The 141,454-nt window shown below is 37.0% G+C and overlaps 6 protein-coding genes and 1 long non-coding RNA gene across 13 annotated transcripts in view; 4 read left to right on the top strand and 3 right to left on the bottom strand.

The window, feature by feature from the left end:
* The window catches only part of LOC127839936 (lactosylceramide 1,3-N-acetyl-beta-D-glucosaminyltransferase-like), a 17,225-nt gene extending 13,546 nt beyond the window's left edge, over positions 1-3,679 (bottom strand). The window contains exon 1 of the mRNA XM_052368352.1: positions 3,333-3,679. The gene's annotated coding sequence lies outside the window, so the exon portion shown is untranslated. The remainder of the gene's footprint in view (positions 1-3,332) is intronic.
* A 9,977-nt stretch (positions 3,680-13,656) lies between these two features.
* Positions 13,657-32,553, bottom strand: LOC127839988 (bifunctional coenzyme A synthase-like). 2 transcript variants are annotated; one of them, XR_008030367.1, is made up of 12 exons: positions 32,416-32,553; positions 31,674-32,190; positions 29,200-29,356; positions 28,360-28,601; positions 26,674-26,805; positions 25,267-25,393; positions 24,284-24,411; positions 23,771-23,852; positions 22,041-22,141; positions 17,952-18,102; positions 14,616-14,760; positions 13,657-14,409 (listed from the first exon to the last, which is right to left on the bottom strand). XR_008030367.1 is itself a non-coding variant. In XM_052368380.1 (11 exons), the coding sequence occupies exons 2-11, from the start codon at positions 32,157-32,159 to the stop codon at positions 14,687-14,689; spliced, it is 1,680 nt and encodes a 559-aa protein (XP_052224340.1). In that variant the 5' UTR covers positions 32,160-32,190; positions 32,416-32,553; the 3' UTR covers positions 13,657-14,686. The 2 variants fall into 2 exon arrangements, 1 of the variants encoding a protein (XP_052224340.1); XM_052368380.1 differs by having other exon boundaries at positions 13,657-14,760.
* A 22,427-nt stretch (positions 32,554-54,980) lies between these two features.
* Positions 54,981-59,373, top strand: LOC127835958 (uncharacterized). The gene is made up of 7 exons (XM_052362408.1): positions 54,981-56,054; positions 56,438-56,541; positions 56,683-56,823; positions 57,240-57,416; positions 57,645-57,751; positions 58,642-58,786; positions 59,357-59,373. Exons 1-7 carry the CDS (start codon positions 55,948-55,950, stop codon positions 59,371-59,373), a joined length of 798 nt encoding a protein of 265 aa, XP_052218368.1. The 5' UTR covers positions 54,981-55,947.
* A 383-nt stretch (positions 59,374-59,756) lies between these two features.
* LOC127840001 (sushi, von Willebrand factor type A, EGF and pentraxin domain-containing protein 1-like) lies at positions 59,757-69,420 on the top strand. Its single transcript, XM_052368392.1, has 10 exons — positions 59,757-59,927; positions 60,558-60,719; positions 61,149-61,316; positions 63,712-63,873; positions 64,262-64,432; positions 65,520-65,696; positions 66,349-66,531; positions 66,834-66,968; positions 67,442-67,583; positions 67,894-69,420. The coding sequence occupies exons 4-10, from the start codon at positions 63,831-63,833 to the stop codon at positions 68,378-68,380; spliced, it is 1,338 nt and encodes a 445-aa protein (XP_052224352.1). The 5' UTR covers positions 59,757-59,927; positions 60,558-60,719; positions 61,149-61,316; positions 63,712-63,830; the 3' UTR covers positions 68,381-69,420.
* A 4,790-nt stretch (positions 69,421-74,210) lies between these two features.
* Positions 74,211-90,354, bottom strand: LOC127836055 (uncharacterized). The gene is made up of 11 exons (XM_052362512.1): positions 90,116-90,354; positions 89,723-89,858; positions 87,973-88,032; positions 86,878-86,919; positions 86,547-86,658; positions 82,881-83,073; positions 82,368-82,499; positions 81,736-81,965; positions 77,943-78,240; positions 76,273-77,531; positions 74,211-76,184 (listed from the first exon to the last, which is right to left on the bottom strand). Exons 1-10 carry the CDS (start codon positions 90,177-90,179, stop codon positions 76,447-76,449), a joined length of 2,352 nt encoding a protein of 783 aa, XP_052218472.1. The 5' UTR covers positions 90,180-90,354; the 3' UTR covers positions 74,211-76,184; positions 76,273-76,446.
* A 250-nt stretch (positions 90,355-90,604) lies between these two features.
* Positions 90,605-114,481, top strand: LOC127840011 (transmembrane protein 248-like). 6 transcript variants are annotated; one of them, XR_008030369.1, is made up of 9 exons: positions 90,605-90,770; positions 91,738-91,927; positions 92,095-92,279; positions 94,364-94,479; positions 98,335-98,485; positions 107,473-107,650; positions 111,245-111,379; positions 111,819-113,308; positions 113,356-114,481. XR_008030369.1 is itself a non-coding variant. In XM_052368403.1 (8 exons), exons 2-8 carry the CDS (start codon positions 91,772-91,774, stop codon positions 111,834-111,836), a joined length of 939 nt encoding a protein of 312 aa, XP_052224363.1. In that variant the 5' UTR covers positions 90,605-90,770; positions 91,738-91,771; the 3' UTR covers positions 111,837-114,481. The 6 variants fall into 6 exon arrangements, 3 of the variants coding, with proteins under 3 accessions (XP_052224363.1, XP_052224373.1, XP_052224381.1); XR_008030368.1 differs by having other exon boundaries at positions 111,819-113,214; positions 113,262-114,481; XR_008030370.1 differs by having other exon boundaries at positions 111,819-113,214.
* Positions 114,482-128,090: 13,609 nt separating this feature from the next.
* On the top strand, positions 128,091-133,936 carry LOC127840043 (uncharacterized). Its single transcript, XR_008030373.1, has 4 exons — positions 128,091-128,180; positions 130,361-130,441; positions 132,125-132,276; positions 132,660-133,936. It is a non-coding gene; the product is annotated as an uncharacterized LOC127840043 (long non-coding RNA).
* Positions 133,937-141,454: the final 7,518 nt, after the last annotated feature.

Raw genomic sequence — 141,454 nt, forward strand, 5'->3', positions numbered from 1 at the left:
GACATCGAAGTAAATGTACTTTTAAATTCAGTGGAAAAAGATTGTGTCCAACATTTCAATTGAGCTATGAAATTGGACGAATTGCGCTCAACAATTTGATGTCTCACATGTCACAGCATGGCGTCGTGCCTAGAAACCATGGCAATTTAGGCTGACGCCCAAAGCACGCACTAGGGTTTGACGACGTTCAGCGTGTAGTTGAATACTAGTACCATGAAAACTACGCTGAGCGCGAGGGCATCCCGATGCCGGCTTCCGCACGGGGAAGTGATAACATACCGCCGACATACTTGCCTGCGAGCACTATTAAGCTCGACTTGTTCAAAAAGTACACAATGCAGTGTACATCGGAACATAGAGTGATCAAAGTCACTGCTTTCATGTGGTCCAAATGCATTCCACACATTCGGATAGCCTCTTCCCGTGATGTCTGCGCTACGTATGAAAACAAGAGAAAACGTGTGGTAGGTGCTCTAGAAGAATAGGAAAAGCTTGAGGAGACGGATAAGTACGGTGAGCATATAGGGCATGCTAAGATGGTAATCACCTATTAAATAAAATATTGTAACTCAATTTATGTATTTTTATCTTTTCATATAGATTTGTTCACGGTATTACGACTCAGAAAACACATTAGTTTCCTTCTGTTCAAATTTAATAATATGACCATAAGAATTACTACATTTTGAAGATAAAATATGTATTATTGCTGTCATTATTTTTATTATCCAGGAAAGGGAGCTCTATAATGAGTGTATATGGAGAAGTCGGGAAAGTCGGGGTACCATCCTTACACCTTTGACTTTAGCCAAAGTGTGCGCCTTCCTTATTTACTCCAACCAGATGGGACCGCTATACTTCCTGTCCTTGAGTCCAGCAAGACAGGCCTATTTATATAAGTCTGTCCGACCGTACATTCGATCCGTGTACCAGGACTCCATCAGACGTAGATGTGTGAACTCGCCAAGCACGCCGTTTCCGAGGGCACAAAGACTGTCACCAAGTACACCAACAACACGTTAACGAGTTGTCTGGTGCATTCAAACAAACGGCCCTTTTAGGGCCACCCACTTTTCTTACGAAAGACTTGTCTAATTGTCACATTAAAATACATAAAATTGCCTGATATTAGTCCATAGTAATAATAATTGAACTTTATTTCCTATACTTATTTCGTTCCTTCGTTGCTACGCAAACATATTTTATTATTTATTATGATAACATAATGAATAAAACGAAATTGTTAACCTATGCAATGTTCCGTATATATATATATATATATATATATATATATATATATATATATATATATATATATATATATATATATATATATATATATATATATATATATATATATATATATATAAATAATGTGTTTGCAAAAACGGCATATATTAAAAAGTATACGAGATATTGACAAACGGTTTTCTACGGAATCCTGATAGTGCCATCTATAATCTCACCCTTCAAAAGATATATTTAACAAGATATATCGCCCTTGTGTAGACAGCCCAAAAGGCGATATATCGTGTTAAATATATTGTGCGTCGCCGCGACTGTCGCGCAAACTATCGTGCGTCGCCGCGACTGCCACGAAAAAATGTCGTGCGTCGCCGCGACTGTCGCGAAAAATATATGTATGGAAAATATTTAATATTTTCCAGTGAGGTATGAAAATTTCTTGTATTACACATATGCTTGTGAAAAATGTCTCCTGTTCAATGTAAAAAATTGTTGGGATATTGTAGTACCAAATATAATAATAGATAGTTGTCTTAACTCGCACTGCGACATGTTCACGTCCTGTAGCAATAAGTAATGAAGTCGTAACGGTTACGCGACAGCTTCGGGCGACCAACTGTCACTGTAACCACGAGAAACGTTCATCACATTCAAGCTTTCGTCAAGTATCCGACATAAAAATTATTCAGGCAAAAGGACACAAAGAAACATATTAGCCGTGCTCTGTGGAAAGGGGTGTTAAATGCATGTGCGTTAACTGCCGTCCCATTTTAGCCTGTTCGGACTGCACACGCTAATCTGGGACAACACTTTATGCACATACATTTTTTTTCACAGAGCACAGCGCATATTTATCAATTTACGACTAAATGTTTTGTCTAGACATACACACTTTTCAGCGCCTCTCAATTCATATTATTAAAGCGGGTATATACGATTTTTATATGTGCTGAATTGTAAAATATTGATACAAATATGTTATAATAACACACAATATGCAAGAAAAATGATACATTTAAGACGAATTTCATAAAATACAGCAAATACAAATTAGCGCCCCGAGCCGATTGTGACGAAGATAATTCGTTATTATTTTCCTACAATAACCGATGCATTCGTCTTTTTAGTAAGTGTTCGTGTGTCGTATGAATCGATATCGCTGCAGGAATTTCAAATGAACCGTTAAACTAAATTTAGATTCACATCGTACATGCATGATATACATGCTGGCAAATTCGGCTGTACAGCCTTTTTCGATTTCAGAATTAAATATCTGGCTTATTAAGCATTTTTCGACACATGTTCTTCTTAACTTTTATTTTAGTTTATATTGAAATATATGTATAATAAGTTTTTACACATTTTATATTAATAAATAAATATTTGACAAGATCGTATATACCCGCTTTAATGATTTATTGCCATCCGTTGGTCCGCATGCACATGGTCTTAAATGCAGATCACATGGTCTTAAATACAGATATTGACCGAAATAATCTCCTCTCCTCCTCTCTAAGGCCTTAACTTGAATATTTGAAGCTCGTGAGCTAAGAAACGGAACCCATATAAAAATGAAATAAAAACAAAACAAAAACAACTTCTTTTTTTTATCAGGCACACTAACCGACAAAAGTGACCGATAGCTATAACAAAGGCTTTGTCGAATATTGCAATTTAAATGCAACTTTTATTGTTTGTTTAACCCATTTATGCCTAGCGTCTAGAAAAATAAGCCTTGACAAAAAGCGTAGACCGCATGATGCGGCGTCTCATCAGGGTCTGCGCTGTTTGCTTCAAAGAATTTCTGTAAGAAATATTCTACATATATATAAATAAATTTACTAAACATCCCTAATTTTGGAAATAAATTGATCCAATTTAGAAGGATGGGAGAGTCCACTAGGCATAAATGGGTTTAATAACATTTTCCCACATCCGTTGTGTGAAATTAAAACAACACACATCAATTATAAAATGATTTTTATATGAATTGATTACGAAAAAAGAAAGAAACGTCGTACTGAAAAATCAATTGTATTTCTTAATTTAAAAGATAAACGAATACACATAATAATAGTGATCTTTACCTGGACTTTATGATTATCGTAGCAAAATCAGTAACACGAAGTCTTTTCTGATAACAGACCGATTTTCACGACCATTACACTCTACATATTTTTTATTAATAATCCTCGTCATACTGAATATTCATGTATTTGTATAATAAATCGACAATAATTTTAAAACAATTGTGACACACTTTCTTTTTATACACGGTGTTATTCCAGTAAAATCCGGTGATAAAGACATAAATAACGTCAACAACAATAGTGTACCTATGAGCGTTGGCGAAGCTTATTAAAACAATATATGCGTCACGCCGCCTCTCGCCTTTGACACGAATCGTAATCAGTCATAGACGTAAACGTGTAGACACGTTAGCTCCCTCGGGCAATTAAATGAACAATGCACGTATGAGGAATGCCTGTTCTGACTGTATTGTCAAGATATATAGTTAAATCAACCTAAGTAGACTTGTTCATAGTTTGGTAAAATGACGATTAAAATAATCGTCATAAGTTTAAAAAATGAAGTTTCATCAGGCAAGCGAACACTATTGACAGCGAAAAAAATGGTAATAGTTTACATCGATATAGTTTAAACCTATTTATTTCAGCTCGATTGCATAGAAAGCCTAAGGCTTATTTGAAACGCTCTCGAGTCCGTTTCCTGGGACTAGAACCATTTGCTTGGTGTCTAAAGGGGAAATCTAAAGAACGCTACCACAGTGGGGATCGAACCCGTGACATCCGATCGCTAGGCGGACGCCAAATCCACTACACAACTGCGATCTTTCATCGATATATTCATAAGCTTGGCATTTACAGTGGTTCAAAAATTCAAGATTTGTTAATAAGCATTTTAATTATTTTTAAAATAGGAAATAAGGTAAACAAGTCCTTTTAACGATTGGATTCGATACCATATCTATGATTCAATGTAGATAGTAAACCTTGGGAGGCGTAAATTGAAAAGTAATGACCAAGTTTATTTTATAACTTATTCGAGTTATTGATTAAATCACACGCCTTCAATATTAAGGATAAAAGTCATCGAAAGATTCAGAAAAGGCGATTCGTGGACACTTCACAGTGCATTTGCCTCTTTTATGTGTCTGTGGCTATGTAAATGTTTTATTGATATAAACGGAAAGTAACATACTGCGTCACAATAAGCAATTAAACAGTTCAAATTATTTTGGTTATCGTTATGGACTTAAAGCGGCCGTCCAACAGATTTTGGCATGTATTGAAGCATGTCATTAAATGCTTTAAATGCTCCATATTGATAAATTTAAACATGTGAACTAAAAATCTCCTGTTTAAAACAAGAATACAATTTAAAAAAAGGAATAAATATAAACCTCAACAGGGCTCGAACCACTGACCCCTGGATTCCTGGAGTAACAAGCCTCCTGCCTAGACCACTCGACAATACACGCTCATGTTTACAATTGGTGAATTTTATAGCTATATAAGCAATCCTCTTAATTTCCCAAAATATCGTTTCGCGTCGATACGACGCTTTATCTATTGGACGGCCCCTTTAATGAATATGTGAAAAGTGTCATCTCAGATCTTTATCTATTGGACGGCCCCTTTAATGAATATGTGAAAAGTGTCATCTCAGATTAGTCTCTGCAGTCCGCACAAACTTATCAAGGACTTTCTTGTTTATTTTTTTTCCCGTTTCTATGAAGTCTCTTATAAACGCAAATCCAAGCATGGCGTAAAGTGTCGTCCCTGATTCGAAGTGTAATATATATCTTTTATTATATTTCAATTATATTTTTCCGAGAATATTAAACCGTGTTTAAAAAGTTTTTAAAATCGAAACAGTCCCTAGACATAAAGAGCGCGTATATGTATAATTAATTTACATTACTTTTTATATACCGGTAGATATTTATAATATACACAGTATGAATCAAACTTAGACAAACTTAAGCACACAAAGATATAAAAACAACAACAACATAAATCCCACTTCACCCTCTCAGCTATTCCATCCGCCAGAAATCTGGCAGTAGTATAAAAAGGTACATCTCCTTTAGGGAAACTGGTATAAGATGGATCACTCAGACAGTATAACCAAGGATATCCGACGATCTTAAGCCTTGGCTGGCAAGTCTCCAACGACAAGAAACAGTCGGACGATTAAACAAAGACGGATGCTTTGGGCCAACGTACGCATAACGACCATGCAATAATAGTGATCGACAAGAAAAAGAAATGGCTGATATTTCCACACCCCTAATACCGAGCATTGTATTCACATATTGAACTCCTTTGTAAAAATATTGCCGTAAAAGTTTCATTACAAACAATTCAAGATTGCCAAACGGATATTCGTAAATTATAATTAACAATTGTACATGCTTTTAACCGATTACCTAAAAAAAAATAGTTATTACTATTAAGTATGCACAAGTACATGAATTCCATTATATAAGAAAGATAAGTTTAATTGTACTGACAGATAAATTGTTTACCGCATACCTGGATAAAATCCAATGGCTTGCACAGATATTGAAAATGCAACATTCAACCCATTGCTGTTTGCACCATTAAATCACGTTTTATCGATTGAAAAGCAATAATATGCGGTAACTTAAAATAACCTTATTTCCGATATAAATAGTATGTTTTTATTTTACAGATATTTTTTTTAACGGATTAAAACACAGAATTGCATTAGTTCGTTTGAATATAAAATAATTGTGTCGTTTGAATTTCACATACGCGAGTATTTTCATGTTTTGTTGAGTGGTACCAGATATTTTTCGTATCGCTTCCTTATAAAAATAATTGAGTTTTTCATTGTCCCAACATGTTATCAAATCTTCCAAAATAATACAAGGGCCATACATTAATTATTCATTACCTGTCTGGACGACAATGCCATATCTGTTCACAAGCTCAACGTTTAATCAAATATTGCTTTTAATTGTAATAAATAATCAATATCTGTATCGACAATGCAATTATTATTGCGATGAATCGCTTCTTGAATGAGATATAAGGTCGGTCTCCAATAGCGACGCAACGCAGAATACAGCAGAAATGTGAAACCAGAGCGCATTTAGAAAATCCCATGAGTGTGAATATGCGGCAGAGTTCAAACATTATTTAAGAATAATATGTCATGGTTTATACTTTTAATTATATTTGAAGTTCAACTTAAAACCAATTATATGCCTACTATATCAAACTATCTATATATGCTCTCAAAAATTGAATTTGACATGTATAGTGTCATACTACTGCTATTCTTTTCAATACGCAATACGTGTAACACAAAATCGCATTCAAGAAATACTAATTTATTACTAATATTCAAGAGAATAATGGTTCTAGTTTGGACTCAGCCTCTGATGTGTATGGTGGTGCTGCTGTAGGTCTATGAACATGCAGGGTCCATCTTTTTTACGTTATGACGAGAAATATATTAAATTTCACAAGTCATTGAAATTATTCCAGATATTTTTGAAAATATTGTTTCCTGTGCTCTCATGATCATGCAGCACAAGGTTCATTTTGTGTACCGGTATATCCTATACGTGTGTACCGGTATATCCTATACCTGTGTACCGGTATATCCTATACGTGTTAAGTTATTAGGAAAGACGATGCTGTATTGGGGGAAATTACAAGTTTAGGCTAATTTGTAATTATATAGACGAGCTAAATGAAATCAATTTCATTGCATGTGAAAAATCATGAAAAACGGTAGCCATTCTCGATTAAAACGCAACGAAGTTCATCACCGGACGTAAAGTAGTAAGTGTTCCGGCGACTTGGCAGTTTTTAATTTCATAACCGATTTTCGAAGAATATTATCCTATTCAAGCAAATTTTTTCTCATTCAAACAGAGGTCTTAAACAAGATGACTTGAAAGGCCTAAAGTCACTCACCTGAAATAAAAAAGAATTGACCCGTTTTGTGCAGCTCAAGATATCATTAGAACAAATGTTCTGAACAAGTTTTATGAACAGTGAACTATAAACGAAACCTTAAAAGTGCTAACAAGGTTTTACTATAGCCACATAAGGATAAATTCCTAACCCCATGGCGGCTATATTTTTCCTCAGACGGGCAGTATTTTCAAACTGGCCCAAGATATTATTAAAACCAATTACAGGAAGGCCTATTTTAGGCAGATATGGACACTGTCGAGTCCGTTTCCTGGGAAGAACCAGTACTTGGTGTCTATGGAGGAGATCATGAGAACGCTCCCCGAGATGGGAGCGAACCCACGAACTCCAGATCGCTAGGCGGACACATTATCCACTACACCACTGCGACTTGAAAAATTTACAATAGCAATATAAAGCCATATAAGGAAATATGCCCCGCTCCCTGGCGGTCATGTTTTTAAACCAACCGGAACCTTTTTCGAACTCGTCTACGATATCGTTTGGACAAATCTTCTGACTAACATTCATGATGATCGGAGAATAAATGTGGCCTCTAGTGTTAACAAAGTTGAACTATAGCCATATTTGTCCCCGCCCCTTGGTGGCCATGTTTTTCAAATAAATGGAACCATTTTTGAACTCATGCCTGATATCATTGCAAACAATCTTTTGACCAAGTTTCATGAAGATTGGACAAGTTATGATGCCTCTAGAGTGTTAACAAGGTTGTACTATAGCCATATATAGCCATATAAGGAAACATGCCCCGCCCCTTGGTGGCCATGTTTTTCAACTAACCGGAACCATTTTAAAACTTGTACAAGATATCATTGAAAAACAATCTTCTGATCAAGTTTAATGAAGAACGGACAATAAATGTGGCCTCAAGAGTGTTAACAATGTTTTATATAAGGAGAAACACCCCGCCCCCTGGCGGCCATGTTTTAAAACCAACCGGAACCATTTTCAAGCTCGTCCAAGATATCATTTGGACAAATCTTCTGACTAACTTTCATGATTGTCGGACAATAAATGTGGACTCTAGAATGTTAACAATGTTTTACTATCGCCATACCCTTGGCGGTAATGCTTTTAAACCGAACGGAACCATTGCAAACTCGACCAAGAAAGAATTGCAATAAATCTTCCGGCCAAATTTCATGAAATTTACACAATAAATGTGGCCTCTAGAGTGCTAACAAGGTTTAACTATAGCCATATATATCCTTATAAGGAAAAATGCCCCGCTCCCTGGTGGCCATGTTTTACAAACAACCGGAACGTTATAGAACTCGTCCAAGTTGGGAAAACATTTCTGACCAAGTTTCATGAAGATTCGACAATTAATGTGGCCTCTAGAGTGGCGGCCGTGCTTTTCAAGCTACCAGAACCATTTTCGAACTAGTCCAAGATATAATTGTGACAAATCTTCTGACCAAGTTCCATGATGATCAAACACTAAATGTGGCCTCGAGAGTGTTAACAAGGTTTTACTTTAGCAATATAAAGAAAAATGCCCCGCCCCATGGTGGCCATGTTTTTTAAGCAACCGGAACCATTTTTGAACTTATCCAAGATATCATCGGGGCAAATCTTGTGACAAAGTTTCATAATGATCGGAAGATAAATGTTGACTTACAAAGTATTAAATGCCATATATAACCATATAAGGAAAAATGTCCCGCCCCCTGGCGGCCATGTTTTTCAACCAACCTGAGCCATTTTCGAACTCGTCCAAGATATCAGTAGTACAATCTTGGTTCAGTCTTCTGACCACATTTTATGAAGATCGGACAATAATTGTGTCCTCTTGATTGTTACCAAGGCAAATGTTGACACCGCACGGCGGACATATGTTGTGATACTTGGAGGGATTGCTTATATAAAGTATAAAATACATCAATGAATGTGTGAGGACGGATGGCCGAGCGGTCTAAGCGACAGACGTTTACTCCTCTTACGCCAGGGGTCAGTGGTTCGAGCCCAGTTGTGAAACTTTTTTTCTATAATTTTATTCATGTTTTTGACTGGAGCTTTTTAGATACAATGTTTACATTTATCAATATAAAGAATTTAATGACAAACTTCAAAACATGCCAAAATCTGTGAAAACTGAAAAGGCCCCTTTAAAACACGGGATGCTTATTGCAAATTGTCGCCGTTGAATTCGCTATTTATAAAAGTGACTCAAATTGAATGCATATTTCGTCGGTAAAATATTCGCCAACCATGCACATAATGTTGTATAATATATTATTATAATTATATATTTAAAGCGTGAGAGGTTACACGCGAGTTTTGTTCATTATTCGTCAATGTTTATAACGTTAATCTTGTCATTATCTGTGAAATATTCTGTTCGGGAAAAACGACAAATAGCGCCCATGTTTAATTCAATTTATGTACTTATTGTCCACACAAATAAAGATTAAGTAAATGTTTTGACACGACCTCTGTTCTTTGTTTACAACAGAAAGGTCTCGTGTTGACTTATTGGAAAAAAAAGTTAAGGTACAGGGTGGGGATATCGCCGTAAAGGCTAATTTAATTTAAAACAAGAGCCGTCTCCATAGGATGACATATGCCCCCGATAAAAGCTTTGATAGAAATTATGAGCATTTTACGAAACCTAAACGCATTTTTCGAAATCTAAACGCGGACCCTATTGACCAAGGTCAAGGTCAAAATTTGTGTGCGTATGGAAAGGCCTTGTCCATATTCACATGCATACCAAATATGAATGTTACATCTGAAGCGACATAGAAGTTGTGAGCATTTTTCGAAACATAAACGCAAAGTGTGACGGACAGACAGACAGACGGACGGACAGTGCGATCACTGTATGCCTCCTTCGGGGGCATTATAAGAGGAATTAAATATATATTTTAGTGCACACGAAAAAGCCAGAACAACTGTATCGATTGATACACAAGTCAAGCATGTGAAAACAAAATGAACAAAGAAATGGTTGAACACATGTCTTTATTGAGGTAAGAACGCACGATACCATTACTTCATATGGCCGAACGCTCATACTAGGGATTCAGGAGTGAGCAGTATTAAGTGATTGAGCCATGGGTCAGGAGCTAAGAGTTGCTTAACAATTCTAATGCAAGGGAGTCGGAGGTAAGTGTTCCTGAAAGCAATAAGACTACGGGATTAGGGGTAGGAGTTGGTGCACGACGCTTAGACTAGGGGGGGGGGGGGGGGGGGGGGGGGGGGGAGGGCTAACAGTTGCTAAAAAATAAGACTACGGAGTTGGGGTAAGATTTGCTGGAGAACGCTTAGACTAGGACGTCGGAGTTAAAGGTTGCTTCGAGTTGCTAAAGAAAACTAAGACTAGGTAATCGGTAGAAAGAGTTGCCGAAGAAAGCTAAGACTAGGGAGTCAGGGGTGTGAGGGGCTGAAGAACGCTAAAACTAGGGAGTTAGGGATAAGAGTTGTTCAAGAAAGCTACGACTCGGTAGTCTGGGATAAGAGCTGATGAACAAAGCTAAGACTAGGGAGTCAGGGGTAATTGTTGCTGAAGAAAGCTTAAACTTTGTAATCTGGTGAAAGAGTTGACGAAGAAGGCTAAGACTGGGGGGGGGGGGGGGGGGTCAGAGGTCCTGAAGAAAGCTAAGACTAGGGAGTCAGGAGTAAGAGCTGCTGAAGAAAGCTCAGACTATGGAGTCAGGGGTACGAGTTGCTGAAGAAAACTAAAACATGCACTAAGCAGTCAGGAGTAAGAGTTGCGGAAGAAAGCTAGGACTAGGGAGTCAGGAGTAAGAGTTACTGAAGAAATCTAAGACTCGGTAGTAAGTGGTACAAATTGATACAGAAAGCTAAGACAAGGTAGTCGGGAGTAAAGGGTTACGAAAAAAGCTAAGACTAGGTAGTCAGGGGTAAGAGTTGACGAAGAAAGCTAAGGCTACGGAGTCAGGGGTAAGAGTTCCTGACAAAAGCTAAGACTAGGCTGTCGGGGGTATGAGTTCATGAAGAAAGTTAAGACTAGGTTTTCGGGAGAAAAGGTTGACAAAAAAGCCAAGTCTATGTAGTCAGGGGTAAGACGACGAAAAAAACTAAGACTAGGGAGTCAGTGGTAAGAGTTTCTGAGGATAGCTAATACTAGGCTGTCAGGATAAGAGTTCATGAAGAAAGTTAAGACTAGGTAATCGGGAGTAAAGGGTTGACGTAAAAAACTAAGACTAGGTAGTCAAGGGTACGATTTGACGAAGAAAGCTAAGACTAGGGAGCCAGGGGTATGAGTTGCTGAAGAAAGCTAAGACTAGGTAGTCGGGATTAAAGGGTTGACAAAAAAGCTAAGACTATGGAGTCAGGGGTAAGAGTTGAAGAAGCAACCTAAGAATAGGTAGTCATCGGTAATAGTTGTTGAAGAAAGCTAAGACTAGGTAGTCGGGAGTAATGGTTGACGAAGAAAGTAAAGAATAGGCGGTAAGGGCAAGATTTGCTAAAGAAAGCTAAGACTAGGGTTGACGTAAAAAACTAAGACTAGGTAGTCAAGGGTACGATTTGACGAAGAAAGCTAAGACTAGGGAGCCAGGGGTATGAGTTGCTGAAGAAAGCTAAGACTAGGTAGTCGGGATTAAAGGGTTGACAAAAAAGCTAAGACTATGGAGTCAGGGGTAAGAGTTGAAGAAGCAACCTAAGAATAGGTAGTCATCGGTAATAGTTGTTGAAGAAAGCTAAGACTAGGTAGTCGGGAGTAATGGTTGACGAAGAAAGTAAAGAATAGGCGGTAAGGGCAAGATTTGCTAAAGAAAGCTAAGACTAGGGGGTCAGGGTTTAGAGTTAATTAAGAAAGGGGAGACTAGGAAGTCATGAGAAAGAGTTGCTGAAGAACTCTTATACAAGGGAGTAATGGATACAAGGGAGTAATGGATAAACGTTGCTGAAGAAAGATAAGACTAGGGAGTCAGTGGTAAGAGTTGCTGAAGAAATCTAAGACTAGGGAGTCAGTTGTAAGAGTTGCTGAAGAAAGCTTAGTGTAGGGAGTAAGTTGTAAGAGTTGCGTACGAACGCTAAGACTAGGGAGTCAGAAGTAAGAGTTCCTGGAGAAAGCTGAGACTAAGGAGTCAAGTGTTAAGAGTTCCTGAAGAACTGAAGATAGCTAAGACTAGGGAGTCAGGGGTAAGATTTGACGAAGAAAGCTAAGACAAGGGGGTCAGGAGCAAGAGTTACCGTAGAACGCCAAGACTAGGAAGTTATTGGTAAGAGTTTCTGAAGAAAGTTAAGACAAGAGAGTCAGGGGTAAGAGTTGCTGAAGAAAGCTAAGACTAGGGAGTCAGTGGTAAGAGTTTCTGATGATAGCTAAGACTAAGCTTTCAGGGTAAAAGTTCAATTAGAAAGTTAAGACTAGGTAGTCGGGAGTAAAGGGTTGACGTAAAAAACTAAGACTATGTAGTCAAGGGTGCGATTTGACGAAGAAAGCTAAGACTACGAAGTCAGGGGTAAGAGTTGCTGAAAAAAATACGACTAAGGAGTCATGGGCAAGAGTTCAGCTTAGACTATGGAGTCAGGGATAAGAGTTGGTGAAGAAAGCTAAAACTAGGGAGTCAAGGGTGAGAGTTCCCGAAGAACGCTAAGATAAGGGAGTCAGTGGTAAGAGTTGCTGAAGAAAGCTAAAACTAGGAAGTCAGTGGTAAGCGTTTCTGAAAAAAGCTAAGACAAGGGAGCCAGAGGTAAGAGTTGCTGAAAAAAGCTAAGACTTTGGAGTAACGGGTAAGAGTTACTGAAGAAATCTAAAACTAGAAAGTCAGGCTTAAGAGTTCCTTAGACAAGCTTAGACAAGGGAGTCACTAGTAAGAATTGCTGAAGAAAGCCAAGACTAGGGAATCATGGGTAAGAGTTGTAAAAAAAAAAGCTAACACAAGGGAGTCAGTTGTAAGAGTTGCTCAAGAAAGCTAAGATTATGGAGTCAGTGGTAAGAGTTCCTGAAGAAAGCTAAGACTAGGGAGTTAGGGGTAAGAGTTTCCGAAGTAGGCTAAGACTATGGAATCAGTTGTACGACTAGGGAGTCAGTTGTAAGAGTTGCTGAAAAAAGCTAAGACTAGGGAGTCAGTTGTAAGAGTGGCTGAAGAAAGTTAAGACTAAGGAGTCAGTTGTAATAGTTCCTGAAGAAAGCTTAGAATAGGGAGTTGCTAAAGAGAGAGCTAAGATTAGGGGGTCAGATATAAGAGGTGCTGAAGAAAGCTTAGACTAGGGAGTTGATGAAGACAGCTAAGACTAGGTAGTCAGTTGTAAGAGTATCTGAAAAAAGCTAAGACTATGGAGTCGGTTGTTAGACTAGGGAGTCAGCAGAAAAAGTTGCTGAAGAAAGCTAAGACTAAGGAGTCAGTTGAAAGAGTTGCTTTATAAACTAAGGCTAAAGAGTCCGGGACGAGAGTTGCAGAAAAATTGTTAGACAAGGGGGTAAAAAAACAAATAACGAATATTTACAAATGTTACCTTTTCTATGTTATCAATTTACAAACAGACATGCAAGTTAAATTTTATTCTTCAAACAATGAGCACAAACGAGTACGAAGCAGTATATAACTAAACAAAGTGAACAAAGTAACGACGCGGATTTAATAATTCACTTTACTGCTACAACACCCCAGACACCGTAAATTGATTTCACTTTTAACCGTGTACAGCCCAAATGAATAAAAACAGATGTTTGCGTATGTTAACGATAGAAAATGTTTAATCAAGTTCCTACCTTTTTGTCACTATAAAGTTTGTTAATTATTTTAAACTTTATTTGCTCTTACATTTGACCGATCAATATCACATTTAAAAATATATATTTTACCATTATCTGTCACAAAGATTTGAAGGGATTTACGGACATAAAACGCATCGCCGCATAAATATAGCTATATTAAGAAATGTTATTCGATATTTATTGCATCATAATAAATATATTAACATAGATTTGTGACGTTAACAAACATATAGTAAAACAGAGAAAAAAGTTATTAACTGTTAAACAAGCTGAAGATTTGATTTCTAAATGTAAATCAACGAGTTTAATTCAGTTTAATGAAGTACATGTATAATCAAATCAAATACAACTAGAATGCGTCAAAATTCGGAGGCTTATTATAACTGCAAGATTTTGGCTTTAAATACAAAATCGTCCTAACACATCTCGGGTAGGTTTCGAAGTAACGGACTCCCGATCGCATGGCAGATGTCATACCTGTAATACAAGTACATCAGTGACCTCAGAGCAAGCATTGTAAATTTTAACTGAAATCATAAAGCGTGAGTTAAGCGGTAACAAAGCCACTTAAAAACCCTGCTCTGAAATCACAATTCGCGCTATGTGCGCCATGAATGTTTTGTTGTTTACACTCTAGACAAGTAAAATGGTGCTTTCACTTTGCGGTGACGTTTTACGCCTACCCCGAGTGTGCATGCTGAACTTGGTGCAGGGCGCGCTCCCTTCTTGATGACGTCTTCCGCCACCACCGCCTCTACATGTTTGACTTAGCACTAGAGGATTTGCCCTGGATAGGCAACCGCTGTTTCAACAACGCCCAGGCCCGTTCTACCTACAACACAATTACGCGCAGTATAAGCGCAGGTTATAAGGCATCGTACTCTGGAGAGGTAATCTCGTGATGATGTAAAGGTAGTCAAGATGGCAACATCCATACCGAGGCACTTATTTTTCGCCGTTTATACCCTTAATAACTATTATTATTTGTTTAATATCGCTCACTTTCCAGCCATATCAGCAAAAAAGTGATAAACGTTTTTTTTTGTTTTAATATTCGCACTGTATCACGTATTTACCCGCTAGGGAATTTCTTTGCGGGGTAAAAAAATACAGCTCCTGCGAAGAAATTTTGTAGCGAGTAAAGTCGAAACATAAAGCGAATATTAATACAAAACAAACGCTTAACACTTTCTTACTGATATGATTGGAAAGTGAGCGTCATTTAAAAATTAAACACAAGTATAAAAGGGTATACAAGATGAAAATACCATTGCATTTCGGGTATTTAAACGTCATTAACAATACGTCATATGATTCATCGCTCTTGTCGAAAAATAGATGGTTTGATTCTGCGTCGGTGTAGCTAAATTATTTATTTTCTTTGCTTTTAAACTTAAAGCAATTTAACTGACTATGACGTTATTTACCTTTTATTAGAAAAAATCCAAAAGTAGTTCAAAAGCTTGGCCACAAGGCATGAACTTATAATTTCATTCGAGCTATAGTAAAACGATCACGTTATTGTTCACTGGTATCCTCTAAACATTTACCGACAATATGATATTGGTATTGAAGGGAGTGGCAAGGTTGACTTTGACAATGAAGGTAGCAATACTGATACGATAATGATATTTAATGAAGTGGTGCGTGCTAATGATGACGTCACGCCTTTCTTATATTTGTACATGTACTTTACAAGAGTTCCGCGGTCGGAGATGACCGCATTGAAGCCGGATTTTTGATTTAAATGACAGGAAAGTACCTTTCGTGTTTTTGTCAATGCAATACTTAAATTACTGAAATATTGTTCAAAGGTCAAAATGAAATGTAAGTACTTTTCAAGGCATGAGCAAACCTTGTGTTATGTTTTGAATGCATGCATATACATGAACAACAATAAAATTTAAGGTCACAAATATGAACTTGAATTGACAATTAGGAAAGTTTGATCTCAATTTTTTATTTTTTAACATTTTTACATTCAAGGTCACGGTGACCTTGACCTTAAAATGACCAGTGGTCATCTACTAGTTCTGGCCAACCTTCATATCAAGTTTGAAGACTCTAGGTCTAAGCATACCAAAATATTAACAACTTTAACATATTTACATCCAAGGTCACAGTGACCTCGACCTTCAAATGAATGACCTTGAAATGACCAGTGGTCATCTAAGTGTGCTTGCAAACCTTTACGTCAAGTTTGAGATTCTAGGTCCAAGCATACCAAAGTTATAACAATTTTAACATTTTAACATTGAAGGTCACAGTGACCTTGACCTTCAAATGAATGACATTGAAATGAGCAGTGGTGATCTTCTAGTACTGGCCAACCTTTATGTCAAGTTTGAAGACTCTAGGTACAAGCATACCAAAGTTATAACATGGAATAAGAACTTTAACATTTTTACCTACCAAAGTTATAAGAACTTTAACATTTTTACATTCAAGGTCACAGTGACCTTGACCTTAGAATGAATGACCTTGAAATGACCAGTGGTCATCTAAGTGTGCTTGCAAACCTTCATGTCAAGTTTGAAGACTCTATGTCCAAGCATACCAAAGTTATAACAATTTTAACATTTTAACATTTAAGGTCACAGTGACCTTGACCTTCAAATGAATGACATTGAAATGACCAGTGGTCATCTTCTAGTACTGGCCAATCTTTATTTCAAGTTTGAAGACTCTAGGTACAAGCATACCAAAGTTATAACATGAAATAAGAACTTTAACATTTTTACATTCAAGGTCACAGTGACCTTGACCTTCAAATGAATGACCTTGAAATGTCCAGTGGTTACTTACTAGTTCTGGCCAACCTTCATGTAAAGTTTCAAGACTCTAGGTCCAAGCATACCAAAGTTATAACAACTTTAACATTTTTACATTCAAGGTCACAGTGACCTTGACCTTCAAATGAATGACCTTGAAATGTCCAGTGGTTACTTACTAGTTCTGGCCAACCTTCATGTCAAGTTTCAAGACTCTAGGTCCAAGCATACCAAAGTTATAACAACTTTAACATTTTTATATTGAAGGTCACAGTGACCTTCACCTTCAAATGAATGACCTTGAAATGACCAGTGGTCATCTGTTAATCCTGGCCAACCTTCATGTCAAGTTTGAAGACTCTAGGTCCAAGCATACAAAAGTTATACCATGAAATAAGAACTTTAACATTTTTACATTCAAGGTCACAGTGACCTTGACCTTCAAATGAATGACCTTGAAATGACCAGTGGTTACTAACTAGTTATGGCCAACCTTCATGTCAAGTTTCAAGACTCTAGGTCCAAGCATACCAAAGTTATAACAACTTTAACATTTTTTATATTGAAGGTCACAGTGACCTTGACCTTCAAATGAATGACCTTGAAATGACCAGTGGTCATCTGTTAATCCTGGCCAACCTTCATGTCAAGTTTGAAGACTCTAGGTCCAAGCATACCAAAGTTATACCATGAAATAAGAACTTTAACATTTTCGAGCACGCCGCCCGCCCGCCCGCCCGCCCCCCCGCCCGCCCGCCCCGCCCGACAACATCAATCTATAAGCCGAGATTTTTTCGAAAAAAATCCGGCTAAAAAGCGTAAAAAATGACAACTTACCTACCCTAGAGTTGGGTATATTTGTATTCTGATAGCGTACATAAGATGACGTCACATCAACCTGATGTTGCGTAGATTGGTACATCCACGACATGACAAATACGACGTAACACATACCTGCTGGCGCTATATTCGTACTCCCATGATGTGCTAAAGATCACGTCTCACCTCGCATACACAAGATGACGTCACATCTAATTGTGTTGGGTATATTTTTGCTCCCAAGGCGCATACAAGAGGACGTAACAACTACTTTTCTTTGATATACATATGTATTCTCACTCTTATAACTTACACAAGATGAAGTCACGCCTTCCTGATAATGCGCATGTTTGTTCTTCAATAGTGACGTCACAAAAAACTGCTGCTCTTATATTAATACTCCCATGCCTTTACAAGTTCACGTCACACCTACCTGTTGCTGTGTATATTCGTATTCCCATAGCGTACACAACACAACGTTTGCTCTCGACACCCGCTCTGTGTTGGAGATCTGCGCGTTCAGTCGCTGCGTGGCCGCCTCCGTTGTGAGCTTGTTCCGGTCAACCAGACGCTGTATGACCTACAGAAATGCGATCATAACAGTTATTGACATGCTTGCAGTAGAACGCTTCATGGAGCGAAACGCAACGCATATATGGAAGATCTTAGTATTTTCCAGAGAATCACAGACAATCGAAAACATAACCGTAATAAGAGTGCCCAATTGTAAAAAATACATCCGTTTGCAGGATTGTGTTACAACATTAAAATGGGAAATTTTGGGAGAAAAATCCCACGCAGAAACCTTTCCAATCTTTATCAGATCTCCATCCCAATCAGACCCCCTCCTAATCAGACCCCTATCCTAATCAGACCATCATCCCATTCAAATCCCAATCCTACTCAGATCCCATTCCTCTCAGACACTTATCCAATCAGGCCACCATCCCAATCAGTCTCCATTTTAATCAGATCACCATCCCAATCAGACCCGCATCCCAATCAGACCCCAATCCAAAACAGAGTCCCATCCCAATCAGACCCCGTTCCAATCAGACCCCGATCCAAAACAGAGTCCCATCCCACTCAGACACTACTCCCAATCAGACCCCCATCTAAAACAGAGCCCCATCCCAATCAAATCCCCATCCCACTCAGACCCCATCCAAATCAGAGCCCCATCCAAACAGATCAAAATCCCAATCAGTCCCCCATCCTAATCAGACCCCCATCCCAATCAGATCCCAATTCCAACCAAACCTCTCAACCAATCAGACCGAAATCCCAATCAGATCCCCAACTAAATCAGATCCCCATCCCAATCAGACCCCAGACCCCTATCCCAATTATATTTCCGTCCCAATTAGACCCCCATCCCACTCAGATTCCTGTCGCACTCAGACCCCCATCTTAATCAGATCCCAGTGCAAATCAGATACCCGTCCCAATCAGACTCCCATCTCAATGAGATCCCCATCCCAATCAGACCCCAGACACATATCCCAATTAGATCTCCATCCCAATCAGACCCCCATCCACATCAAACCCTATCCCAATCAGACTTCCATCCAAATATGACCGAAATCCCACTCAGACCCTCTATCCAAATCTAATCCCCATCCTAATCAGACCCCTAATCCCAATCAGATCCCCATCCCACTCAGACTCCCATCCCACTCAGAACCCCAATCCCAATCAGACTCTATCCCCATCTGACCCCCATCCCAGTCTGACCCACATCCCAATCCAAGTCCCAATCCCCGTCTTACCCCCATCCCAATCTGACCCCTATCCCTATCCCAGCTCCCATCCCCATATGACTCCCATCCCAATCTGACCCCCATTCCAATCTGATCCATATCAGACCCCCATTCCACTCACAGGCTGTCAAGTGACCTTTTTTCAAAAAGTAGGAAAAAATAGGAACTACTTTTGCAAGAAAAGTAGGAAAAAAGTAGGAAAAAGTAGGAACTTTTCCCTCAAAAGTAGGAATACATAATACTTATTTTTTAGACACAGGTCCAGGAAACATAGCTTGAAACAGAGCAGGAGTGCCATCATATGTTCTGTATGGATACCCACTTGAAGCTACCTTAAGGGCCCAGAAGATTTCAGCCTTTTGTACCTGTTCCTTGTGTGATGGATGTACTTGCATACAGATAGATTTATCCCCACAACCCTGAGAGCTGCTTGGCTTTTGGGCACTTCCAAACAAACGCTTTTGTGAATTATCATGCATGTATTTCATGTTTTCCTTGTGTTTTTATCCATCTGCATGACTTATAAGTTGATTAGCACCAGAATTACTACAAGATGGACTTCATTCAGACAGTACAATATCTTGCAAACTCATTGCCGGTATCTCTCTTGCACCATGATCCCAGTGTTTTTCCACTGTTGTCCAACTTCTCCATCCATGAAGGGTTTAACTTTGTTTTCCCACTAGGAATTTTAGCACTTATAGTGTATCTATGATAATTAAGTTTCAAGCAAAGCTACCCTGATAAAGAAGTATACATGTAATTAGATGCTGTTCATTTTGGTGTATCATCAAATAAGTGGTTAGAGGTCTTCTGTGTATCGATATAAAAATGGTAATTATATTGTGCATGTTATATCCTTAAGCAGAAGACCAAATTTATTTAGTGATACACCAACTTGTTGTACAAGATTAATACTAGTATATAAAGCAGTGTAAACGCTCTGCTACAGCTACATTGTGAAACCTTTAAATTGACAATAGGGTGCAGTTATAATGACTTAAGTTACATTCAAAATGACTGGTCATTGCAGAGCAGATTATGCAACTGGAGATAGGACCTTATAACCTGACATATTTTATGACAGCATTGATTGGGCAATGAAACAGTTGCACTACATTGTTTATTCCAGTTTCAAATAATGGCTTTTACATTATTGATGACTTTGCGGGAGTGTAATAATGCCGTTTAATAATTTTAATACTTCGCTTTAACACCTTGAAGTTACCTCACTAGCTATGGCATCATTAGACAAGAATTGTGTTTGTCCGAAACACAATGCCCACTATTGCGCAGCTTTAAAATAAAATTTCAATATATCATTTGGCAGGTTTAGAAATTATCTCCCTTTTAAAGCTTATTACTTCCCTTGGATTGTATTTTTTAACTTTTGACCTTGAAGGATGACCTTCACCTTTCACCACTCAAAATGTGCAGCTTCATGAGATACACATGCATGCCAAATATCAAGTTGCTATCTTCAATATTGCAAAAGTTATGGCCCATATTAAAGTTTTCGGACGGACACACACACACAGACAGACAGACAAACGGACTGACAGTACAACTGCAATATGCCACCCTACCGGGAGCATAAAAATGTATCAGGGCATTTAGGCTCTGTGCATTTATCTTTAATTACTAAACATGATGTACTTATGATATCAATAGAACATCATATCCGTTGTCATGTAATATAGAATTTATTACATTATATTTGTAAATGATGAAAACTCGGCAAAGCATCAGTTTTATCTTTTTTCCAATAACTTGTGTAATAAATTCCATATTACATAACCACTCATACAATACATGTATCTCTATATCTCTACATTCCAAACAGCAATATCATGTAAACATGCATAAGGTTTGGTCAAATTGTTGTCAATGGAAACAAAATAAAACTGGAATAAACAATGGGTTCCCTCAGCTCTTGCATCACTGGGAACTGTGTAAGGTAGTGAAGTCTGCAGTGTACAAATGCTAAGGAAGTAAACAAGGCACTCTTGTTACTTCAAAAAAAACTTGAAGAGGTGCTAGCAGACAGTCAGCATGGGTTGTCAGGTCTCATCTAGATGAATGCATATTAACAGGGATACAGTCATGCCATAGATTCATTCATCCTGCAAGTTTACTAAATAAACTCTTAAAAAAAAAATAATTCTCCATTGAAAATGAAAAAGTAGGAATAGTAGGAAGATTTGGTAAAAAAAATAGGAAAAAGTAGGATCCTGATGAAAAAGTAGGAAATAGTAGGAAAAAGTATGACCGCTTGACAGCCTGCACTCAGACCCCCAATTGCAACCAGTCCCCTATACCAATCAGAACCAAAGCCCAATCAGATCCCTATCCCAATCAGACCCAATCCCACTCAGACCCCTATGCCAATCAGAACCCTATCCCAACCAGACCCCATTCCACTCAGACTCCTATACCAATAAGATTCCTATCCTGATCAGACCCAATCCTACTCAGACCACTATACCAATCAGAACCCTATCCCAATCAGACCCCATTCCACTCAGACTCCTATACCAATCAGATCCCTATCCTGATCAGACCCAATCCTACTCAGACCACTATACCAATCAGACCCCTATCCCAATCAGATCCCATCCCAATCCGATCCCATCCCAATCAGATCCCATCCCACTCAGACCCCTATACCAATCAGAGCCCGATCCCAATCAGACCATCATAACACTCAGATCCTATACCCAATCAGACACCCATCTTACTAAGACCCTGTTTGCATTACCTCATCCCTGGGAACAATGGTGGTCCACACTTCGTGACACATGTGGTCCCAGCTTGCTTCTAGTAGAATAGCAGCATCCAGGACCACTACCTCTGTCCCCTCTGCAAATCAAAACACACTGACTGCATAGATTGGGATGATAGCAGTTGGTCTAGCAAGCTAAAGGGATGCTTGTCAACAGGTACCTGCCCTGTAACTGCAAATGTAACAAAAAATAAGTCTTGTGACGATAAACACATTTCAACATTTTGGGCAGCAAATTATTACAATTGTTTGTTGTCGCAATTTGATGAAAATTTACAACAAGCGTTGCCATTGATACAATAATTTGTGATTTGTATACTGGCTGATAAATAAATGATTTGCCTTTATTTTGTTACAGTTTAGCATACATAAAAACAAGAATATCAGTAAAACTGATGGATGCTCGCCGATGATGCGCTTTGTCAATCTATGTGTTAATAACCACCTAAAAAAATACTTTATTAGCCTCGGTGACCTTGACCCCAGTGACCTCAAACCTCATCAAAAGTTAGAGGCCCATGCAAGGTACCTACATGCCAAATATGAAAGTGATCGGTAAAGTATTGAAGGTGCTATGAGAAACTGTTACAAAAGCGTGACGGAAAATATATTAATAGCCTCTGTTACCTTGAGCCCAGTGACCTCAAACCTCATCAAAAGGTAGAGGTCCATGGAAGGTACCTACATGGCAAATATGTAAGAGATCGGTTAAGTAACAAAAGATTGACAGAAAATCTATTATTAGCCTCGGTGACCTTTACCTTGACCCCAGTGACCTCATCAAAAAGTAGAAGTCCATGCAAGGTACCTACATGCCAAATATGAAAGAGATCGGTAAAGTATTGAAGGTGCTATGAGAAACTGTAACAAAAGCATGACAAAAAAATCTATTATTAGCCTCAGTGACCTTGCCCTTGACCCCTGTGACCTCAAATCTCATCAAAAGGTAGAGAGATCCATGCAATGTACATACATGCAAAATATGAAAGAGATCGGTAAAGTATTAAAGGTGTTACGAGAAACTGTAACAAAACTGTGACAGAAAAATCTATTATTAGCCTTGGTGACCTTGACCCCAGTGACCTCAAACCTCATCAAAAGGTAGAGGTCCATGCAAGGTAGCTACATGCCAAGTATGAAAGAGATCGGTAAAGTATTGAAGGTGCTATGAGAAACTGCAACAAAAGTGTGACGAAAAATATATTATTAGCCTCAGTGACCTTGACCTCAGTGACCTCAAACCTCACCAAAAGGTAGAGGTCCATTCAAGGTACCTAAATACCAAATATGAAAGAGATCGGTAAAGTATTGAAGGTGGTATGAGAAACTGTAACAAAAGTGTGACGGAAAAAATCTATTATTAGCCTCGGTGACCTTGACCCTAGTGACCTCAAACCTCATCAAAAGGTAGAGGTCCATGCAAGGTACCTACATGCCAAATATCAAAGAGATCAGTAAAGTATTGAAGGTGCTATGAGAAACTGTAACAAAAGTGTGACGGAAGTAAGGAAGTAAGGACAAACTGGCAACTATATGCTCCCCGAAAATTTTCGGGGAGCATAAAAAGGTGACACTAGGAAAAATATGATGCACATCTCCATTTGTAAGCTTGTACGTTGTGTATACAATAGACAAAATACAACTCATCATTAAGAAGTACACAATTTAACTGTATTGAGACAATATCAGTGTGGCAGACCACTCACCCTGTTTGTATTGCTGGATCTGTTCACCAACCAGTCTGGCTATCTCTGGCCACACAATGGCATTCAACCTTTCCAGCTCCGCCTACATAATACCACATTGAACACAAGTTTGTTTGCTAAGAAAGTGTATACCCTACGAAGAAAATCTTGGAAGTCCTCATAACTCAATGTTATAAATTTCAAAATACAGGTGCAATCTTATGTTACAATTATTTCTGGTAGTTTAACCATTCAGAGAACATATGTCTTGATTCTTAAATACTTACTTAATCAATATATATATTAACTTACAAAGTAATGTAATTGAATGGTAAGTAAAAATATTTATACTTACCGTAATAGAAATTATGTGCAAATAAAAAAAACATGGAAGATGTCAATTTGGTTAAAAGTAAAATAAATTTGAAATTACGTAGAGGACACACTCATTATTCCACTAAGATCTAAATATTATGACTTCAATCAGACAAGCTTCCAAACAAAATCTTTATTTTGCATTATGAAGCCACAGACCTTGTCTCCGAAGACAATTTTCCCAAGGGTGGGTCTATGGATCTCCCCATCCTCGCCAACAACTGACGGACCAAATGCCTCAACCACCCGCTCAAACCCTGGTGTCCCTTTTACATAGGCTTTATGACCTGGGGAGAGAGAATGAAGTGGCAATTAATCGAGGTAAAGAGAAACATGCAAACAAGTACTGAAAGCCAACAAAGTATTATTTTGACCCAAAGTTGCGATCCTGGGATTCAAAATATGGGAAAACAAGCAAGTTTATGCTTTTATTGAATTAGACAAAACAAACTCCGAGAATTAGGCTCCATAAAAGAAACTGAGAACCAGTCTTAGAGAGCAAAGGGGTCTTATATCCTTAGATATGGGCAAAAGAGTTGTAGTTCTTTTACTTTGCAAAGTAGCTTGATGGACACACATGAAGACAGAAGGACAAACAGATCATATGATCAGGAGCATAAAAAATGAATGAATACTGGCAAAACAATCCATAACAAAAGTATTTTAAATAAATTTCTTATGACAAATCTACAAGAAATAATGGTATATCATCTGAAGCTCATAGCTTTCACAATTTTCCGCAATGGACACTTTCATTATAAAATTCACGACTTACAGGAAATCAATCTATAGTGAATACACACAACAAGAGCGAAACATTCTGTATGTAACAGACAAAATCGAGAGGGATAGGAGATTAAATGTTGAAGCATCACTGTTAACTCATTCTGTGGAAAACGTTCATAACACTGGTTTAGTCAAAGAAGCACGTCACACCATCAGTTTGTGGTGTATCAACAACTCTTTTCAAATCAAGAACTTCACTATAATAGTTCAGGACAACTTCAAAAAAAGTTATTTTCCTTAACATAATGTAAACAACTTGTGCATGTCAATTTGAAGAAAATAAGCACCTGAAAAGCTCACATATGTGCCTTGATGTAGCTAAAAAATTAAAACCAGGGTTATACAGTACACTGTACCTAGTTTATCACAGTCTACAATTTTAGCCCCAAGGCCCTGAAGTCGTTGGCAGACAGAAGATTTCCCGCAAGCGATTCCACCTGTTAGACCAATGACATAAGGGTGTACAGCAAGGTGGGACTTGACCTGAATGAAAAATAATAAGTAATATTTTTTTGCTTTTCTGGTTACAAATGCTATTTTATTTTTGGGTAAAACAATTCCAAAGGTAGGGTTACTACATGGAAGTTTTTGCACAATAATAACAGATATCTATCAACATTTTAGTTTTACACAGGTACTGTAATTACTCTAAGTTTTAGAAAATTTAGATAAAAAATATTCAAAAATTACAGGTATCCAAAAATGTATAGACAAAAATTAAGGAGTTCGAAAATTATAATTATATTGAAATAAAAGCAATAAATCCATGTATAATAATTTTATTGCGGTTTACTCTTCTTTTTCTGCTTTAAAAAAATAAATACAAATTCAGAGCTTCGGTAAGTCTTGCCTGAAATTATATAAAACAAAAAAAAGTAAAAACATATAACATTCTGCTTGCTTAATAGGAAGAAACTGTTTAAAATGCTGTTGGGTGAAAACATAGTTTTTTACCGGTATAAATGTACATGGTAATTTACCCAATTACGCGAATGTATTAATGGTCAATTGTCTTCAGGCATGCATATACCAGGTTTTATGACCTAAATCTGATTGTAAAAATCCATGATAGAAGTCACAAGATAAGCAAAAAACAGGGTCCAATTCTGTAGAATAGCGCTGTAAAATATACTGTACAAAAATTAAGAGACATTAATTAGGGATGAAAACCTGTACATCCGAAAATTAAGAGTCACACAAAATTATTATTTTTGCTTAAAAAAGGCTTAATGAATACTAAGAGTGTCCGAAAGCTAAGAGAAATTATGGTATTGAGGTTTTAAAAGCCTCCAAATATGAGTACGTAAAACACAACAGGACAAAGATGAATTTTGGATGTCAATTTTTACCTACTTTGACTCTTCCTAAGCATACACACCTGTACAGTATGTAGTAGAGTTCATAGAAACTGTTTCCATAACAACGAGGCGCTGACCTTCTCTTCCTTGTACTCACCTGTACAGACTGTAATAGACCCACTAGTAACTGTTCCCACAGCAATGAGGAACTGACTCTCCCTCATACTAATTTGTACAGGTTGTAATAGACTTTTTAGACACCCTAGCAACCATTTCCATAGTGATAAGCTGACTCTCTCTACCTACTACTGACCTGTACAGGGCGTAGTTGAGTCCCTATCAACCTTTTCCATATCAATGACGAGCTGATTTCTCTTCATTGTACTTAACTGTACAGGATGTAGTTAAGTCCCTAGCAACAGTTTCATAGCAATGAGGAGCTAACATTCTCTTCTTAGTACTGACCTGTACAGGGTGTAGTAGAGTCCCTAGCAACCGTTTCCGTAGTGATGAGGAGCTGACCTTCTCTTCCTCATACTTGGAGTGACACGTGTCCTCTAGCAGCTCAATGGTGTGAACATCTAGTCGTGGTAGGCCCTCAACACACATATAACCAATTATGTATGCCATTATAAATCATATAAGGTGAGCTATCAGGTGAGATAAAAAAAACATCGAACCTCGAATAACAATTAACACATAAATGATACACACAACTACACTGTATTATTATGAAAACATTAATAGTCAAAGGGGAGTAACTACTGTAAACTTAAATGCAATATTTAGAAGAGTTGCCTCGCATGTTACATGACCTTAATTCATGATTGTTTACAAGTTTTTTACTATATAAATATAAGGAAAACTGCCCCGTCCCCCTGGCAACCATGGTTTTCAACGGACCGGAACCATTTCCGATCTCAACTCTCATATCAAGGAAACAAATGTTCTGATCAAATTTCATGAAAATTGGGCCAAAAATGTGGCTTCTAGAGTGTTCACATGTTTTCAATATATACATATAGAGAAAAATGCCCCGCCCACTGGCGGCCATGATTTTTCACCGATCTGGATCACTTTTGAACTCGTCCGAGATATCAAAACCAATGTTTTGACCAACTTTCATGATGATTGGGCAAAAATTGTGACATCTAGAGTGTTTACAAGGTTTCTCTATAGCCAAATAAGGAAAACTGCCCCGCCCACTAGCGGCCATGTTTTTCAACCGACCGGAACCACTTTTGAACTCAACCAACATATCATTAAGACAAACATTTTGACAAAGTTACATGAAGAATTGGCATGAAATGTGACTTCTACAGTGTTTACAAGTTTTTTCTTTTTTTTGACCTAGTGACCTAGTTTTTGACCAGGCACAACCCAGTTTCGAACTCGTTCGAGATTTCATTGGGACAAAGCTTCTGACCAAGTTTTATGAAGATAGTACAATAAATTGTGGCCTCTAGAGTGTTTACGAACAAATGTTGACAAACGGACAGATGACGAACAAAGACCCGTCACAAAAGCTCACCTGAGCAATCAGAGCTAAAAACTCTAAATCAATTGTGTTCTTTGAAGATTTTTACATATTAGTAAGGACAACTTTCACTTAAAGCAATACACTACTCGAAACAGTACATTAACATTACAATGCAAACAGTCACTGAAGCCTAATTTTATCCCAAGCAATAGGCTTATACACATTCTCAAGTCTGATTTCTGAGTAGAACCACTACTTGATGCCATTTGAAAGATCTGTGACAGGCATGAACACCAGACCTACATGTCAAAAAGCAGGCTGCCTCTGCACAGCATATGTTCATTCTTAGCACACAACTGCTTCAAAAAACAAGTTCAGGAAAAAATAGAGCCTTTCTCTGGGCAAACAGAGTTAAACGCATGTGAATAAAGAGTCGTCCCATGTGAGCAAATGTAAAGCTGCACAGACTAATCAGGAACATTTTTTTAAATAAATGGATTTTTGCCCCGAAGAGACTTTAAACCCAAAAAAAACAGTAAACATAAAGTGTTATTCCTGATTGGGCTGTGCAAACTGCAAAGCCTAATCTAGGTCAACACTTTACACACATGCATTAAGCCCGGTTTTCCCATAGCAAGGGTGATGTATAATGAGGTTCAATTTTTGGCTACCTCCTTCTCTCTCTCAGCATTGATCATTTCTCCTCCTTTAATCGTCTCCTGACTGAGAACAATCAAACCCATGCCAGCATCTTCCTTTGGGTCATAATCCGGGCTGCGGGCCACAGTTGGGCCAAACCCGTCTGTTATCGAGAACAGCCTGTAGTCTAGTCCAGGCTTAACATCTGTTAGGAACTCTCGAACAATCGATATTCGTTCATTTACAGGCTGCATAATCTCATGTAGAACCTTCTCTGTGTAATAAAAAAAAAACAGTCTTGATAATTGTTCATACTATTTTTATTTTATGGAAAGTCAATTCTTAATCACGTACTCAGAACAAAACAAAAGTTAAGCTAAAAGAAAAATAGGTTAGTAAAGATTAAGTAAAACCATGTATTCTGACAAAAAAATGGATATCATTTTTATGCATGTGCAAGTCTGAAATCAATATACATAACTAAGTAAATCAACAATTTTTTACATATCAAAACCTATTTTATAATGTGATTATCACAGTTGACACTTAAATAAAGTTGGAATGAATCCAATAACATTTACTTTAAAACTTTCCAAATAATATGTGCCCCTGGGAAAATGGGGTTTAAGACATATTTGTATAGTGTCCTACCACATAAGCCATTGCTAAGAAACAACTTTTATTTTACAGAAAATATAAACAAAGACTAAGTGTCCTCCCCAAGTAGCCTGTGCACAAGCTAATCTGGAACGATACTTACAAAACATGCATTAAAACCTGTTTACACAGAACAGATCATATGAATTTCATTCATTCATAAAACACAGAGTTTAACTTCATTCAATCATGTTTGCCAGTTCCATTAGACTCACTCATCACCATGGGTCCAGTGGTCACTCCTACGGTCAGTTTGCCAGTGGACAGCATGCAGGCCTCTGTAAGCAGTAGCTTATGACCCACGTGCAGTCTGTCATAGGTCCCTCCCACAACAGTGTGGCTGTACTGCTTCACTAGTTTGTTGGCAAATTCCTGTCAATAAATATTCATAAAAACAAACATTTCAGGGCCTGAACATGAATCAATAATAATATTTTTTTTTAATTCTGATATTTAAGTGCACTTGATGCATAGAACTGAAAACATATACTTTAAATTGACTGGTTGAAAGATGTTTTAATCATCAAGAGCTTGAGATGGAACTTGGCTATAGTGAGGCTAAAACAAGAGCTGTCAGAAGACAGCGCGCTCAACTATTTGAGTGCTTGACAGTATAACGTAAGCCATCATGGGGATATTGTTCATATTCAATAAGGTAAAGGTAATATAGTCATATTATTCTAACTGGAAGTGGTACATTATAGATGATTCTGAGTTCAGGTATATTTTCCACAATCTTTTGAATATTTGTAAAGACATAAAACAAAGTAATAAGATTTTATTTCAAGTTTGATAGCACTAGCTTGGGTGGGATGGTTCGACGGTTCTTCAAAAAGAAAAAAATACATATTTGTGTTTTTTAAACATGTTTAAAAAAAATCTTTTTGGATGGGGGTGGGGTGGGGGGGGGGGGGGAGAGGGGGGTATAATGTGGGTGTTTGGTCATTTATTACATGAACTTTCAATAATGGGGAAAATGTGGAGAAATACTAATAAATCAAAGTATGAATGAAATCTGATCATAAATAAAGAAGTTATGGCAATTTAAGCAAAAATTATTAATTTGACCTTGAGAGTCAGGGTCATTCAAATGTCAAGGTCAAATTCAACTTGCCAGGTAGAGTACCATCATGATAGTTAGAAAGTATTTGAAGTTTGTATTTGAAGTTTGAAAGCAATAGCCTTGATACTTTAGAAGTAAAGTGGATCTAAACACAAAATTAACAAAATATTCAAAGTTACTAAGACAAAAAAGGGCCATAATTCCGTTAAAATGCCAACCATTATGTTATGCAACTTGCCTTGTACAGTCCCCTTACAATAATTAGCGAGTTTTCCAAGTCTGAAAGCAATAGCTATGATACTTTAGGAGTAAAATGGACCAAGACACACAACTTTACCAAATGTTAAATTATCTTAGTATAAAAGGGGCCATAATTCTTTCAAAATGCCAGTCAGTGTTACATAAATTTGCCTGCACAGTTTCCTTATGACGGTTAGTAAGTGTTGCAAGTATGAAAGCAATAGCTTTGATACTTAAGGAATAAAGTGAACCTATACACAAAACTAAACCAAATTTTCAATTTTCTAAGTGTAAAAAGGGAACATAATTCTTACAAAATGAATGATACAGTTGTCTGCTCTTGTTTAAAGATTGGGGTCATGTTGGTAAAGAAGTATGCAAAATATAAAAGCAATATGACACGGTACATAAAAAATATTTGAGGTGGTACGCAAACTTGAAATTAGATTCATCAATAATATGCCTGTTCTAAGTGGAAAAGGGCCATAATTCTTACAAAATGCTTGATATAGTTGTCTGCTCTTGTTTATATATTGGGGTCATGTTGGTTAAGAAGTATGCAAAAATGAAAGCAATATGTCAAGGTACATAGAATATTTAAGGTGGTATGCAAACTTTAACATAGATTTATCAATAATATGCATATTCTAAGTGACTAAAAAGGGCCATAATTCTTACAAAATGCTTGATACAGTATAGACTAGTTGTCTTCTCTTGTTTATAGGTTGGGTTCATGTTGGTAAAGAAGTATGCAAAATATAAAAGCAATATGTCAAGGGACATAAAAAATATTTGAGGTGGTACGCAAACTTTAACATTCCGAAGTTCACGCTAACGCTCACGCCGACGTCGGGGTGAGAAGGAAACACCCACTAAATATATGTCATAATAGCCGAGCTAAAAAAATGAATTGACAGTTATATTTATGACACAGAATGAAGTACAAATATGAGCTTATACTTTTGCACTTTATGTTACTTCACTAGATCACCACTAATTTATACACTGTTAAAATGAATTCCTTGCTTTTTCAAAGTTTAGTTCCAGTATTGATTTTTTCCTCCACTTTTACATTAGAAATTTGATGTTTTTTATTCATTGCAGTGTTAATTGTGTTTCCATTGTTTTAAGGGTTTTGGCGAACTTGTTGAACTTTATAGCAGTTTAAAATGTGTATAAAATAAAACGATGAATGAAACTAGTTTTTTTATAACAATAAACACAATGTAATTGTCTAAACATGTAATTCAACATAAAGTCTTATTAAAATTACCTGGACACTTGTTGTTTGAAATGTTATTCGCAACTACGAAATAACAAGATTCCACAGTATGTATGCTGCTGTTGAATGCAATTCAACACTAGCTGTATGATACTTTGGCTCACCTGTGCTGAAACATCCAGTCTGGCTTTTTTCCCATCAGGGTATCCTTCCTGGGTTTCAATGTACTGCAACTTCGCACCATCAACAACACTGAATAACTTTGACAAAGACTGTACAAACATGGATGACTCATCATCAGCAACTTTTTTATCAATTAAAACAACGTCACATGGTTGCTTGAAGTTGTATTTTTTTAATTTCACATCTCCATTTGTCAAATGCCCTACGAGTACATAAATGTCAAGATGGCTGCAGGTTTTCGAAGAAGAAGAATAGAAAGCCTTCACTATGTTTCTTACTTCAGTTGTAAAAGGTACCCTCACTAAGTCATAGTTGACAGACTGTGCGTTTTTCCCACTGCCCTCTGGCTGTATATGGATGTATGCAGTTGTCGAAGTCACTCTGTTCAGCTCTGAGAGATACTCAGGAATGATTGCTCGAAGCTGACTCAGAGGTTTTGTGACAACAAGCAAGGCTGTCTTGAACATTCTGCTCTTAAGCCTTTTGGGCAAGCGTGACCTGTATGTAATGTTTATTACAGGTAATGAAAAATGACTAGAACCCGAATGCTAAAAAACTTAAAACGCATGTTAAATACACAGCCCTGAAATAACATGAAGTGACTCTTATACTAAAGCGAGTCAAGTAAAGGTCAATAAGTAGGTCGATATCATTAACCATGGGAGTTCAACCGTTGAAATTCAATAAAGTAAAATTATGTGTGGTAACTATAAAGATACAAACCAAATCAAGACTGTCCTTCGAAATTCTGTTTCGGCTTTAAATGTCTATTTCGGAAACTTTGTTTAGTTGTTTACACTTATCGCTTTGTAAGGGCGAAAGTTAATCTAAGGGAGGTAACACATTGATTGAACAACAATGTCGATCAAAGGACTAAATAATACGAACGTCAATTAAGCAAAACAAAAATTATTACCAGACCTCCCATAACAGGATACACATACATCACGGACTCTAGATTACAACCCTGGCCCAGGAAATGCATCAATCTGCCCATGTGGTCTCTGCGATAACCCTGTCACCTGGTCACAATAAGGCGTTTGTTGCGATAACTGCGGCGTATGGTTTCACAAATACTGCGAAGAGATACCCTCGGGAAACATGTCCCACCTAAACAAATCCAGTGTTGTCTGGAATTGTTGCAGATGCAACAGCATCAACATCGATAGTTTCACCTTCAATAGCTTTGAACTTCATACCTCGAACGTCTTTACACCCTTCCTCGATACAGATACCTCCTTTGTCTCAGTTACATCATCGAGCTTCAGTCCATTACAATCCAGCAGCCCTCATCCACACACAACAGGAAAAAACAGAACCTCGTCCACAAACAGTTCACATGGAAACTCCAGCCAACAGCATACCACCAACCATGCAACTGATCGTAACAAGACAAACCTACGTTAACTGACCGTTAATTGTTGCGGACTACGTACCAACAGATCAGAATTCATAGCAGCACTAGACTATATCAAGCCAGACCTAATATGTGGCACAGAGTCCTGGGTGCGCGGAGTAAAACCAGGTGCTGATTCGGATAAAAATGCTATCCTGTCGAGCGAAGTGTTCCCGCCAAACCTGACTGTACACCGGAACAACAGAACATTAACCTTGGGAGAAGGAGTATTTACTGCTGCGAGTGCCAACATCATGATGGACGCCCAACCACATCTCACCACTGATTGTGAAATAGTCTGGTTCAAAGTACAAACCTGGAAGGGAAAGGACTTGTACTTATGTTCCTTTTATATGCCTCACCGCAACATCAATATCATCCATAATCTAGACGAATCTATCCGCCAACTAACATCGACTGCTAAAGAAAAGTACATCATCTTAGCCGGCGACTTTAACTGCCCAGATATTGACTGGCCTAACCTGATTGTGAAAAAAGGAGCCACTGATAGAGATGTCCAACAAGCCTTGGTAGACCTATCCATAGAACATCGCCTCACCCAAGTCCACGACCAACCTACTAGGAACAACAACATTCTCGACCTCGTATTCACTAATAACCCATCTCTAGTTAAAACAGCATCATCAGTCCCTGGTTTAAGTGACCAGGCCATGGTTGTTACTGACATAGATATCATCCCCCAGAAGATTAAACAAAAGCCTAGAAAGATTTTTATTTTCTCTAAAGCAAACTGGGATAGCATCAACTAGGACATGCAGCATCTCTCAGCCACAGTCGTTACTGAAGCAGAAAGCCAAGATTCAACCATTCAGTCACTATGGGGCACTCTAAAAGAAGGCATTGAAAAGTCAATTAATAAACACGTACCATCTAAAATGAGCAAGAAGTACAAGTCTCTACCATGGCTTAACAAAAACCTGAAAAGGATGATCAGACGTAAATCAAGACTCTACAAACACGCTAAAAAAAGTAAACAATGGAACACCTTCAAGTCATTCCAAAAAGAATGTAAAAAGGCATGTAAGAAAGCCGAAATCAACCACATCAACAACACAATAGACAAAGGCCTCGATGAAAAGAACACCAAACCCTTCTGGAGTTACGTAAAATCCCACAGACAAGATGGCTTCGGCGTTGCTCCCCTGAAAAAGATGGGTGGACTTGTGAGCGACAGTAAGGAGAAAGCCGAGCTGCTAATTGACCAATTTAAATCTGCGTTCACCAAGGATACAGGGGATACACATCTTCCAGACACCACAAAGAGATGTCGTACACAAATACCCCCACTCAGTATCACCATAAAAGGCGTTGAGAAGCTCCTCCGTAACATCAACCCTGCCAAAGCTCAAGGACCAGACATGATACCGAACTTAGTATTGAAGACCTGCGCCAGCCAGTTAGCACCTGCTTTATCAACAATATTCCAAATATCTATAGACTGTCGTAAACTCCCTTGAGATTGGAAAGACACTTTTGTTTCACCTGTTTTCAAGAAAGGCGACGTCCACCTAGCTGAAAATTATAGACCCGTCTCCCTAACCTGTGTAACATGCAAGCTTCTAGAACATATCATATGCAAACGTATCCTAAATAATCTGGAAAATAACAACATCTTAACTAAACTTAACCATTGTTTCCGAACCGGATTCTCCTGTGAAACACAACTACTGACCACTGTCCATGACCTTCTCTCCAACTATGACTCTGGCACGCAGATAGATATGGCTATCCTGGATTTCAGCAATGCCTTTGACAGGAGCATGAATGTTGTTGTGGAGGGAGAGAAATCAAACCTGGTAACAGTCGAATCCGGTGTTCCACAGGGCATAGTCAATAGGCCCTCTGCTATTCCTCGGCCACATTAATGACCTACCCGATTCAGTTAAGTCCTCGGTCCGCCTATTTGCATATGACTGTTTACTTTACCGACCCATCAGAAGTCGCCATGACCATGAACTTTTACAACAAGATCTGAACAAACTTGAAACCTGGGTCCAACACATGGGGCATGCGATTCAACGCCAAAAAATGCTACATCCTAACCATTAACCAGAAAACCTCAAAATTTTACCAACTCGAAAACCACATCCTTCAACAAGTCCCAGAAAACCCATTCCTCGGAGTGACAATAACAGAAGACCTAACTTGGAGCTCACACATAAATAAGATCACCAAAAAAGCAAATTCTACACTTGGCTTCCTAAGACGCAACCTGAAACACTGCCCCGAATCCTGCCGTAAAACAGCATACTTTGCCTTAATTAGAACTACTCTAGAATATAGCTCCATTGTCTGGGATCCACTCCTTCAAAAAGACATTGATAAAAAGATCCAAAAACAATCGGCGAGGTTCATAACCGGCGACTACTACACCAAAACACCAGGCTGCGTGACAAACATGCTGAAGAGTTTGAAGATCCCACCTCTCCAGGAAAGCAGGAAGGCCAACAGACTGATCTTCTCCAAGATGGTTGAGGAGCTGGTGCCAGCAATGCCTAGCCAAGACTTCTTTACCCCAGTCCGGCAATCTAAGCGTAGAATTACCCCTAAACATTTCAAAGACTTCAAAGCAAACAATATCGTTGAACAATACTCAGTTAAAAACTCTAAGTGTTTCACACCAATCCAGTGCAAAACCCAACTATATAAAAACTCATTTTTCCCTAAGACATTAATAGATTGGAACAATCTTGAAGAAAGTGTTGTTCGCGCAGACACAGTTGACACGTTCAGGTCAACTGTCCTACAGTGGGACTAACCACCCTCTCTTCCGTTGCGCCTACGCCGAAAGGTCCTGCAACGTACCTATCCTGATCCAGATCCAGATGCTCCAACTGTTGATCTGACAGGGGAGATGATTCTGTAAACAGTGAGTGCTTTTGTGTACATTATTTTATTATTGGTAATGTTTATTTATTTTCAATGAAACCTTTTTAAATCTGAAATATGGTTAAATAACATCGTTATAAACTGATTATTTTTTAGTTTTTGTGATCCTATGATATTTTTATTGTTGTTCTTTAATTGGTAATTTTTGCAAAAAAACAACAGAAGTGTACTGCGGCAAAATAATAATACAGAAAAATACGGTGGCATAGAGGTGAAATTCACTTCTCTTTGTTTAAAATTGCTCTCCTCTTTTGTCTATCTCGTGGCCACGAGTTAGCTATGTCGTGGCCACGAGATAGAAAAAAGAGGAGTGCAAAACTAAATAAAAGCGGCGTACAATTAAAAAAAGAGCGGTGCTTCTCTTTTTTAAAATTGCTTTCCTCTTTTTTCTATCTCGTGGCCACGAGTTAGCTATGTCGTGGCCACGAGAAAGAAAAAAAGAGGAGTGCAAAACTAAATAAAAGCGGCGTACAATTAAAAAAAGAGCGGTGCAGTTAATAAAGGCAGAGTGCATTACATAAAAGAGGAGAGAATTTTCGTCATCTCGAGATCCCGAGTTAGTCAGCCAATCAAATGTTGCGTAACATGTGTAAATATTCTGTACGCAAATATATATAGCTGGTCAAAGCAGACAAGGCTCTGATATAACATAACATAATATTATTAGTACTACTATTACTGCTACTACTACTGCTGCTTTTGTTGTTGTTGCTGCTGTTACCATCGTTACCATCGTTACCACCACCGTTACCGCCACCGTTACCGCCACCGCCACCACCACCACCACCATCACCACTTAAAACAAAGATTCCTCATCATCAGCAACTTTTTTATCAATTAAAACAACGTCACATGGTTGCTTGAAGTTGTATTTTTGGAATTTCATATCTCCATTAGTCAAATTTCCAACAAGTACACGAAGGTCAAGATGGCTGCAGGTTTTTGAAGAAGAAGAATAGAATGCCTTCACTATGTTTCTTACTTCTGTTGTAAACGGTACCCTCACAAAGTCATAGTTGACAGACTGTGTGTTCAGCCCACTGCCCTGTGGCTGTATATGGATGTAAGCAGTTGTAGTAGTCACTCTGTTCAGCTCTGCGAGATACTCAGGAATGATTGCTCGAAGCTGACTCAAAGGTTTTGTGACAACAAGCAAGTCTGTCTTGAACATTCTAATATAGATCCTTTTGGTAGATCAAAACCTGAAAGTAATATTAATGAACAGCCTTTAGCTGTAGCATGTCTTTCATTGGTATCGGCCCTCTTAATGAATACATACGAATTACGGTAGTGAACAAATACAAAAACACAAATGTGTTATATGTCAATCTATAGTTGAATGTGTGTTCTTAGACAAAACAACAAAAACTGCATTAAAAAAGGCAATGTTTTGACAAAATACTGGCTAGACTAAACTCCCTGTAGTAATCTGTTTCAAGTACAATTTGTCTCATAGTATCAGCCCTTCTGATTGGTTGCTAAAAATTTGTTTCTATGCGCACGTGCTTGTTCTAAATAAGAAAACAAAATTCTCGCTTATGTTGTCCTTATTTTTTTTAATTTATTAAAAAATAAGCGGCATATAAAACATTTGATAAAACCATATTATATTAAGCTATAAACAAACTAACATAATTGTGTGTTACCTAATTAAAAATCATGGCATCACCCTGGAATGAACATAAATGAACAAACACCAGAAATCATCAGAATGATCGTTGTTACTATAATAAGTTTTCTGTTTTAGCACTTCAATCAGGAAGCTTCCCTGCCTTTCAAACCGTATGTTAGTCCAAGTTTTATAAACAAGAAAATGTTCCTTTTTTGATACTCAATAGTCAGAGTTCCCTACGCCAGTGATAATAACAACAAGCAAATTCGTTGAATTGATATCCCCCGCCAATATGCTTCTGGACACAAAAGTGTTATATATTTGACACTAAAAAAAGCATTTTTTAAGATACAAAGGGCTAAACTCTGTTATTATCAGATGGTGTACAATGCCATTTGGCGTGCATCATCATACTCATACCAAGTTTCAATGAAATCCCCCAAAGTACTTCCAAGATATGGCTCCGGACGGACGGACGGAAAGACGGACGAATGGACGGACAACGCCAAAACATAATCCCTCCGCCTATGGCGGGGGATAAAAAGACCCTGTCCAGATCTAAGGGGATAGGAAGTGACTAATTAGTACTAGAGTAACCCTGGGTTATATCGGACACCTCCAGGAAAAAGACAGCTTATATCTCGATGACTCACTATTCAAAGCGGTATGCTTTTGTTTTCTGTGTACAGTAGCTTTCATGCAATAGTATGGAATGTTCAAATCTATTTTAAACCTTTTAGTCAACCAATGAGATTGCACTTTATAAATATCGACGCATCAGGGTAACACCGGACGTCCCAAGGCTTGTATCGGACACTAAAAAGGCTTAAATCGGACAGTTGTTGTTTGTATGTATTTCCGTTGTTGGGCTAAATCGTGATGTTATTTAAGCTTTGAAAAGTCTATATTTCGGTGAATTTGTATTTTGTAGTTATACTTTACGAATATATATATTTGCGAATATATGGCATATTTACATCGCATACCTTTTCCCTGTTTGGGCATATCTGAAAAGCGCGCATATACAAGATATACATTGTTATTTATTGTTATTTATTTGTATTTTAATTAATGGTCCGTTTCTTCCAATGTCTCTATTTTGCAACGAAGCCGTATAGTCTATCAGCCAGATGGGTTGGGGTGTACCACTCAGGGGGGCAAAACAACACCTGTCTTACTTGATTGTATACTCAATATAAAGAAACAAAATGTGTGATAAAATCTCCGTTGGGCAGCTATAAGTTATTATTGAGCTGTTTCTATGGCAACCGTCAGGCTTTGACTAAATAGCTAGTTTAACTAGTATAATTCTCAAATATTGGTTCAAGAAAAAAAGGTTTGGTGTTAAAATGAAGATTATGATTATTACCTAGTATGATCTGCAGTTAAATATACAAATTAGTACATTTGCATATCTATGAATATTAATGAGATTGCAAGAAAAGTTCTTAAAAACTAGCGAGCCTCCAAAATAGTAGGGTCAATATATGGAAAAATTAACTTCAACCACCAAACAATTGCTATTAAAGGTATTTTAACTGAACCTGGTAGGGTAGAAGATTCTTTAAAACATATCAACGTTTACCACAATCGGACCTCAGGAAAGTTTTTTTTCAAGATGACCGCCAAGATGGCCGCCAATACATATTAATGATAACAACTATGTAACTATACAATCAAATTTGATGAATTTGGTGTATATTCCCAAGTTTCAAAGAACACATAAAGATCATCAGACATTGTTAAAGTGTACTTTAGTACTCACAAATTCAACATTACGTCGAAAATGGCCGCCAAGATGGCCGCCAAAACCTATAAATGATCATAAATATGTAAATATCCACTCAAATTTGATTATTTTGATGGCTATTTATGGGTTTCAAGAGGCAAAGAACACATTAAGATCATCATACATTGTATCAGTTTATTATATTACAACCAAATCCAAAATGGCGTCCAAAATGGCCGCCAAGATATCCACCAAAATCTATGAATGATCATTATTATGTATTTATCCACTCAACTTTAATAGATTTGGTGTCTATACCTACGTTTCAAGGGGCAAAGAACACATTAAGATCATCAGACATTGTTTAAGTTAACAATAGTACACACAAAACCAACATGGCGTCTAAAACGGCCGCCAAGATGGCCGCCAAACTATTTATGATCATAACTATGTAAATATCCACTCAAATTTGATTATTTTGGTGGATATACATAGGTCTCAAGGGGCAAAGAACACATTAAGATTATCTGACATTGTTTAAGTTTACTATATTACACACAAATCCAACATGGCGTCCAAAATGGCCGCCAAAATGGCAACCAAAACCTATTAATGATCATAACTATGTATCTATCCACTCAGATTAGATGATTTTGTTGTCTATACCGAGGTTTCGAGGGGTAAAGAACACATTTCGATTGTCAGACATAGTTTAAGTTTATTATGTTACACAGAAATCGCACATGGCGTCCAATGACACAATACGAAGGACCGCAAGTCCATTACTTTGACGTGATGCTTGTTATGTGAAACGCCATAGTTTGGACCTGCCGCAATTTCTGGATTGTGATAAGAGGATCGATATTTTTGAGCTTTAGGAAACACTGAATTGGCAGAGAATGATGCGTATCTTGCATCAGCAAAGCCAGTACCCTGGGCTGTTGTCAGTCAAATTCTTGCCTATGATGAATATGTACAATGGGGACAAGGCGTGCATTCTGTCAACATAAGTCTTAGTTTGCAACCTTGCCACAACCTTCACACCATTGTAACGTTTGACCAACCCTTGTATTGGAAAGCTGCCGAATCATCATTGATGCGACACAGAGTAGTTGCAAATGTTGTTTAGAATTTGGGATGTTTCATAAACGTATGAACTTGCGGGGGGGGGGGGGGGAGGATCCCTCATGGAAGAAACCGCTCTCAAAAACATACTTGAGGCTGTCTATTCAGAAATGCAATTGTGCACATTGTGACACGAAAAACTGTCCAGATGGCTTCACGGGACCATCTTTATGTTGAAAAGTGTATACACAGCCAGCTTTCAGCCGAAATGACCAAGGAAGATCCAAACATTCAGATACTGCTGGATCATCCCAAGGATTTGTACTTTTGAGGGGCAAAACGACGCTTGCAGATGATATGTTATGCGATTTTGATCAAACTCAAGAGGGCTACAGAGAAGTTGAAACATGAAATTGCCCAGACCTAAAAGACAAACATAGTATGGCTGAATTATTAGCTTATGATTAACAATTCAAGGGTGTAGATTAAAGCATATCGTACTGGGTGTTGGTTGATGCGTTAGGCAGTGCCCAATTTGCAATCCATCTTTGCTGCTGCTGGCTACATTACCTGCAATCTGCGTATTACTACATATATCTGCAGCAAATAAGTAACCTAGAGGAAACGCACCCGGACGTTTATCGAAAACTCGGTATTGGTTTTCACGTTGTTTGTAGGAGCCATCAGTGCTGGGCTAGGCTATGACTTGATCTTGTTATTGAGCAAACATTGATAATGTTTTTATAGAGCACATGTGGTCTAACTCGCGGCAGTAGAATGACTGAGGAACTGCAAACCCCTTGGACCCTATCTGCAACATCCGAGCACAACAGTGCGATGCAGGATTTCACAGACCTGACCAAAGGGGATTCTTCTGATCTGGAGGAAATGCGGACACATATTACAACCTGATCACCATTCACAGCTGACCCTACTCTCAGAAACATGGTCAATGGGATAGTGGCTGGGTCATATGTCAATGTTCATGCAATGGAAGCGGTTGGGAAAACGATCATAAGAGATATCATAGGAAAGTCGCTCTTTGCTTATAAATTCACGAGAAAATACAGAGCCAAATCTCTTTGGAATAGCTTGGCTGTTAAGATCGCTTCTGACAGTGCGTTTGATCCTGCTCTTCTGTTCCATAGTTTTCTGGTGGTATCAAAATATGGAGATCCTTCCTTTGCAGTCGTATTGCCTTATGAACTAAGTTCCCATCATGCTGCCTTTTTTGAAGCCAGGAACATACTTTGTACAGCAGATAAGCCTCAGATCGCTCAGGCAATTTAAGAGTATGCTGTAGACACATCATGTGAGGCTGTGATGAACTGTATTCATGTAACAGATGCATGATGGTGGCACTTTGCTGCATCATTAACCATGGAGAAGGGCGACTCATATAACGCAATAGCCGAGTCTTATGTAGATTTAGTAAAATGCATTACGGACAAGCGACAGTGGGGTTCGATGGCTACGAAGACGGTGATTATAACAAAGACAAAACGCATCGGAAACGTGAATCATATTGTGAGTTTCAGCAAAGAAACAGAATGCTCATGTAAAAAAGGAAGACTTTTTGTCACGTGACAGAAACAAGGCCGGCATGATTGCTATGATCAGCACAACTCTGACTAAAATGGGATGGTATGTTGTTCTGTCTTCAGGGGATGCAGACGTTCAAATTGTTAAATACAGTATAACGATCCTGTCGTAGCACCACAACGTTAATGGGCGAGGATACAGATTTGCTCATCTTGATCCTGCATTACTCCGAAAGGGACAATAAGACCATCTACTTCCGCTTTTATGTCCTTTAATAGTCAAAGGAACGCAAAGTGTATAATATTAACCTTTTGAAAGAACTCGTGCTTATTCAGGCTGTAAATGATCTTCTATGATTTTCAGCACGGGTAAAAAATCAAGTCTACATAAGTTAGTAAAACCTGATCATATCATGAAGTCATGTGCTGGTTCATTCTCTCTTCCAAATATCGTAAATTGGATTTTATGATTATTCAACTCCTTAGTGATAACCTAAATTCGATTAAAGTGTTTCTTGTCTCCTAAACTATGGCATTTTACATAACAACCATAACGTTTGAGTAACAAGTTATGGACTTGTGGTCCTTCGTATTGTGTTGATGGCCATTTTGGACGCCGTGTTGAATTTCTGTGTAACATAATTAGCATATTTTTGTCTGATGATATAAATGTGATATTAATGTGTTGTTTGCTCTCTGGAAACTGGGTATATTCTCCAAATTCATCAAATTTGAGTGGATAGTTACACAGTTATATTTTATAATCATAAATATGTTTTGCGGCCATCTTGGCGGCCATTTTGGACGCTGTGTTGGATTTGTGTGTAATATAATAAACATAAACAATGTCTGATGATCTAAATGTGTTATTTTCCCCCTGTTACCTATGTATAGACCCCAAAATCGTCAAATTTGAGTGGATAGTAACATAGTTATGATCATTTTATAGGTTTTGGCGACCATCTTTGCGGCCATCTTGGCGGCCATTTAGGACGCCATGTTAAATTTCTGTGTAACATAATTAACTTATACTTTGTCTGATGATATTTATGCGTTCGTTGCCCCCTGAAACCTGGGTATAGACACCAAATGCATCAAATTTAAGTTGATAGTTACATAGTTATGACCATAAATAGGTTTTAGCGGCCATCTTGGCGGCCATTTTCGACGCCATGTTGACTTTGTGTGTACTAAATTAAACTTAAACAATTTCTGATGATCATTATTTGTTCTTTGCCCCTTGAAATCTAGGTATATACATCAAATTCATCAAATTTGATTGGATAGGTACATAGTTATGATCATTAATAGGTCTTGGCGACCATCTTGACAGCCATCTTGAAAAAAAAAAAAACTTTCCGGAGGTCCGATTGTGGTAAACTTTTAATATGTTTTTAAGGACATTCTACCCTACCAGGATCCGTTAAAATACGTTTTGTAGCAATTTGGGGGGGGGGGTCAAAGTGTGTATTGACCTTACTTCGGTTCAATTTCCCCCAGACAATTTATGAAAATTAAGCTGATTGAGGCCCCATCTTCAAAGGAGAAAAAAATACCAAAAGCTGCCAGTACAAGACTGTTATCAACAATTTCCATTTGCTACTGGCATGCATCTTCCAAGATATATATAGGTGTAGTTTTGCCCCCCTTACTGGTACACCCCATCTCAATTTTGGGTACTTGGCTGAAGGACTAATAATGGTTCTTGAGCTCATGGAATAAAAGTATAGAAAACACACCTAAGTTCTATGGGTCTTGCCATAGTTTGGTGTTAAGTTTTCTTATTTTTTTACAATACATGTAATGTTTGCAATAGTTTTATTATGTTTTTCAGAAGATAAATATATCACTTACAATATTTAGTTTTCTCACAACGGTATTCACTCAGTTAACAACCTACCGTTACTTGTAAAATGACCGTTTTAAATGTTCCTGACTATCGGATTTTCGCCAAGGTGGGATGGGTTGTCTCTCCAAACGAACTCGCATCTTCCAATCAAAATCACCGATTTATTCCATCATCCCATCGGATGATTGGTTACATAATAGAATATAAACAAAGCTCAAACGGTTGAATGCGAGGTCCTTTTGTATGTAAATAATCGACTTTTTGTGGTTGTCCGATAAACCCCAAGTGCCAGATATAACCCAGGGTTACTCTACTACTATATTAGTTGCAATAATTCAACTCTCAGCTTAGGCTGAGAGTTGCAATGCGCTCTCTCTTGTTCATGGGTGCAAAATGTTATCAACAATTCACAGGTTAATGAACACTAAAACTGCAAGAGCTTATTAAAATTTACCTATCCAAATCACAAACTCATCCAAATGGTACCATTATAGCAAGAAATAATTGATTTGTATTGACTAAGGTTTTGTTTTATACTATAGTGCCAGTGACAGTCGGTGCCACGCCCCCCTGCAGAGTGGTACCCGGCTTGCGTCGTTCATGTGACGGGACCATGCTGCATGATGTGGAGCCAATCGGATGGACGCAGATGCCTGATGGGATGACCGTGCTCTCTTGGTACCCGGTGCGGACGTGTGCAGACGTGTTCCCTGAGGTAAGTATTGCCAGGAAGAAAGATGCCCTGAGGTAAGTATTTCCAGGAGGATATATAAGTGTAAGCCTGTGACGTAAGTATGAGCCTGTGACTAAGTGTCTTGCCCTGGAGGTTTAGCCTGTGCGTGGGGTAGGTATTCCCAGGAGGATCGGTTGTCTGCAGCCGACGACGATAGCGGACGAGCGTTTCCCTCAAAGAGTGTACTGCCGAGGACGACAGTGCCATCCTGACAAGGTTTACAGTCGATGCTCATGTGAGTGTATTAGTCAAGTGTCGTTGTTAGTAGATGCTGTAATTGCAGGCAAAACCCTCTGAAGAGCTAACCCAAATAAACACCACAGCACACTGTATCCGCCATATTGGAAAATTGATCCATTATAGGTCAGGTCGCATTACACCAATATTTTGTACGTCGCGTTATGTGTTGGAGCCAATAAGTAGATAACGATGTGGTATTCGATACAGAATACACAATCGTGATACATCGGCTATCTCGGATTCCTCCGTAAGATAGGCCTCGTGGCTAACGGTCGCCATATTGCCTTGTATTACTACTTTACTACCCAAAAGGTTGTCAGTCTATTGTTATGAGGTTGTATACGATGCGCGTTGAACTAGCGCCAAACTTATTACCGAAACTTTGATATTAAAAGCACTATTAACGTTCATTTGTGTTGCATTTTGACCTATTATCCAAGTGATTTACTTTTCCATTATTATTTAATCACCCTATCATCCAATTTTTAAGATGAAATTACGGTGTTTACAAAACCAACCAAACCGAAAGTGAAACTGGATGCATTACGTTTCGCGATGTAAACATTAAATATTTGTTCAGTTTGAGTTTTTACAGGTATACTGCATTATGAAAGACTGATACACATAAAATTGACAACTCATCTCCCCAACGATACTAAGTGTGGCTCATTCTCAGAACAAACCCATAGTCAGTCAGAAAACTACAGAGTAAAAAGACAACTTGATTGTGACAATTATGGCTGACCAAGCAAATGTTATCATTTAAAATAAAGAAAACTTCCAGTTCAATATACATTTTATACCAATTATGACATTGACCAACACAGAAAATAATTATAAGGTTGATTTTCCCAAAATTGACTGTTACAATTGGGTACTGTTTTAAGCTTCACTCTACTTTGTCTGAAAATAAAAGTCCTAAATGATGTAATAGAAACATACATATTTAATTTTTAGTTGTACAAGGATATATATATATACATATATTATAATATCTTTTTATTGATGGTCAATCAATTTAAGTTTAACTAATATATACATACACATTATATACATGTGTATGCTTTGATTTTTTTCTATTGAAGCCAAATTAATATCCCATTAGATAGAAAGATAATATCACAGCAGTATTCATAGTTTGTCTGCAAGTACTGCAGAAATCATGGATTATTATTTTACTGAGTCAGCCTTAATCTTTATATTATAATTGTTAAAACAGATTAAGATGTGCATAATACAATTGAGGATGCATCAAGATTAAAAAATGGTACATGTATAAATTAATAAAGAATAAATAACAATCAGAAACTGTGCATTTTTTTCAGTATTGTGTGAAAGGATTTGAAGTAATTATGTGTTTTTGAAAAATGATTTATGTGAATTTGAATAAATATATAAAATTTAGTGATTTTCTCAGACAAAACTGTTAATTACATACTAAAGTATTCAGAATGTATTATTGTAATATTCATTCGAATTTTTTAGTACAAAAAGCACTTTTCCCTGGCATTTGTATTTATAGTAATTGCATATTTTATAATTCTGACAGCATTTATAAACTGTGTTCATGCAAGCATGAACATGGTTTCATTTTTTGAGTATTTAAACAAGAGGGCCATGATGGCCCTGTATCGCTCCACTGCTGAAAAAAAAGGCTGAAACAAATTTCTCTGCATGTGCAAATACTTAAATATAGGCCCTATTTAAGCACATGTACACTTTTGTGACCTTCTGGGCTGGGTCAAATTTAACCCCAGTGGCATAATATGAACAAACTTTGTAGAGGACTACTATATCTCACTACATACAAAATGTGGTAGCCCTAGGTCCTAGAATTAAGGACAAGAATATTTTTAAAGTTTTCACAAAATAAGCAAGATATAAGCGTATATAATGTTCAATTTTGTGACCTGCGGGTCAGGATCAAATTTGACCAAAATGGCATAATTTGAACAAATTTGGTAGAGGACTATAAGATGTTACTGCATACCAAATTTGGTAGCTATAGTCCAAATGGTTTTCGACAAGAAGATTTTTTAAAGATTTCACAAAATAAGCGCTTTATAAGCGTTTATACAATTTTGTGACCCCCGGGGCAGGGTCAGGTTGACCCTAGAGGCATTATTTGAACAAATTTGGTAGAGGTTTATTAGATGTCACTTCATACCAAATATTAGATGTCACTACATACCAAATTTGGTAGCCCTAGGCCCAATGGTTATGGACAACAAGATTTTTAAAGTTTTCACAAAATAGGCCCCATATAAGTGTATGTTCAGTTTTGTGACCCCTAGCAGGGTCAAATTTGACCCAAGGGGCATAATTTGAAAAATACTTGGTAGAGAACTATTACATGCCACTACATACCAAATTTGGTAGCCCTAGGCCCAATGGATATGGACGAGAAGATTTGTTAAGTTTTCACAAAATATACCCTTTATAAGCATATGTTCAATTTTGTGACCCCCGGGGCAGGGTCAAATTTGACCCCAGGGGCATAATTTGAACAAATTTGGTAGAGGACTATATGATGTCTCTACATACCAAATTTGATAGCCCTAGGCCCAATGGTTATGGACGGGAGCTTTTGAAAGTTTTCACAAAATAGGCCTTATATAAGCAAATTTTCAAATATGTGACCCCCAGGGCAGAGTCAAATTTGACCCCAGGGGCATATTTTGAACAAATTTGAAAGAGGTTCACCCCAGGAACATTCCTAAGAAATTTCATCAGAATTGGACCAGTAGTTTAGGAGAAAAAGATGTTTAAAGGAAAAGTTAATGCACGGACGCACGATGGACACAGGACCTATGGCCAGTGGAGCTAAAAATCAAATTAAACATTTAGTTTTGATGTAAAATCAGTTTTTATATGCAAGTGTCTATTTCACTTATAAATTAAAACAGCATATTATTCATTATTGAAAAGATTATTCCAAGCTTAATGTCATATTTCAACTTTGCATAGTGTAGTTAATTGAACCTTGTATTGAACTGTATGGGCAGCTATATTTTTTAATTTATGTATGTTGTATTATACAAAATGCATTATTTCTACCACAAGTAGACCATAAGGCCTACTGCTACTAAATAGGCACTGGTATGAATTTGACACTGTTTTTGATGCTCATACAAAACTTTAATTATTACTACACTTTAGTATATTAAATATTTTCAAGTCTTTGTTCAACATTTTTTGCAAAAAAATAGAGTGTCTTAATGCATTTGAAAATATACTTAAAACAAACTAAAAATGCATTTTAACATACCTTTTTCCTGGAAAAGTGTATTTGGGGTGATAAAAAATACACTTGAAGAGTATTAATGCTGGAAAAATGCAGAAAAAAATACATTTGTTTCTGTTAGAAGTGTGTCTTGTCTGCATTTTTTAAGTGTATTAAATGCACATCAAATGCAGATAAATACAATGCCAATACTGTTACATGCATTGTAATGGACATAAAATGCACTTGTTCTTGTAATTAAATGCTTTAGTGAATTGAAATAACCTTTTATAACGTTTTAACAATTAATAATACCTTTTTATATAAATTTTCTTTTGAAATGTGACACTTAAATGATTTTTGCACAACTAGTAAGAGATATAATTTGTGCTCATAATGCTTTATCATTACACTATATAATATCATTTGTTGTATGAAAATTACCCTTAAAATTCATGTGAAAGCTCAAGAGATCAATGGCAACGTGCTATACCCTGCTCCTTTTTACATGACTTGATGGTATTTAGTCCCCAATTCTACATGGCTCCGGGAAAATTAATGTGAAGATTTGACAAATAAGTCTTAACTGGGATCCAATAGGCAGACTTTCATATTACTTGTATTTAATTTAAATCATGATCTGAATTGCTCTTTGGCAAATCTTCGTTGGTCACAGTATTCAACTGAATTTTGTTCACTTTGTAGTGATTATATTTTCTATATTTATCAGACAACATCTTTCTTCAAAAGTTTAACATGATTGCTTGGTTAATTTAGAAACAAGTTCAATGCATCATAACATAAAATGAAAAAATGTGTAATAGTAAAAATGGCAGCAAAAAAGCACCAGATTATCTGTCTTAAATCTGAGACGATATGTTGATGTATTGGAATTTCTCATAAATAATGTGTCCCATAGTTGTATAATTGTATAGTCGCATGCATGAGTGGTGTCAATGTCACAAGACCAATTAAAGCCTATAATTTACTAAAACAATTTGAAGTTTGATGTGTGTTTTTTTCAAGATCTGTTATATATATTTATATATATATATATATATATATATTGTTGAAAAGTTAACATGCAATAAGCTTACTGTAATTAAGTGACAAATAGTTTTACTGATTTGGTTGGATGCATATGCAGATATATCATGGTTTGTGCAGAGGACAGTAGCAAAAACAAGAGCTGTCTCCGTAGGATGACATACGCCCCCGATAAACGCTTTAATAGAAGTTATGAGCATTTTTGAAAACCTAAACGCTGACCCTAAGTTCAAGGTCAAAGGGGTCAAAATTTGTGTGTGTATGGGAAAGCCTTGTCCATATACACATGCATATCAAATATGAATGTTACATCTGAAGCGACATAGAAGTTATGAGCATTTTTTCGAAACCTAAATGCAAAGTGTGATGGATAGACAGACGGACAGTGCGATCACTATATGCCCTCCTTTGGGGGCATATAAATGTGTTTCACATTGTTTTGGTAAATTAGTAATGTACAAACATGTAGTTAAAAGAACAGAATCATCAATTATAATGTTATTGATTATAAAGTGACTGTGTTGCTGGCATATTTGATGCATTCATCTAGCTATAAGAAGGTCCCTGTTTTATCCCCACTGGCACCGAGTGAGGGTTCTCAAAATCTTTAAACAATATGCATAACTACATATAGGGTCGACCGTCGAGAGCCTTGTTGATATGGGGGCTAAACACCTGAAATCAAAGCGACCCACGTTAAAGGCCGAGGCAAAATAAATAAACCAGAGGCGGCATGAGCCTGCTATACTCTGAACAAGTATTGTTTCTTCTCAGAAAACTGGCTTAAGTGTCTTACTAAGCTTTAGACTTTGAGTTTCAGTGCAATCTATCTAAAATAAATTGGTCAAATTAAATAATAATTTGTAAAAAATAAACATTCTGCACAAATTCAATTATTTACTTTACCTGTGTGCATGAATCATTTCAGTCTTGATGGTTAGTGAACTATGTCAAAAGCACCATAGCTATGAAACACTTGTATTTTGAATATTGCAATGTTCCACAGAAATGATGCTGATGATAATTCTACACGATGATGAATTACTAGATATATTTCTAAATTCCATTTCCACCAACAATTCGGTTATTCCACTACCAGTTCAAATGCTTCGTGCACAGTTGAAAATAACATTATTCCACTCAACAACCGTGACACATGTTTTCAATTTTTCAACTTCTCGCAATTAAAATTGTCTCCTACTGTTATTGTTGTTGTTGTATTTTTGAAGGTAGTTCGAAAGATGGCGACCATTAACCCAGAGATTGATTTATGAAATAAATCGTCTGCTGATCCAGAGTGACAGAATACACGCAAAATTTAAACATAACAAAGTCAGCGAGGAAAGTGTGTTGAAACATCGTCGTGTTTTTATCGGATGCTTGCAAAGGATAACATCCGTAGGTTTCCATTCAGGTAAATTTAACATGGTTATGAAGTTTATTCATTATTTTCCTCAATTTGTCTCGAACGACGTCTGTAACTCTGTTTAGTGAAGCGCACGGATTCCGTGCGCTGAACTGCACCCTAGTCCATATAAAAGGACTGCCAGAACCTTTGATAATTTTTGCTATGGCGGCTCTGGCAGTCCATATGCACCCCTTCATAAACATGGGTGCAGTTCAGCGCAGAGAATCTGTGCGCTTCACTAAACAGACGTCGTTCGAGACAAATTAAGGAAAATAATGAATAAACTTCATAAACATGTTAATTTTACCTGAATTGCAACCTATGGATGTTATCCTTTGCATGCACCCTAACCTCGAGAAGTGCTGGGCAGTAAATGTTTTTTTTTTCCATTTTTAAAGTTAAAATGTATTTGAGGTTTATTAATGACTATAACGACGATCTTTCTCATGATTTCAAGTTTTCGTTTGAAAGTAGGTCATGTTTATTTCAGGCCGATATTATGATTACCGGTACTAAAAAATAGTGAACATTACTTTGTTTTTGGTATATTAGTACTTATCTTGTGTCAAATATTTATATAACCGGGAATAGTGCTCAACTTTTCCCATAGCATGCGCTTCATTTCGTCAAAATAGAGTAAATAATGAGATGCTTACGTGGATTTGAAGTTTCTTAGCGGAGGCAATGTTTACAATTTCTGCTTGGCGTGCTAGCCAAAATGACGCGACGGACCACGTGGTAAGGCCACACTGGTCCTCTAAGCCGAGCGGCACTGTCTTTTTTATTAGGATCGAAATTAGTGTTCGTGTGTCGTATGAATAGATATCGTTGCAGGAAATTAAAATGATCCGGAAAACAAAATTGTGTCTTTGTGTCGTATGAGCGAATCTGCACTTAAACTAAATTTAGATTCACATCGTAAATGCATAATCTTTTACATGACTTGCCTAGTCCTCTAAGCCGAGCGGAACTGTCTTTTTATTAGGATCGGAGTTAGTGTTCGTGTGTCGTATGAACGAATCTGCACTAAAACTAAATTTAGTATCACATCGTTCATGCATGATCAGTTGTCAAACGAAAGTACGGTTGATATTCAAATGCATTATTCTTCTCTTTCCGGGATATTGTTTTAGTATGTTGATGCTGCATTAACAAATATAAGTGTATATGAAGTGAAAACATCAAAAATAAACAACGGTTGCGATAGACACCTATAAGGCTATAAACATAGCATATACTGTAAGATGCGCATAATATTACTTTATGAGAACCGATGCTGCGGATGCACATGCTAGCTCCCTGTAGTGGTTCATCATAATATCGACCTTTCTGATTGGTTGATTTCTTACTATGCGCATGTGCTTGTTCTACAAATAGCAACTTAATGGAAAATCGAAACTCTTGCACGTGTTTTCTTTACTTTTACAGGTTATAATTTTAAGAGCGGCATATACAACATTTGATAAAGCTACTGTTAATCCATTAACAAACTAACATAATTGTGTGTTACGTAATTTAATCAAAGCGCTGAAGGCACTGTAGGTGTTTGCTCGCAACTCAGTTTAAAAAAATATGTTATAGCTTTTTATATTGTAAGTTTTAAATGAACACAACACATTCAAATTTGTAAAGAGTGTGTCTTAAAGCACCGGTCCATATGTGTTTTTGTTTTCAATCATTAATCAAAAATATAATTTAAGCTTCATTTTGGGAAAACAGGGCTTAATGCATATGCATAAATTGTCATCACAGTACCAGAGACTCTCTTAAAACGAAAAACATTATAAAATCAGAAATGTCGTCATTGATAAGCTTGTGCGCATCAGTATGCATAGGCTAATCATATTTATAATGCATTAAGCCCCGTTTTCCCTGAAAGCAGCCAATATGTACATATTTCAATGATAAACACTAGACAGGCCAATCTCGTCTTACAAGCTGTTAAACACTTTTAGTCATATATACCCACTGCAGTGTACCAGTGGTGAGCTATAAACAGGCAAATGTGGTGGTTATCTTTCCTAGCAGACGCTCATAGCATTTGTCGTCTGCTGCAACAGGCAATGGTTGTCTTTCCATAGCTTAGCTAAGGCTTCTAAGCACATACTGATTTGCAAAATATGCTCTGTAAAATTAGTGTGAGCTAAAAATCACAGCATTAACCTGGAACCTTCTTTCAAATAAACACCTGATATTATGAGATTGATCATGTTATATTTAAAAAAAAAACATCAAATAAATTACAACTTTTAGCAAGAAATATCTTTAAAAAACATATACGGCGTTGATAGTTCAATGAATGAGATCAAGGATAGCGAATGTCTTTTTCTGTGCAGTTCTTAGCTGCATCACACGCAGTACGGGATGTTACGCGGAGTTTTCGCGGCTTATTTTACATTATTACATATTGCTGGTCATAAACCTATAGAAACAAAACAGAAAATCAAAAGAAGAATGGAAGTGAAATTAAAACATATGAGTCAACCGGCCACACGCGAATTATCCGTATTTATAGGCGCGTTCTTCAAACAGACCTGTTTTAGTGGTTTGTCGGGCATTGCCGTTCGATTCGATTATTAACAGTATCGAGAATCATCGCGCTCATGCTTAATACATTAGTCAATATGGTGGAATAATTATTGTTAAATAAATAAAAAATAATATTTATCATTGTATTGTTGAAAACACATTAAGAATCTTTTATTGACATACCATAATTATATTGCTAAATATCTTCATTTAACATATTTCTGGTCTAAAGAAAATTCCAGGTCACCTAGTTCACGGGAAGCGTCTTTATTATATAACGATTATTTTACTGGCCGCGAACTCCGGTGATGACCTGTATATAAACTCGATACCTCGCGGGTTGAAATGCAATCCATTAAAGTGAGGCCTCGCTTCCACTGCTCTTTATACTTAAAAATGTTTACATGTTGACAGGAATATGTAAGTAAGTACTAAATATGAGAACATAGCCTTTAAGTATAAACGCTTTTGCGCTGGTAATTCTATGAAAATAAAAGGTGCACGCACAAACTGTATTGATGTCGAGAATTGAGTGTAAAACTGTTCTATCTATTAAGCCTTTTCATTAGAGATAAAATTGTTCCATACAGTAGAACAGTGTTACAAAGACGCGGATATGTTTCCAATGTTCTGGTGGTATACTCAAATCCGCCAATGGAATAAATGAAGTGTATTCATTCGTACCTTGACGCGGGAATTTTGTTTTTGAATTTTATTGGACACTAACAAAGGTCAGGTTAGGTGAAAAGCTGGCTTAGTACAGCTTTGCCGAAAAAATTGAATTTCCAGCACTTCTTGATGGTTTTTCGTTTATTTCCCGTTACTTTGAAGTGGGTCGATACTAAGAGAATAAGGGATAGACCAAACGTGAAATTTTTCAGGACTCAAACAATAGGCTTCATATTATTTTTTTAAATCGTCTTCATCAAGTTACACCAGGAAGATTAAATTTGTATTAGTTTTTTTTAATCATTAATGTCATTTATTGATTATGTACTTTTTCGTGGTAAACTGTTCAATGGACGCTACTAAAAACACCGACCGAATGTTTATCGAATGCTTGAACCCGAAAATTGATGGTTTATAGAACATCCAACTGATATTTATTTTTAAAGATTATTCCGTTTCACTATCTAACAGGTACCTACTACAATTAAGACAAGCAAACATTATTTAAGCAAGTATCTATTGTATGAGCCGTGCAATAGACATCGCGGACCATGCAATGATTTAGCCATCGGGAATAGACCGTCTCAAGAAAACAGACGCTGATCAAGGGCGACACCTCCGCTTGTGTGGACTTTAATCTATCAACGAAATATCTTCTAAACATATATTAGCTCTGGGTTATAATTGTCGTCTCGATAAGACCGATTGATAGACTGATCCAATCTCCACGCAGAGTTGTCGTTCCTTGCTCTCACATACAACTCTGCGAAAGGCTCAGCCCTCCATTTTGTCTATAAAATAGATAAAACCGAAAAAACGCATTCAACGTATATTTGATTGGATATTTAAGATCGCATGCATTAAATTAAGAAATATGACTTTTAAATGTACGATAAATCGTCCAAAAACTTGCGAGTTTTAATGCAACTCTTTGGAACTAATTTATTGCCCATTTACGCAGATAGAATCATTCCACGCACTTCACACATGTAATCAATTGAACATATTTTTTTTGAGTGACGTTAGGAATTGCTTCGACGTGTGTATGTATGTTGGTTTCTTAACATAAAAAACATATCAATTTTATAATAATGAATTAAGACTGATATAAGATATCATGGTATGAGATGGTTTTCTTTAATGCAGTGAATGCAATGTAACCGTCGTGCAAGAGATTGTTTAGTATTCTGTAACCTCAATGATGAACGCTTGGAATGATCATGACATAAATGAGACGCTTTCATAACAATATTCCGTTCTGAGCCCAACACAGAGGTGAATGTAATGTAACCGTCGTGCAAGAGATTGAGACGGATCCTAAGCCAGTAAAGCATTTTACGCATGGGAATTTCATGCTTTTGGTTGCCGCATAAAACATATGTTACCGGTGATCAATACCTGCATGAAAAATGTTTGCCCATCCAGGGACCTGGCCTATTCAGCAATTATGTCAGCATAATTACAAAACGAGGTATTGTATACTTGCGTCATTTAATTGCCTAGCGCAAAATACAAACAACAAACAACGAACCAAAGTATAATTACATTGACGAACACGATTAGGTGACTGTGTTGCGGCTCATCGCTTCATTGCACCTCTTTGTTTCGGGAAAGGTGAACGCAATTTTAATTGAAATTAATACCTAGACTTTTCCGGTTTCGATTGATTTAAATATCAAAAAGTTAATTTTCGTGAAATCAAGATCTAGCAAATACCATTCAATTAATATGACTGTAAATACTATACTATTAATTTCTTAATTGTATTTTTTAAGAATCTAAGTTTAAATACGATACACAATGTTAGCTAAATCGGCAGCACTTTTCGTTTATACATGGATAACGTTGTACTTAGTTTTAGGCGCAGGTGGTGAGTAGAAACATATTTTTGTAGAGATAACGGATTAAGTAATGTTATCATACGTATTTTAAAACTGAGTATAAACATATGAATTTACTCATGTACTCACATTATACACATTGTCTTGTTGTTGTATACTCTGCTCTGGCTACCCGGCTAGCGCAGAACACTTGCTTACCACGCACACGGCCTAGGCTTACTCCATACAATGGAGTTGTTCACTAATGCTAGACGTTCGAGTGTCATATAAAGAAATTGACGCGAAAATGCCCGTTTTTGAGAGTAAGTTTATTATTTGGGTAGACTATTGCCTTTGATTTGATACGGTTTGTCCAGCTTTCTCCTAGCTACTCGATCTTACAGGTACCTGCAACTGGCCCTCGGAGTTCGTTAACAGCGTCTGGGAAGACGAGAGAGGCGCCTTGGAATTCACCTCAACCGGTATGAGCGGCTGGGTCCTGTCATACATAGTGGAAACAGTGCAGACCATATCTAACTGGAGCTGTAACGACACCAGCCTCTATTCATCAATGAGTCTCATCGTGATGAAGTAGGTGCAGAAAAATTGTCGCTGTTGCTCCAAAATCTTCATTTGTGTGTCCATATGTAACCTTTTTGTAATGGATGATCTATCCGCTGATTGTGACCGAAGAGTCTCTGGTTCGATCCTTACTCATGGAGCTTCTTTTTATCGCTCCCATTGAAGTAACTCCCAAGAAATGGACCTTTTGTAATCTATATAAACCTGATTCTTTATATGCAATTTAAGTACATATACATATATATATATATATATATATATATATATATATATATATATATATATATATATATATATATATATATATATATATATATATATATATATATATATAATATTGGTAGGTATGAATTGCTATGTTGTACAGACTAATTGAAAAATATTGTTTTCAGGGCAAACAATTTAATTGCCTTCTCAGACTTTGACTTTATTGGCTTCCTCTGCCTGCACCTGACAAAGCTCACGGACGTGTCCTACCGCTACTACATATATTCACGTACGTTATTTCCAACCCACCAAGAAACCGGCGAAATGATATCAGTAAACGCGTTTGTGATATATTATATAATAAAATAGTAATTATTATATGCAAGACAAGTATTTTAAAAATATCTGTGTTCGTGTTTCTTTTTCTCAGCTATTCAACATGGGCTCGAGGGAAGCGCGCGTGCGACCATGATAAATGCTTCCTTTATGGTGACCGATACGTTCACCCAGATTTGCCATTCTGGATTGGCACGAGCTAACGTGTCGGAGTCCGGTGTCTGGATAAAGGCCGGTATGCGCCGAGTTTGATCGAGATCATCGTCAGAAACTGAAGTGATTACGGACAAACATAAATAAAATGGCATTTGAATAAGTAGTGATTATTTTATAGTTTTGTATATTAATACACGTGTGCTATTAAAGACAATTTACACAGCGATACAAGAATATTAACCGAGTCCATGGAGTTTGATTTTTTTTTGCTTTTGACTCGGCAGGTACATTTATTTGTGTTGCACATATTTTATGTTGTATTATTGAGCTATGTGTGTGTGTTTCGAAGTTTATGAGGGCCTTCATCGCCCGAGGCTGTATTATGTAAGGACTCGGGGTGTGTCCTACTATTCCTACCTAACTAACTTATTTGGCGCGTGATGTAATCTGAAGCCTCCAATTTATACTACAGTAATCTTACTCTTTGCTCAAAAGGAAGTGCAAGCAGCGCCGCCGTCCTTTGTCCATACAGCCTTCTGGCAAGGTACACTTTCAAATACACAAAGACTGACGTTTGTAACGAAAATGACGTCGGTGCAATCAACATATGTGACGTCAAAACGCAGATGGAGGCAAATACGACGTGTGGCGTTCTATATCCGTTATATGCAGGTATTCGTTATATAGGACTAAGGTAGCTATCGAATCATCTGCACTATGTTTGATGCAGGACTGTTTTGTAACTGACGAGTTCAGCGTGTTTGAAAACAGAATCATAAGCTGATAACTTAATCGACAACTATTTTTACCGATACATTTGATTTTTAGATTTAACTTCGCATTAAAGAGAAATTTACTTAATTAATTTGTTAATATATTTCTGTTTGATTCTTCTTGCAGGCTCTTCCACGAGCCGCTGTGTAGATGTTGTTGTTTCCAGTTCAAGCACGTACGTCACACTGCATAATGACGTTACATCCAGCAATACGTTCACTTACTCGTGTGTGGTAATGTCTGATTTAATTATAAAATTGTTTTATTGTCTATCTCGCTGGATGCCAGCTAATATTGCTGTTCGTGTCTTATACGTCTTTGTGTGTCCCTAATCTCGCCCCGTGTAACTTAATTAAATAAATCACCACGAATGAAACCCACGCGGAGAACTATTGTCGAACTCAAAGCCTGCTCAAATTCATCATTAAAATAGCTTACTTTACAAATTAACTTGGCACAAATGATCAAGCAAATAACCTGTGATTTAAGGTCTCAAGGTTAGATCAAATTTAATACACCTTAAAATAATGATTATAACTGTAATTTCATCATTCGTTATTCACTTTAAAAATAATTTGCCATCAATAATCTCTTTGACTAGAAAGTGTCGCGCGATACCCGTTTCTTTAACTTAAAATTCAAGATCACGTCTTATAGGTAAAATATTGGCTTGATACAGCCCGTTAACATTCTTGACATGATTACACAAATATACGAATATCTAATTAACGTACATTCTCACATTCTAAATAATTATTGCATTACATACTTTATGTTTATTCAACAGTGCAACAATCTGAACGTGTCTATAATTTTCTTTCTCTTCTGATTTTGGACCAGAATAAGTTGAATAACTGTGTGTGTTTGGGGGGGGGGTGTATAAAATATGTCAACAGGTCAATATATCATACATATTTTGATATTGGTCGGTCAAAGTAAGATGGCTGTCATTATATAATATATGTTTTCTTTTTAGCCATTTAAGATACGATTATACATAAGTTTAACTCATAATTAATGTCCAAACACGTGGTATGACAGACCCTCACTTATATAAAAGCAAAAACAAAATTATTGTGTGTGGCAGTGGCCCACGTCGATCAATAACGATGTCCATTTGCAGGCGATCAGTTCAGACGGCAAGTCGATGTCTGTGACGCCCAACTACTGTAAGAAGGGCCAGACCCCCACCGCTGTTCCGGTTAGAAATGATTTTCATGAGGAGGGGAGTGTCCTGGCTCTCACTATTGATGGATGTAAGCCGACGTGTATGGCATGTGTGAACTTCATATGCCAATTCAAATACAATAAATAGTATTGCTGTTTTCGGAATAGTTTTCCTGTATCAATGGACCAATTCTCAGACATCGAAGTGGTTACCCTGGTATTTGATATGTTATTAACCAACGTTTAGCAATGAAATCCGTTTGCAAGTCATAAAACCTTGCCTGGACATGAGCGCCTATCATATGTTACTGTACAGTATCTCAATGGTAATGGTCACGTTTGCATGTCAAAAATCAAAACGGTCATATAGAGCTAACGAGATTTTCATCATGCAATTAACAACTAATGTATTATGATATTAAGTGTTGATGACAAGCCGTCTATGTCAAACCATATGTTATGGGGACAAAGCCCCTGTCGAAGTCGGAAAATAGAATAGTTCATTAGTTATCATCTGTTGCTTATATTCAAAAACTGATCGATATTTCAGTGACGATTATGAGCCCTTTCTTGTAGTTTCCATCGATGTATAGTATCATATTATGTGATAGAATTGCTTACAACTCAACAGTAACCATTCAGAATTCACTTTTCTTTTTCACCGTTTTCAGCACCCTGTCGTAAGTAGATTTTATTAAATAAGCGCTGCGAATTTTTAAGAATATTGTTTGATACTTTATTAACTTTAATATCAACTAATTAGAAGTTATTTCGCATTTCTTGTTTAATTGTCAAAATACGGAAAAGGTATAGTTAAACGTGTGTTTATACTACATTTATGTTAACATGTATGTACATGTTTATGTACTTTTTTTATATGAACATATTTCATAATAGCGTCTTACAAATAAATGAGGTAACGAACGAATAAACGAAACGAACGATTGAACGAACGAACGACCAAATGTATTTCGATGAAAGGGAAAAGCTTTTTACAATTGAGCTTTATTTCGTGGTATTTTTGTTTTATGCCCTGTTTTACAATCTGAATATCTGTGACGACACTTTATTCAGCTCCATGTCCGTCATTGACGAACCCCTTACATGGAAGTCACAATATTACGGTAGACGGAGCAATCACTAAGGCGAAATTCACGTGCGACACCGGGTACTCGCTTAGCGGAAATGACACCCGTGTGTGCCAGGTGAACGGATTGTGGACAGGGGCAACTCCATCATGTAGTGAGTATGGTCGCCAGGGTCACATCACTTCATATGATCTTGAGGCGTCACTTTTAATCACAAATAGCTTACCGGTAAATAAAAGTTCACATGTACAGTATTTAAAAAAAATTTCCAGACAAACAAACATTAACACGAAATATATATAAAGGTATGCAATTAAGAGTTGATGAAAGTAACGATTTACCTTCCGGCCACTATAGTTTATAGTTTTTGTGTACCGGTTCAAATCTTCTGAACCATGCGTAAAAAAGTAGTTTAATCTTTTCAATGAACTCGACCAATCTTTTTGCCGACCTTACAACTTTTTCGTAAAAAGGCTGAGTGTTTTAATCATCTTTGCTACATTCACTTAATGACAATCAATTGATTGATCGTTTTTACTTATTTTTCTGATACTTAATTCAATTTAAAAGAAAAACACATGCAAATGTTTTAAAGAGATTTGCACGATTCTTGCATGTTACTGCATATTCTTAAAAAAATGAATTCCTTAAAAACAGAGTAACAAACAATGTTTAGCTTACCTATCAACCATTACTGGAAACAATTGGCTTTTTAACAGCCCTAATTCATGTAATATATTATTAAGTGTAAGCACTACCAAATGCTATTTTTTATTATACATAGCGTGCACGACCCCTCCTGATCCGGCCAACGGCAGCGTCACTGTTTCCAATGACGGACTGACGGCAAACTACATCTGTGACACGGGCTACATCATATTCGGTTCCAAAACCCAGACGTGCAACGCTGCCAAAAACACATGGGGCGGATCAGCTCCGATTTGTAGTTAGTTAAACAATATTTGGTTTTTATTGAAAAAAAGGGAATAATTTTGTAAAAAACGGATGGTATGGGCAATTATTCCGTGAATGTAGTGTTCTATATTGAATCTTTTCAACATATCTATTATACCATGTAAGGGAAATTTAGAGTTTAGACCGTTTCACGGCTTCTATTAAAAACTCTGGTCATGTCATAAGTGTGAGTCGGTTTAGCACACGTTGGTATGATAAACATATCTATTTTCTCTTCAGTGTGACCGCACTTTATGCATGATCAAATAACATACGCCAAATTGTATTTTGATCTGATACTTTTTGTCAAAGCTGTAAGGGTTGTTTATGATTAAGTGGCAATGTACGAAACATGTTTATTATAGCTGCTGATAAGCTCTTGTTATAGCTGGAGATATCACAACTCTTGAGCTAATTTCAGATAAGTGCGATACTTTAACAACGCCATCCAACGGCAATGTTTCGTTAACAAGTGACGGCAACACAACATACGCACAGTTCGTTTGCGCCGATCAATATTTTATTCAAGGGAGTGCAACGTCCTCCTGCTTGAGTTCGGGAAAGTGGAGCAACGAGGTCCCAGTTTGCTGTAAGTAATTCTTACGTTGAGCTTCATTATTCGCATATTCCTGTTAGTCTCTTGTTAAAGGCTAACAATTCAATGGTTAAAAAGTGTATTTACTGTTTCTTGATAATATTAATTTCACAAACAAGTCAGCAGTTGCCTTATATGCAGTATCATACTTTATTTAGTGCACCGGGAATAACAGCAGACGTGTGAAAATTAATCGCGTTTCATTCCAATCTTAGTAGTATTTCAATCGCAAGTCCGATCACACCACAGATATACATGCCCATTGCTTCTAATTCATGCTTATTTTCTTACTAAATATTCTTGAATAAAACCCGCCCAAAATGCGCTTTTGTCGTCGAATTTTTTTGTCATTGATGAGATGACAATCTGCGATTTAGGACAATTAACAAAACGTGCTATATCGTGCGTTTACAACTTATGCTCAGCTCCTGTTGTCATTGGAGCTATCAAAACTCACTGACCGTATTTCAGTTGCGTGTGAGAATTTGACAGCGCCATCTAATGGCAATGTCACGTTAACAAGTGACAGCGTTACTTCGTACGCACAATTTGTCTGCGCAGAAGGATATTTCATTCAAGGGAATTCGATGGCGACGTGCTTGAGTTCGGGAAAGTGGAGCAACGGGGTCCCAGTTTGCTGTACGTCAGTGTTTGATAAATAACTCACATATTCATGTTATTATCGAGCTAAAGGTCTAACAATTTCATAACTCAAAAACACGTGTATTGATTATTTCTAGCAAATTTTGATTTAACATATATTGGTGCTTACTATATAGGTATCATTCGTTGTTTAGAAGCAAAGACATAGACAAAAATACGACTAAAACCAATCAAGTTATAATGGATTGGAGTTCATTGAAGATTTATGGAAATAAATTGCGTTTTATTCACATCTCATTATTGCAATAGCAAGTAAACAAAACGAGATTACTTATGTCCATCAAATGAATTTTATTTCCATGTTTTAATTTAAAATTGTTATATTACATCTTCAAAATTGTGCTTTGATCAGAGACTTTTATTGCAATCGGTGAGATAGCAATTTGACAATCAGGTGCGATAAGCTAAACATGTGTTTTCTTGCCTTTATTGATTTCGTTAAGCTGAAGTGATATGTGGAGCTATCAAAACTCTTTGGGCGTATTTCAGCTAAGTGCGATAATTTGACAGCGCCATCTAACGGCAATCTCACGTTAACAAGTGATGGCGTAACGTCATACGCAAAATTCGTCTGTGCCGATAGATATTTCATTCAAGGGAATGTCACGTCGACATGCTTGAGTTCGGGAAAGTGGAGCAACGAGGCCCCAGTTTGCTGTACGTCAATTTTTCGTGTTGCTGATTTTTTTTTTAAATATTCATGTTTTTTTTCTTGTTTTATACCTCAGTCACAAATAGACACCGATCACCGTCCGATCAGCGGCCGACATATTTTTCAGCTCATCGGGCTGGCGACCGGCCGATGCTCGCACGGAAACCGGGCCAATTTGTAGCATCGGGCGGCGTCCGGATTAATTTTTAGTCTCACTTAAAATTTTGCCCGACGTCGGGCCCGGGAAGGAATCGAGTTGAGATCGAAACAAGATCGGACAATCAACGCACGGGTATCGCCCGGCGATTGCCCGACATCGGATGCATTGAACGTGTATCGGCAAAAGTAAAGGTATTTCCCAGAGGAAAATACATCGGCCGGCGACCGTCTGATTGCGGAGGGCCTCCGCACGATGCCCGACGGACGCCGGACGATGCTCGTTATGATACACGTACAATGACTCCGATGTCGGGCGCACGCCGGGCGATAACCGTTCGTTGATCGTCCGATCTTTTTTTGATCTCAACTCGATTCCTTCCCTGGCCCGATATTGCGTAAAACAAACTGTAATATAAATTAATCCGGACGCCGACCGATGCTACAAAATGGCCCGATGTGCGTGCGATCATCGGCCGTCGCCAGACCGATGAGCGGAAAAAAACGTCGGCCGCTGATCGGACGGTGATCGGTGTCTATTTGTGACTGAGGTTTTAAACTTTGTCACTCATCGGACGGCGGACGGCTCCGACGTGTCAAGTCTTCCCGATGCCTTGAGATCGGACACATCGGCCGGCGACCGGATTATTTGTGACTGAGGCATAAGGTCTAACAATGCTATAACTCTGTCAGACAAGTATTTTCAAAAATAAAACCTCAGCAAAAACAAAAACAATTAATTAAAGTTATTGTTGCTCTTAGTTAATTGAAGACGTAGGCGAACTAACTGCGTTCAAATTCAACCTAATTATTTCAGTTTAAAGTCCATAAACCAATATGTCCACATGTCCATCGAGTGTATTGTGTTTGAATGCGCATATATCAGCAAACATATCTATATAATTCCACGGTCCTCAGATTGCAGCGACCCCGTTGTTCCATCCCACGGTGCGTTTGTAGTGAACAAAGACCGCTTATTGGTGGAATACACGTGCATCACAAACTACTCTCTGAAAGGGGCCCGCACGCGCTACTGCATGGACCAGGGAAGGGGCTGGTCGGACTCGGACCCTGAATGTGGTACGTGAACTTTAAACTTACATGTATATAGTTTCAGTTGATGCGGCAAAATAAATATGTTTGTACTGCCCAGTTTCATCGTTTCCCAAAAGCAAATGTGAAGAAGCGTTTTAATCTTTAAAATACATTTTTAAAATAAACTTATAAAAAAACTAAAATCAACAATTTCAAAACAAGAATATCTGCAGACACAAAAAACAACAACTACAATGAAAATAGAGGATATATTATTTCGTCATCCCTGATCTTTATCGCACATGTTATAATGCGCAGTCATATTCGTGGACACACTATTGTTTTCTCTCTGACAACATACAATAACATATGTCTTTGAAGAGTGTACTAATATGACATTAATTTAAAGCAATAACCCATATATCCATTTCAGTACAATGTTCAACTATTTCACCTCCAAGCGACGGCAAGTTGTCGTCTGCAGTTTCAAACGGCACCTTCACCATAGCAACTTTCCAGTGCAACAAGGGCACCACTATGAAAGGTGGTGACATGGCAGTGTGTCTGGATACAGGAAACTGGTCGCCGCCGACGCCAACTTGTGGTGGGTACTTAAACAAGTTTCTTCTGTCGTAGCACGTGGTGTGCAAAGGGATTCTTTGGGTTTTGTGTTACGTGACTAAGACTGTTTAGCTGTATTTATGACCGACAGTCCATTGATATCAGAATGCATTCTCGATGTCTTTAAATTCATGATGATAACATCAAGTCATTTCTCAACACTCAATAACCAATAAGGGTATCGCGTTTACAGATTTTTCTAAACGTTTAAACGAAATGAAATAAACGAAACGTTACCGTTTAAACGGTATCCCTATGTCCGTTTAAAAAGCACCTGTAACATCGCATTTCCAAACTGAAAATAGTAATTATTTCCGGAAGTAATATTCAGTGCATATCCCATTCGCGCAATGACGTCATATTAAAACCATACAATATTATAAAACAGACCATCAGTATCACCACATGTGAATTCGTCATTCTATAAATTTTTTTTAAAGAACGTCAAACAGAATGTTTAATCGATGAAAAATACTGTTTCCGAAAACGACACTCCGAAAAAAAATGCACGTACTTTGCACATGAAATACAATGTGCATATCGTTTGACCGCAGAAAATGAAAAACCAGTTAAATAGCAAAAACGTAATCAATATATAATTTGGTTAAACTATTTCTTTTCAACATGCTACCGCAGTGTTTTACTTTGCTAATCAACCACTAAAAATATTTCAAGATGGCGGCATATGCACTGTTTCGTTGCCAAGTTGTAAGATTTTCGGAAAGTAGCGAAGATTTTCCGTTAGTTTCCGTTCATGTCTGTGCCATCCGCTAACCAATAAGAAATAAATTACTGCCGAATTCGGTAGCCCGGATTTAACGCAAGTACCCGGATTTCGCAGTTCGTCATCGATCTAATTCGTACGGCTAGTCGGCTACGTTATTTGCAAACCAATATTTATTATAGTGATATTGACTGTCGTTTAAACGTTTACTGTTTTGGTAAACGTTTTTGAGCAAAACACGAAACGCGACCGTTTAAACGTTTAAACGTGATACCCTTAATAACCAAGCGATGGCGTAATAAGAAATTTAAATAAAATTCATAGAATACCGTTCTTGTTATTTCAGTTAAGTGTGCCGATCCGCCAAACCTCGGTACTGGAAGCTACGCATATATCTCCGACGGCAAAATCACATCTCTGACGGTAATGTGTGAGGTCGGATCCACCGTCAGCGGCAGCGTTAACGGGAGGTGTGACACAAACGGGACCTGGATATTCGCGACGTCTATGTCGGCATCTTGTGGTGCGCAATTGTGATCAAAGTTAAAAAGTGTTAATGTTTCATGGGAAAATTACAACATAAAAAGTGAGAAATAATACACAAAATAATCACCTGTATGTTTTAAGTACACATTCATGGACTATATGTGTTTTCATTAGAGCATATTAGTTGTGAATAAAATTTTACATATCACAAATCTTAGTTGTGAATTTCAGCATTGTTTTGATCGGTTCTAAACTTCAGCAGACTTTGCTGTTCATCAGTAACTTATAAAAGGTTATTCAATTCCAGCCGATTTCAATAAACGTTGGAATTGCCAATTCGTTTGTTTTCAAAATTGAGATGGTCATTTTGAAATCCCTAGCCTTTACTACTGAATATTGCGTCGGTAATGGTGTATGGCATTTAATGTTCATTCGCAAATATGCCAACATGAGAGGAAACTTGGAACTTAATGCAACTGAATATATCTGCTTCCTAGATCAATACATTTAAGAATAACATAAGAGTTACATGTTTGCCATCCAACCAATTGGAAGCTGATAAATGAAACAATTATTCTATGTGATAATTAATTTAAAATGACGCACGGTTTCAGATTAAGTATTCCTCGATGTAAGTTTGTTGAACGTGTGAGTATTCCGTAGTGTAAGATCAACATGATACGTTACAGCTTCCTGCGGCGCACCACCAGATCCTGTCGGGGGAAGTTTCAAGCTGATGACTAACGGAACATCGACGCGTGGAGAGCTAATGTGCAACACCGGTTACGTCATCCAAGGAGGGTCGGCCTCCGTGCTGGATTGTCTGAGTAACGGCTCGTGGAGTCAGTCATCGTCGTCGTCGGCAGAATGCGGTATGCGTTGTGATGTATCTTACTTATACGCGGATGTTACGGATGCTTAATGTATTGTTAAATATTTATTGCAGCTGTCTTATTATAAACAACAATAAATCAGTTCACACTCTGTATCATTCCATTTTTATGTAAGAGCATGGAATGACAAATAGAAAATAGGAAATAGATTATACCATTTAAAAATGACAACATATTTTCAATCACATAATTATGAATAAGAATATTAACCGCTTTTTATTTCACGGCTGTTGTCGGTCTTGAAACTATATATTACACTTACGTGACTGGACACATATCAGTGCCTTTAAAATCCGTGGCGGAGGCGTCCGGCTCTGACCGGCTACTTCCAGCGTTGATCGCCCTGGCGGTGCTGTGTGGTGTACTGGTGGTGGCCGTGGGGGCACTCGTCATAAAGGTCGTTAAGTGGAGAACAGGTAAGATTGGCGGAAGCAGTTTCGTACGAAAGGGTGCATAGACGATTTCTTACCTGAACTCTATCTTACTAAGGAAAGCGGACATTTCACGATTAAGTAATGGTTGCGCTTGTTTTAACGTTACATAAAAATAGTATATTCAATTGTGTTACGCAGAAACAATTTTTTGTAAAATGCTATCATTGTTCAACTGGATTTAAGGGAAATATAATGACAATTTCGATACACGACTGGGAAGGCGACGCGCATAAATACAGTAACATCGCATTTACTTGTACTTCATAAATACATATTTGTCTAAAGTATACAGACTTTCCGGTATATAGTATTTTACCAATTCTATATTTCAACGTATTTTAATGAGTAAAAAAAGTTCCAAATTACGTTATATAGGAGCGTTTTTTTCTAAAAGAAGTGACCATTAGAATTAATGATTTCCTTAAGAAAATCTATTTATCATCTATCAATTCCAGATAAAGGCGTAACAAAGAACGGCCACGCCCAGGTGAACGGGTTTCCTGTTTCGCACGCGCCATTTGACCACTCACAACACGTGATGGACAACAGAGTGGTACCGCCCCTCTTCAAAACCAAGACTGATCTTGACAGTTTCAGGTACAACAATACGTTTGCACGTTGGAGTTTCAATCGCTTGATAAACAAGGAAACAATGGGGGCGGGGTAGTCATTACATTCGAGCATTGATCGAAATGCGCAACATAGCGTGATTTTCCTTGCAGACAAATCTTCGAACATTTGTATACATGTATTTGTAGTTTTACTGGTCCATAGTTTTAACAAAAATACCAATTCACTGTCCGTTTTTACGATCCATTTTGTATGTACTTTTGTCCTACTTAGATAATACAATTGTTAAATCTTTGAATATTAATGAAATATCAGAAAATACGGACTTTATTTGCAGAAGTAAGCCCGATTCGACAACAACGCAAACAACATCCAGGATGACGACAGCAGTGAGTTCCGGGAACTTGTTGCTACATCTGATCAAGGAGACGACGAGCAGCTCCATCTACCACGATCAGCCGTCTCCCTGGAACGTGGTCAGCTTCCGGGGCAAAGAGGGCACCCCTAGTAATGACCATAGCAACCATCTCGGGCAGGAGCACGATGTTGACAAGAAAAGCAAGAAACATAAAAAGCGATCAAAAAGGAAGCTTCTCCAAGGAACCACAAGCAACGATCTAGGTCGGACGACCCCGATAACTAGTCGGACTAGTCCGTCAGTAGAGAGGACACCTCGGACCGTGCCGGTACAGTCGCGGGAGCATTCGTCTCTAGGGAGGCCTGGACAATCTACTACACCGGTACTGCAACACCACATCGGTAGCTCGGCACAACACGAGCTGAATACCACCCCCAGGTCTGGCCTTATACCCACCGTCCATTAGTAGACTGTAAAAGGGGATTATGTGTGTGGATAGAGCGGACTCTTAACATCATACCAAGTAAAAGCTAGAATATCGCATGCGTTACATAGCAGATATTTGCAAAGTTTTTAGAAATGACTCATATTTGTTTAATTAATCAACTGACTGACATGTGTGAACATTATATAAGACATGATACCACTTTGAAAAGAGAAGCATGCATAGAAGCTCCTTATATTTGTATTTCATTCAAACGCCTACTCAGATACCAGCAACTCATATGACTGACGAAGACTTAGCGATGCTAAGCTCGTTCAAATCGTGCACAGCCAAGAATAATGTGAACTCGCGTTCTTTACAAAGAACAGGTACACTCTAGCATATTAAATTATGCAATATAATCCAAAAATACGTGTAAAGTAGACTGATTATGACCAGATCGATCTGCATATTAATAACATAATTAGGGTTTGTCTTCTAGAACACTGCAGTTGTGATATGTTATGAACTCCCTTCCAAACACAATTTGAACTCTATGCTGTATCGACTTTCTTTTATTTTAACCCTCTACATGTTTTGTTAAATAAAGTTGTGTTTATTGTTAATAACACTATTATGTATTAGTTATCAATAGACAACGTATGATTGTAATTTAACATTTCGCTTGATTACCCGCGCGAGCGTGTGTGTGTGTGTGGGTGTGTCGGGATAAATCTGCCGAAGCTACGTTAAGCAGCACTTATTTCATTACGGTTAACTACAATTACGACTGCCATCTCAAGAAAATCCTTCCAGACATGGAACACTTTTGTTTTGTTTAAGTATTATATTATGAAAAGTAGTATCATTGTCATCTATATTTTGAAAATCGTGTATTCGTTAAGGCTATAATAATAATGTATTACATAAAAAAGTAAAATCAACAACGGGAAAATTATTGTTCACGTGGCTCGGCTTTCATCACGAGGTTGGTTAAAGCTAAGTTCAGAACCAGTCAAATCTCAGCGCGGCGGTTGCATTAAACCTCGACAGAAATCTGATTTTCACAGTGGCCAATTGCATTAGGATTTTATGCGACTTAAATATGTCTAATCGCAATACCATCGGCGGTTAAAATGATGTGTTTAGTTTAAAACTATTTATTTAAGCTCGATTGCATAGGAAGCCTAAAGCGTATTTGAAACGTTATCGAGTCCGTTTATCGAGCCTATAACAAGTACTTTGCGTTTATGTGGGAGATCTTAAGAACGCTCCCAGAGATCTAGATCAATCCCGTGACCTCTCGGCCAATAGGCGGATACCATAACTATTAGACCACGGCGATCTCATAATATTAAAGGGATCTTTTCACGCTTTGGTAAATTGACAAAATTGAAAAAAGTTGTTTCAGATTCGCAAATTTTCGTTTTAGTTATGATATAAGTGAAGAAACAGTAATACTGAACATTTACCATGCTCTAATATAGCCATTATATGCATCTTTTGACGATTTTAAAACCTAAAAATTATAAAGCGTTGCAACGCGAAACGATTGAATAATTTGGAGAGTTCTGTTTTTGTCGTTAAATTGTGTGCAACTACGAAGATTGCTTATATAACGTATAAAATACGTCAAGTATGTGTACTCGGCGGAATAGCTCAGCAGGCTAGAGCGTTTTTACTTCAGAATTCTGGCAGGACTCCAGGGGTCAGTGGTTCGAAACCTGCTCCGGGCAATGTTCTTTTCCTTTTTTTAATTTTATTCTTGATTTTTTACTGGAGCTTTTACGATCCAATGTTTACATTTATCAATATAAAGCATTTAATGAATAAGTTAAAAAATGCCAAAATCTGTGAAAAGGCCCCTTTAAGGTAGTAATTGCAATGTTTAATAAGCTATCTCATCTTTTAATCGATACTTTATTTTTTAATTAGTTAAATTCTATTTTGTATGATTTTAGACAAATCTGCAGCTTAGTAAATAAATCATTCACAACATAACAATAACACCATTTTATCATTTCTAACGGTGATCGCGTGATGCTCATACTATTAATGCTATTACACCATTTTATCATTTCTAACGGTGATCGCGTGATGCTCATACTATTAATGCTATTACACCATTTTATCATTTCTAACGGTGATCGCGTGATGCTCATACTATTAATGCTATTACACCATTTTATCATTTCTAACGGTGATCGCGTGATGCTCATACAATTAATGCTATTACACCATTTTATCATTTCTAACGGTGATCGCGTGATGCTCATACAATTAATGCTATTACACCATTTTATCATTTCTAACGGTGATCGTGTGATGCTCATACTATGAATGTTATTATCGATCATCACACTTTTCATACCTTAATTGTGTAGATTAACATGTTTATGCCCCCTTTTCAACCGCATTTCCAATTTCATTTATAAGTTTTAACGCTTTTTTACTACGTAAGTTAATTTATTTAAACGCAAGACCTTTGCCATTCAGATCAATTGCAGATTAAGGTCATTTAGCTGTGAAATTTTGAGCAAAACCAAATTATACACGAATAACCACAAATGCTCTCATCAATTTTCATTAAGATTGAGTAACAATTGTGGTATCTAAAATGTTCACGAGCTTTTTCTTTAAATTGACGTCACTTGGGTTTTCAACAGACCAAAACTATTTTCAAACAAATCAAAGATATAGTTAAAACAAATATTCTGAGTAAGTTTTATGAATATTGGAAAATTAATGTGGCATCAAGAGTGTTAACAAGATTGTACAATAGCGATATAAGGGAAAATGCCCCGCCCCTTGGCGGCTATGTTTTTCAATCTACTGAAACCATTTTCGAACTCGTAACAAGATTGTACTATAGCGATATAAGGGAAAATGCGGCTATGTTTTTCAATCTACCGAAACCATTTTCGAACTCGTATCAGATAGTATTGGTACACATCTTCTGACAAAATTTCAGAGTGTTAACAAAGTTTCACTATAGCCATAAAATGAACAAGACCCAAAAGGCCCAAAGTAGCTCACATCAGATTCAAAGGAACTGACCTGTTTTGTGCAGCCAAAGATGTCATTAGAACAAATGTTCTGACCAACTTTCATGAATAGTGAACACCCTGGCGGCTACGTTTTTCAACAGACCGGATACATTTTCATTTACATCCAAAATATCACTAAAACAAATATTCTGACCAAGTTTCATGAAGATTTGACAATACATGTGACATAAATAGTGTAAACAAGTTCTTACAATAGCCATATAAGGAAAAATGCCCCGACCTCTGGTGGCCATGTTTTCCAACCAACTGGAACAATTTTTGAACTCGTCTAAGATATCATTGGGGGCAATGCTTGTGACCAAGTTTCATAAAGATCAGACAATAAATGTGGTCTCTAGTGTTAACAAGGTTTAACTAAAGCCAAAAAGCCATAATGCACTGCCCACTAATGTGCCCACGTTTTTCAACCAACCGGAACAATTTGTCAACCCATCTAAGATATCATTGGAAAAAATCTTCTAACCAAGTTTCATGATGATCGGAAAATAAATGTGGCCTCTTGAGTGTAAACAAGGTTTTACTATAGCCATATAAGAAAAAATGCCCCGCCTTCTGATGGCCATGTTTTTCAACCAACCCATACCATTTTCATACTCGTCCAAGATATAATTAGGATGAATCTTCTGATCAAGGTCTTAATGAAGATCGAACAATAAATGAGGCCTCTTTAGTGTTAACAAGGTTTTACAAAAGCCATATATAGCCATATAAGGAAATATTTCCCGCCCCCTGGTTGCCATGTTTTTCAAGCAACGAAATCATTTTGAAACTTGTCCAAGATATCATTGGGACAAATCTTCTGACTGAGGTTAATGAAGATCGCACAATAAATGTGGCCTCAAGTGTTAACAAGGTTTTACAAAAGTTATATAAAGCCATACAAGGAAAAATGCCCCGCCCCCTGGTGGCCATGTTTTTAAAGCCACGGGAACCATTTACGAACTTGTCCAAGATATAATTGGGACACATCTTTAGACCAAGTTTCATGCTGATCGGAAAATAAATGTGGCCTCTAGAGTGTTAACAAGGTTTTACTTTAGCCATTTAAGGAAAAATGCCCCGCTCCCTGGCGGCCATGTTTTTCAACCAACTGGCATCATTGCGAACTCGTCCAAAATATTATTGGGATGAATATTTTGACCAAGTTTAATAAAGATTGGACAATAAATGTGGCCTCTAGAGTGTTAACAAGGTTTTACTATAGCCATATTAGGAAAAATGCCCAGTCCCTTGGCAGCCATGTTTTTCAAGCAAACCTAACCATTTTCGAACATATCCAAGAAATGATTGAGACCAATCGTTTGACCAAATTTCATGACGATTGGACAATAATTGTGGCCTCAAGAGTATTAACAAGCAAATACGTTGAATTGATATTCCCCGCCTATATACTTCTGGACACAAAAGTGTTATATTTGACACTAAAAAAGCATTTTTTTAAGATACAAAGGGCCATAACTCTGTTATTATCAAATGGTGTACAATGCCATTTGGCGTGCATCATCCTATTATCAATATATATACTCATACCAAGTTTCAATGAAATCCGCAAAAGCACTTCAAAGATATGGCTCCGGACACAAAAGTGACAGACAGACAACGCCAAAACAATATCCCTCCGCCTCTGGCGGGGGATATATATACTCGTACCAAGTTTCAATAAAATCTGCCAAAGCACTTCCAAGATATGGCTCCGGACACAAAAGTGCCTATAGTAAAAAGCATTTTTTCAAGATACAAAGGGCCATGACTATGTTTTTAACAGATGGTATACAATGCCATTTGGCGTGCATCATCCTCTTATGCATATATAAAAAAAAATATATATATATATACATTATATATATATATACTTATACCAAGTTTAAATGAAATCCGCCAGAGCACTTCCAAGATATGGCTCCGGACACAAAAGTGCCTATTAAAAGCATTTTTTCAAGATACAAAGGGCCATAACTCTGTTTTTAACAGATGGTGTACAATGCCATTTGGCGTGCATCATTCTCTAATGCATATATATACTCATACGAAGTTTCAATGAAATCCGCCAAAGCACTTCCAAGATATGGCTCCGGACACAAAAGTGCCTATAGTAAAAAGCATTTTTTTCAAGATACAAAGGGCCATAACTCTGTTTTTAACAGATGGTGTACAATGCCATTTGGCGTGCATCATCCTCTTATGCATATATATACTCATACGAAGTTTCAATGAAATCCGCCAAAGCACTTCCAAGATATGGCTCCGGAAACAAAAGTGCCGGACGGACGGACAACGCCAAAACAATATCCCTCCGCCTCTGGCGGGGGATAACAAGGCAAATTTTGACAGCGCACGACGCACAAAAGGCGATCACATAAAAATGCTCCGTCCCGGGCAGCCATGTTCTTCAACCAATCGGAACCTATTTCGAACTCAACCAAAATTTAATTGGTACAAATCGCCTGACCAAATTTCATGAAGATCGGACAATAAATGTGGCCTATATAGTGTAAACAAGGCAAGGTTGACGCCGCACAGCGCACTATGGACCAAATGCAATCACAAACGCTCACCATGAGCAAGATGAGCTAAACACGGACAAAGGATATTAAATCTGCCAAAATTGGTCAGTCTGAGAGTCGAAATACCTTCCTTTACAATCGTTTACACACAGCTATAATTCACCTCTGAAAGCTTGCCACAGACTCATCTAGCCAGGCAGGAACGGGTGCACACAAGTTACGAAGGGACAGACGGACAGACAAGTGCAATGCTTCATGCCTCCCACTTTAAAAGGCATTAAAATCCCACACAACACAATCTTTGTAACGATTCATTTTATTATCAGATAGAAACAAACAATTAAGCATTGCACAAGAGTACAAAAATAGCACTAGATCGCAATAAATAGGTAATAATGGCTGGGTATGTCTTTGGATTTAACACCATGTGCCACTTCATATGGTGACATCACAACACTTAAAGCATCATGATAGTTCACGAAACAATACACATTCAATTCTTTTGATATACCAAACACTTAATACAAATATCAAAACTGAACTCAAGATAGTAGATTCAATTTCAACTATTAACAGATATTGATAAACGTTACTTAAATGTCATAAATTACTACTAGTTGATGTTATTATGTAATGCCAGCAACATCTCAATGAACGAGCCTCACTAAGGGACAACACGTTAAATGTGTGTGCATTACGTATCGTCCCAAATACTCTACACAGACTAACGAGGTCGAAAACATTCCGCCTTTGCTGGATTTTTTTTAAAGATACCCCCTTCTTATAAAAAAAGGACATAAAAGCATTAACTGTCGTCCCTGATTTGCATGTGTGTCAACTGTACTTGCATTAAGCCCATTTTCTCAAAGCGATTCTGAATCATTCTAACATCCAAAGGATACAAGTCTGTATTGAAACAGATTTTGTCAGAAGTCTATAATTCACACAGCGCAGGATTAATCTGGATGGATCGCAAATAATGACCTCAATAACTCATAGTCTCAATCAAGGCCTACGCAATTACGTGCACAATTGATTTTACAATCACTTTTAAATGAATACAAAACTTGCCTTTTGGTTCAGCCTTTTCTTTTATTCTGTATAAAACGAGACCATTCACTGATAGTTTCTTTAATTTTCAACTTAATTTTTAATAGATTTAGATGTTTAATTATTCTCAAACATGCATCTGCAACTAAAAGGTGAATGTTGTCCAGGAATCATTCCACAAGATCCATAGCCATGGTGCGTATACATACTTAAAATGGATCCAGGATTGCCCATGCCAGTCAAAACCATCTGAATAATTACCTTCAATGTCAACAATCAGTAAGATGGTCACTTTCTAGCATACCATAGTATCATGGAGACATTACGGCCACAGGTCCTACAGTGCTTCTCAAGGAACTTAATTGTTCTGAGACGATAGTATTTACTTAATTTCATAATTAGTTTTGTATGTTCTTAAACAGTTTCACAATGAGTGGGTTAAAAATGTGATTTCTAGAAAGTTTAATGGGTTAACTACATGCATAGCTACATAAAGAAGTCTCAAATGAGTTCACAAAATTTGTCATAAATTCAACCTAGTGACCTAGTTTTTGACACAATGTGATTCATGGGCACAAATGTTTTGACCCAAAATCATGATTTGGTATTGCATGTGGCATCTAAGGTGTGCGAAAGCTTTTCTTGTAATTTGACCAGGTGATCTAGTTTATGATCAGAAAAGCTTATCATGAGAATGTTGTGTTCTGGTAAGCTAAACAAAAAATACTAAAATGATTTAAGAAAAACATACATTCACTAACTGACATAGTACTTTAAAAAAAATATTTGTTGAGGAATCTAAACCATCGAGTCCTACATTGGTCTTAAGGATCAATCAATCATCTACTATAACATTAAAACTTTATAATACCAAACACTTATATTACAACTAATTTACTACCTATCAATAAATTACTCTACTCTATGTAGACTATCACACTGTGATTGTCATGTTCTATGCCTGCCCAAATCAGATTTGTGCATACCATTATGTAACATTTCAAACTTCCTAATATCAATGTTGAGAAAATCAGATTTGTGCATGCCATGTTGTTACATTTCATACTTCCTAATATCAATGTTGAGCTAAAGAAGCATGTACGTATATCGACATTATACAACATTACCTCATGTAAACACTATAAAATGTCTCGAAAAGTACTTCAACTTTGGAAATATTTTTGAAGACTTAGCTTAAGCACAAGATGTTTCCAATCACGAGGCCTGATGTATTTAGTAACAGGGCCTAATGTCTTCAGTCACGAGGCCTGATGTGTTTAGTAACAGGGCCTAATGTCTTCAGTCAAAAGACCTGATGTGTTTAGTAACAGGGCCTAATGTCTTCAGTCAAAAGACCTGATGTGTTTAGTCATGTGGCCTGTTTTCTCTGCCATTTAACTTATTTTCCCTATATCTTGCCTGCACCAACAAAAGCAAAAGCACTTTCCCTGTCCTTTGATTGTTAATGGTTCAAGTGCACCAGGAATCAGGACTTGGTGACAGTTGTTGTTGCAACAAGTGCTGCAGAGCATGTTGCAATTGTGGGCGTTGTCAGCACACTAGGCATGGTCACCATTATAACTGGCTTGACCACATGCTGACTTATAACCGGTTTTATTACATGCTGACTTATAACCGGATTGACCACATGCTGACTTATAACTGGTTTTATCACATGCTGGCTGATAACAGGTTTGACCAAATGTTGACTTAGGACTTGACCGGATTGAAGAAGTGGTAGCTGTACAGGTTTTAATAGCGGGGAAGCAAACATACTGTTTAGTTGGGCCTGAGTGAGGCCTGTCTGGGTCATCTGAATCCCTGGAGACATGACAGTCATAGGGGTCATAATCTGGGTCAGTTGGTTCATGTGGGTCAGCTGGTTGAAGCCAGTCAATGAAACCAGAGGATGAGAAGTCATGTGACCAGCAATAGATGAGCTCACGCTCACTGAAACGGGCAGGGTGTTAGAAAGGTTGCTGGTTGAGACAATCATTGGGGTGCGAGGCAGGGCAAGGAAGGGCCAGGCCAGCTGACCGTTGACAATGTGCCTCAGGGGGACCGTTGACATCACTGACATCTCTGGCTTCAGCGTGGTCACAGTCTTTGGAGCAGTGGAGGCCACAGAGAATGCTACTAGATTGTTCAGTGGTTGAAGGTTACTCACATTGACAGAAGTGCCCATCACAGAGTTCACACTAAATGGTATCACAGACTGTTTCAAAGGTTCTAATTTAAAATCATTTTTCAGCGAGGTATACGAGGCAGATGCCAGTCCTGCTGGCAATGAGGTCCCCGTTGTGCTGGCGGTCTGAAGTGTCATTGCTGGGGCGTTGAGAGAGGTCAGCAGGACTGGATGTGCTATCTTCTGCAATGAAGGCCAGAATGCCATGGTCGCTACAGATGTGGTGCCTGAAGACGACCTGTTCTGCATGGAGATAGTATTGGAGAGAGAGGGTGGCTTAGCGATGGTCACTACCCTGTCTTTGACCACTAGTGACCCTCCTGATCCCTGTGTCGTCATGGGGAGGATTTGGGAGGGCTGAGAACTGGGGGGCAGCTTAAGCTGGGCTAGCGGTCAGAGGCGCAGAGGTCACTGGAACATAATTGTATGTACATGTGTGTTTGCCATAATCAGAATGTTACAGGGGAAGATCTGGAAAAATGTAAAATTTAAAGCATAATTTTTTTGTCAAGCAAATATCAGGAAACAAGTAAGATGATATATACTTGGCCACAAAAGCAACAATCTGTAAGGTTAAATGCATTTTTTTTATGTTTGAACATGTTTATAATTTTAGATACAAGAAAGGTTACAAAGTTGTAATCGAGTCATGAATGTGTCTGTGATGTAACAATTTTTTTTCTTGGACCTGGTGACCTAGTTTTATGACCCATAGGACCCGGTGAAAGAACTGCAGCCGCATTCATGTGTTTAACTTTTAAATGGCAGTATCCTTCATCTTAAGTCAAGAGACTTACCACAAGACTGTGAAGAGTTGGCCTGCTTCTGCAGAGCTTGCCTCTGTGTCAACGTCTGGTGGAGTAACTGGGTCACCGGGAGCTGCTTCACTGCCAGCAGGGGACGGGGCTCCGTGGGAGGGGCCTGGGAATACACAGCTGATGGATGCCCTAGGGCTGCCAGTGTGAATGCTGGTGATGTGGTTGTGGTGCTATAAGCCGGTTGGGGCTGCTGTTTGGGAGCCATCTCCAGCAGCTTATTGGTCATTCTCATGTCAAACCCAGCTGGTGCAGTCAACTGGTTTAGCATTGCCAAGCCCTTGTATAAGATATACTAAGATCAGTGAAATACGTAAATGCACATTAATAGAAAACAACAAAATTCAAATTTTAAATTGAGTCTTCTTAAATAACTACAAAGAACTAGCAAATACAAACAAGAGGGCCATGGTGGCCCTTGGGTCGCTCTCCTGAGTGGAAGTAAAATTAAGCAAGTGTTGCAAACGTTGTTTGTGAAAAGAAAGGGTTTGTTGTTTGGCAGATATATAAATATATGCGTTATAAGTAGGTTTTTGTAATTGTCTATGTTTTTTGCAAATAGACATGTGTTTCCCATTGCAACAGCTTATTATGGACAAAAGTGATATGAGAACATTCATTTGATAATGAGCATAATTAGCAAAAAGAAAATTGAAATACATTTTTCAACAAATTATCCAGCTTTGAGATCATCAGATAAGCATCTCAGCATCTTTGGACTTATACGGGATGACTAGTTACAACTTGTTTTAGCAAGAACAGCTTTAGACAGAAGGGGTAATCATGTGATAGTCATTATGGCGACGTTCATGCAGAGTTAGGTATTTTTCGCTGTTTTATACCTTTTATTACTTGTATTTATTGTTTTAAGGCCACTCACTTTTTAGCCATATCAGCAAGAAAGTTACTAGCATTTATTTCGTGTTGAAATTTGCTCTTTATCTTGACTTTACTCGCTGCGAAGTTTCTAAGCGGAATGACCTTATTAGAGCTCCACTAAGAAAATGTGTGTGGAGTAGTCGAGATATAAAGCGAATTTTAATATGAAACACAACTATTGTCAAGCAATATGGTCCACCGTCCCTTACCGGTGAAACTCCAGCATTCAGATTTTTAAAATATATATTTGTTGCCATAACAACCAGAATTTTCGATGTAGGAACAAAATGAATTGACGTGCATAATCTCCATATTGCCATCTATCCATGTTTCAAGTTTCATGAAAAAATGTGAAGAACTTTTTAAGTTATCGCAGGATCCAGAAAAGTGTGACAGACTGACTGACTGATACACAGAGGGCAAACCATAAGTCCCCTGTGGTTTCACCCGTAGGGCAAAATAAACGTTAATCACAAGTTTACTGATATGGCTGGAAAGTGAGCATCATTAACAAATTAAACAAAGGTCATAATGGGTAAAAACTGGTGAAGTGTATCTGCATGGACGTTGCCATATTGACTATCACGTGATTACCTCCTCTGTTTAGATACCCCAAAACAACTACATTTTTTTGTATTATAAATTTAGTGTTCATGAACTATTTTTTGCATAATTAAATACCATATCTTGAATTGTTATCATACATCAAAGTCAGTAAAGGATTATGAGAATATCTACCGGGTACTAGAAATTCAAGATTGATACATGTATTATTCTCTTTAAGGTACCAAACATCTTACAATTGATCTTTCTCATAGTTACAAATGTTAGCACATATGTGCAAATATACAAACACAGAAAAATTGAAGCAAACAAACGTTTTTTTTTGCAAAACAACAGCAAAAACTACTTAGCCATTTAACCAAACATTATTTTCTTCTAAAAAAAGTGATTGTTTTTTTTATTACCCAATTATTCACATGTCGGAAAAAGTTTTTTAAACTATGGGAACTATTTTCAGACTCGCCTTGCAATGATATTTCTAATTGCAACAACAATGAGTTTTATAGAGAGTAGGATAATTGAATGAAAGGACAAATAAGGTTCATATATAACAATTGTTTTACTTGTTTCACCACTATGTTGAATGTTTGCAAAATAAATCATCATCATCATGCATCAACATCCTCATTACAACTTGAGTGTTAACATGGTTTTACAGAAGCCATATAATGACAAGAGATATGTTTGTCAGAAAACACAATGCCCCCATTGCGCCGCGTTGACACACAATTTCAATGTATCATTTGGCAGGTTTAAAAATTATCTCCCTTTTAAAGCTTATTACTTCCCTTGGATTGTATTTTTTTACTTTTGACCTTGACCTTCCACGACTCAAAATGTTCAGCTCCATGAGATACACATGCATGCCAAATATCAAGTTGCTATCTTCAATATTGCAAAAGTTATGGCCAATGTTAAAGTTTTCGGACTGACTGAAGAACGGACAGACAGTTCAACTGCTATATGCCACCCTACCAGTAGCATAAAAACTGCACCACCTCTTGGCAGACATGTTTTTTTAATGACGAGAACCATTTTTGAACTCATAGCTATCATAAGAACAAATGTTCTGACCAAGTTTCATGAAAATTGGGCCATAAATGTGACTTCTCAAGTGTAAACAAGGTCTTACTATAGCCATATAAGTAAAACTGCACTGCCCCCTGGTGGCCATATTTTTCAACAAACTGGAACCATTTTAAAACTCAGCTGAGACATCATTAGGACAAATGTTATGACCAAGTTTCATGAAGATTGGACAATAAATGTGACTTTTAGAATGTAAACAATTATTTTCTTTAATTTTACCTAGTTTTTGACATTACGTGACTCAATTTTAAACTTGAACACAAAATAATTGGAGAAAAACCTTTGGACAGAGTGTCATGAAGAACAGACAAAAATGTGGCTTCTAGAGTGTTAACAAGCAAATTTGTTGAATTCATATCCCCCGCCAATATGCTTCTGGACACAAAAGTATTATATGTGACACTCAAAAAAGCATTTTTTTAGGGCCATAACTCCGTATTAACAGATAGTGTACAATGTCATTTGGCGTGCACCATCCCCTTATCCCTATATATTCTCATACCAAGTTTCAATGAAATCCGCCAAAGCACTTCGAAGATATGGCTCCGGACGGACGGACGGAAAGATGGATGGACAACGCCAAAACAATATCCCTCCGCCTATGGCGGGGGATAACAAGGTAAAATATTACAGATGGACAAGGCAGCACCAACAAAAGGTGATCCCAAAAGCTCACCATGAGCAAGTTGTGCTCAGGTAAGCTAAAAATGAATCATACTATGTTTTACTATTTAATTCTTCACCATGCATGAGACCGTTGAAATCACTTAGAAAATCAAATACAATTTTAATAAGTTTAATAAATTCAAAAATCTTTCTTATTAGATTCACATTTTAAAGGCTTCATTTACAACCCTATGATACTGATGGACAGCAAACAGCATAGAACATTTAAAGCCAGTAAGTTACTCGCAGGCTGTCCTGGTATTATGCTGGTTGCATAAAGCCATTATCACATTGGTTCTGAGTGACAGAGGGTTAACAGGGGGTAATCATTTAAGTAGCTCTTAGACTGGTGGGAACAGAACATGATAATTGTGTAATAATAACAGCATAGGACTAAATGGGTGTGGGAATGGATACTGTCATTTGGTATTAATTTATCATTTGGTATTAATTCAGCCCACTTTACTTATGAACACAATTATTGTTTCAACAACAGGATGATTTTTTTGATATCTAAAAAAAATGCCCTGTATGCCCGCCCATTAACACTTTGAGAACTTCTGACAGATCGGGTTACCTGTGGATGCCCCACTCCGGACAGACTCAGTGTGATGGGTATCAGGGGTAGGGGCTTTTGAGGCGCCTGGTTGCCATGCAGTGGGGCTCCAGGACTTTGGCTGGGTACCAAGGCTGGTTGGTACCGCACCAGGCCATTGAGGGACTGAGTGAGTGCTTTTTTGGGCGGTAGGCGGACAGCATCTGGGGTCATGGTGCGAGTGTAGAGAACTGGCATTGCGCCTTCAGATACTGCAATGGAATTAAATACATGCAGCTGAGTGTGTCGTATTGTGCACATGCATTATGAACATATTTTTTACAGATGAAACAATAATTAGTGATGTTTTTACAGATGAGACAATAATAAGTAATATTTTATAAGTTTGTTGGGTTTCACACCGAGTTCTTCTTGTTTTATTTCATTAATTTGCTGTCATGTGGGACAGTTTTGAGAAACAAATGAACATTTTATACAGATACTATCACTAATGAAAAGATACACAAAATTAATAGCCTTGATTTCATACTTTCATACTATGAAAACAGTGATTTAACAAACATAAAACATTTATGGACCAGACAAGCATACCACAATTCCTAACAAATAACACAAATTTTAATTTAAGGCACGGCCACTGCCCAGCTACTCACACTTGCGGGTGTGGTGTTTCCGCTTCTTGCCGGTGCGCGGCGTCGGCGAGTTGGTCTCCATGGCGAGACGCTCTGCCTCCTCCTCGTCGTCGTCGTTTTCGTCGTAGTCGCTAGGTGGCGGGGTGCCTCGCTCTTTGGATAGCATGAAAACACGCAATCGTGAGTCAGTGGCACAACCCGCATCGGGTCAAGCAATATAGTATACTTCGAGTACGGGGTACTTTTTAGTAATGCCTGGGCCGAAAATGACAAATCGGGCGTCAGTTAATCTAAACATACTTTTCCGGGTTAGTTGGTTTACCAGATTTAAGTGTGAATGCTTAAGCCAGTAACTGACATGGCCGTAAAATGCAATGACCGATCCCCACACAAGTTATACGACCGGCCCGAGACTCCAAACAGCGATCCTAGGCTTTGCAGCCGTCCACAAATTAAAGGGGCAATTGGTTAGTGTCGCGTATTTTCATTCCTACACGTGTGTACCCCGCCTACCATTGCAGGTATTTGACCCACCTGTCGCCGTTGACGTTGAGTTCGTCTCGTTGTCCTCGTCGTCCTGGGACACGGCCAGCGCGTTCAGGTCCACGTCGATGTCCATTTTCTGCAGGTCCGTCTTCAGGCTGGACAGACGTTCCTGTAGCACGATCTTCTGGTTAACGAACTGGTGCAGCTCGATTTCGAATTCTCGCTCTTTGCGCTTCAGATTCTATACACATATATAATCAGTCATAAGTCCAATAGAGTTGCATGTGGCACATGATGAGAACTCATATTATATATCATAATATATGTTATATTATTATTCATTTATTCGACTGTACTGTCGTACACTGTCAGACGACAAACACACACATTGAATGCAAAAAATGCTGAATTTAAATTAGCATATCTATCCGTAGTATCGGCCCTCTTTATGAATACATACGAATTTTCGAAGTGAACAAATACAAAAACACGACATGTTTTAATGACCATCTATAGATAAATGTGTATTCTTAGACATAACAACAACAACTGCATTTAAATAGGCAATGTTTTGACTAAATACTAACTAAACATAGCTTCCTGTAGTAATCTCTTTCATGAACATTTGCTCTTTCGGTCCCGTTTTTTCAGGCTCATTCGGCCCAAGTACCAGGCTTTTTTGGTCCCTTTGAATAAATCGGCAGTTTTTTGCATTCAAGCCTGTTTTTTTTCGGCGTAAGCTGTATTAAGCCAGCTTTTCACCTTAGCCTGACCTTTGTTAGCGTCCAATAGAATTCAAATAAAACTTCCCGCGACCAAGTACAGATGAATACACTTCATTGACTGCATTGGCTGATTTGAGAATACGACCAGCACCTTGGAAACATGTCCGCGTCTTTGTAACACTGTTTTACTGCGTGTTAAGCATGAAACAATTTTATATCTAATGAAAAGGCTTAATAGATAGAACTCAATCTCGACATCAATACAGTTTGTGCGTCCACCTTTTATTTTCAGAAGATTTTCAGCACGAGAACGTTTGCACTTAAAGGCTATTTTCTCATATTTAGTACTAACTTCCATATTCCTGTCAACATGTTAACATGTTAAAGTATAGAGAGCAGTGGAAGCGAAGACTCACTTTAATGTATTGCATTTCAACTCGCGAGGTATATCGGGTCAATTTGCGGCCACTGTGTGTGAATGTCAGAGTTTACAACAGGTCATCGCTGCGTCTCAACCCTATGTGCTGATCGGAGTTCGCGGCCAGGAAAATAATCATTACATAATAAAGACGCTATAGCGTGAACTAGGTGAACTGGAATTTTCTTTAGACCAGACAGATGTTAAATGAAGATATCCAGCGATATCATATGGTATGTCAATAATAGATTCTTAATGTGTTTTACAACAATACCATGATAAATATTGTTTTTAATTAATTTAACAAGAATTATGCCATCATATTGACTAATGAATTAAGCATGAGCGCAATGATTCTCGATACTGTTAATAATCGAATCAAATAGCAACGCCAGACAAACCACTAAAACAGGTTTGTTCGAAGAACGCGCGTATAAATATTTAAAATATATACGGATACTTCGCGTGTGGCCGGTTGACTCATATGTTTTAATTTCACTTCCATTCTTCTTTTGGTTTTCTGTTTTGTATCTATACGTTTATGACCAGCAATATGTAATAATGTAAAATAAGCCGCGAAAACTCCGCGTATCATCCCGTACTGCGTTTGCTGCAGCTAAGAACTGCACAGAAAAAGACATTCGCTATCTTTGATCTCATTCATTGAAGTCTTTACCTTTCATTAACTGCAACCACAATCAACGCCGTATATCTTTTTTAAAGATATTTCTTGTTTCCATTCTCCTTAGTGTACGACTGTACAGTCGAACACTTTCTAGAAATATGGAACAACTGATTGGATTTGAAGAAAACACAATGCTGTTTTTTCTTTTAAATATGCTGATTATAGATAAGGGCACAACCAGTACATGACAGCAGTGTAAAGGGAGACAACCTTTGAAGGGACTACTTCTTTAACCCCGCCCACACGACCGCTGGCATGTTTGCAGTATTTTTAGAAACAAGCATGTGCGCGATGATAATGGCGTATACATAAAAGCTTTTTATAGTTCTCGGTTCATGTGTTGTCCTCATAAAGTAAACCAGTGTATATCATCAGATGTAAACATCATAATTGATCATTATGCCACAATTTGAAGAAAAATCAATAATCGTGTTGGCGTCAGTGATAATGATTATGTTTCAGAATTTAGTGCAAATAAGGCTGCAGTTTGTCGAGGTTATGTAAGGCTGTGTCGTATATAGTACTTGCAATAATGATATTTCAAAAGAAATCAGTATGAACGCGATTTCAACAATACAATGCATTTTCATTCATGCGATAATGGATTACAGAACAAGTTATTAAAAACTAGAATGAATTATTTTCCATAGGTGTTCATATTACGTTTTAGTTTTTCTTGAATGCTTGGAGCTTTTATATGTACATACGTGCAGCTGAAACTGGAGGGTACCTAGCTTGGAGTTGGGTAATTGTAACTAACCGTTTAACTAGTCCCCCCAAAAACAACTGGTGACGATTGATACCGTTAAATATATTCACCTGTGCATATAACGATAAAACGCATATTAAAATTAATAAAAAGGGATAATTTTCCAGTATCTTAAAGGGAATTGTTCACAGATTTTGGCATGCTTCGAAGTTTCTCAATTAATGTTTTAAATTTACAAATGTAAACAATGGTACTGAAGGGCGCAAGAATAAAAGTAAGGAAACAAAATCCCTATCTGGGCTCGAACCACTGACCCCTGAAATGAAAGTCTAGCGCTGAAACCACTGGGCCATCCTGGATGATATAAATAGGGAGGTAATTTTATACTTAATATAAGCAATCCTCGAGATGTTACAAAATACAACCATAACAACAGAACTCTGCAAATTATTCCATCGTTTTAAGTTTGTAATTTTTAATAAAGTTCAGATTTTTTAATCGTGAAAGGTGCATAAAATAATCTTTTAGATCATAGTATTGTTCAGTATTACTATGTACTTGCCAAAAACATAATTTAAATTATTTATTGTTCCATTGAACAATGTGTACTAATATGAACTTTATTATAAGGTAAATTGTTTAAAAACTATTTTTTGTTAGTTAAAAGCTCTATATGTCATGCCACCAGCACAAAGGACAACAATGGAAATAAGAGTCGCTCTTTTTTGTGTTATCCTTGGTGTTTGGTGTGCATGTCATGGTTTATACATTTATTCTCATGCGTTCTACTATTCTGTTTAATACATGTTGTTTTAAATGTCCATGTATGTGTATTCCATACCGAAATAAATCGATCAATCAAAAAAACGAAAATAGGCAAATTTGAAACAATTGTTTTCATGCATTTCAATTTATCAAAACTTTAACAGGTCCATTTTAGTTTCAGTGTCAAGTTGTGTATGTGGTAGAGCAGGAAGATAGTAAGACTGAGTAGGAAGACGAAAACAGAAATAAAGATTGACACACCAGGTTGTTTAATCCTTTATATACAGCAGTTTCCACATACTGTGTCCCCATAGTCAAGGAGCGGTTGGATCGAACAACGATTAAAAAAACATGTTTATTGATAGGTTTTTTGATAGAATGAGATATATTCCGATCAACCTGAACGATTTACCTGAATGTAGCGAAGAGAACTGCGCAGAATGCCCAGGTTTGACGTCCTCTTTTCTTCAAGACTTGGGATATTCTTCTTTAGAAAGTCAAAGCATTCTTTCAAGTGGGCGCGCCTAAAATCATTTTAATACCGACACCTGGGTTTGGGAAGCTGATCATTTGTTTATTATAAAATTTTATCATTCGACTTAAAAATAATTCATTTTCGTATATGAATGAAATTCAATTTAACCCACATTTGATCATTATAACTCCTTTTAAATATAGTAAGTAAGGAAGAGGTTAGAGTTACTAATTAATTCCATAAACATACATTCTGCCAGTAAACACACCTGTTTTTTTCCAATTTGTTGTGAACTTCTCTGGTGCCTGCGCTGTAGATACAAACATAGGCTCCGTCATAAAACGTTCACAACCGCAAGTATAAAGGCAACTAGAGCTCTAAACTATTTACCTTCAAAAGTGATTGAAAACTGCACTATCGACTTCATTTACATCTACAAATTATAATAAGTGATGCTGTATTAAGCAATGCAAAGACATAGCGGAGTGATAGTGTATCATGCCAAAAGCTTTCATGAACAGTTCAATTTCTCAATCTGATTAAAATGTAAACCAAATCAAACACTCTTAAAGCTACATAAATACTAATATATTTCGAAAATAAAGTTAACCCATAAAAAAATCAGTGTTCTTTATAGCAAAAGCTCACATTTTAATGCTAGACGTAGTGTGGAAAATTAGATTTATACAAAATGCTCCTTTTTTATGTTTTGTGTGGCAACATAGTCCATGTAAATTTCCCGCGACGATGCCCGAACATTTACAAGCAAACACGAGATTAGCTTTGGACAGCTGATGGGAACTATGCGCTTTCGACCCTACCCGAAGCCAATCTCAGGTTTGCTCGTAAATGATCGGATATCGTCGCGTGAAAAGAATATATTGTGACATTTTTTTTTAAAACGAACATTATGTACTCGCTAAGTCGATGCTACCATACCACATCTAGCGTTGAAATTTGGGCTATAACTACCATTGTTTATGGGTTTAGTTTATTTTACGAAATATTTGTTAATTTTGAGTATTTAGATAGCTTTAACATAGCGGACCAAGCATTACAGTAAGATTGTTTCCAATCTGCAACTCTAATTTGGTAACTATATGGATGAAAGGATGATAAAGTTTGTAGTCATAATTATCTTGCCCATATTTAATGGTACTGGAAAATACACACGATTGAGGACATCTGAAGGAGCGCATTACAAACAAGTGAGAACTTCGTACGTTTTCTCTTAATGCTTCAAAAATGACATTTTTACAGTTTTTTTTCCAAATGTTAAAATGCACTTTCATGTGGCCTTGTCAAGGTACCAGTTTCATGGCATATACGCATGGTGAGTTAGAGACCGCTACTTATTTCTCACCGAAGAAAAGCGCTATCCCCGCTGGATCCTTCGAAGTTTCCGTCGGAATTGCGTGAACTGCTAGAAATAAAATTACAAAAATGAATGTCTTTTTTTTTCAAATAAAAAAATATCTATAATTTAAAGAAACAACAATTAACATACTTGCCCTTTGATTTAAAATCGTGACGTGCACAACGATCAACTTATTAGTCTTTTATTTAGGGTTGAATCAGGCTTCCAACTGATATGTACATTAAAACGCAAAGGCATTGTGGTGTCTGTCCTTTGCCGAAACATACTGTACATGGAAATACTATTTACTGTCTAAGCTGCTGGTTTGCATAAAATACTCAAGGTAGTGCTGATAATTATCTATTTAGGAGTTTCGTGCTACATCCAAATAACATTTTGAACTGGCTCAACTTACGACTGAACTGGCAAACAAATAAAAACAAGATAAAACAATAAAACATCGCATAACGGGTGCCACGCTCGGCTGCGAAAGCTTGTCAGATTATTTTTTTTAGAGGTCACAGTGACCTTGTCCTTTGACCTAGAGACCCAAAAATGGATGTGGCGTGTAGAACTCATCGAGGTGCAGCTACATGTGAAGTTTCAAAGTTGTAGGTAGAAGCACTTTAATTTTAGAGGCAATGTTCAAAAACTTAACAAAATGTTAAGGTTTTAGCACGACGCGGACGGCGGACGTCACATGGCGGACGACGAGCTGGCTATGACAATATCTCGGGTTTTCTCCGAAAACAGCCGAGCTAAAAATTGGTCCCAATTGTAACCTATTTTGGCTTTTAAAGGGGCCGTCCAACAGATTAAGGGTCGTATCGACGCGATTCGATATTTTTGGAAACTACGAGGATTGCTTATATAGCTAAACAATACATCCGCTCTGAATATGAGCGTGGATGGTCGAGTTGTCTAGGCGGGAGGCTTTTTACTCCAGGAATCCAATTCCAGGGATCACTGGTTCGAGCCCTGTTGAGGGTTACTTTTTTTCCTTTTCTTAAAGGGGCCTTTTCACAGATTTTGGCATTTTTTTAAATTATTCATTAAATGCTTTATATTGATAAATGTAAACATTGGATCATAAAAGCTCCAGTAAAAAATAAAGAAAAAAATTAAAAAAGGAAAAGAACATTGCCCGGAGCAGGTTTCGAACCAGTGACCCCTGGAGTCCTGCCAGAGTCCTGAAGTAAAAACGCTTTAGCCTACTGAGCTATTCCGCCGAGTACACATTGTTGACGTATTTTATACCTTATATAAGCAATCTTCGTAGTTTAACAAAATTTAACGACAAAAACAGAACTCTCCAAATTATTCAATCGTTTCGCGTTGCAACGCTTTATAATTTTTAGGTTTTAAAATCGTCAAAAGATGCATATAATGGCTATATTAGATCATGGTTAATGTTCTGTATTACTGTTTCCTCACAAATATCATAACTAAAACGAAAACTTAAGAATCTGAAACAACTTTTTTCAATTTTGTCAATTTACCAAAGCGTGAAAAGATCCCTTTAAATTGTATTCTTGTTTTTTTTACTGGAGATTTATAGTTCAAATGTTTAAATTTATCAATATAAAGCATTTAATGACAAGCTTCAATACATTCCAAAATATGTTGGCCCCTTTAAGTTCATCTGTGCATTTGGTTTTCAGGCCTTTCATGTAGATGGTCTGTCACATGATTACTCTTATCAAGGTCAAGTTTACTGTAGACATGCGTGTTTCTAAAAATAGAACAAGCTTGTTACCCGGATTTCGTTCGAATTCGCTCCTCTTTTGGCGATCTTGCGACGAATCCACTGCTGTCGCTTCCTTCTTCAGAGGCACCGGACTCTGACAACTGTCCATCAAGTGACTGATGTCGTTGTTTTGCGGGCACTTGACCTGAATTTAAACATCAATGTGGCACGACCGCATAATGTCGCTGCGCAATTTGCAAATTAGATCCTTTGGAAATTAAACCGTTGCAAAATAACTGCAATATAAAACTTTACCGAAGTTGTTGATGATAACAAAGGTGAATTAATAACTTTTTTAAAGATCAACCATGATTATAACATACACACATGGATAACACATTACATAGATTGTCTTCAAAACATTGCACTTACATGTGCCAAATGAACCACGTGCTTTCTTACATCGCTTACCTTGGTCGCGAGACTCCAAAAATTCCGCAGCTTCTAAAAGCGCTTCCAAACCCATCGCGTAGAAACAGGTTTGGAATCTAGTCCTTTACACTAATAAATCAATTTTCTCAGGTTGCCGAGATACTTTATAATATCGGGAAGTAATTTGTCTAAGCTTTTCAGCCCTGAATATGGCGGGCGGCTTGATCAAAACATCTCCACACTAACATGCACAAACACCACGTGGACTTTGATTGACACCAAACGTTTCAGCCAATCGAAATTAAGAATTGTGAAATAGCCGTCTCGGTTCATAAACTGGGTCGATTCAACCGCGCGTAAGTTCGATCTATTAATTTTGTTTAAAACACTTCCACTTTAAACAATATGGTGTTTTGTTTCATCTTTATTAAATCTTTATTAAATATTGAATACATCTTGATGTTACTGTCATAATTTATACATTAACAAGCTAATAAAGATGTTAAATAGTGCACCGAACAACCACCATCGTGGGCGGAGCTTCTTTTCCCAAAATAATACTGTGTGGCGACACCACATTGCACACTGATGTTGCGGCACCGAAGCTATTTGCTTAATGCTTGTACGGCATCTGTTCTTCTAAAAACTATTCGATGCTGTCGTCATTCAATTAAGTGAAATTAATGTGAGTACAGATTTTATTATCGTAAAACCCCCAATGTCTCTAACTCAGTGAAGTGGGTGGGGTTTTCAAAAAATGCGTGTCGAGTGACACGTACACATGATGATGATCATGATCATCGTTCTGAAAAAAGTGCTAAAATAAACAAACAAATGATCAGCCTCAGGTACGACGATGAAATAGTCAAGGTATACAAACTGATATCGATCATAATGCGTTTTGCTAAAGCATTTGAAAAAGTACCCCACCAGCACTGTTCTTACAAAAAATAAAATTTTATGGACTTAATTTAAATGCTTTCTTTTTGATATCTGACCTCCTTTCAAACAGAACCAAGATTGTTGTCTTCATGTGAACCATGCTAGACAAGGTACATGTTACCTCACCAGTCCCACAAAGCGCGGTCTTATTTCTGATCTATATATTAAATGCTGATTAGATCAAACCAAGCACTTTAAGACTTTGTTGATGTAATCATAATAGTATCCTCTACACAAATATCAACAACCTCTCCACAGCCCATAAGCTCCAGCTAGATATTAAAGCAGCTGGTCATAGGACAAGGACTGGGTAATGCAATTCAACCCTGAAAAATGTAACATCATCAGCATTAATCTTAAAAGAAATCCTATCATCTTCTCATATAAACTACATGATCACATCCTTGAAAAAGTAAATCATGCAAACGATCTAGGTTTTACACTCCAAAGTAACCTCAGCTGGGATAAACACATTAAACTCAATCACTAAAATTTTTCAGTAAGCTAATAAATAAATTCTTAAATTAGTACATCTGGGTTTCCTCTCCTTTACATGACACGTTTTTCCAGACTTACCAGACCATATTTTGGTGTAAATCTCACTTTTTGGGTGAGCAAATGCTTGCTGTGGAAACTTTTAAATTAAATACAAGACATATGACTGAGGAAGCCTGCTAGAAAGTTAAACAAATTATAGCTCTTGATTTCAGGACATGAACACATGAGATCTATACAATAAGAAGAATGTGTCGCTGGCTGATATGCGAGAATCTGCGAGGGTTTTTAACATCAAGACCACCTCTTGTTATGTTCATGCTCCTGCTGGGAGTGTTTGCAGTGACGTTGTGGGTGCTGGCAAATATTGTAGAGGTCAAAAATCTGAAGAATCCAGATGAAACTGTGAGTAACTATTCTTCACAAATAGAAATATGTCAATTAAGAATTGTAGATGATTCAGTGGTAAATAAAAGCAGATAGTTGCATAATCCAATAAAGATGCTTGGACTGACAGCCTTAGATGAATGGAGAGGCATAGCAAACTATGCTTTCTTCTGGTCTATATGCAGGATTGGAACGACTTCCTGTCAGGCTTTCGGAAGGTCCAGTTTTGCATGCTACTGGACGAAGTCGAGGCGGGCAATGAGACGGAACACATCGCACACCAAAGCTACAAAGACATCATGGCTAAAGTACACGGGAAGTTTGAGTTTGCTGCAGACAGAGCTTCCACCCCATCAACTGTCGAAATTGTGTATGGCATTTATTGATGTGTAAATCATCTAATGTGTTCATCATTTAAATTTGTAAGTGTCTGAAATGCCTATCAAGGTCTAAAATTATTCAACAAGCCATGGCACATATTTCTCAATGAAAGCTTCCAATACACTAATATACCACAAAGACCCTGTTCACACCTACTGTTAACTGAAAAAGACCTTGTTCATACCTAACTTGTTATGTTGACAGCAACCCCTATGAAAGCCATCAATAAGACATATTTGCATATTTTATTCAGACAGTTTTTATCCCCGCTTTTTGAAAAGCGTGGGGATGTTGTGGTTATCTCCGTCGTCTATCCGGTTGTCTGTCTGTCCGTCCGTCGTGGCCACTATCTCCTCCTACACTATTAGCACTAGAACGTTGAAACTTACACACATGGTAGCTATGAGCATATGAGAGACCCTGCACTATTTGGAATTTTGATCTGACCCCTGGGTCAAAAGTTATGGGGGTTGGGTGGGGCCGGGTCAGAGATTTTTACTCATTTTTTTTAGGTTATTTTACTATAATTTCTTCATTTCTACACTGATTGTCTTCAAATTGATACCGAACCTCTCTTATGACAATACGGTCAATCTCAACTATGCATGGCCCCATTACCAACCCTGGGGCGCCCCGCCCACATAGGCCACGCCCACCCAAAATTGCATTTTACTACTATTTCTTCATTTCTACACCGATTCACTTCAAATTGATACTGAACTTCTCTTATGACAATATGGTCAATCTCAGCTGTGCAATGCCCCATTACAAACCCTGGGGCGCCCCACCCACATAAGCCACGCCCACCTAAAATTGCCTTTTACTATAATTTCTTCATTTCTACACTGATTCACTTCAAATTGATACTGAACGGTTCAACCTCTTATGACAATACGTTTAATCTCAACTATGCATGGCCCCATGGAACCCTAGGGCGCCTGCCAACATAGGCCATGCCCACCCAAAATTGCCTTTTACTATAATTTCTTTATTTCTGCACAGATTCACTTCAAAATGATACTGAACCTCTCTTATGACAATACAGTCAATCTCAACTATGCATTGCCCCATTACCAACCCTGGGGCGCCCGCCCGCATTGGCCACGCCCACCCAAAATTGCCTTTTACTATAATTTCATCATTTCTACACCGATTCACTTCAAATTGATACTGAACCTCTCTTATGACAATACAGTAAATCTTGACGATGTATGACCCCATTGCCAACCCTGGGGCGCCCTGCCCACATAGGCCACGCCCACCCAAAATTGCCTTTTACTATAATTTCTTCATTTCTACACAGATTCACTTCTAATTGATACTGAACTTCTCTTATGACAATATGGTCAATCTCAACTATGCATGGCCCATTACCAACCCTGGGGCGCCCATGCATGCGGCGTGGGGATACGCATCGGCCTTTGCCGCGCAATTTCTAGTTTTATCTTCAAAACTTTCTTTTTCTTTTAAGAACCTAATATTACCTGCTTTTCTTATAATGGCCAATAGTATGAACAGGTGTCTATCATTAATTTTTACGATTTCATGCTGAATTGTTTCGAAGTAAGCATCCAGAATAGCTGTATCATTGTATGACCCACATCAACTATTTAAAATAAAACTAGGTAAAAAGTGGGTTATACACAGTTTTCTTTGGTATGTAATTATACAAGCCACTTTGAATCATTAAAAATCTTGAAAACACTCCTTATCTCTGTTTTGCAGAGATTCGAACATGGGTAATTTAGATGCAAATGTGTTGTAAAAGTTTTTCACAGAGGTGTCCATTCCTATGTGGGTTCTCTGAGACATGTGTCCATTCCTATGTGGTTTGAATGTTTTTCAGGCAGCTGTCCATTCCTATTTGGTTTGAATGTTTTCTAGACAGGTGTCCATTCTTATGTGGGTTGAATGTTTTTCAGACAGCTGTCTATTCCTATGTAGGTTGAATGTTTTCTAGACAGGTGTGCATTCCTATGTAGGTTGAATGTTTTCTAGACAGATGTCCATTCCTATGTTGGTTGAATGTTTTTCAGGCAGATGTCCATTCCTATGTTGGTTGAATGTTTTCAGGGAGGTGTCCATTCCTATGTGGGTTGAGTTAAACCCGACAGCTGAGCTAGTGAACATTCCACACAATGTGTCCCTGCTGAGTACAACCATGAGTGGAAGACAACTGGGCATAACAGGTACAAGAACTGCATGCTTTAGTTTTTTATACATCCTTAAGGAGGGAATAAAATTGAGTCTCTCTGCAGGAGATGGGAACATTTTCACCATAAAATGTTGTACGTTTGTGTGGGCAATAGAATTACAATTCAAACAAGTTATCAGCAATTTAAATAGATGTAACGCCCTAACGGACACTCTCTATACTCAGTGATCTGCACATTCTGAGTTATTTGTCCTTGAAAAATGTGTTGTTTGGATACAGATCTTAACTAATTTATTATTCTTTTATGCCTTGGAAGAAGGGGTGTTTTATTGCTTTACACCTGTTTGTGGTGGGTAGCTTGTGGGTATGAGGGTTTCTTGGAAGGAATGGAAGGTTGAGGTCAAATATTGAGCAGTGTTTTCCATAAAAATTTTGAGTAGCCAGTAATATTTTCAAAGAAGCCAGCGACTTAGATCAAAACAGGCCTTTTTTATATTGTTTTGAATTGAATCTTTTTGGGAAAAGTAGCCGGCGTCAAGGTTGTTAGTAACTGGTGAAATTGCCAGCTGCTTCTGCTTCCAGAGAACACTGGGTTAAGGTCACATGTGCTTGTCACAGTATCACTGGATGCCTTGACCTATGAACATGTAAATTTGTTACAAATATCTAACGCTTAAAAAGTTTATTTCTTGCTGTCAATTTTCTTGGACCTACTACTATACTAACTATCTTTGGAAAAGTTTGAGAAAGCTTCTAGGTGAGGATCCTTCCGGGAAATCCAAGTTGTAAGGTCAACACCATTTAAAATGGATTGCTCTTTTGTTGACTTTGTTTTTATTTAAAGACAGAGGTCATATTAACAAAACTTCCTAAGGTCCATCTTATCTTAAACAATAATGTTGATTGTGAAAATAATTATACTCCCACAAACGCTGTTTAGGGGGTATATAGGAGTGAGCTTGTCGGTAGGTCGGTCTTTCGGTCCGTATTTATTGTCCGCTCTCTAATTCAAGTTGTTTTCATCCGATCTTCACCAAACCTGGGCAGATGTTGTATCCAGATAATGTTTAGGTCAAGTTCGAATATGGGTCATGCTGGGTCAAAAACTAGGTCACAGGGTCACTTAGTGCGTTTTAAATATTCAGCATGGTGTCCGCTCTCTAATTCTAGTAGTTTTCATCCAAGCTTCACCACACTTAGTCAGAAGTTGTATCAGATGATTTGTAGGTAAAGTTCTAACATGGGCCATGCCAGGTCAAAAACAAGGGTCACGGTTCTCATACAGGGGTTGTAATATTCCGGATTGATCCGGAAATCCGGATTTCAAGGCACCAGGGTCACTTTTGAGATCAATAAAAATTCGAGTTTTGTTGGGGGGGGGGGGGGGGGGGTAAGGAGTGATTCTTGGTTTATTTCGGTTCTACAGAAGATAACTCCTGCGCTGATATCATAAAATTTATTAGTGTCGTGTTCTGAGAAAACTGGGCTTAATTCATGTGCCTAAAGTGTTGTCCCAGATTAGCCTGTGTAGTCTCCTTACCGAAAATCAAGTTTAGGCGGAAAGTGTCGTCCCTGATTAGCCTGTGCAGACTGCACAGGCTAATCTGGGACGACACTTTACGCACATGTATTATGCCCAGTTTTATCAGAACAAGACACATTAGTATTTATCCTGTGAATTCCAATCCACAATGCGTTTATAAACATGGAGTAACAACGAAAAAATCCCAAGTTTTAAGGTAAATTTTGACCACATAACCTCTGTTTAGAAGCTTATAAACGTAATACTTTTTTATATTTTTATTGTTTCTTTACATAAACGATTAATTTGATAAACTGTGACATTGGAACAAAGGAAAACAACCGTGAATCTTACTTTGCGTGAACAGGTGTGTGGGGGATGGTAAATTTAGCCACTTGACGAATAATTTATGATTACGTTTTCTTGTAACAGCATCAGTTTTTAGGTGGAAATCGTTAATATTATATATATTTATGTGATATTATTTAGTGCTGTTTATATTATGGGCTAAGGTTGTACTTTTTAATGATTATTTTTTTATTTCAATTTTTCCTGTATTGATTTTTTTCAAAATATTTGGTTAATGTAGTATAATATTATGCTGAAAAATATAAGTAAATTCTTGGAAAAAAATCTTTCTTTTGCTATAATAAAATGCATTTAAAACTGCTTGGAAATGCAATCTAGAAGGGTCTGAAAATGATTTAAAATAAAAATAAATCAATTTTTGTCCGGGGGACTTAGCCCCCCTTTATCCCCCTGACAAAGGCGCTGCCCCTTGACCCCGCTGGTGGCCTTCAGAGCCAGACCCCTGGCTTGTTTTCAGGATTGGCAATCTGGTCCTGTTATGACCCCTGTCTCATATTGCGTTTCAAACATTTAGCATGGTGTGTTTTATGTGAAGACAACTTTCAAAATATTCTGTGTCAATGCGGCATGTGGGGTTATTAGTCATGTCTTTTACAAAGCTCTTTGTGTCTTAAATGAAGTAAAGCAGGAAATTTGTGTTTTCTTCAGCCATATTTTACTTGCTATAGAAAAATGTTGGTAATTTGTGCTATTTTTAACCAGGTTTTCCGAAGGAAAAAACTGGTTATTAGATTGGTGAATGTGGGCGGGCTGGCGGGTGGGCGGAACAAACTTGTCCGGGCCATAACTTTGTCGTTTATTTTGAGATTTTAAAACCATTTGGCACATTTGTTCACCATCATTAGACGGTGTGTCGCGCGAAAGAATTACGTCAATATCTCCAAGGTCAAGGTCACACTTTGAGTTCAATGGTCAAAAATGGCCATAAATGAGCTTGTCCGGGCCATAACTATGTAATTCATTGTGATTCAAAATCATTTGGCACATTTGTTCACCATCATGGGATGGTGTGTCGCACAAAAGAATTACGTCAATATCTCCAAGGTCAAGAAAGCCATGACTAAAAATATATTTATTTAGAAACAAAGGGGGTTAATTATAAACAATTAGTTCAGTTTGAGTTGTCTCCCTTTATCAGACTTTTTTCACATTGAAAACCTGGTTTTGTGACAATTTTGTCCCTTGTCTTGGTTTATATTAGGGAAAATTTGAAGCCAAATTTGATTTTCATCAGCTGAATGTGTCAAGTTTTAGCCATTGGCCTATTTGGTGAATGGCAGAGTAAGCCATGATATTTTCATTTAGGAAAATATATACTTGTGAATAATACCTGTCTTTTATTAAAAAAAAACATTATGAAATGTTAATGGCTGTTTAATGTTCTACTTTTGTTATTGGTTTTGTTGTTTAAGAATCTAAAAATGACAGCATTGATTGAAATGTGCGTCACAATTATTATTATTTTTAATGTTGTCAAAATTATTAATTAATTTGTTTTTTATGCCCCTGAAGGAGGGCATATAGTGATAGGACTGTCCATCTGTCCGTCACACCTTGCGTTTAGGTTTCGAAAAATGCTCATAACTTCTATGTTGCTTCAGATAGCAATTTCATATTTGGCATGCATGTGTATATGGACAAGGCCTTTCCGTACACTCACAAATTTTGACCCCTGTGACCTTGACCGTGAACTTAGGGTCCGCGTTTAGGTTTCAAAATCTGTGTTTAGGTTTCGAAAAATGCTCATAACTTCTATGTCCCTTGAGATATAACCTCCATATTTGGTATGCATATGTATTGAACAAGGTCTTTCCATACCCACAAAAAGTTTGACCCCTGTGACCTTGAACTTAGCGTCCGCGTTTAGGTTTCAAAATCTCCGTTTAAGTTTCAAAAAATGCTCATAACTTCTATCAAAACATTTATTGGGGGCATATGTCATCCAATGGAGACAGCTCTTGTTATATCTTTTTTGACGAATTCTCTTGAATCTTTCAGGTGAGAATGCAGGAACTGAGTTCAATGTGACATTGAGCCTACCTGTTAAATGGAACTCCTCCATGTGTGTACACAATAATCCATGCAGTGTGCTGAAAATCCAGACATGTCTGCTGCTAAAGGCACCTTCCAGTCTCTTTCCAAATTCAAGGTGACCCATAATTTAATGTGCCCACTAAATGAAAGTGAGCCATTATTCAATGTGATCCATAATTTAATGTGACCTGTAAATGAAGGTGATCGATTACATTCAAGGTGACCCAATACTTAAGGTTACCTATCATTCAGGAAGGGGAGACGTTGGGTAATGCTGCGCGGAAAATGGAACTTAAGCGAGCAGTTGGACTACTCACTCTTTTTCTGCTCCAGACAAACATACAAAATCCTTGCAATACATAAACATACAGCACACCATCATAGCAAACGCCTTTTTTTCCCCGACAAACATTGAACATTCAGGTCTCATTGGCAACCGTGCACTTGTGCATTTGTATTTAAAAATATTTTTATATCCCCAATGGGGGCCCATTACCATTGGTAATTGGGGCTATAAAAGGAGTAACTTCGTCGGTCTGTCCGGAAAATTTTATCTGATCTTCACCAAACTTGGTCAGAAGTTGTATCTAGATGATGTCTAGGTCAAGTTTGAATATGGGTCATGCCGGGTCAAAAACTAGGTAACGGGTCACTAAGTGCGTTTAAAAGCAAAAGTTTGTCCGGACCATTACTATGACATTTATCGTTAGATTTTAAAATAACTTGGAACTTTTGTTAACCATCATGGGATGGTGTGAAATGCGAAAGAAGTATGTCCATATTTCCAAGGTTAAGGTCACACTTTTAAGTTCAAAGGTAAAAAAAGGCCATAAATTAGCTTGTCCGGGCCATAACTATGTCTTTCATTGTGAGATTTTAAAATCATGTGGCACATTTGTTTAGCATCATTGGACGGTGTGTCATGTGAAAGAATGACGTCGATGTCCGCACCGTCAAGGTCACACTTTGAGTGCAAAGGTAAAAAAATGCCATAAATGAGCTTGCCCAGGCCATAACTATGTTGTTCATTGTGAGATTTTAAAATCATTTGGAACATTTGTTCACCATCATTGGATGGTGTGTCATGCCAACAAATGACGTCAATATCTGCAACGTCAAGGTCATAATTTGAGTACAAAGGTCAACAGGAAATGTGTTTGTCAGAAACACTATGTCCCCTCCTGCGCTGCCTTGATTTAGTTTTTTTGACCTTTGACCTTGAAGGACGACCTTGACCCTTTTCCACTCAAAATGTGCAGCTCCATGAGATAAACATGCATGCCAAATATGAAGTTGCTATCTTCAATATAGCAAAAGTTATTGCAAAATGTTAAAGTTGGCACAAACCAACAGACAGACCAACAGACAGGGCAAAAACAATATGTCCCCCACTATAGTGGTGGGGATATAAAAATGGCCATAAATGATCTTGTCCGGGCCATAACTATGTCATTCATTGTGAGATTTTACAATTACTCGGTACTTTGGTTCACAATCATTGGACGCAATGGACGGTGTGTCATGCAAAAGACATAAGTCATTATCTCCAAGGTCAAGGTCACACTTTGAGTTCAAAGGTAAAAATTTGCCATAAACGATCTTTTTCAGGCCATTACTATGTCATTCATTAAGAGAATTTGAAATTACTTGATACATTTGTTCACTATCATTGGACGGTGTGTCATGCTAAAGAATTACATTAATATCTCCAAGGTCACACTTGGAGTTCAAAAGTAAAAAATGGTCATAAATGAGCTTGTCTGGGCCATAGTTATGTCATTCATTATGAGATTTTAAAATGACTGTACATTAATTTTGTTCACAGTCATTCGACGGCATGTCATGCGAAATAATTTGAGAGTTCAAAGGTCAAAATGGCCATTAATGATAATGGCATAATAATTAGTAAAAATCGCCATAAATTAGTTTCTCTTGTTTTGTAAAGACAACATGCAAAATATTCTGTGTCAATGCAGCATGTGGGGGTATATGTCACATCTGTGACAAAGCTTTAGTTTTCTTTGGCAAAAAAATCCGCTTAGTTTATGTAAATTTGACCAAGGTTGGCTCAAAAAAAAAATCCCTTGCAAGGTCACATGGGCAGCAGGTCAAACTAGTCTTGAAGACTTGGCAATGAATTGTTAATAAAATTTGATTTACACATACAGAAAGACCTATTATTCAAGGTGACCCATATTTGAACATGCCCTGTAAATGAAGGTGACCCATTATTCAAGGCAACCAATAATTCAAGGTGATAGATTATTCAAGTAGACGCATAATTCAAGATGATACATTATTCAAGATGACCCCATATTCAAGGTGACCAATAATTCAAGATGACCCATATTTCAAGGTGACCCATAATTTAACTTGACCCATAATTTAATGTAACCTGTTAACAAAGGTGACCCAAAATTTAATGTGATCTGTCAATGAACGTGAAACATTATTGATGGTCACACATAATTCAAGTTTATCCATAACTTATAAATTTTAACGTGTCTACCAAAGATTGAATATAGTAACTTAAGATCAATTTATTTGGGTGAACAAAAGCATATGCTTGCTTAATCGTATCACATGAAATGTTTGGACTGGCAACCATACCAAACATCTTCAATCCACAGATACTTCCTAATTGGAACTTAACATGTGTTTTTGGTCATGTGTGAGGACAATGACAAAGTTCCGTAACTTTGAACTGAACATTAACAGAATTTTGCCCCTTTTTTTATATATATAATAAAGATTGCCATTAAAATGCATCTACTCCATGAATCTACCTGGTATAACCACATGTACTTAAAATATTGAAATAAGACTAAACATGTGTTTAAAATCCTAGCTTTTGAGCAAATTCAGACCCTCACTTTTCCATAATGTGCATCTTTTTGTTTTTAATTGATACATTTTAACAATTTAATATTATAATAATTTTACTTGTTAATTTTTAGGGGGCTTTATGTATGAAATATTTGTATTATGCAAATGCTAGCACTTTAGCTAGTTTTTACACACAGATCAAACACACATGTATTAAATTTATCAAATTTACCACTTCTTACAATGTTAAATGAAAAAAACTTTTATATTTATAGTAAGTGGGGTGGCTGGGACATACTGACTACAATTGTATTTAATATTTGTATTATTTACCTTAATACAAACCAAACTGTTATGTTCTTTTAACCCTTTCCCACTCTGAAGCAAAGTGAAAACGGTTCTGTGCAAACAGCATAAAACCAGAACAGCCCGCAAGTAACTGGCAGTCTGTTCAGGTTTTTTTGCTGTTTGCTGCTTATCAGTATCTACGGGTTGAAAATGAAGCCTTTAAAACTTGAATCTAAAAAGGAAGGTATTAAATTAAATGTAACTTTTTAAGGGACCACATGTGCATAAAAAAGTGTCTAAGTTGTAAAGAGTTAGCTTGAATGTTCTTACCATGAAGAATGATTGCTTCTCTAAGCAGGAAATATATAAGATATCATAATGAAATGTCATGTGTTTATAGATGTCAATGAGAAGAAGTGATATGCTTAAGAACCATTACCCTACACTTTCTTGAATAAGAGTTATTGCCCTTTGTTGATTTACAAGTAAGTTTACAAGGCTATATCTCAGATACGCTACACAATCTCAACATAAAACTTCCTAGGTGTATAGATATCAATGAGAGGAAGTGCCATGCTGAAGAACCATAACCCTACTCTTTCTTGAATAGGGTTTGCCCTTGTTATTTTTTCGTATGATGAACCTATTCAGAATTATTTCTAAGATACTATACAAGATTTTAACATAAAACTGCATGGGTGTTTAGAATATTAATTTGGAAAATTACCTTGCACAAGAACCAATTTCTTAAATACAAGTCATTGTCCCTTGATGTTTTTGTATGGTGTAAGTGTTAAGGGTTATAGCAGTTGGGATAGAATTTTTCAACATGACACTTCATGGGTGTATAAATATAAATTAAAAGTATTGCAATGCATAAAAACAATTACCCTACGCTTAATGTTTTTTTAGGATTATACCTTATATCAAGGGATTTACACTCATCCATAAACAAAATTCATTTTGCAGGGGGTATCAATTCACAGAATTTGCTTGTTAAATGCTGAAAGCAACACTATCATAAACATTAACACACAATGATTATGGTGGGATAGTCTGATTATTAATATATAGTATGACAGTGTGAGTTAGTAAGGTCAAATAATTTATTGTCCCCTACCGGTTTCACGGGGAAACCGTAGGGGACTTATGGTTTTCGCTCTGTTTGTCTGTGAGTCTGTCACACTTTTTAGCTCACCTGAGCGATAGCTCGAGGTGAGCTATTGTGATCACTCAGCGTCCGGCGTCCGTCCGTCTGTAAACAATTTGTAAACATCTTCTTCTACTAAACCATTGAGCCAATTTCAACTAAATTTCATGTGGAGCATCCCTAGGTCATGGGACAAAAGAATTGTTATCCCCACGCTTTTTGAAAAAAAGGTGGGGATATTGTGGTTATCTCCGCCGTCCGTCCGTCCGTCTGTCCGTCCGTCCGTCTGTCTGTCCGTCCGTCCTGGCCACTATCTCCTCCTACACTAAAAGCACTAGAACCTTGAAACTTACACACATGGTAGCTATGAGCATATGTGCGACCCTGCACTATTTGGAATTTTGATCTGACCCCTGGGTCAAAAGTTATAGCGGTTGGGGTGGGGCCGCGTCAGAAATTATCACTCATTTTTTTAGGTTATTTTACATTTACTTCTTTATTTCTACACCGATTCACTTCAAATTGATACTGGACCTCTCTTATGACAATACGGTCAATCTCAACCATGCATGGCCCCATTCCCAACCCTGGGGCGCCCCACCCACATAGGCCACACCCACCAAAAATTTCCATTTACTATAATTTTTTCATTTCTACACGGATTCACTTCAAATTGATACTGAACTTTTGTTATGACATTAGGGTCAATCTCAACTATGCATGGCCCCAATCCCAACCCTGGGGCGCCCGCCCACATAGGCCACACCCACCAAAAAATTCCATTTACTATAATTATACACCCGTCTATGACGGGACGTATTATGGTATACCCCGCGTCCGTCTGTCCGTCCGTCTGTCCGTCCGTCCGTCCGTCCGTCTGTTAATGTCGTACGCTACGTCAAATATCCTTTGACAGATTTTCTTCAAATTTTAACACAATCTTAATATTGATAAACCCTGATCCCCTTTCGTTTTTGACGGAATTCTGAATTGTCGTTCCAGAGTTATGGGACTTTGTTCGTCAAAATTTCGTGATTTCATTGAATGTCCTACTGTAGCTCAAATATCCTTCGATGGATTTTTTTCAAATTTCAACACAATCTTAATATTGATAAACCCTGATCCCCTTTCGTTTTTGACGGAATTCTGAATTGTCGTTCCAGAGTTATGCGACTTTGTTCGTCAAAATTTCGTGATTTCCATGCTCATGTACTTATAAAATAAACCATGTATTCAAATACAAATAAACTGAAGTAAAAAAATGATTCAAAGGGTTATTTATTACCTTACTACTTCATTGGCGAACGACGGGCGTATCATGCGCTCATGGCGCAGCTTTTATTTTTTCATTTCTACATGGATTCACTTCAAATTGATACTGAACTTCTCTTATGACATTAGGGTCAATCTCAACTATGCATGGCCCCATAACCAACCCTGGGGCCCCGCCCACATAGACCACACCCACCCAAAATTGCCTTTACTATAATTTCTTCATTTCTACACCGATTCACTTCAAATTGATACTGAACTTTTGTTATGACATTAGGGTCAATCTCAACTATGCATGGCCCCAATCCCAACCCTGGGGCACCCGCCCACATAGGCCACACCCACCAAAAAATTCCATTTACTATAATTTTTTCATTTCTACACCGATTCACTTCAAATTGATACTGAACCTCTCTTATGACAATACGGTCAATCTCAACTATGCATGGCCTCATTACCAACCCTGGGGCCCCGCCCACATAGACCACACCCGCCCAAAATTGCCTTTTACTATAATTTCTTCATTTCTACACCGATTCACTTCAAATTGATACTGAACTTCTCTTATGACAATACGGTCAATCTCAACTATGCATGGCACAATTACCAACCCTGGGGCGCCCTGCCCACATATGTCACACCCACCCAAAATTGCCTTTTACTATAACTTCTTCATTTCTACACCAATTCACTTCTAGTTGATGATGAACTTCTCTTATGACAATACGGTCAATCTCAGCTATGCATGGCCCCATTACCAACCCTGGGGCACACCTAGGTCAAACATTCGGCGTGGGGATACGCGTCGGCCTCTGACGCGCCATTTCTAGTTGAAAAAAAATTTGATCACATAACCAAGATGGCCGCCATGACCATATATGGTAAAAACCTTAAAAAATCTTCTTGTCAGAAACCGCTCATCAGATTTTCAAAAAATTTCACAGGGATGACCTTTGAAGGCTCCCCTGAAAAAGTTGTTCAAAGAAATTTGATTCGTCAAAAAACATGGCCGCAGGAGCTCGTTGAACTTTGCATGTTTATTCGTTTTTGCCTATTTTGTGAAAACTTTCAAAAATCTTCCACATTTTTTGTCCGATCCTTTCCAAATTTGCACAGTGTCTTTATATCAATGAGGACACGAACCCTACAAAAAATGAGCATTATTGGTCCATGAAGTACAGAATTACCTCCCCTTGAATTGAGAAAATGGTGTTTATGCAATGAAGTCCAAATTTTTCATCCAATTCTTTCCAAATTTTTAAGGATTTAGCATGGTTCAAACAAGGGAAACAACTACGGTTTATGCATGTTCTTTTTATTACAGATTTGCCTCCCTTTAATTCATTCAAAATCTCATTTTACAGCAGAGATTCCAAATCTGACCTGTAAATGAGCCCCATATTTACTGCCAGTGCTAGGTTACCTTTTCCCATTTGATCATTCTTAAGTATTGGTCTTGTAATGCTGCTACTGCTTCTGCTACTGCTACTGCTACTGCTACTACTACTACTACTACTACTACTACTACTACTACTACTACTACTACTACTTCTACTACTACTACTTCTACTACTACTACTACCACTACTACTACTACTACTACTACTACTACTACTACTACTACTACTACTACTACTACTACTACTACTTCTACTACTACTACTACTACTACTACTACTACTAGTACTACTACTACTAGTACTACTACTACCACCACCACCACCACCACCACCACGTCTACTATTACTGCTTCTACTACTACTGCCACTACTACTACTACTTTTACCACTACTACTACTACTACTACTACTACCACTACTACTGCTACTACTACTACTACTACTACTACTACTACTACTTCTACTACTACCACTACTACTACTACTACTTCTACTACTACTTCTACTACTACTACTACTACTACTACTACTACTACTACTACTACAACTACTATTACTACTACTACTACTACTACTACCACTACTACTACCACTACTACTACTACTACTACTACTACTACTACTACTACTACTACTACTACACCACCACCACCACCACCACCACCATTCACAGTGACAAAAAACGTATTCACACAATGGCTGCTACTACAACTTATAGCCCATATAGGGGGGCATGCATGTTTTACAAACAGCCCTTGTTTCTATGGGATTTTAACCACAACTGTTCATGTTTATCTCGGACACATATTTTTAGGTCACCTGTCATGAAGTGACACAGTGAGCTTATGTGATCGTGTGATGTCGGGCGTCCGTTGTGCGTGCCTGCGTTTGTCCGTGCGTCCGTCCGTCAACAATTTGTTTGTGTAGACAGTAGAGGTCACAGTTTGCATCCAATCTTGATGAAATTTGGTCAAAATGTTTATCTTGATGAAATCCAGTTTGGGATTGTATTTGGGTCATCTGGGGTCAAAAACAAGGTCACTAGGTCAAATAATAGAACAACCTTCTGTAGACAATAGAGGTCACAGTTTTCATCCAATCTTTATGAAATTTGGTCAGAATGTTTATCTTGATGAAATCTGGGTTCGAATTTTATTTGGGTCATCTGGGGTCAAAAACTAGGTCACTAGGTCAAATAATAGAAAAACCTTGTGTAGACATTAGAGATCACAGTTTTCATCCAACCTTTATGAAATTTGGTCAGAATTCTTGATGAAATCTGGGTGGGATTGTATTTGGGTCATCTGGGGTAAAAATCTAGGTCAAATAAATAGAAAAACCTTGTGTTGACAATAGAGGTCACAGTTTTCATCCAATATTTATGAACTGTGGTCAGAATGTTTATCTTGATGAAATCTGGATTGGGATTGTATTTGGGTCATCTAGAGTCAGGAACTAGGTCACTAGGTCAAATCATAGAAAAACATTGTGTAGACAATAGAGGTCATAGTTTTCATCTGATCTTAATGAGTCAGGTGAGCGATTCAGGGCCATCATGGCCCTCTTGTCTGGATCCTGCGATTACTTTAAAAGTTGTTATTAATTTTTCATGAAACTTGAAACATGGATAGATGGCAATATGGACATTATGCATGCCATTTCATTTTGTTCCTACGTCAAAAATTATGGTTGCTATGGCAACAAATAGACTAGAAATACTGCTGAAAATGGTGGTTTTCTTGATCCTGCAATAACTTTAAAAGTTCTTCATATTTTTTAATGAAACTTGAAATCTGGATAGATGGCAATATGTACATTATGCATGTCATTTCATTTTGTTCCTATGTCAAAAATTCTGGTTGCTATGGCAACAACAAAAAAAATCTGACAATGGTGGAGCCGTTAGGGGACATACATTGCTTGGCAATAGTCTTGTTTAATATAGGAGGTGATTGTTAAATTTTGTATCAATTTAGGCCCCTATTTAGTGTTTGATACCGTCAGTTAGGTCGGCTGCTAGCTCTTAATGTCACCCAAGGTTCTTGTGTAAAGTTATTTTTATACATAAGAATATTGTAAATTTGATGCTTATTTAAAAGATAGTTTTACAATTTCAATACATTCATGAGCCTGTCATGTTTTCAATGCTGTCTTTTTCCATCACAGGACCCCGTCCTGCAGTCAGTTGGGTATATCAAACAGTACAGACGAGGTGCCCAGTCATTTCCGTATGGTCAGCAAAGATAGGTCCAAGGTGCGTCCAAAAGATCTCGTGTGCGACTCCTCACCTTCAATCACACTGGATCACCGTGACGACCTGGACTTGACAATCTGGTTGACAATGGTAAAATAAATGTAGATTATTATTATCAACGCTTAGGACCAATTTAGAAAATGTTTTAAATTGGTAATTATCTGCCAAGGGAGGTTTTAACATAGCCACATTTGTTCTTTTTTTAACACCCCCATTTATTTTGTGTTTAAGAAATTTAAGACAGCAATACAGATGAACGCAAAATAAACAAGACTTTTGCCAACCAGTATATGTCCCCTACCGGGTCCACCATTGTCAGAATTTTTTATTTGTTGCCATAGCAACCATAATTTTTCACCTAGGAACAAAATGAAATGACGTGCATAATGTCCATATTGCCATCTATCCATGTTTCAAGTTTGATGAAAAAATATGAAGAACTTTTAAAGTTATCGCAGGATCCAGAAAAGTGTGACAGACAGACACACAGAGCGAAAACCATAAGTCCCCTCCGTTGAAACCGGTAGGGGACAATAAATAAATAAACATGCAGATTTAAGACAGCAGCATTAGAGTAAGCATTTTAAAGAATATACATTAAAAAATGCAACATTAAATGGTAAACTGTCTTGTCTACTGGTCTGGTATGATAACATGACTTGTGCTATCCACTCACAGCATCACAAATAGCTATGACATAAGTCTATTGTCATGGAACTACAATGTGTCATACGTTACGATTGCTAGGATTCTATTCTTTGGAATCTTTAACCTTTCATTTGTTTAAAGGTAATACTGGTCATAAAATGAGCCTATTTGTTGGTAAATGAAAAAACTAATAAAGAACAGTATTGTTCACTTGTATCGTAACTTTCCTTAAAAGGAAGTTTGTTCTTTACAAAAATTCATTGTGGGCAGAGAGTGTCATCCCTGGTTTAAAAACAAAAATATTTTTTTATTTTATTTTATTTTTGAAATATCGTCCAACAATCCCACCCAAGAATATCCCCCCCCCCCCAAAAAAAAAATAAAATAATTTTGTTTGCATTTTTTTTTTTTTTAACCAGGTTTTCCGAAGGAAAAAACTGGTTATTAGATTGGCGAATGCGGGCGGGCTGGCTGGCTGGCTGGCGGGCGGGCGGAACAAGCTTGTCCGGGCCATAACTATGTTGTTCATTGTCAGATTTTAAAATCATTTGTCACATTTGTTCACCATCATTGGACGGTGTGTCGCGCGAAATAATTACGTCGATATCTCCAAGGTCAAGGTCACACTTTGAGTTCAAAGGTCAAAAATGGCCATAAATGAGCTTGTCCTGGCCATAACTATGTCATTCATTGTGAGATTTTAAAATCATTTGGCACATTTGTTCACCATCATGGGACGGTGTGTCGCACGAAAGAATCATGTCAATATCTCCAATGTCAATGTCGCCACGACTAAAAATAGATTTTTTTAAAAACAAACTTACAAAGGGGGTTAATTTTGTTTGTTCATTTCAAAAGTTCAGTTTGAGTTTTCTCCCTTTATCAGATTTTTTTTTCACAATGAAAACCTGGTTTGTGACAATTTTGTCCCTTGTTGGAAGATAATGTAATAAATGACCACCCACCCACACTATACACCCCTCTCCACCCCACCCCTCCCTCCTTTGTGATTGAAGTATTGAGATAGGTCCCTTCACCTTTAAAAGAAAAATAGATGAGCGGTCTGCACCCGCAAGGCGGTGCTCTTGTTTAAAATTTATGTTGATGAAAGAAGTATGTATTCATACTCCTGTGGTTTATAGTGAAATATTTCAAATATCAGTGGATTAAAACTGATAATTCACTGTTTTGAACAGTAAAAAATGACAATCAATGTTGCTGTTTTACTGTGAAATGACGTTTTTATGTCATGACGCCATTATTTTACTTTATTTTTCTTCAGTTTAAATACAAAAATAATCCTTTGTAAGCATAAAATAAAAAGAAATTTAATTGGATTTGTTGGACAATCTATTTGAATGCACTTGTGATCATAGAAAAAAATCTATCCTCACTTGTGAATTAAAAATCCAACAAATATCCTCAATATAATAGGAATATCCCATTATTATCACTATCAATCAACGTCTTTTGTGGGCAGTGCATATCATTAACTTGTGGGCAGTGTAGCTCATTGCATTAACTTGTGGGCAGTGTAGCTCATTGCATTAACTTGTGGGCAGTGTAGCTCATTGCATTAACTTGTGGGCAGTGTAGCTCATAGCATAAACTTGTGGGCAGTGTAGCTCATAGCATTAACTTGTGGGCAGTGTAGCTCATAGCATTAACTTGTGGGCAGTGTAGGTCATATCATTAACTTGTGGGCAGTGTAGGTCATAGCATTAACTTGTGGGCAGTGTAGCTCATATCATTAACTTGTGGGCAGTGTAGGTCATAGCATTAACTTGTGGGCAGTGTAGCTCATATCATTAACTTGTGGGCAGTGTAGGTCATAGCATTAACTTGTGGGCAGTGTAGCTCATTGCATTAACTTGTGGGCAGTGTAGCTCATTGCATTAACTTGTGGGCAGTGTAGCTCATAGCATTAACTTGTGGGCAGTGTAGCTCATTGCATTAACTTGTGGGCAGTGTAGCTCATAGCATTAACTTGTGGGCAGTGTAGCTCATAGCATTAACTTGTGGACAGTGTAGCTCATTGCGTTAACTTGTGGGCAGTGTAGGTCATTGCATTAACTTGTGGGCAGTGTAGATCATTGCATTAACTTGTGGACAGTGTAGCTCATAGCATTAACTTGTGGGCAGTGTAGCTCATATCATTAACTTGTGGGCAGTGTAGCTCATAGCATTAACTTGTGGGCAGAGTAGCTCATTGCATTAACAAACAATGCATGTATTATCTTTATAAGCTTATGTTATGATTATTTAATTCCATGAAATTTATTTTTGAATGACCTCACTGCTGAAAAAATGAAAAATAGATGATTATTGTTTTCAAGTTTCAAGTCAGAAAGCTAATTAGGGACATCCATTTCTGGCTTATCTGGATTTGTGTTTAGAATAGACTAACTTTAAACCCCCCCCAAAAACATACCAGCATTAAGCGTCATCCCTGAGTAGCATTTGAGGACTGCACTGGCTAATCTGGGACAACACTTTGCCCTCAGGCATAAAACCCTGGCTAATCTGGGACAACACTTTGCCCTCAGGCATAAAACCCTGGCTAATCTGGGACAACACTTTGCCCTCAGGCATAAAGCCCTGTTTTCTCTTAGAGTAGAACTCATATGTATCTTTGTCTTTGATCGCTAGTATATTTTTTGTGCTTTCTTTCACATGTACTCCATTTTAGGTACTTATTGTTCATCAACTGTTTATTATTTGAAGCTACAAAATTCATTAGTCTTAAAGTTGTCTTAAGATCTTTGATAAGACTGGTCACTGACCATGCTGACGTGAAGTAAGGTCATTGTCAGCTTATAAGTACATCATGGAATGAGCTGACTTTGTAATAAGAAGGTCATGGTCATATAAGTGCATCATGGAATGTGGTGACTTTGTAATAAGAAGGTAATGGCCACATAAGTGCATCATGGAATGTGGTGACTTTGTTATTAGAAGGTCATGGTCACATTATAAGAAATTAAGTATTTTTATAAGAGTTTCAACATCAGACTACCTATATACATGTATTTTCAGCATGACAAGTCTGTCATTGACCTTCACCTGATGCACACAAGCTTCTTCCTGTTCATTATGGTTGTCACACTGCTTGCATACGCTGTTGTCAAGGGCAAGGCACACGCCACCTACAAAACCAAAACCTACAGCGAGGTTTGTAAGGCCTACTTTATGATGTTAGATTGAGATTTTATATTCAAAGGGCATATACTCGTTTTAGTGTTTGTTAAGAAATCTATACCTTTAAAATTATTGTATTCCATGTAAACACAAAACAAGTGTACGTATAACAAATATATCAGACCGAACCCAGAAATTGATATGATAATATGTACTCTCAGCTGCAAGATCACAAATATTATGTAATTGGTTCATACTTTTGAAAAAATCCTTCTCTACTGGGTTGTATTCATTTATTATTGTTTTCCTACCTTTTGATAACAATTTCCTACAGTTTTTAAAAAGCCATTGGTTTAATAATGATTTTAAATTAAATATGGTTAGACAAAGTACTTTAAGTAAGAATGGTAATGCAAAAAGAAATAAAAAACAACTTTATAAACATCATTTTAGTCAAAAGATATATTTACAGGTACCCAATGAAGCATGATTCCATATTGGAGCTTTGATGAAGCCTATACAAGCTGGTTCCCTGGGATCTAGTTGCAGATAGCGAGCTGTGATACTATTGTACTGGGAACAAATCCTTCCTACCAGGATGCAGACACACGTGTTTGATGAGAACACAGTTTTCTGGACAATTTTCCTTGTTAAACAAATTATTTTGTGCTTTTTTGTTAGAAGTTTTAAGATGCAAGTTGCTTGTTTGTTACATGCTTTCTCAAACAAACAAACACACTGGAAATATTCATGGCAATAATCCACACCCTAGTTTAAAAAAGCTAAGTTCAAACAGTATTTTTGTGGAAAAAGGGCATGAACACTTTTTATGCCCCCGGATCGAAAGATTGGGGGTATATTGTTTTTGGCCTGTCTGTCTGTCTGTCTGTCATTCATTGTGTGTGTGCCAAAACTTTAACCTTGGTTTAAGTTTTGCGATAACTTTTGCAATATTGAAGATAGCAACTTAATAATTGGCATTGGAGCTGCACATTTTGAGTGGTGAAAGGTCAAGGTCATTCTTCAAGGTCAAAGGTCTCAAAAACAAATCCAAGGGAAGTAATAAGCTTAAAAAAGGAGATAATTTCTAAACCTGCCAAATTATATATTGAAATTTTATTTCAAAGCGGGCAATAGGGGCATTGTGTTTCTGACAAACACATCTCTTCTTAAGTTATGCAATATGACCAAATTTGTTAATACCATATGGTTTATTTTATGTTTTGTTTATCACATGGCACTACTATCAAAACATTTGTGAAGCTCTGGTTCACTTGAAGTACTTGTATGTTAAGGACAATCATAGTTGACAAATTTACATTCACTATGAAAGGTCTCTATGATAGATGCAGTTTATTTTGAATTTGATACTCCCAATGTTTTGATTTGACATTTATGATTATCCATATTTATTTTGTTGGTTTTCAATGTTTAAATGTTGTTCAATGTTGTTATGATGTTATCTTGTTTTTAATGTATTCTTGTTTGTTTGTTGGTTTTGATTGATATTGAAATAATGCTGGGAAAAAAAACAAAGTAAACATTTGTTAAAGTTCTAAATTCATTCAGACAAAGTGTATTAGTGCGTGTTAAAATTATTAGGGTAAATGTTTGTTATTTGCGAAAATAACCAACAGTTTCAAGTCCCAATGCTGGTTACCAAACTGGTACTTTGCTCTCTTACATCTTCATAACTGTTGATTATTATCACAAAAACAAACATTTAACTATAAATTATTTCTTAAAATTGACCTGCTTCATGCGAAAATGGGTCTTAGATATTTTGTACCATGGTAGCTATTGTTCAGCTTGCCTTATTGCTCATACTGCTATAGAGCTACACTGCCTGCTCTATAAAGTCACACAAGGTTGAGTGGTCTCTCGCTACACTGTCTGCTCTATAAAGTCACACAAGGTTGAGTGGTCTCTCGCTACACTGTCTGCTCTATAAAGTCACACAAGGTTGAGTGGTCTCTCGCTACACTGTCTGCTGTATTAAGTCACACAAGGTTGAGTGGTCTCTCGCAGGGTCTCTCCTGAGCAGGCTTGTAGATATGCTGGCTGGGCTGGGATACTTTTGCTGTATATTGCAGCGGGTGGATTATATTAAATATTAAATGTACTGTTAGGTACTTTAGATGTCTAGATAGTGTTGAACATGATGTTTGATGTAACACATTGAAAGATACAGTCAGTTTAATATAATAAGTGGTTAAAACATAGTCATGTTTTGTGCATTTCCTGTTAAATGTTAAATCTGAATAGTAATACTGATGTAAATACTATGGAACATCACCATTCTTTATTGTGAACAACACAATTGTGACAGTAGTAAGAACAGATAAACATGGCAAAAATCGATCTGAATTAATTGTTCTCTATGCTGAAAAAGTGGTTTGTTATACTGTTAAGTTTGAAGCGATGAAGGCGAATAATAAAGAAACAGAAAAATGGAGCAACCAATATTTAACCAACCCCCCGGTTGGATTGGACAGAATCCAGGGGAAGTAATAAGCTTGAAAGGGAGATTATTTTATACCTGCCAAATGAAAAATAGAAATTTTCTATTAAAGCGGCGCAGTAGGGGGCATTGTGTTTCTGATAAACACATCTCTTGTTTTTGCATCACACTGTTTAGATTTAGGTGCCTGGACACAAGTTAAGGAACACATGCTGTAGTAAGCTTGCAATCCTCAAAGTGCAGCTGAATTTCGATCTGTTTCTATTTTAGTAAGACGTACAACGGGACCACAATTGCAGATTTATCTAAACCTACCATGATTAAATGCTTTTTATAAACACATGTGTTCAATTTTTACAAGACAATTCCTCTTTTTCTTGCCAGTTAGAGTTAATTCAATGGCAAGTCATTTACCACGTGAAAAATCATATATAAACATTCGGTATAGGAATTAATTATAGGCTCACAGAATACTTAACATTTAGCCAACTTCTCAACACTTGAATTGCACAATTGCCATTTATATTTTACAATGTCGTTTTTTGTAGACCCAATACAATATATACAAGTATCACTTATACACGAATATAGCATTCAGACCATTAGATATATCATTACAATTGTTGTTAAAGTGTTCAGTTCTAGAATATATGGCAATAACAAGCCTTTAAATCGATGTTAGTTGTTTATTTTATCGGCTATATAGATTTAAATCTCGTAACAGTCATTGTACTATAGTTTGAATAGATTTTTAACCAGGTTTTCAGAAGGAAAAAATTGGTTATTAGATTGGTAAATGTCTGCAGGCGGGCGGAACAATTGTAAATGAGCTTGTCCAGGCTATACCTATGTTGTTCATTTTGAGTTTTTAAAATCATTAAGCACCATCATTGGAAGGTCAGGCGAAAGAATTACGTCGATATCTCCAAGGTCAATGTCACACTTTGAGTTCAAAGGTAAAATTTGGCCATAAATGGGCTTGTTCGGGCCATAACTATGTTGTTCATTGTGAGATTTTAAAATAATTTGGCACATTTGTTCACAATCATTGGACGGTGTGTCAATGTAAAGAATTACGTCGATATCTCCAAGGTCAAGGTCACATTTTGAGTTCGAAGGTCAAAAATGGCTGTTGAGTATTTGTGACGTCAACGCCGCATCTATGTATGTTTTACGTTGACGTCATAATCATTGTTGTTGTTTACTTTTATCACACATTATTAAAGGATCGAACCAAACAGACGTGTTCTTGTTCATAAGCGAAGTACCACTACCACATTAACATTGATCCTGGTCACAGCACCAATGTAAATGTGGTAGTGGTACTTCGCTTATGAACAAGAACACGTCTGTTTGGTTCGATCCTTTAATAATGTCTGATAATAGTAAACAACACAAATGATGATGACATCAACGTAAAACATACATAAATGCGGCAAATGGCGTCGACGTCACAAATACTTAACATTGGCTATAAATGAGCTTGTCCGGGCCATAACTATGTTGTTCATTGTGAGATTTTAAAAAGCATATGGCACATTTGTTCAAAATCATTAGACGGTGTGTCATAAGAAAGAATAACGTCGATATCTCTAATGTCAAGGTCAAACTTTGAGTTCAAAGGTCAAAAAGGGCCTTAAATGATCTTGTCCGGGCCATAACTATGTCTTTCATTGTGAGATTTTAAAATGACTCGGTAAATATGTTCACAATCATTGGACGGTGTCAAGGTGCCTGTACCACGTGACTTTTTCGGCTATGTGTGGGACGGATGTCAACAAAATGTCGCTTCAGGTAACGTTTTTGATAATTTCTTCATTAATTCAAAACCATTTACCAAAAAAAAAAACAAAGACGAGTGCCCGGTTATTGTCAAAATACACAACTTTATTAAGTTTGCGCAAAATTAATTATTTTTTTCCAAAAAGTGCAACCGCGTGTTTGAAAACACACGAAGTGAAATGCTATGTGCGGTATATTTTTAATTCGATCAACAAAAACGTTGATTATAATGTTGTCGAAGGTTTAAAAAATAGGGCGGACATTGTAATTTTTCATAGAGAAGCTACATGCATTGTATGTTTGCGCAAATACATCTGATTCGAGTGTGTGTATGAAAATGTAATAATGCTATGGGTGGGACACATTTTTGAAATGCTATGTGTGGTATACAAACTAAACTAGAGAATCGAAAGATTGACATTTACGTCAATAATATTTTAAGTATGTCTAAATAACAAAGGTTGGTCAATATAACATTGTCGGTACTGTTTTGCGCGCCTAAAATATGATAATCACGACGTTCATGTTACTCAAAATTATCATGAGTGTCGATAATTTATATTCATATTTTGTTGACTTGTAGAATGCCATTTGTTTGCGAACAGTTGAGCAGAGAGGTCGAAACACAGTCGGGGATCTCCAAACACAAAGCCACCCACGCACGGACAGGAAAATATGTCTGTTGCGGCAAACCTTCTCTTGTTTGTTTCTATAAAATTGATTGATACAAAATGTTGATTTTTCAGTGAACTGTTACTGTCAACTAATGCACTTGTTTAATACACACAATCGTAAGGATTGTATGTGGAAGGTGTCATGTGAATATTATTGTTACAAAACTACAAAAAGTTTTATTGAAAGTGATATTATGGGCATCTAACAGTTTATAGGTGTCTATCGCAACCGTTTTTTATTTTTGGTGTTTTCACTTCATATACACTTATATTTGTTAATGCAACATCAACATACAAAACAATATCCCGGAAAGAGAAAAATAATGCATTTGAATATCAACCGTACTTTAGTTTTGGCAACTGACGACAGAAATGATTCGATTTACGATGTGAATCTCAATTTAGTTTCAGTGGAGATTCGTTCATACGACACAAAGACACTATTTTGTTTTACGGATCATTTCGGCTCAGAAGACTAGTTGAGTCCTGTAAAATATGGAATATAATATATATTTTTTATAAACAACTGGTCCTGTAAAATATGGAATATAATATATATTTTTTATAAACAACTGGTAGCAAGATGAGTTGCATATAATTGGTCAGTAACCACATTTTAACTAACTCTTTTGATCTGTTAATTCTTTTCAGCTCGATTCAACAGAAAACAACGCCCGTAATATCACTTTTTGTGTTTTTTAGCAGGAATATGTAAGCATTTTTGACCGTAACGATAGTTATTAAATAAGCATAAAGAGATAATACAGCATTTTTTTTAAAACAAATAGACAATAGGATCAATAACATTTTTTTCTGGAAACTCATGTATTCGTATCTGAATCCTATTGAGCTCTCTTATATATCACGCATGGCAAATATTATTATTTTTTAAGTTTTGCAGTTTATTTCATTTGTATTTTGTTCTTCTCAGATAGATTAAAGTATTTTTGGAAGCACCTTCAAGAGACGTACTGATATCTTGATTAATGAAAAGTTGTCATATATAGTAAATGTTCACAAGTTTAAAAGACTGCTTGTTTCATTACGAGATGGTGCAAGTATTGCAGTGAAAGAAAATAATCAAAGTAAACATTAAATAAAAATTTGATATTAAAACAAATTGAACAACATTTAATGTTTTTACTTGGTTCAGTGGTAACAAGATCTTGCAGCCCCCTTTCATGACCGGGGCGAATGAGTATTTTCATTAAACATCTTAAACTATTTTCAGTTATTCAGATTTCATTTGAATTTGAGTTAATTCAGTATTAATGCAATTCAATATGTGTGTTAGTATAACAACAAGTCAAAACATTTTTGGCGATGATCATTTGTTACCTTCTTAATTGGAACATTCATATGTTTTGATTTGCAAATTAATAAATTGACTGATTACAATTACTTTGTGAATACTGATGTACTTCTTTGTGTGTATAATTGGTGCTTTAATTTCTATTGTAACATGTGCATGCTAGTTATAAAGTAATGCTATTATTAATGAAGTGCTTATTTTGATAAACTTAAGATATTCATATGGAGATGATATTGGAATAGACAACAAACAAGCATCATTGGATTTATATTGTTAGTTGTTATGAAACACCTGTTTATTTAACATACATAATCAGATTTTATATTCATCTAATCAATTACAGTTATAACATAGATACTAAACCCATAAATATACACAAATATCAATACATATACTTTGTTTTGATTATGCAAAAAATACATGTTAAATGGTATGTTTGCATAGTTAGTTGAACGTTTTCCATAAACATCACAGAATGAAGTTGGGTCCCTGTCTCTGTCACAGTGGTTTTGATATTTAACTTGCCGCATAACACCTTCCGTGTGGTTTGATGGTGTTCATGTAATTCTTACACAGCTTCGCACGTTAAAAGCGTTACAAATCCTTCGACTAATCCTTGTCAGGTCTGAAAAACAACAGAAGTAAAACACATTTTAAAGCAAGTGCTTTTACTTTCTTTGTCATTCATTAAAAGATATTGACCGAATTCAATTATTAGACAGAAATACCAATCATGATATTTATTTAAAGACAATAAGTAAAAAATAAAATATTATATTTCAACATAACATGTTTGTTAAAAAGACGATTGATGGGATAACAATTATACAGTGTGTTTTATTTAAGAATTATGTTCAGTTAAACATAAATTGCCTAAACATTACACTATTAGATTAGTATCCCATCATGTAACATTTGGTTAATTTGTTAAATTTTCAGTACCGACTGAAGTATATGTTCTAGATTCTTACAAAACTGTGTTCAGATTAAATGCAGAACTGACGGGCGAATTATTGTATACCACACATAGCATTTAAAAAATGTGACCCACAAATAGCATTATTACATTTTTATACACACACTCCGAATCAGATGTATTTGCGCAAACATACAATGTAAGTAGCTTCTCTATGAAGAATTACAATATCCACCCTATTTTTTTAAACCTTCTACAATATTATAATCAACGTTTTTGTTGATTGAATAAAATATATACCACACATAGCATTTCACTTCATGTGTTTTCAAATATGCGGTTGCACTTTTTGGAAAAAATACTTATTTATTTTTGCGCAAACTTAACAAAGTTGTGTTTTTTGACTATGACCGGGCACTTTTTTTTTTTTGTAAATGGTTTTGAATTAATGAAGAAATTATCAAAAACGTTACCTGAAGCGGCGTATTGTTGACATCCGTTTGTCCCACACATAGCCGCAAAAGTCACGGGGTACAGGCACCTTGGGTGTGCCATGCGAAAGAATTACGTCGATATCTCCACGGTCAATGTCAAACTTTGGGTTCTAAGGTCAAAAATGGTCGTGAATAAATTAGCTTGTCCGGGCCATAACAATGTCATTCATTGTCAAATTTAAAAATGAGTTGATACACACGGATAATCGCACTTATTTTGTACAACTTAAAGCAATCGCGGGGATTTTTTTTTACAATTAATGGACGCGGATTTTTTTTACAATTAATGGTAGCTGATCTAAAGGTAAAAAAAAACAGGTTTTCCGCAGGAAAAAAACTGTTTTTTAGATTGGTGAATGTCGGCGAGCGGGCAGGCGGAACAATTTTTCCGAGCGCAACTCCGCCTTCATTTCAAAACAGATTTCAATGAAACTTTCATAAAATGATTGTCACCAAGTGCCCTGGTGCACATTGTCGGGATTTTATGATTCGGTCGAAATCAAGGTCGTCACGACTAAAAATATATTAAATCTGACATTTTCTTCCGAGCGCAACTCTTCCTTTATTTGTCAACGGATTTGAATGAAACGTTCACAAAGTGTTTATTATCAAATACCCTGGCGCATATTGAACGGGATTTTTTTCCGGTCAAGGTCATTCTGGCTAAAAATACATTTTAGCTCGACTATTATATATGAAATATATATAGTGGAGCTATCCTACTCACCGCGGCGTCGGCGTGCGCGTGCAAATGTTTAAGTTTGCGTACCACCCCAAATATTTCCTATGTCTTTTGACATATTGCTTTAATATTTTGCATACTTCTCTACCAACATGACCCCAACCTATAAACAAGAGCAGACAACTGTATCAAGCATTTTTTAAAAGAATTATGGCCCTTTTTTCACTTAGAATATGCATATTATTGATAAATCTATGTTAAAGTTTGTGTACCACCTCAAATATTTTCAATGTCTCTTGACATATTGCTTTCATATTTTGTAAACGTCTTTACCAACATTACCCCAATCTATAAACAAGAGCAGACAACTGTATCAAGCATTTTGTAAGAATTATGGCCCTTTTTATCTGAGTAACTGAATATTTTGTTAAATTTTGTGTTTAGATCCACTTGACTTCTTAAGTATCAAAACTATTGCTTTCAAACTTCAAATATTGTCTTACTATCATGAGGGTACTGTACCTGGCAAGTTCAATTTGACCTTTGAATGACCTTACTCTCAAGGTCAAAATGATAAATTTTAGTTAAATTGCCATAACTTATTTATTTATGATCAGATTTTATTAATACATTGACAAAACAACACTTACCTGAATACCACAATGGATTCCACCCAAACAATACCCCACACACCAACCCAGAACCCCTGCCCTTAATAAAAATAAATAAATTATTTTCCTTTTTTTATTTTTGAAAGATCATCTAATAAATGACCACACCCCACATTATACCCCCTCTCAACCTTCCACCCACTACCCAACCCAAAAAGAATATTTTTTTCTTTGAAACATGGTTACAAAAATACAAATATTTATTTACTTTATTTTTGAAGGACCGTCCAAACTTCCCACCAAGCTATTGCTATCAAACTTGAAATAAAATCTTATTAGTTTGTTTTATGTCTTTACGAATGTTGAATAGATTGTGGAAAATATACCTGAACTATTACCTTGACTTTATTGAATAATTTGAACAATTTCCCCATGAAGGCTTACGTTAAACTGTCAAGCACTCGAATAGTCGAGCGCGCTGTCCTCTGGCAGCTCTTGTTATATTTTTCTTCATATAGCCCTTGTTTTTGTATCAATTCCTTCAATATTTAGTATGCTTATACCTCACATTAACATCTACACTGTAATGGGGTGAAAGGTCATGTTGGTCAAGGTCAGGGTTACTTTTGCTAATCCTGTTAAATGTATTCTTAGCAAAGGGAAATAATTAGCATACTTGGATTAATACTTTGGTTGTTATCTCCCTTTAAACATTTTTTTTTGAAAACCTGGTTTTGTGACAGTTTTCTCCCTTGTTAATTGTTGTCTGCATTATCTCATATAGCTTAAGAAACTTCAGCGTACAGTTTATATAGTATTGACATACCTGTACGCTGAAGCGAACCCCGTATCGAAAGTCAACCAGAGTCCTAACATATTTATGTCACGCTATAAATCAAAGGAAGCTCATTTTCTTGGATACATTTCTACATATATTGGTGAATGAATATAAATAACTGCATCGGGGAATATTTTAAGGTTCAAATGTTTCAAATGCATCTTACAGTAGATGAAAATAACTACCATCAGTCTGAAATTCACAATTTTGACGCCATTGTCGCTTTGTCACGTGACGAGTTATCATTTGGATACTTTCGGATCGACCTTGACATTTTTTGCTGAAATTGTAAACATTTCTTTCGTTTTCTGAAATCTATTATTTTTGATTAACAACTTACGTCTGGCGGATTATAAGACTGATTTCAGTGTGAATCAGGTAGTTTTAAGTAATATGCACTTTGAGTTTGTATTTACGCTACCATTTGTTTACAAAACACGCCAGAATAATCTAAAATACCGGGAAATGTCAATCTGAATTTGAGCATTTGGTATGTGTCTAAAAATAGAAATAACGTCATATGACCGTGAAATCTCGGGAGATTCGCATTTCAAGGAAGTCTGTCACATCGCTGTTATTCTCGATATTAGCAGAATAGATAAATTTTAAATGTTTAAGATATTATTTTGTGAAAGAATATATCAGTTAAATGTGAAAAATGTCAATCTTTCCAATCAAGTGGTTGATTTGAGCCAATAACTGCATTTAAAAGCTGTTTTGGACCGGTCTTTGTTACCTGTCAACTTTTCGGGACTTTCTGGTTGACTTTCCTATTGGGGTTAGTCCATAACTATAAAGTCGTACCAGTCAAAAATCATAAAAAGCGACATTTAAAGTTATGGAAGCCAGAACTATATCTCATATTGAAATCCTACCAAATACAACGGTAATTTCTAGCAGTTGCAGATCCAGTGCAGTGGTAATTTACTCTCAAATGCTTTATTATCCCCCGCCATAGACGGAGGGATATTGTTTTGGCGTTGTCCGTCCTTCCGCCCGTCCGTCTGGCACTTTTGTGTCCGGGGCTATATCTTGAAAGTGCTTTGGCGAAGTTCATTGAAGCTTGGTACGAGTATATATATGGATAAGAGAATGATGCACGCCAAATGACATTGTACACCATCTGTTAACAACGGATGTATGGCCCTTTGTATCTTGAAAAACATGCTTTTTTGTGTATGGAGCCATATCTTGGAAGTGCTTTGGCGGATTTCATTGAAACTTGGTATGAGTATATAAATGGATAAGAGGATGATGCACGCCAATTGGCATTGTATACCATTGGATAAATAGGAGTTATGGCCCTTTGTATCTTGAAAAAATGCTTTTGTGTGTGTCCGGAGTCATATCTTGGAAGTGCTGTGACGAATTTCATTGAAACTTGGTATGAGTATATAAATGGATAAGAGGATAATTTTAGCGTCGTCCATCCGTCCAGAAATATTTGTGTTCAGAAGTATTTTGGCGGGGGATATCAATTCAACGAATTTGCTTGTTGCTATTGATATGTGTTCAATGTGGCATGATGTTCATCAGCAAACTTGGCCAGTTTCGCTCGATTTTTCATTGTCGGCTCGGGTACAACTTAAATGTACCCCGGGTACTCTGAAGTATACTGAAATGTACCCGTGTATGGAAAATATAATAAGTTTTATACTCTGAGTTTTATTCTACGGTTGGCTTTACTCTTCGTATAATAGCAGTATAAACTGGTAACTAACAACAAAACCACGGAAAGCCTTTTGATATGTTTCCTATATTTCAATACTCTGCAAAAACTAAAAAAGAAATTAGAAAGTGTTCATCTGATAAGTTCCCTTAAGTAATGTTGTACAAAAATTACATGCACTGCACTAAACTTTAATGCACGTTGCTAAGTAAGAACAGTACGCCTAATTTCGATTCATTTCAGTTCATTTTCAGCTGCCATGTTACAGTTTTTAGTTTTTCGCTTCGCTTGGAATAAACATTGACAAAACACAAATGAAGCATTTAATTTCAGGCGAAAATATTGAATTTTTTTTTCATGTGCTTTGCTTAATAATTTAATACAATGCTCGATCGTTGAAACCAGAAACGTAGATTTTATCTACATCTCTATTGACACCAGTACACTTATTATTATAATTATGTTGCCGTTCATTCTTTGTAAGACTCAAACCAGGCGACAGAGCATATTTGTGTAAAGACCAAATCTGCTTCTGATGGAGGTCTTCATCGTTACGCTTTAACTTGGCTACTTCGTTTTTTCCTTACAGCCGACCTAAAATTATACCGGTACGTCAAATATCTTTTTTAAAGATACTTAATTAGCGTTAAGTATGAATTAGTTAGTATTAGCAGGGTGAAGAATCAACGGGGTTTCCTGAGTTTTACACAAGGGCTGGACAGAATGTAAACATACCGTTAAGAACTTAAGTTCTGCACATTTCGCAAGTTATTTAAATAAATTTGCAAAAATCTTTAGTGCATAAAATAAGAAGTTCATCTAGTGCATAAAAGAGCCAGTGTCGTGTATACATCAATTAAAGTTAAAAGGCGGAACCCCACAAACTCACGTGACCCTGCACCCTGATTATAGGTAGTATTACTTTAAGAAAGTAAGTTTCATCTTTTTAATCATACGTAGTGTCAATTTCCTCAATTTCCGCCATGATTTTTTTTTGCAAATTCTCAACCCGGTGGATAATTGACATGACGCCTTATCTATGATCGCTCCGCCCACTAGAATTGATCAACCAATCAGCGATCGATTAATCGGGCGCACTCGTTAGCAACGACCTGTCCGCCATTTTCTAGACAAGCTACATGTTTAGGTTCACTTTTATTCCAACGAGTTTCTTTTGTTTTCCTCTTTAAAAAAAACGATTAAAAATGGTTAAACGGTGTCAATGGGGATTATGTAACTCGGACAATCGATATCCTGAAAGATTAGTTGGTGACATTTAATTTATATCGTTTCCAAAGCCGAAAAGAGATCTTGAGAAGCGTAAGAGATGTATAAATACATGCGGTCGTCACCACGAACGACTGAACGTCAACACTGTCAAAGACAATTATAATATATTTTATCGGATATACTAGCAGATTTAAATAGTTTATGTTATCGATCTGATTATCACATAATATTTCACTTTTTTAAAAATAGCTTTATCAGTTACTAGGTCAGAAGCGAGGTTCATCTGCATTACTTAAAGAGAAATAAAACCCAGCATGAAGCCTAAGATATATTATCTTATTAACGGTATCTACACATTTGCACTCATGTGGTGTCACCAATAAACGCTTTTAATCCACACTAGGAGCTCGAATGCCTAGATCTCATTTTTTAAACGAGTTTCGTTTATTTTGTTCGGATTAAAAAACGGAAATGAAATATGGCAAAAACGGTGTAAAAAGGGTTAATGCAACTCTGACATTTGGTATCCAGAAAGATAAGTTAGATGAATTAAATTTATACCATTTCCAACGCGGCAATGCGGTCTTGACAAGAGCGAGTGGAAGCTTCAAGAATTACCGATAACCCCTTTATAGAACATTAATTTATTTCACAAACTTGAAATGTCATATAAGCAATAACTAAGCATTATTAAGTATGTATTATGTCACGTGTGCATGTAAAATAATTGAGAATTTTGGTACCCAATTCGTGTAACTTTACGAAATCCCCGTTAAAAATCGCGTTTCTGTGTGTGTCAGAAACAAGTGAAAACCATTTTGTTATTATTTTAATAAAGACGTATCGATCAATGCTATTGTAAAAGAGTTATTATTACTGATATTAGTTAACCAATAAATGCGGTAACTTCGGGGAAGTCGGTACCTGCGCGAGCGTCTGATACTGGTAGCCTTATTAATTTATAATAGCCTGAACGTATTCCATTTCGTACAACGCTAATTTTATATCAGACAATGTCCAAACTTACTATGTTGTTTTTGCGCTTTAAATTATAGTGATTGATAAATGTCCCATAAGCAATGTTTAATATGATTAATATCACTTTTATACGCAATAACATGTGGGATTGAGGTACCCACCCGGCGTCAGAAAGCGCGTAAAACTTCACCGAATTCCCAGTTATAAAGCGCTTTTTCGTGTCAAATACACGGGTAGGGGGGAATGTTTCGGTAATAATTTTGTTAATAACACGGGTAAATACCGGTGAAGTGTTAATTTATTGCAAATACCACCATTACACGTAATAATGGGTTCGATTTCGGTAAGCGCGCAAGCGTTTGAGAGCGTGTTTAATGTACCGATTTACCCGTTATAAATAGCTGATGTTCTCTTTAATCGTATATTTTTTGCATTTGCAGAATAACTAAATGGTAATCAACCCCTTTACAAGTGTAATATGGCGTTAAACAAGTCCATAAAATTATCCGGAATATCGCGTAAATCTCTATGCAGTCTATAGGCAAAGAAGCCATTTTGGTGTTAGCTTGTCTAGGTTTTCTTCCCGCTGAGCCACGTGATTAAGTGGGCGGAGCGATCACTGATAAGGCGTCATGTCAATTAAAATACTATTAAATTGGTGTTTGCATGTTTCGCTGCCGTTCGATTTGCCTGCGTCAAAAAACTCGAACTTCATGTCCTGTGACTGTACCATTAAATACATTCAAAGCGCGAACAATTCGATACATTCGATATTGAGATATTGCATTAACATTTGGAAAAAAAGATATTTTTTGTGGTGAATACTTAAAAAAGTTTTAAACCTTGTTATAGATTACAACCATTTCCAGAGGGCATGCGTATACGGGGGCTTACCGTGTTTAAGCGAGAAAGTTGGAACAAAACTTCAAAGATGGCGTCGTTTGTTGGGTTTTTCTTGAAGGAAGACCGGCTATTTTCACCCGGTAAACCCCTTTGTATTTATAATTATTTTAAATAAATACAACCTTTCGGCTCTCCGTTGTTTGTGCTTCCCTCGGGTTTTTTTGTTTCAAGATCGTAGACGTCGGGATAATAAAGTTATTGAAGGAAAACCGCCGTCCACAAATCTGTTGTCTCCGTGACTTTTATCTTATAATACACAGTATTGATGCGCGTGTACGGTAAAATATAACTAAAACCATGATTATTTCATTTTCCCGACGCCGTTTTATCTCTTATAATTGTTTGTCAAAATCTATAGGTTTAACCCCTCTTTTTGAAACTGACTTCCTTTTAAGCACATTTTGGGACATGACTTCCAAATGACCAACACAGCTCATACCCATGTAAGAAGATAATACACGAACTTTCTGTCGTGAATGCATTTACCATTGATATGAATGTTTTAAAGAACGTTTCCTCTGTTAAAATGTATACCTCTTTCATACTTTTCAAAGATGCGAAACCTCAAGCTACATTACAAAAGATGAAACATAACTTGTATATGTTATTAACTGCGACATTATACGTGGTGAGCTTCACTTTTTTGCAATAAACGTGTACTATTAAGCAGCATAGCGCCCTTTTTGGAAGGGATATTATGTTCTGATGTTATGTAATCGACTTACCGGTTCGGAATCCATTTTAAACGGGTTACCGATTTTAAACTAATTGGCGGGTGCACACAGCAGCGGATAATATGCAGGTCACAAATAGATTTTACATCCGTTGATGCTGGTTTTGACACCCGACGCATATATACATTTATGAATGAAAGGCTTCATGAACGTTGACGTCGCTCTTGGTTACCAGAAAAATTTCCACGTACGGATTTCAACCGTCATTGTTTACAATCTATTAAGTGCACAAGTACTGGAATTGGTATAGCGTTTTTTTAAAGGTGTATGCTCCCGCATTCGCATGCCCCCCTGATTTCCATTAATGGTAATACTTTTGCAAGATGTTTAAATAAACACACTCGAAAATGCACTGTTTTGTTAATGGTCAAGAAAATACATTATAAACTCTTCTTTGACATTAGTTTGTATAAGTTTTCCCCGTTTAATAAATTAATCACCTGTTATATTTGAGTTGTTATTATACATTTGAAATATAATATGTCTACAAAGAAAATTGGTATAAGATGTATCTGTTAAATTAAGCCTAGTGTATGCATACACCAAATATTTTTATCAATGTTTGGCATAAAACGTCTTTGGCCTTCAGGTGAATTATTGTATTTTAAACAAAGATTAATATATCGATAAAATTAAGAAAAATAACACTTCTGCTTGTGTGAGAGTGTCTGGATGATCATAAACGAGAATGCGGACACAAATAGTAACAGTAACGGGTGAGTAATGGTAACTCAACGCGTAGCCTAAAGTCCAATCCGTTCTGGTGCAATGGTATATCGTATCGCAGTATGGTTTTGCTGTATGCCCATACCAATTAACGATACGAATGTGACATGTTGACCCCCGAAAATTTGGTACAAACATAAACACAATTATAAACTTAAATAGGTCCCTTACTTAAAGGGGCCTTTTCACAGATTTTGGCGTGTTTTGAAGTTTGTCATTAAATGCTTTATATTGATAAATGTAAACATTGGATCTAAAAAGCTCCAGTAAAACATCAAGAATAAAATAAAAAAAGGAAAAAAAGTAGCCCGCAGCAGGGCTCGAACCAGTGATCCCCTGATTCCTGAAGTAAAAACCAATTAGACGGCTCGGCCATCCTGCCAAGTATGTATGAGAACATATTTAATAGTATATATAAGCAATCTTTGTAGTTTCACAAAATTAAACGACAACAACATAACTCTCCAAATTATTCAATCGTTTCGCGTTGCAACGCTTTATAATTTTCAGGTTATTAAATCGTCAAAAGATGAATATAATGGCTATATTAGACCATGGCAAATGTTCAGTATTACTGTTTCCTCACAAATATCATAACTAAAACGAAAACTTGCGAATCTAAAACAACTTTTTTTCAATTTTGTCAATTTACCAAAACGAGAAAAGATCCCTTTATTAAAAGTTCAATACTGTGTTGGAATCGTTTTGCTTGACGTTAGTTTTTCTTTGGGTACTTTCGATGTTGAAATATTACTTACTCAAAACAGAGATACTTCACGCATTTAAAAATAATATATAGTTTTAATCCTTATCCGTCACACTGTGTAAGTATTTAAACACTCGTATCGTTAGAGTTATGAACTGATCTTGTTGAGATTTTGTGAGTAGAAGAACTGTTTAAGTAGCCTGTATTAGTTCATTCAGAAGCTAACAATGTTTCATACCCTGATTCGCACTCCCTTAATATGGGTGGCAGACGTTTCTCCCCCAAGACGTTTCCTCCCCAGACGTTTCCTCCTCAGACGTTTCACCCCCAAAATGGGGCTGAAACGTCTGCATAATATGTAAATGTATATTAGCAGTAGTTATTTGTAATAAAGTGAAAATAAAGTATTAGTATATTAATTGAGTGCATTTTATGTGTAAAAAATTGATGTTAGTTGAGTCCTGACTAATTAAAATATTAATTAATGATTTTATATGGTTGTTTAGGTAAGCCTCTAACAAATTTAACAATTAAATAGATCTTATTATACTTGATTTTATAAGTGCCTTAAATTGTTCTTGCATTAATTAAGCTCATTGAAAAATTGAGTAAAATCAAAACTTTGATGTTCTTTGATGGTCATTTTAAATGGAATAGTATGTTACAAATTAAAGTAATTATAACTATTGTATTAATCAATTGAGTAAAAACACACCTTTGATGTTCTTTGATGGTCATTGATGGTCATTGTAAGTGGAATAGTATGTTACAAATTACATACATATAAATGCATGAAAAAAATAAAATTGTTGACAATTATATAGTTTATTTATTTATCATATTTAACTGTTACAAGGAAAATAGTTTTGAAATTAATATAAATGTGATTTAACCATTTAATCAATTCACCAATTGACCCTATTTAATTGGATTAATTGGATTAAAAACAACAAACAACTACAGTTCCTCAACACTAATGATTTACGTGCATTCCATTCACAGTTAAACCAAAAAAATAATCAAACAAGTTGCTTCATAAATAAAGTTAATTGAAAACTTCATAAACAAAATAATCATTTTGGTAATAAATCAAGAATAAACTTCAACCAAACAATCAAACATTTATTGGGGGGGAAAGGTCTGCACTTAAACCAAAGTGGGGGGGAACATCTGGGGAGGAAACGTCTTGGGGGAGAAACGTCTAGGGGAGGAAACGTCTTGGGGGTAAATCGACCTTAACAAAAAACCCCCATGAAGTGCTGAAAAATTATTGTTATTCAATTATAAGATGTTTTAATTTAATTTATTGTTTATCAATGAAAAATAAGAGTCTTACGACGATCATTTTCATAATATTTGGCTTTCATTGGAAAGTTGGTCATGTTTATTCCAGGGTGATGCTATTTCTTATTCTCATAGTATCGGCCCTCCTCATAGTATTGACAAATCCTCAAGATGTGCTTGATTGTTCATGTGTTTTTTTTCAATTTTTAGTAGTTTTAATTATGCCCCCCTTCGAAGAAGTGGGGTTGTATTGTATTGCTGGATGTCGGTTGACCAGTTCGTTTCCGATCAATAACACGTCAACCAATTGACCGATTGGCTTGATACTTCACATGTGCATTGGCCTTGGACAGTAGATGACCTCTATTGAAATAGGGGTTATTAGATCAAAGGTCGATGACACAACTGATTAATTCGTCAACAGATTGGCTCGATACTTCACATGTGCATTAGAATTGGACACTAGATGACCCCTATTTAAATTGGGGTCACTAGTTCAAAGGTCAAGGTCACAGTAACAATAAGTGTGAAAAAGTTTCTGATCAATTACTCGTCAACGAATTGACCGATTGTCTTGATAAATGCACTGATTGGCTTGATACTTCCCATGTGCAATGGCCTTGCTCAGTAGATGACCCCTATTGAAATCAGGGTCACTAGTTCAAAGCCCTGTTTATGGGGCATATGTCTCCCACCACCAAACTTTATTTGATGGTTATACTTGACTATTATGACAATCATTCTCATGATTTCCGGTGTTTATTGGAAAGAAGGTTTTTGAAAATTCGAAACTGTACAGTGCACTTCAATATACTCTGAGAATGGGCCACAAATACTTTCTCCAAACATGGAAGGATTCTTTTCTCTTTTTTTCAGGGATGGGTATTTTGTTTGTCTGCTGCTGTGTACTTTTATGTGGGGATGCAACTTTGTGTGGGCATTTGCATGTGAGTGTGTGTTAAGATGGTAGGATGGTTTCAAATCGAATTTTTAACTTTTATTTTTTTGTTTTAGATAAAATCGGGCATTTCAAAACGTATCGGCATTCAGGGCCATGTGCTTGTAGACGTAGATGCTGTTTATTTACACATACTAGTAAGTGAGTAAGCAACATTTAGGAACCTATTTATGAACATTGTACATTCATTCAAATGTGACAATGTCTCAATTGTTGATGTTGGACACTATTCTTTAGTCTTTTGACACCACAAACAAGTAAAACTGTTTTAAACATTTAAAGTGATGACAGTGACAATTATAAATTAATTAAATTGTCACTGTTAATTGGTAAAATGATGTCATTATTTTGATGTTTGCCATGCAGTGAATTAGTGGAGGATACAAGTGAATTACTACTCCATAATTTCAGTCTAGTTTGATTAAAAAATATCACTCTCGCTTTGTGCCTAGCTTTTGAGGACTAATTGTTATACATTTTAAAACAATATGTACATATCATAATCATCTGTGTAAAGTTTACACAGTTAAGCATATAAACATGCTTTTAAATTCAATAAAAATGATTTTTCTTAAAAGACATGTATACAGAAACCACTTTTTTTCAACCTCAACCGCCAGTGACTACTGCATGCACATACTCATGTGACGTAATATTTATGTATGAAGTCACAACACACAAAATTGAATGATGCATATGAAGAGCTTAAATGTTTTTATAGTCAAAACGCATTAATTATGTAATTAAATAATTAAATATTTATGTTTAAATAATAAAGATATTGCATTATTTGTTTGATATCTTTTCATAGTTACATGTCCTTTTGATTGATGTTATAAGCAAATTTAGATAAATAAAATGTATTATTCCTGGTTGAAACAAAAAAAAGCTTGGCTATTCTGGTAGCTTTCACCTTGGTTCGCTAAGGATAAAAAATTACAGAAAAAAACTGATTAAAAATAAGGGTTAAACTGGCAGTTAAATGTTCCATGTCCATCTACTACTACATGTAATTATTTCTAACATTATATGGCATTATGCTTGTATTATGTGGCATTCTGTCAAAATGTCTTTTTATGTCCCCCACTATAGTAGTGGGGGACATATTGTTTTTGCCCTGTCTGTTGGTCTGTCTGTTGGTCTGTCTGTTTGCGCCAACTTTAACATTTTGCAATAACTTTTGCTATATTGAAGATAGCAACTTCATATTTGGCATGCATGTGTATCTCATGAAGCTGCACATTTTGAGTGGTGAAAGGTCAAGGTCAAGGTCATCCTTCAAGGTCAGAGGTCAAATATATATTGCCAAAATCGCTCATTTTATGAATACTTTTGCAATATTGAAGATAGCAACTTGATATTTGGCATGCATGTGTATCTCATGGAGCTGCACATTTTGAGTGGTGAAAGGTCAAGGTCAAGGTCATCCTTCAAGGTCAGAGGTCAAATATATGTGGCCCAAATCGCTTATTTTATAATTACTTTTGCAATATTGAAGATAGCAACTTGATATTTGGCATGCATGTGCATCTCATGGAGCTGCACATTTTGAGTGGTGAAAGGTCAAGGTCATCCTTCAAGGTCAGAGGTCAAATATATGTGGCCCAAATCGCTTATTTTATGAATACTTTTGCAATGTTGAATATAGCAACTTGATATTTGGCATGCATGTGTATCTCATGGAGCTGCACATTTTGAGTGGTGAAAGGTCAAGGTCAAGGTCATCCTTTACAAGGTCAAGGTCATCCTTCAAAGTCAAACGTCATATAGGCGGACATTGTGTTTCACAAACGCATCTTGTTAATTTCAATATTATACAGGCGGGGAGTATCATGAACCTATCTTTAACCAGCCCAGCCACGTGGAGTCTCAATGACAAGGGGCTGTATAGATATGTCAGGATACAGGCAGACCCACACACTGAAACTCTGCAAAGTCACAGTCAAAGGATACCCCCAACCAAGGACACCCTGTAAGAATAGCTTTATGTCAGATTATGATAATTATAATAAGTGGTTGCTTTCTCTACTAGGATCTTGTTATACATTAATGTTCATGAGAAACTTAATTTGGGCCACGTTCTGAGAAAACTGGGCTTAATGCATGTGCGGAAAGTGTCGTCCCAGATTAGCCTGTGCAGTCCGCACAGGCTAATCAGGGACGACACTTTCTGCTTTTATGGTATTTTTAGTTTCAGGCCCTCCTTACCAAAATCAAGTTTAGGTGGAGAGGGTCGTCCCTGATTAGCCTGTGCGGACTGCACAGGCTTATCTGGGATGACACTTTGCGCACATGTTTTAACCCAGTTTTTGATTCATGTCCTCTCAACATAGACCCCTTTGTTTTTTTTTTTAGACTTCTGGGTTATCACTGGTGTTACCATGGCGAATCCTCTTGTAAGAAGAGTCTTCAAGGTTGTGAGAAAATCATGTGTGCGTTTGTCCTCGTCAAATAGAATTAGCATGTGTGACATCACTGTCCGATCAGGCCACACAGAGCTGCACACTGTTCAGTGGGTTTGAGCACACCTGTGACTCCAATAATGCAAATACAATTGTGTTCCGGTTGGCTGCTAATTTCCTTGAATAATAGCATTGATTTTATTGCCCTTTCTACACATGAGTGTTTTTGTCGATTTTATCTCCAGTTAACACCAATATGTCTATATAATTGTTTAAAAAAAGAGATAAACAAAATATAATGCATGTTAAGATAAACGGTTCCAGAATATCAATAACAGACACCAAAGGCGTATCATTCAATAAATATTTTCCCATGTTCTGAAGCTAATTTGCAATAACACATCGCAATATAGTCTCAATTAATATTTTTTGTGAATGTCAGTGTTCCAAATTTTACTCTTATATAACTTGCAGCCAAATAGAAATGTTCCTAGAACAATAGGCTAATGAATTCAAGCTTTCTTTGCTGATGTAAAATGATACTTGAAGTCTCCACTTATAGTTGCTGTCCATGTACGAGTTTTTAAATGGATTTCATAAGCATTTCTTGGAACAATACTTTTTTTCAAGCTGTCATAAATAATCATATTACATAAGAGATGGGTTGATTAACACCAGGGCTCGACCAGTTTTCATGTTCAGATTATATACAATATTATTTGCCGTGAAAAAAAAACACAATGAGAATTTTTTATACTATCATTGTTTTCGATGCATTGTTTTGTTGTCGTTGATTAAAATCGCCATTAGAACCAATTTCAGCAAATTAATTATCAAAATGAAACTTGACTGTGTCCCTAGCCCAAAGTGGAACAATCAACAGACAATAATATGCACAAGTGTACTTGTCTGTTCTCAGAATGTTAATATTTAAGTCCACTCAAATTGATGTTTCACTGTTACAATTGACAGCAAGATCAAATATAATTATAAACAAATCTGGAATTTTTAGCACTTTTTTATTTAAAAATAGTAATATTAAAAAGAATAAGTGGAAATCAAAATTGTTTTGTAGTGTAAGGGACACAACTCGTATTGTCTTGTTCAACTTCAAGCATGCAGTCATGAGTTCTTTGTATTGAGGTTTATATCTGTGCAAACATATAAAATACATGTATTCTATAGGTCTTTGATCTGTGTGAATCTATTAATAAAGTATGTTGTGAGTTACCCATTCACGAGTTTTAATTAATTTTATTGTGTTAGAATGGTTGTGAATATAGCTTGAATACAGAAAACAATTGATGCTAGACATTAATTGATGAAGTTTTAGACAACTGGGAACATTACGTCTACAAAAGGAATTAGAAATTTGCCGGAGTTTAATTCAGCAGGTGCGAGAGCCGCAGGTTGGGAGATTGACGAACGTTATTTTCTAATTCACCTGGCAACATTATGTCTGCATGACAAACCAGGGCGTCGAAAAGTTGGGAGTATTATTATCCAATAAGCGTCGCGAATGTGTCAAAATTTATGATTCGTTTGTATGGGTGCCAGAAGTGTTAGCAGATGAAGACAGGGGTATTGCACACAGGCCCGCAGAAGAAAGATATGATTTAGAGACTGTGCTAGTAAAGTTTGTTAATCATTTTGGTGTCCACAACTTAAAACAAATTAAGTGACAGGTCCGGACTTTCTGAACACTACAAGACAATTTATTTCGTAATTAAAGGCCAATGGCCAAAAATACACTAAACAGACATGTCACATTATACATACACGAGTTGTGAATAGTTTGATGCTTGTGCTTTGCGCATTAATAAATATATGAATAATGCAATTTCCTTTCAAAATTTTCAAAACAGCATTGGTATTTTTTTATCGCATTAATGTTTTTTTTTCCTTGCATTTCCAACCATGTTGCCAACTTAGCTTTAGCCTTGGACTAACTTAATTTAGGAGTAAACAGTAAACCCATGTATTTGTACACCGGTGTAACATTTACACGATTTCGAATATAGAACCAACTGTTATATGACTGCAATGGGCCACCATTTCTGAATACAATTATTATGCCCCCCTTCTAAGAAGAGGGGGTATATTGCTTTGCTCATGTCGGTCTGTCGGTCGGTCGGTCGGTCTGTCCGTCCACCAGGTGGTTGTCAGACGATAACTCAAGAACGCTTGGGCCTAGGATCATGAAACTTCATAGGTACATTGATCATGACTCGCAGATGACCCCTATTGATTTTGAGGTCACTAGGTCAAAGGTCAAGGTCACGGTGACCAGAAATAGTAAAATGGTTTTTGAATGATAACTCAAGAACGCATACGCCTAGGATCATGAAACTTCATGGGTAGATTGATCATGACTTGCAGATGACCCCTATTGATTTTGAGGTCACTAGGTCAAAGGTCAAGGTCCAAGTGACCCGAAATAGTAAAATGGTTTCCGGATGATAACTCAAGAACGCATACGCCTAGGATCATGAAACTTCATGGGTAGATTGATCATGACTCGCAGATGACCCCTATTGATTTTGAGGTCACTAGGTCAAAGGTCAAGGTTACGGTGACCCGAAATAGTAAAATGATTTTCGGATGAGAACTCAAGAACGCTTTTGCCTAGGATCATGACACTTCATAGGTACATTGATCATGACCCGCAGATGACCCCTATTGATTTTCAGGTCACTAGGTCAAAGGTCAAGGTCACAGTGACAAAAATCGTATTCACACAATGGCTGCCACTACAACGGACAGCCCATATGGGGTGCATGCATGTTTTACAAACAGCCCTTGTTTCGATTTTCTTTTCATTTACAGTCATTCCACTTATTTGGCAAAATATCAAAAATACTATTCAATTGACGCTGTAGTTCAATAGCGGTTTAAGAACAACTGGCAATATCATCTGCAAATAATATATATTGTTTTTAGCTCACCTGAGCTTTGCTCATGGGGAGCTTTTGTGATGGCCTTTTGTCCGTCGTGCGTCGTGCGGCGTCAACATTGGCCTTGTGAACACTCCAGAGGCCACATTTATTGTCCGATCTTCATGAAACTTGGTCAGAACATTTGTCCCATTGATACCTCGACTGAGTTCGAAACTGGGTCATGTTGGGTCGAAAACTAGGTCACTAGGTAAAAAAAACGAAAAAAAACCTTGTGAACACTGTAGAAGTCACATTTGATGCCAAATCTTCATGTAACTTTGTCAAAATGTTTGTCTAAATGATGTGTTGGTTGAGTTAAAAAATGGTTCCGGTCCGTTGAAAAACATGGCCGCCAGGAGGCGGGGCAGTATTCCTTATATGGTTATAGAGAAACCTTGTGAACACTCTAGAAGGCACAATTTTTGCCCAATCATCATGAAACTTGGTCAAAACATTGGTTTCATTGTTATCTCGGACGAGTTCGAAAATGGTCCAGATCGGTGAAAAAACATTGCCGCCAGGGTGCGGGGCACTTTTCTCTACATGTAAATAGTGAAAACATGTGAACACTCTAGAAGTCACATTTTTGTTCCAATCTTCATGAAATTTGGTCAGAACATGTGTTTTCTGGATATGACGGTTGAGTTCGAAAATGGTCCAGATCGGTGGAAAAACATGGCCGCCAGGGGGTGGGGCATTTTTCTCTATATGTATATTGTGAAAGCATTTGAACAGTCTAGTTGTGATAAGCCATTATGTTAAAGAAAGATAACCTGTACATACTTTCTAATAGTTAACTTATAATTAACTCCCTTGCATAAACCTGGGACTTCTTTCATAAAATGTGGTGTACATAAAGACAGTAGTTTGCATGCAATTTAATAAAGCTATGTCATAAAATAAATATACATGTACTAATGCACTGTAGAGCCTTATCTTTGATCTTTACTGATAAGCAAAGTTAACCTACTGTGTTTTGGTGTAATTAGCAGACTACTGTGCTATGAAACTGTTTCCATGGCAACTTTGTTATTTGGCATTTTCTAAATTAGAAAGACTCTTTTGATTGAAATAACTTTTGTAAATTCTTCTTATTTGTTACATTTGAGTCACTGGAGTTTTCCACTTTCCATAAATTGTGTTCTTTAGATTAAGTTAGACTTATTTTATAAACAAAATTTTTGAAGCAACTTCTAGACTAATAGTAACTAATATTTATATCATTTTTTTGTCAGATTGTGAACTTCTTTTTACATTCATTAAGGTATTTGCTGTATTTGTTCATTTTTAACGATGCATAGATTCTTGAGACTAAAGCTAGTTATTTTCATTAAAGCTGCTTTGGTTTTCACTTATTGATTAATTCTTTGAGTGTATTCAGGCGTATCTGACTGGACGCCTTTAGTTAATTGAATTAAAACCAGTAAGTGTGTTAGAAATAAGCGTTCTTTAATTAGACTCGATAAATATTTCCGTATTACATAAGTGCTCACACAGTTACATAACTCGTAACCGTCCCGTGACAGATTCACTTGCGTAGTTCAAAAATGGTTCCAGTCTGTTGAAAAACATTTCCGCCATGGGGCCATTTGTTGTTCATTCTTCATGAAACTTGGTTAGAAAATTTGTTCTATTGATATCTTGGGCTGCAAAGAACAGGTCATTTCTTTTTTCTCAGGTGAGCGACTTTGGGCCTTTCAGGCCCTCTTGTTTTGGAATATCTTCAGTAATAAAAATTCCTTGATGGCACCTGTCACTTAGGTAAAGGGATGACTCATTTTATGAATTAAATGAAGAATGACCGTATATAGTTTTCCTTTTAAACCTTTTTTTCGCTTATATCAAACAGTTCATAGTGCAATATCCCATCATAGGACTTTATTTTTTCATGAAACTTGAAACATGGATAGATGGCAATATGGGGATTATGCACGTCATTTCATTTCGATCCTACGTCAAGAATTCTGGTTGCTATGGCAACAAATATATAAAAAAATAATTCTGACAATGGTGGAGTTTCACCGGTAGGGGACCATATTGCTTGGCAATCTCTTTTGTTTAAAATAAAACTCTGCACATATACGACCAAACTCCTGCGCCCTTCCCATTTTTTAATACTTATCATTATTTCTTCGTGTGTTATAGGGCTATTTAGAACTAAAAGATATTCAGGTAAAGCAGCTTCTTCAGAAGTTATAATTAAAATCATATTTTCTCGAAATAATAATTGGTCTAAATAATTAAGCCAATCTCTTTGTTTAATTTGTTGCTGATAACTAGAATGTGAAGATTTTTAGCGAGGCTGTTTTCGTAGGAAACCCGAGCTATTGTCATAGCCAGCTCGTCCGCCGTAGGCGTCATGCTAAAACCTTAACATTGGCTCTAAAATCCAAGTGCTTCCACCTACAACTTTGAAACTTCATATGTAGATGCACCTTGATGAGGACTACACACCACACTCATTTTTTGGGCCACTAGGTCAAAGGTCAAGGTTACTGTGACCTCTAATATCAAACTTTAACATAGGCTCTAAAATCAAAGTGCTTTCACCTACAACTTTGAAACTTCATATGAAGATGCATCTTGATGAGTTCTACACGCCACACCCATTTTTTGGGTCACTAGATCAAAGGTCAATGTCACTGTGACCTCTTATATAAAACTTTAATAAAAACCTTAACATTGCCTCTAAAATCAAAGGGCGTCCAACTACAACTTTGAAACTTCATATGTAGATACACCTTGATGAGTTCTACATGCCACACCCATTTTGGATCACTAGGTCAAAGGTCAAGGTCACTGTGACCTCTAAAAAAAAATCTGACAAGCTTTCGCAGCCGTGCGTGGCACCTGTTATGCGGTGCTCATGTTTAAAAGTTGCACTTTTTGTTGTTTTCCAAAATGAATGTCGATTACTACGTGCCATAGCCTATTTCTCAAGAGGTCAATTATCTGTTATGGATTATATAACAGAATTGCAACGAAAAGCCGAGTACTGCCGATTAGGAGCGCAATAGGATGGTTTCATATGTGACATGATTATTAATGGGATAAATGACAAAAAGTGTTCGGAAAAGCTCATGGAAATTCCAGCAGACCAATTAAATTTGGAGAGGGTGATTTAAACGTGTCGTCACATGGAACTAACAAACGCTCGCATTAAGACTACAAGAACATCCAGCAGTAAACGTGGCGCGTCCGGATAAATATGACCAACGTGGTGCAAGACCAAACAGTATCATGTCAAACAATGTCCAGCAGTCGACAAAAGATGCGATGTACGTGTTAACAAGGTACATTTTAAGGCGTCAATATATTGAAGCGGACGTGCAACAACTTGAGGTCGTTGACAGTTTTGCGCTAGTACTAGGCCAAGCTGTGGCTATGATAGTGGTCAAGCTAACGTTCGACGTTGTACACCACGCAGAAGGAGACGAACTATCTGATATGTTCGAACATAAGTCATCCACACATGATGTTTACACAGGAAAAACAATGGCGATGAAACGAGACACAAAGAGTGGACGGTGAACATGAGGGTCAAAAACAAATATTTGTGTTAGGTGATAGACAGTGGTGCACAATGCAACATGCTCTCGAGACAAATCGCTTAGAAATTTTGTGCGGGATTCCCAATATTAAAGAACGATGCCCGCATAAATGATGTAAGCGGAACGCTGTTAAAGAATTGGGAAAAATAACTACCCTGCGAATACAAGAACAACTTAACATTCTAGTGATTGACGGACAGCTTAAATCTGTTGAGCAGAGATGATGCAGTGAAACTAGGCCTCATCATGAGAATAAACAGTTAAAAGATGGAAATAGAGCAGCTAATAAAAGAATTCAGTAATGTTCTAGGTGATCAAATTGGTTGTTTGCCAGGGGAGTATGACAGCAAGATTAATGAGACAGTGACACCTTTGGTACATTCACCTCGTTTAGTTTCAGTAACTATACGGGTTGAATTGAAAGAGCAGTTGGACCATATGGAGCGTTTCAAATAATGGAAAAACAAACAGAGCCGACAGAATGGGTTAAAAGCATATTATCAAAAATACTACTTTTGACGTTGTATGTGCACATTTATTTTATTATATCAAAATATTGGTTAATGTTTCAAGATTCTGTATTTTTTCTTCTAACAACAAATTGTGTATTAAGTTCTCTTCTCACAGAAATTTATATGAGGCTAATAGACCCACTATTTGGTCCTTCTCTGCCATCCACAATTCAAAGATGTGACTTGTGTATAGCTCTCATTGTTTCAGACTCATTGGAATGCAGACACGCTGACCTCTGTACAATACGCCATTGTACATTTACAATTCATCTCTCAATTCCCAAAATGGTATTGCATCATCCTGCAATTCATCGCGCGCTTCTGGCCATCATGATGCGATTATTTGTTATACTATCTGTAACTGTTCATCAACGATGTTTACAATCGTTATTTTTTCGATATTTTTTCATGATTTGTACATGCACATGTTTCTGCAACGAGTACCATCAGCTCATCATCAATTGTTTGTTTCTCTTTTTCAATTGAAGTAGTTTGTGATCGGATTCAACCCTGATCCGTTTATTCCTGTACACTAGTTTGTGAAATCGCTCGCAGCCAAATACTACGCTAACATTTATTTTTCTATTTGACCATACATCTGTTCTGCTGTTGTCAGAGATGCATATGCTAGTACCCAATTACTTTGAATTATTGCCCCTCCTAAACATCCCATAGATGCGTCTTCTCTTAACGTAGCCGCTTTTGATATGTCAAAGTAACATAAAACTTCGGTTGACGTCAAAGCCTCATTGATCCTTTTAAAGGCTTCTCTAGCTTCTTTTTTCGATTTCCAATTTTCCTTATTTTTAAGGTCTCGCAAAGGGGCATTCAGTTCACTCAATTCAGGAATGAATTTAGCAACATAGAAAAGCATTCCTAGTATCGTAAGCAATTCACTCTGGTTCTCGGGCTCTTGCATTTTTGACGATGCTGCTTCAGACCGAGCCAGTCCTATTGAAATAACTCGATTTTTCTAATCGGCATATCTCTCGTAAAAGGCAATTTTGGGTGGGCGTGGCCTATGTGGCCGGGGCGCCTCAGGGTTGGTAATGGAGCCATGCATAGTTGAGATTGACCGTATTGTCATAAAAGAGGTTCAGTATCAATTTAAAGTGAATCGGTGTAGAAATGAAAAACATATAGTAAAAGGCAATTTTGGGTGGGCGCGGCCTATGTGGGCGGGGCACCCCAGGGTTGGTAATGGGGCCATGCATAGTTGAGATTAACTGTATTGTCATCAGAGAGGTTCAGTATCAATTTGAAGTGAATCGGTGTAAAAATGAAGAAATTATAGTAAAAGGCAATTTTAGGTGGGCGTGGCCTATGTGGGCATGGCCTATGTGAGCGGGGCGCCCCAGGGTTGGTAATTGGGCAATGCATAGCTGAGATTGACCGTATTGTCATAAGAGAGGTTCAGTATCAATTTGAAGTGAATCGGTGTAGAAATGAAAAAAATATACTAAAAGGCAATTTTGGGTGGGCGTGGCCTATGTGGCCGGGGCGCCCCAGGGTTGGTAATGGGGTCATGCATAGTTGAGATTGACCGTATTGTCATAAGAGAGGCTCAGTATCAATTTGAAGAAAATCGGTGTAGAAATAAAGAAGTTAATGTAAAATAACATAAAAAATGAGTGAAATTCTCTGACCCGGCCCCGCCCCAACCCCCATAACTTTTGACCCAGGGTTCAGATCAAAATTCCGTCACTATCACCGTCGCACATATGCTCATAGCTACCATGTATGTAAGTT

The sequence above is a fragment of the Dreissena polymorpha genome, chromosome 1 (genome assembly GCF_020536995.1).
Source record: "Dreissena polymorpha isolate Duluth1 chromosome 1, UMN_Dpol_1.0, whole genome shotgun sequence".
Taxonomy (NCBI): domain Eukaryota; kingdom Metazoa; phylum Mollusca; class Bivalvia; order Myida; family Dreissenidae; genus Dreissena; species Dreissena polymorpha.

Coding starts and splice junctions, on each gene's coding strand:
- LOC127840001 (XM_052368392.1), top strand. CDS start 63,831: ATGGACCAGGGAAGGGGCTGGTCGGACTCGGACCCTGAATGTG. Junction 63,874..64,261: donor GGACTCGGACCCTGAATGTG/GTACGTGAACTT, acceptor TATCCATTTCAG/TACAATGTTCAACTATTTCA. Junction 66,969..67,441: donor GGTCGTTAAGTGGAGAACAG/GTAAGATTGGCG, acceptor TATCAATTCCAG/ATAAAGGCGTAACAAAGAAC.
- LOC127835958 (XM_052362408.1), top strand. CDS start 55,948: ATGAGCGGCTGGGTCCTGTCATACATAGTGGAAACAGTGCAGACCATA. Junction 56,542..56,682: donor CCGCTACTACATATATTCAC/GTACGTTATTTC, acceptor TCTTTTTCTCAG/CTATTCAACATGGGCTCGAG. Junction 57,752..58,641: donor CGTTCACTTACTCGTGTGTG/GTAATGTCTGAT, acceptor GTCCATTTGCAG/GCGATCAGTTCAGACGGCAA.
- LOC127839988 (XM_052368380.1), bottom strand. CDS start 32,159: ATGTTCAAGACAGCCTTGCTTGTTGTCACAAAACCTCTGAGTCAGCTT. Junction 25,394..26,673: donor CTCTACTACACCCTGTACAG/GTCAGTACTAAG, acceptor TTTTTCATTCAG/GTCAAGTCCCACCTTGCTGT. Junction 23,853..24,283: donor AAATTGTCTTCGGAGACAAG/GTCTGTGGCTTC, acceptor GGTATTATGTAG/GCGGAGCTGGAAAGGTTGAA.
- LOC127836055 (XM_052362512.1), bottom strand. CDS start 90,179: ATGGGTTTGGAAGCGCTTTTAGAAGCTGCGGAATTTTTGGAGTCTCGC. Junction 86,659..86,877: donor AACAAATTGGAAAAAAACAG/GTGTGTTTACTG, acceptor AAATGATTTTAG/GCGCGCCCACTTGAAAGAAT. Junction 81,966..82,367: donor GAAACACCACACCCGCAAGT/GTGAGTAGCTGG, acceptor ATTCCATTGCAG/TATCTGAAGGCGCAATGCCA.
- LOC127840011 (XM_052368403.1), top strand. CDS start 91,772: ATGTGTCGCTGGCTGATATGCGAGAATCTGCGAGGGTTTTTAACATCA. Junction 92,280..94,363: donor CCATCAACTGTCGAAATTGT/GTATGGCATTTA, acceptor GAATGTTTTCAG/GGAGGTGTCCATTCCTATGT. Junction 107,651..111,244: donor TGACAATCTGGTTGACAATG/GTAAAATAAATG, acceptor ATGTATTTTCAG/CATGACAAGTCTGTCATTGA.